This window comes from Rosa chinensis, chromosome 1 (assembly GCF_002994745.2).
Source record: "Rosa chinensis cultivar Old Blush chromosome 1, RchiOBHm-V2, whole genome shotgun sequence".
Taxonomy (NCBI): Eukaryota; Viridiplantae; Streptophyta; class Magnoliopsida; order Rosales; family Rosaceae; genus Rosa; species Rosa chinensis.
This window is the reverse complement of record NC_037088.1, coordinates 12,521,196-12,630,138: the sequence shown is the minus strand read 5'-3', so window position 1 is coordinate 12,630,138 and position 108,943 is coordinate 12,521,196. Positions and strand designations below refer to the sequence as shown.

The 108,943-nt window shown below is 39.3% G+C and overlaps 5 protein-coding genes, 3 long non-coding RNA genes and 1 pseudogene across 14 annotated transcripts; 4 read left to right on the top strand and 5 right to left on the bottom strand.

Annotated features, from left to right (window-relative positions):
- Window positions 1-22,398: 22,398 nt before the first annotated feature.
- On the bottom strand, window positions 22,399-24,651 carry LOC112189385. Its single transcript, XR_002931904.2, has 3 exons — window positions 24,349-24,651; window positions 24,159-24,239; window positions 22,399-22,751 (listed from the first exon to the last, which is right to left on the bottom strand). It is a non-coding gene; the product is annotated as an uncharacterized LOC112189385 (long non-coding RNA).
- Window positions 24,652-28,880: 4,229 nt separating this feature from the next.
- Window positions 28,881-44,138, bottom strand: LOC112192273. Of its 2 annotated transcripts, XR_005807739.1 has the most exons (4): window positions 43,929-44,138; window positions 43,698-43,771; window positions 36,353-36,477; window positions 28,882-28,939 (listed from the first exon to the last, which is right to left on the bottom strand). It is a non-coding gene; the product is annotated as an uncharacterized LOC112192273 (long non-coding RNA). The 2 variants fall into 2 exon arrangements; XR_005807742.1 differs by lacking the exon at window positions 36,353-36,477 and having other exon boundaries at window positions 28,881-28,939.
- Window positions 44,139-45,647: 1,509 nt separating this feature from the next.
- On the top strand, window positions 45,648-48,889 carry LOC112192246 (NAC domain-containing protein 74). The gene is made up of 5 exons (XM_040515810.1): window positions 45,648-45,840; window positions 45,932-46,677; window positions 46,783-47,025; window positions 47,132-48,298; window positions 48,401-48,889. Exons 1-4 carry the CDS (start codon window positions 45,675-45,677, stop codon window positions 47,432-47,434), a joined length of 1,458 nt encoding a protein of 485 aa, XP_040371744.1. The 5' UTR covers window positions 45,648-45,674; the 3' UTR covers window positions 47,435-48,298; window positions 48,401-48,889.
- Window positions 46,531-49,452, bottom strand: LOC112192267. Its single transcript, XR_002933471.2, has 4 exons — window positions 49,232-49,452; window positions 49,009-49,079; window positions 46,754-48,273; window positions 46,531-46,660 (listed from the first exon to the last, which is right to left on the bottom strand). It is a non-coding gene; the product is annotated as an uncharacterized LOC112192267 (long non-coding RNA).
- Window positions 49,453-58,601: 9,149 nt separating this feature from the next.
- Window positions 58,602-61,139, top strand: LOC112193298 (NAC domain-containing protein 6). Of its 3 annotated transcripts, XR_005804338.1 has the most exons (6): window positions 58,602-58,881; window positions 59,002-59,270; window positions 59,827-59,958; window positions 60,059-60,304; window positions 60,395-60,695; window positions 60,833-61,139. XR_005804338.1 is itself a non-coding variant. In XM_024333393.2 (5 exons), the coding sequence occupies exons 1-5, from the start codon at window positions 58,707-58,709 to the stop codon at window positions 60,635-60,637; spliced, it is 1,056 nt and encodes a 351-aa protein (XP_024189161.1). In that variant the 5' UTR covers window positions 58,602-58,706; the 3' UTR covers window positions 60,638-61,139. The 3 variants fall into 3 exon arrangements, 2 of the variants coding, with proteins under 2 accessions (XP_024189161.1, XP_024189148.1); XM_024333393.2 differs by having other exon boundaries at window positions 60,059-60,295; window positions 60,395-61,139; XM_024333380.2 differs by having other exon boundaries at window positions 60,395-61,139.
- A 6,486-nt stretch (window positions 61,140-67,625) lies between these two features.
- On the bottom strand, window positions 67,626-69,973 carry LOC112201365 (annotated as a pseudogene).
- A 28,048-nt stretch (window positions 69,974-98,021) lies between these two features.
- On the bottom strand, window positions 98,022-99,266 carry LOC112201354 (RNA polymerase II C-terminal domain phosphatase-like 4). Its single transcript, XM_024342245.1, has one exon. It carries the CDS (start codon window positions 99,264-99,266, stop codon window positions 98,022-98,024), a length of 1,245 nt encoding a protein of 414 aa, XP_024198013.1.
- A 443-nt stretch (window positions 99,267-99,709) lies between these two features.
- Window positions 99,710-102,355, top strand: LOC121052968 (NAC domain-containing protein 12-like). The gene is made up of 4 exons (XM_040519186.1): window positions 99,710-99,742; window positions 99,840-100,568; window positions 100,674-100,925; window positions 101,032-102,355. The coding sequence occupies exons 1-4, from the start codon at window positions 99,710-99,712 to the stop codon at window positions 101,332-101,334; spliced, it is 1,317 nt and encodes a 438-aa protein (XP_040375120.1). The 3' UTR covers window positions 101,335-102,355.
- A 1,002-nt stretch (window positions 102,356-103,357) lies between these two features.
- Window positions 103,358-106,252, top strand: LOC112193316. Of its 4 annotated transcripts, XM_040512656.1 has the most exons (7): window positions 103,358-103,577; window positions 103,690-103,982; window positions 104,170-104,277; window positions 104,381-104,610; window positions 104,913-105,243; window positions 105,334-105,632; window positions 105,770-106,252. In XM_040512656.1, exons 4-7 carry the CDS (start codon window positions 104,558-104,560, stop codon window positions 105,774-105,776), a joined length of 690 nt encoding a protein of 229 aa, XP_040368590.1. In that variant the 5' UTR covers window positions 103,358-103,577; window positions 103,690-103,982; window positions 104,170-104,277; window positions 104,381-104,557; the 3' UTR covers window positions 105,777-106,252. The 4 variants fall into 4 exon arrangements, with proteins under 4 accessions (XP_040368590.1, XP_024189180.1, XP_024189171.1 ...); XM_024333412.2 differs by having other exon boundaries at window positions 103,358-103,573; window positions 105,334-106,252; XM_024333403.2 differs by having other exon boundaries at window positions 105,334-106,252.
- The last annotated feature ends 2,691 nt before the right edge of the window (window positions 106,253-108,943 follow it).

Sequence of the window (108,943 nt, the reverse complement as noted above, 5' to 3'; positions counted from 1 at the left end):
TTTCTATTAAAGAAATTATATGTGTGTGTATGTGTGTGTTTTAATGTATACATATACGGATATACCACAAACCTGTATTTTTGGTTTCTCTTGTTTTTCTTGCTATGGTTGACACAAATGATTCCTATGCATCTCTAAAGCATACAATCTACATTAACCATTTGAAAAGAGAAGAAAAGGTGGGGAGGGCCGGAGGGGACGACAGAAAAGAGGAGAAAATGGGAGAAAAATAGAGAATTGTCGGTTGCAGTTTGTTATATACTTATATATATTATATATGTTTGATTTTTTTTTAGAAGTACTATAACGTAGTCTATATATATAATCATTATTTTTTATTTTTATAACGTAGAGAATTACTGAGTTTTTTTTTTTTTTTACCTCAAATTTTACAGATATTTCTTCACTTTATCGGGATATATCGCAAATATCTAATATATCGGGGATATTTGACGATGTCGGAGAAATTTCGCAGAAACGGTGACAGATAAGATATTTACCCCCATAAATATATCGGTCCGTCGAAAAAAGGAGATATCGGGGGATATATCGGATATATCGCAGAGATTTTGAACCTTGGTTCTGATATCAATATTTTTTGGTATTGTAGAAAAGTATAGTTGTGTGGCCGACATTGTTTCTATCTATCATGTGGGAAGCAGGGCCATTGGACTGATGTCATTCAATGCATCATGGGTCTTGATCTTCTTTTTGGTCTGTTGTTGAGTTTCCCTGTTTTTCAAGAGATTGCTCTATTATGAAGCTCAAGGTGTTGGAGAAGCATTAAATGAAACTGTGTGCATTCAAGATGATTGCAAAAGACTAACACTAAGATCATAAAAACCGTGTCATCGAAAAAAAACATCATAAAAACCAATTTATGGTCTGAAGTAGGGCTGTCAATTCCGACACGATCGGATAACACGACTCGAAAGTTGCACAAAATAAAGCGGGTTGAACCCGCACAATTAAAAAGCGGGTCGGCATCGGGTCAACCCGTCATGACCCAATTAATAAATGGGTCGGCTACAGGTAAACCCGCCAACACGAAGTGAACCCGCATAACCCGATTATGCTATACTTCTTTTTGAAATTTTGGACGTTGGGAGTATTTGATCCGAGGATTGGACAATTTGAAATATTTTGCTTCTGTTTAAGGAAAACTGAATTATGAGAGAATTGAGTCGTACTTTCATTGATAATATGGGCCTCTTTATATAGAGAATTACAAGACATAGAATCAGAGTTGTACAAGGAAAGATAATCGTACAATTAATCGGATATCTATGAATATATCTGAGAATATCTCTAATTCAAAACCTATTACAACTAGGTCAAGTAACCTAGAGTTTGGGCCAGACACATATTCTGGATTTACTTGAACACTCCCCCTTGTGTCGCCCAAACGTGGTGCTCATCTCGTTGCCTCATTAAAAACCTTGCCGAGTAACAAAAACCCTGTGAGACAAAAATAACCTCGGTCGAAGGGGAAAAAGAGCACAACACACCCTTCATGTTTCGAGACCATACATGTAGACATCTCGGGACATCTCCCCCAGATGTCTGCATCTTCCCCTAATGACTACGGTCATGCGAGTTCGGATAATTTCCGCAAACGATGCTACCAACATGTTTCTCGAAAGTGGAATTTAGGCAATGACTCAGTGAGCAAGTTTGCCACGCTATCCTCAGATCGAACCTAGTTCACTTTGATCTTAAGGAGAGTCTGTTGTTGCTGATTATGCTTGGTGTTGTCGCTTTTGATACAACCTTGCTTCATTCGTTCAAAACAAGCAGCATTATCCTAAATGTTCGTAGGCTCATCTGTGGTAGACTTCAAACCATAATTGTTCGAACATGCGTAATTATGGATCCAATCCATATACATTCACGAACCATATTATGAAGAGCAATAATCTCTGCATTGTTCAAAGATATAGCGACTAGGATCTGTTCTGTAGACCTCCAAGATATCGTGGTTTTACCCATGGTGAACAGTTAACCAGTTTGGGAATGACCTTTGTGTGGGTCAAAGAGATACCCAACATCAGCAAAACCTTCCAAAACACATGTTGTTTTGGGATGGGGATAGAGGACACAGGCCAGTGTTGGCGGCGTTCCTGGTGTATGATGGGTCCGAATCCATCATCTCTCTATACAGATAGAACAAGCCCATATCAATTGTACATCTCAAGTACCGAAAGATATCTTTTACACCAATCCAATGACGTCGCATTGGCGCAGAGCTATACCTTAGTTAACAAGTTCACTGCAAATGAGATGTCCAGTCTTGCGCATTGAGCTAAGTACAATAATGCGCCTATTGTACTTAAGCATGGCACTTTTGCCTTTAGCACGTCTTCATCATCATCCTTTGGACGAAGAGGATCCTTTTCAAGATCAAGACTATCAAGACTATGGACGATCATGGGGGTGCTTGAAAGCTTGACCTTGTCAAAATGCTTAAGCATCTATCAACATGATGCTCAAGTTCCAAACTGAGACATAATCGTGTTCTCCCAAAATCCTTCATCTCAAAATCGGATTTCAAGTGTTCAGCGGTTTCCCATAACTCTTTAAGGGCTTTCAATGAAGATCATGTCCAACTTGAACCTCGATAGAATCCGAAACATGTTATGAAAACGCGTGGGCATATCCCTTCCCAATCAAGTAGTCACTTTAGTGAGCGTTTCAACTTCTTTGTAAAACGCGCTCCGTGGTCTAGAACCACTTGACTTGGGTAAATGAAGTTCACTATGAACCTTCATGTATATTCTATATCTAGATCCCCATAGAGATACGTAGTGACCACATTTGTAAGTTGCATGTTCAGTAATTCAGAAACTACCAAACTGACAGGGTAGTGGAGTACAATGACATCCATTACCAGAGAATATGTCTCATCGTAGTCGATTCCAGGGCATTTTGTGAGAAGCCTTGCGCCTTAAGGCGAGATTACCATCTCCTTTTCTTATCACGCTTTCTAACGAAGACCCATTAGCCAACAGGCTTTATGTCAGGAGGTATTGGCATCACTGGCTCAAAAACCTTCCTCTTCGTTAGAGAACCCAACTTCACCTGGATCGCATCTTTCCATTTAGGCCAAATCTCTCTACGTTGGCATTCATTCATCAACAGAGCGTGGTTCGATATCATCAGACTCAACAAACTCATGCGCAATGAAATGCACAACTACATCATCAATTATGATGGAGTTTTTATCCCACTTCTCATGTACACTAGTGTAATTTTCAAAGAGCTCTATATTCTCAAGAATAGGTTCTGACGTTGAGGCATCCCCCAACGATAACCATAATCCGGAAGATACTCATGAGACGGATTTTAAGTGTCGATGATCTAAGGATTGGGTTGTGCCAAAGTATCCTTCGAACGCACGGGCCTTCTATGCATCTTTGCTGAGGCCATGGCCTGTAACTCCAGACTGCCACTCTCTATGGCGTTGGTGACATGCCTACTTCCATGTAGGGTGGCATTATGTCGTCTATTAGGGATGTCCATCCTTGCTGGCATATTTACAGTAGATATGTGTGATCTCATCACTTTAGCAGGGATCGAGATGAGACATAATGGGGACAGACCATGAAAATTCATGTCGTTCCTGCTAAACATAAGTAGCGGATGATTGTTGGAGTCTCAAATCCAATGTAGGTGCCCATTCGTCTGTATGGACCCATCATAGAGCGCTGTAGCGGCGCAATTGGCACATAAATGGCACACCCAAATATGCGTAAGTACGATACTTGTACCTAGTCACTAGGTGTAACGCAGAGGTAGATTGAGTGGCGATAGGGCGTAGACGAATTAGCATAGCTGCATGCGATATAGCATCTCCCCAAGTGGATATAAGGAGATTGGTGCGCATTACCAATGTCCAAACTACCATCGTAGTTGTTATGCGAGATCATTTGGGTGTTTTCACGGGAATATGATGTCCAACATCAGTCCCAATGCAATAACCATTGAAAGTCTTCGATTTAAACTCTCTAACATTGTCAAGTCCAATTGACTGAATAGGATGATCTGGGGAGTGAGCCCATTGTCATATGATATTTGCTAGGAGTGTAGTATAAGCAGCATTTACAAGTAGACAATAGCATAACACGTGACCAGCGTGTTTGCGTGTCAACCAACATCATGAAATATTTAAGCGTTCGCTAGTTGGTTGAATCAGTCCACAGAATCCCCATGGATTCTATATAAGAACAGAATGAGTATTTTCATATCCTTTGCATAGGACAGTCTTAGTCCTAAGGAATGGGCTTTGTAAAACGAGCGAGAGGCTTTAGAAGCAACCAATGAGGATTTTGGCTGGGCCTGAGCGTCTGAAACGCTATTTGAAGCAAAATTGGTGATTGCAACATCATCTAGGGTGCCATCACCATGATGGACGCCATTCATGTCGTCATGGATAGGGACTGTACCATCCTTAGGCTGGTGGTGAACGGCGACGGCGCTAGAGGCAACGGCGGCTGTCACACTTAGTCCAGGAATCAACTTTTGATTCAGGCTTCGTATCGCTCGAGAGAAAGGATGTCCATGTGAAGTCTTTAGTAGATGGATCATCATATCATGACTAGGTTGACATATCCTGTCGTGATAAATCCAATATGTGTCTAAATCCAAGAGATCTTCTCTCATAACTTTATTGGATTTAATAGCTCGAATAGTGACATAGAGTCCACTAGAGAGACATATAAACTTCTCTAAGATGCGCCTTTTCTTGCAATCGTTAGAGGTATTGTAAAGGAACTCATTTCAGTTCTCTACATGCGTTTTTGCATGGAATCCATTGGCTATTCATAGGTGCGATTTGCCTTAAGAGCGTAGAGAGTTTTTGTGACAGTAATCAAGGTGCCATTTGGAAATGGGAACTTGGGCTATTCCATGTCCTTAAATTAATACTGATAGCCCAGCCATCATAGTCACAAAGTAAAATGCTCAAAATCAAAATGGAGTCATAATGAAAAGAACTCGAAATTTTATTCATAAGCCAACGGAGTGCATCATTGTCTCTTAACCATTACGAGAATCTAATCCAAATGCTAGCTAATGCAAAACAAAGGTAGTCGTTTGACTTTTTTCAGTAACTCCAAAATAAATATGACCAGGTGAGTAGAGAGATGTCGGTGGAGCAAAGTTCGCTTAAGTACCACTTATCTCAAAACCTTCCTAGACATCATACTCATTTTGGATGAACCTATGTGAAGAAAAACTAAACCAATGGCATTTACTACAAAGTATATGGCAATTGCCTATTACATCTCTTGGAAAAATAAAGAATTAAACAGAATTGGCGATCTATTGATCCCAGCTAGATTTGTAGTCTTCAACCCTTCACCCTAGATCATCTTCTTGATCTTCTTGTTCCACATAATGAGCTTCTCTTACTTTACAATATGCTTTGTAGGCGGTGACAATTTCTTCACGAGCTTTACAAATGTGCCCAATGACCAGATACTCCACATAGAGAACATACATCTCTTTGCTCCGACTCCATTGATTGAGGCGCTTTGAAAGCGTCATTTAGATGGCTCTAAGTGTTAGTGGTGCCACCAACAGGGCCAAAGGCATTGCCTCTCTCTCTCTTTCTCCGTTGACCTCTTCGGTTCCGTGTTCGCCTATTTTGGCGGTTACCTTCCCAAGTAGAGCGATTATATGGACTAGAACATCCAGAAGTATCCCTAAGATTAGGGTTTCGCTCTTGGCGCCCTCTCTTAGGGGCACGACTATAATTGGATTCAGGAATATGCTCTATTTCCATGGATCTTGAATTATAGTTCTTCACAAGGATGTTGTCATGCTTTTCAACGACATTCATAGCTCCAATGAGCTCATGAAACCTTGTGATCCGTCCTGCAGTAACATCGATTTGATAGTTCGTAGCAACCATCAATGCAGAGATTGGGAAGAGAGAGTCTTCTCAATCAACATCGCATCTGTGATCTCTTTACCACAGAATTCCATTAAGGATTTAATGCGAAGTGCTTCCGAGTTGTAGTCAAGAACTGACTTGAAATCACAGAAGCGGAGGCTATGCCATCTCACTTCTAGGTCAGGAAGCAGGGAGTCATGGATGTTGCCAAATCTTTCTTCGAGTGAAACCCACAACCTTCTTGGGTCATCTTCATTCATACACTCGTACTGGAGCGAATCATCCATATGACGAGTCATTAGGTTGATGGCTTTCGCCTTATTTGCCTCTGAGGCTGCTCTATTTGCTTCTAAAGCTTGAGCTTGCTCAACAGTTAGCACGTGCTGGCTAGGCTCGAGAATCGTATCCAGGATTCCATCGGCCTTGAGATGCTAGCGGACATCACAAACCCACCTGTGATATCCAGAGCCAGTTGTTCCCAATGGAGCAAAATCCAATTTATTCAGGTTACTCATCCTGAAAGAGAACAAGAAAAAGGGTTAGTTTCGGAGCTGAAAAAGCTACCACGAAAACATATAAAATTTCTTAGCGTAATCACTTCCAAAAAGTTCAATTCCAAGAGGTATCGGATTAGATCGAAACAATGACTTAAGTGATCGATCATAAATTCTCTACAAACTCTAAGTTTGGAGATCTCAACAAGCTCCAAGCTTGGAGTGAGCACGAACCCCCACAGTTCGGCTTAATTATGTCTCTCTTATGATGAAGAAAGCGGGGTAGAAGAAGGGAGGTTGCAAATCCCCGAGAAAAAGAAAAGAAATTGAATAAAAACTCAAAAAAATGGGAACTTTTAGCAAAAAATACCTTGAAATAGGTCACCGGAAAATTTGGCCTAAAAAAGTGTTCGGAAAAAGTCTCCGGAAAGTGGCTGAAAAAGTCGCAGGAAAATGGCTGGAAAAGTCGCCGGCGGTGGCCGGAAAAAGTTGCCGGAGCTGACGTGGCACCGGAATGCTGATGTGGGAGAATCTGCTGATGATGCTGCTGACGTGGCAGTGGGCCTATTTCTGGGCTGCGTCGGTGGGCCTTCTTCTGGGCTTCTTTCTTTCTTCTTCTGGGCTGGGCCGCCTGCTTCTTTCTTTTCCTTTTTTTTTCTCTTCTTCTTCTGTCAGTTTTTCTGCAAAAGGTTTAGTCGGCCGGTTCAGTATCGTTTAGGCCAGTTTTGAAGGTTTTGCTTCCAGTTCCTGAATTCTGGGATGGAAGTGTTGCTGCTGGCAAATTTTGGTAGCAATCGGATGTCCGAAAGGTGGTGAACCAGTAGAGTATTTGCTACGGGTGGTTTGGAAATTCTGGTGGTCAGTTCGGTAGGTTTCCGGCTAGTTCTGGTGGTTCTATCGCTAGTTCTAGATTCCTAGGGTCGAGGGCTTCAAGTTGTGTGGTGGAGGTAGAAAAGGTTTCAAGGTTTTGTATTCAGATTTATGGTTTTAGCTATTTGTTTCGGGGTTAGGGCTTCGTGCTGATAATGTGTTTAAGGAAAACTAAATTGGGAGAGAATTGAGTTGTACTTTCATTGATAATAGGGGCCTCCTTATATAGAGGATTACAAGACATAGAATCAGAGTTGTACAAGGAAACATAATCGTACAATTAATCGAATATCTATGAATATCTCCAAGAATATCTCTATAATTATGAATTATATATAATTATTTATATTCTTCGCCTTATGGAGTTTTTAGTGAATTTAATCAATTTATGTATTTTTTTAGTTAAATGGATCATTTTGTCCAACACGACACGACATATTTATTAAATGGGTTAAGCGAGTAACCCTTTTAATAAATAGGTTGGGTTTGGGTTTAAATTTTCAACACGATTAGTAAATGGGTTGGGTTTGGATTTGTCTCTTGTGACACGACATATACCTTGACCCAACATGAACCCAACCCGACACGACCTATTGACAACCCTAGTTTTAAGTGTCAACTAAGACCAAAATTTTAGCATCTGATTTGTTTGATAAAAATGCTTTGATAGGTCATAGAAAGTACCATCTCAGACTTGATCCCATAGGAGAGGGTGATAAATTGCGTCAATCGTCGTCAAGAGATAGTACTCTCCATATGTTTTAGCCTTTACAGAACAGGTAAAAGAAGGAAATTGAAATGCTTCTTTTTGATAGTCTAGGTCATCTTGATGATGATCTTTTGTACTTGTCCCAATTGTCTTTTTCACTAGTATCATTCTAATCATTTTCCTAGACCATAAAGGCATTACCAAGAGATGGTAATGGTAATAGTTGCTCATTTGTCCCTCTTTTTCGCAGGTATGGTTTTGATCATTTTCCGAGACTACAAAGGCATTACCAAGAGATGGTGCTAATGCTAATAGTTACCCATTGATAAAGTTGTGTGATGAACTTTTGACCCACATATGTTAGTTAGGTTAAATTTCATTATTAGAATGAATTATATAATGAAGTTGTGAATGCTGTTTGACAATGTTGTGGTCATATGTTTGACAATGTTGTGGTCATATCTCTGAGATGGACATTGGGCTTTTGGAAAGACTTCTCTGTAACAGTAAAGCAATTGTTTTCCACTTGATGGTCCTTTAGATAGTTATCTTCTATAGCTTATTTTCAGTTTTCGATTAAAATTGAAATGTCGCATTGCAAGGAAAGTCATGGCCTTTTGTTGAGTGGAAGTTTTATATAGCATTTCCTTTATTTCGTGGCACATCAATATATGCAGAACTAACCAAGTAATCGCAAGTATATTGCAATAAAGTAAAGCCATAATTTCTAATAGAATTATTTGTTACCTTTTCTTTTCTCTGGACAACACACAAAGAATAATTATCTTTGCTAATTTGAAAGGCTATAGAAAAGGTTGAATGCTTACATAAACATCTTTCGTTGGTATGTAGTATGTATTTTTTTTTCATCATAATAATTATATATATAGGTGGGTTCTGGGGCTGAAGTCCGCACTGTCGCTAAAGTGCGGATGTTGATGCTGCAACAGCGTTCAGGTGGCGACAACGGCGAGAATCGTGTCCGACGGAGGCTGGAGACATCCCATACCACTTCTGGGCAGCAATCGAGGTCGAAGGTTCTGGGCAGCGACCTCACCTGCAACTTCAAGGTTCTGGGCAGCGCTGCAAACTGGTCACCAGCGACTCCATCCAACTGGAGACTGGTCCAGGATGCCCCTGGCCTTCGTCAGGCAAGAGGCGCTGTGTCGTCGACGATTGTACTCTGCTGCAACATTGACATTCGCACTTTGCACTTTAAACACCTCCGTGTGTGTGTGTAATGAAGATGGTTCATCTAATTATATATTTCATGCTGTATTCTTTAACCGAAAAAAAATATATATAAAAAAGTGAAAAGATCAAAATCATGGATGCTAGAGTTACTCAAGAATATTTACTATATACTAAAGCTCCTACACTGTTCATCACTGTTTATCAGAAAAAACAATTTTGCCCCACTTTTGACTGAAATTACAATTTTGCCATATCTTTCTTTGTTTTTTTTTTTTACAATTCTGCCATATCTTTTTTTTTTTTAACAATTCTACCATACCCTTTTATTTTTTTAAAGGAAAACCATTCTGTTTTGCATTTGTAAATTGCCGTAAATCATTAAAAAAAATTATTTTTTGTTGTATCCCATTAGTTGCTAATTTATTATTCACAACAAGACAAATCATATTCTAGCGCCGATGTTTTTTAGATTGCGAGTATTCATATATTATGTCTGAAACTTGGAAAAAGAAAAAAAACAAACCCGCAACATCACGGGGGTCAATCTACTAGTAAAAATCTATGTGTGCTAGCTGCCTTTATATTAGAAATAATATTATGTCAATGGCTAGAACTACCTAATTACAAAAAACACTGAATGAAGCACCAAATCATTCACATTCACAAAGATTCAATATTTTACAAGTTGGTCATATCAATTCATCCACGACAATGCATATCAAATCGGAAAAGGAATATTTGTGACAATTGCGAGGCCTCCAAACTTCCTAAAATGACCTGAAAGGCGAAACATAGTGTTTCGCATCGTGGCGGCAGTGACGTCTAGTCGCCCAGACCAGGTAATGGAGGGATGGCGGTGGCTTAGAAGCGACGGTGCTGAGCAGTGCTTCTGTTGACGGCATCGTTGGTCGATCCAAGGTTTTTTCGAGCTCTGATTGCAGCAGTTGAAGACTGCGGTGATTGAGGGTGTTTGGCTACCGCGGTGCTCAAACGGTAGTGCAGTGTCTCTGGGACGGCGGTGAGTTGTTTTTTGCAGCGAAATTTGACAGAGGAGGACGGAATTTGTTAGGGTGGTTTGAGGCGGTTCTAATGGAGGCTTGATCCAGGTCGGGGCTCTAGGAAGCCACATTGATGGTTGAGGAACGCGGTCGGTCCCCGAAGGAGTGACGGAGAGCCACCCCCTGGTGGCTCCGACTCAATTGATTTGAAGGAAGAGGGGGAGGAGGTGGGTATGGGTTGTGGGCCTCTATCTGGCCGAGCTGCAGCTTTGTAGCCTAGCTGGGCTTACCCATCTTCTTTTGCTTTTCTTTTGGGCTTGGTTTGGTTAGGCTGGTGGAGAGTGGTAAGGCTTTCTGTTTTCTGTGGCTTTCAATAACTAAGTGTCACTCAGCTTTTACCCTATTATGCATTTGATTGTTATTGTTTTCTGATAGATGAGTGCCGATGTACACCAATATAGATTTTAGGCGTCAACGCTTGTCAAGTTGGTTGCTTTGCTTTGATTTAGTGTTGATTGGTGGTCGTGGTAAATTTGCCTCCTAAAGTTGTATGACTTGTATATTGCATTTAAATTGTTGAGGTTCATTCTAAAGCAACCATGAAGTGAAAAATGAATTTAGAGAAACCAACTGCTCGATGGAGAGATTGTAATGTTTTATGGTGATGGTAAAAAATCCATCTAATTTGGTTCTCGTTTCAAATTCAATCAACTAGGTTAAACTTAGTTACTCTTATAAACCTATATTTATATATCATACACTCCAAAGAGCAACCCCTATCAATTCAAAGAAAATGGAAAAACCGACCGTTGGATGAGATTATTACAATAAATTATGAGTGTGGTAAAAAATTTAGCCAATTTCACCATATTTTCGAATACGATCGATTTGGTCAACCGTTGTCACTTGTATGTCTTATTGGTTGACCGATGGCTTGACGACCGCGAAACGTGCTAACGTGCTTATTTTTTCACATCATGTCTGTAAATATCCCATCGATGAATGTGCGTGTGCATAAGATAAAAATTTCAATTTTAATTACAAAGATGTTGGCCTATATCAATTTGCCTCCTAAAGTTGTATGACTTGTACATTACATTTAAATTGTTGAGGTTCATTCTAAAGCAACCATGAAATGAAAAATGAATTTAGAGAAACCAACCACTTGATGGAGAGATTGTCATGTTTTAGGGTGGTGGTAAAAAATCCAGCTAATTTGGTTCTCATTTTGAATTCGATCAACTAGGTCAAACTTAGTTACTCTTATAAACCTATATTTATATATCATACACTCTAAAGAGCAATCCTATCAATTCAAAGAAAATGGAAAAACCGACCGTTGGATGAGATTATTACAATAAATTATGAGTGTGGTAAAAAATTTAGCCAATTTCACCATATTTTCGAATACGATCGATTTGGTCAACCGTTGCCACTTGTATGTCTTCTTGGTTGACCAATGGCTTGACGACCGCGAAACGTGTTTATTTTTTCACATCACATCTGTAAATATCTCATCGATGGACGTGCGTGTACATAAGATAAAAATTTCAATTTTAATTACAAAGACGTTGGCCTATATCAATTTGTCTCCTAAAATTGTATGACTTGTACATTACATTTAAATTATTGAGGTTCATTCTAAAGCAATCATGAAGTGGAAAATGAATTTAGAGAAACCAACCGCTCGATGGAGAGATTGTAATGTTTTATGGTGGTTGTAAAAAATCCAGCTAATTTGATTCTCTTTTCTAATTTGATCAACTAGGTCAAATTTAGTTACTCTTATAAACTTATATTTATATATCATATACTCCAGAGAGCAACCCCTATCAATTTAAAGAAAATAGAAAAACCGACCGTTGGATGAGATTATTACAGTAAATTATGAGTGTGGTAAAAAATTTAGCTAATTTCACCGTATTTTCTAATCCGATCCAATTGGTCAACCGTCATCATGATATGTAGAGTCTATATGCACATATTTTATATAGAAGTATCAAAACTTCCACACATTTATATAAACACACACACACACACATTCTTATATATGTGTGTGTGTGTGTGTGTGTGTTTATAAATATATATACTTATATAGATGTATGTGTGTTTATAAATATATATATATATATATATGTGTGTGTGTGTGTGTGTGTGTGTGTGTGTGTGTGTGTGTGTTTATAAATATATATACTTATATAGATATATGTGTGTTTATAGATAAATACACACACACACACACACATAATAGTTTACGGACTTTTACGGGCCGGGCTTAGCGGGCTTTTACTAGCCGCGCCTAGCAGCCTTTAGGGGGACAGGGCTGGATTTTTGCTGGCTTTTTGACTGGCCGGCCCTCTACCCACCGAGGCGGGCTTTTTGACTGACCAGGCTGGCTTTTGGTTCTATGAGCAGGCGGACCTCCATTGGCCCACTTGATCTGCAGGCTTCTTGATGAGGCCTACTCGAACCCATGCAGCTAGGCACGGCTGGCGGTCATATCCCCATCCATTCTTATTATTATATTACACTAAAAACTAGTAATTTTTGAGAACGTCTTCCATGCGCCGAGCTTCCCATGCTCGTCTTGTCTGGGGCCACACACGTGAGGTGCACGTGTCAATTAATTAAGGGGAAATGTATATGGAAAAGGCATAGACGGTGTCCGGTTCCATCAAGAGGTAGAAAGAATGGGTGGGTAAAATTTCAAAGCTCATTGGTTAATTCAATCCTAGCAAAATGCAAAAGCAGCACCAGACCCAATCTGAACAAGATTCGAATTACTGAGCAAGGAATTTCCAAAGCAATAACCAGTTTCCCAATCCCCCAAAAGCTTAATTAGTAGACGGTCTATGTCAAAGGGATTGAGATCTAGTCTGACTCGAGTTTCGTCGCAATTACATGCTTCCAATTTATATCATTGCAATTGAATCCTTGATCGGAAGCAACAAAAATGGCAATTCGCATTCACGGCAACATTTTAACCTGAGATTTAAGGTTTGTGAATTCTACAGCAGCCAGGATTTCTCTATGAGGTTGAAGTAAAAAATTTCTAGATTTTGTACATGTATCACAAAGCCGAAGCTAGTGCTTATAAGAAATGGTCATAAAAAGCATCCTCATAGTATTTGAGATAGAATTGGAAATTGTGGTTTATCGTTAGTTATATTAAAATCATTGTGTGGTTGACTGAGTGGAACGAGTTTGAAACAAAGTCGAAAGCCGATACTATTTTTATTATGAGCGTAGAATATTGCCTTAGTCTCATTCAACGGTCAAATTTATTGATTTCTAATTTCGATTTGTTGGATTGCAAAAAATCCTTATATGCCTACTAATTTGGTGTAACTTATTTATTAGTTATATGAAGAAGTACACCTTTCATAACCAACAAGGTGGAGGAAATAGAATTTATCAAAATCAACCGTTGGATGTTATCTTGACGAGAATAAATTATTGTGGTCAAAATTCCAGCTATTTTCGTCGTTGTTTGGGTATCAATCTACTATGTCAACCCTAAACCTTAAATACTACAAAAAAAAATTAATATGCACATAACCACTCATTCGCAAATTCTTTTTCCGAGCTGTCAGTTCTCATACTCTCGTGGGCATAAGCTATATCAACTAATGTAAAAAAAATTTAAAGTTTATTTCCTCATGATTCAGCTCCCCTTATAGAAGTAGAAGCATATAAAAGGTTGACCGTTTTATTTAATGTCGAAATGATGGCGGATCAAGTTATTTTTTTACACAATACATGATAATACGCTATAAATAGATTGGTAATGTCAAATTTATCAATTTTTAATTTCAATGATTAGGATCGCACAAAATCCTTATATGTCTACTAATGTGGTTTAACTTTGTTTATTAGTTGTATCAAATAGTATACCTTCCATGACGAATAATGTGGATGAAATAGACTTTATCAAAATCGACCGTTTGATGTTATCATGATAAGAAGATATGATTATGATCAAAATTTCATGTATTTTCATCATGCATTGGGTCTCGATCTACTAGGTCAACCCTGAAACCCTAAATACCACATAAAACTAATATGCTCATAACCGATCACTCGCAACTTCTTTTTTCGATCTGTTAGCTCTCACACTCTCGTGGCTATGACCCATATCAACTAATGTAAAAATTTCAAAAAGTTTATCTACTCGTGGTTAAGCTCCTCTTAGGGAGTTATAAGTGTATTAAGTGGTTGACCGCTTTATTTGACATCTAAATGATGGCTGATCGGGTTAATTTTTTTACATAATATCTATTAATACGCTATAAATAGATGGGTAAAGTCAAATTTATCGATTTCCAGTTTCGATTATTTAGATCGCACGAAATCCTTATATGGCTACAAATGCGGTTTAACTTGTTTATTAGTTGTATTGAAAAATATACCTTCCATGAGGAACAATGTGGAGGAAATAGACTATATCAAAATCAACCGTTGGATATCATCATGATAAGAACATATAATTATGGTCAAAATTTCAGTTATTTTCGAAGTTGTTTGGGTCTCAATCAAGTAGGTCAACCATAATCCCTAAATACCACATAAAACTAATATGCTCATAACCACTCACTCGCAACTTCTTTTTTCGATCTGTCAGCTCTCACACTCTCATAGCTATGACGTACATCAACTAATATAAAAATTTCAGAAAGTTTATCTACTCGTGGTTAAGCTCCCCTTAGGGAGTTATAAGTGTATAAGTGGTTGACCGCTTTATTTGACATCTAAATGATAGTGGATCGGGTTAATTTTTTTACACAATACCTATTAATACGCTATAAATAGATGTGCAATGTCAAATTTATCGATTTTCAATTTTAGATTATTTAGATTGCACAAAATCCTTTTATGCCTACTAATGCGGTTTAACCTAGTTTATTAGTTGTATTGAAAAAATATACCTTCTATGAGGAACAATGTGGAGGAAATACAATTTATCAAAACCGACCGTTGGATGTTATCATGATAAGAAGAAATGGTTATGGTCAAAATTTCAGCTATTTTCGTTGTCGTTTGGGTCTCGATCTCTTACGTCAACCCTAAACTCTAAATATCACATAAAACTAATATGCTCATAACCGCTCACTCGCAACTTATTTTTTCGATATGTCAGCTCTCACACTCTCGTGATAATGAGCTATATTAACTAATGTAAGAATTTCAGAAAGTTTATCTACTCGTGGTTAAGCTTCCCTTAGGGAGTTATAAGTGTGTAAATGGTTGACCGTTTTATTTAATGTCGAAGTGACGACGGATCGGGTTAATTTTTTTACATAGTACCTATGAATATGCTATAAATAGATGTGTAATGTTAAATTTATCGATTTTCTATTAAAAATCTTTAGATCACACAAAATCCTTATATGCCTACTAATGTGGTCTAACTTGTTTATTAGTTACATGAGAAAATTTACCTTCCACAAGCAACAAGATGAGGGAAATAGACTTTATCAAAATCGACCGTTGGATGTTATCATGATAAGAAGAAATGGTTAGAGTTAAAATTTCAACTATTTTCGTCGTCTTTTGGGTTTTGATCTAGTAAGTCAACCGTAAACCTTAAATACCACATAAAACTAATATGCTCATAACTGCTCACTCGTAACTTATTTTTTTGATCTGCTAGCTCTCACACTTTCGTGGATAGAAGTTATATCAACTAATGTAAAAATTTTGAGAATTTTGTCTCCTTAAGGGTCGGCTCCCCTTAGGGAAGTAGAAGCTTTTAAATGGTTGACCGGTTTATTTCATCTCGAAATGACGGTGGATTGGGTTAATTTTTTACACAATACATATTAATACGCTATAAATAGATAGGTAAGTTCAAATTTATTGATTTCTAATTTCAATTTTTTGGATCGCACAAAATTCTTCTATGTCTACTAATGTGGTATAACTAGTTTATTAGTTGTGATGAAAAATATACATTCCATGAGCAACAATGTGTATGAAATATACTTTATCAAAATTTGCCGTAGGATGTTATTATGATAAGAAGAAATGGTTATGGTCAAAATTTCAGCTATTTTTGGCGTCGTTTGGGTCTCGATCTAGTAGGTCAACCCTAAACCTTAAATACCACATAAAACTATTTATGCTCATAACCGCTCACTTGTAACTTATTTTTTCGATCTGTCTGCTCTCACACTCTCGTAGGTAGGAGCTATATCAACTAATATAAAAATTTCGGGAATTTTATCTCCTCAAGGGTCGGCTCCCCTTAGGGAAGTAGAAGGTTTTAAAGAGTTGACCGGTTTATTTCATGTCGAAATGACGGCGGATCGGATTAATTTTTTTACACAGTACCTACTAATACGCTATAAATAGATGGGTAATGTCAAATTTGTCAATTTATCAATTTTTATTTTTTGGATCGCACAAAATTCTTATGTCTACTAATGTTAGAACTAGTTTATTAGTTGTAATGAAAGTATAAATTCCATGAGCAACAATGTGTAGGAAATAGACTTTATCAAAATAAAAAGTAGGATGTTATCATGATAAGAATAAATAGTTATGGTCAAAATTTCAGCTATTTTCAGTGTCGTTTGGGTCTCGATCTAGTAGGTCAACCCTAAACTTTAAATACTACATAAAAATATATTTTTCATAACAGCTCACTCGTAACTTATTTTTTCGATCTGTTAGCTCTCACGCTCTCGTGGGTAGGAGCTATATCAACTAATGTAAAATTTTTGGGAATTTTATTTCCTCAAGGGTCGACTTCCCTTAGGGAAGTAAAAACTTTTAAAGAGTTGACCGGTTTATTTCATGTCGAAATGACAGCGGATCAGGTTAATTTTTTTACACAATACCTATTAATACGCTATAAATAGATGGGTAATGTCAAATTTATCTATTTCCAATTTTTATTTTTTTGGATCGCACAAAATCCTTATATGTCTACTAATGTGGTCTAGCTTGTTTATTAGTTGTATAAAAAAATGCATCTTCCGCGAGTAACAATGTGGAGGAAATAGAATTGATTAAATTGACCGTTTGATATTATCATGACAAGAAGAAATTGTTGTAGTCAAAATTTCAGCTATTTTTCTCTTTGTTTGGATCTCGATTTTCTAGGTCAACCTTAAACCCTAAATACCACATAAAACTAATATGCACATAACCGCTCATTTGCAACTTCTTTTTCCGAGCCGCCAGTTCTTACACTCTTGCGAGTATGAGCTATATCAATCAATGTAAAAATTTAGAAAATTTTATCCCCTCGTGGTTCGGCTTCCCTTGGGGAAGTGTAATCGTATAATCGGTTGACCAAATGGATCGATGTCGAAACAATAATGAAATTGGTTGAATTTTTTACAACAGGCATAAAATATTCAAATCTTCTCATCCTACTATCTGTTTCCCCATTTTTGTATGCCTTGATGAGGCTATCCTTTGAGAAATTTGATATATAAATATAGGGTTATAAAGGTAACTATATTTGACCGAGAAACCGAAATACAAGGCTTGAGACACTATAATAAAGTACGCTGCACGATGAGTTAGTAAAAATTTTCGAGAATTTTTTCGGACACCTGAACTAAATTTTATTTATAATTTTCAGAAGTCTGAAGCTTGTTAAATTAGCTTAATAAAAATGAAATTTTAGATGGTGCGATCTGGAACTTTGATCTCAGCACCTCTTCATCTGAACCGTCCATGAATTATTATTTCGGGCCAATAAATAGGGCCAAGTCAGATCGGACGATCCAGACGAGCCAACCTTTAGAACCTTTACTTTTGCCCACCTTCTAAATTAATGCCACATGTCCTTTAAATTTAACCATAGTTTTTTTTTTATGAGAATAATTTAACCATAGTTAACTATATAAAACTTATCAAAAAAAATAATAATTATGATAATGATGAAAGAGAATGAACGAAAGGAGAAAACCAGTTCCTCTTTCCTGACGGAAGCCAGCAAACCAAATCCATCAAAATTTATTCTCAAAAAAAAAAAAAAAACCATCAAAATCTCATCTTTAAGAAATTCATCTTCATAAATACCCAGCAAAAACTAAATGGGTCATGTTCCACTCTTCCTTTACATGAGATTTTTGACGGATGCATGGTTTTGGACTATAAATTCAGTTTAATTGAAATTCGATTAATGGCAAGTGCAGTTGCAGACTTGCAGTGTGGATTTACTTGGTCTTAATGACAAGATGGGTTATCAGAGGACGACCACAATGATGATCATATTTGGATTTGAGAGTTGAATTCAAGGTGGAAGAGAAATGTGGGTTGTCTGCCTATTTTTTTGAATGTCAATCAAATTGTAGAAACATCTCTCAAGATTGGATTGTAGCTTTGGAAAAGCTTCTTTGGACTTGAAATGAGTTTCTGTCAATTTCTTCTTGGGTCTTTTGGGTTTGCATGAAGATGGAAAAATAATAAAAGTTGCAGTTGTTGCTGGGTGTCGGTACCAAAGGAAAAGGAAGAAGAAGATGACAAGCAAATTTGTATCCATGGAGAGCAGGTGAACATTTTCAACCATTAGATTTCAGATATGATATCCAGCGGTCCATATTATGCTGACGTGCCCAAGCATGGCAAGCTCGGAGCACGGAAGAATTTTCAGTAATTTTTTTATGTACTTGCCCATGTCAAAACCATCATCCCATTGCATCATATCAAAACAATCGTCCCATTGCATGCATACACAACCAAGTCTCCAACTTTAAAATAACAAAAGAACAACATCATGGATGGAACATCCCCAATTAACTAGGAAAACTAGACCAAATCTTGAGGTGAGATGTTTATTGGTTGGCAATTGTGACCTCCACTTTGACACCAGATTCAATTGTAATGGAGGTGATCTGCTTCACACATCAGGAGAGCTGAAGAGATCAATAACACGCTTATGCCCACGCAACTCAAATCTGTCCCATGTGTTGGTACCTGCAAATCACAAACAAACAGTTAATGCTAACAAGCAAGTGTAGAGACCATGACTGTATGAAAAGACCAACATCAAAAACAAATTACACTTCTCTAACTCATCATAAACTAGAAAGCTTCCTACTTTTTGAGTGAAGAACCAAAAAAGAAGAAACACTCGCTATACATCATCGAGACATAAGCATCATCTATCTAGCATGCAGTAAACCAGATATGAATCCATAGGCTAGCCAAAGCTCTGTTCACCGAAACATACCTTCTCCACAGGGTGACTTCCTGGTGGTAATGTGCAGAACCTTGGTAGGCATCTTCACTGGTCCCTTCACCCTGAGCCTCCTGTCCTTGGCACCGCGAACCAAATCAGCACAAACTATCAAACAGAACAGATATCAGAACAACAGGCTAAAAACTAGTACTCAAACAAACAAAACTTCATAATCAACACAACTAATGCGCAGAATCATCCAAAAAATGCTTCAATAATTTGCAAAAACCTCAGTTCGACCATGTCCAATATAAGAAAAATTAGTAATTGATCAAGTATCATGCTTATCAAGCTCATTAAAACCATAACATTGATTGACACGAATGCAATTCGAATATAACAAACACAAGTTACTGAATCCCTAGACAAGTCTTACTTCAATATATACATTACAAGTTTACAACACCCGAACAGAGTATTCAATATAACTATGAAATGGGTCTTTTACTAACATTATAGTCCATTTTCAATACAAATTTACAAGAAAAAACGATGGTATAAGCAATATATAACAAATGATAATGAATTAAGCAGAAATTGAATAGAGGAACATGGGAAAGTAGGGACCTTTCTCGATGTTCTTGACGTTCTAAGAAACCTAAGCTACCGCCGGTCCAAGCTAGCAGCTGCACCTCGCCACAGCCACCGCCGTCGCAGTTCCCCAAGGTCGGACCCTCACCACCAACGCCATCCCGCCGCTGATGGACAAACAACGAAGGATCCCACACCCCATCAAACTCCCAAACCAGTATGGCCCAAATCCAGATCGAAAATCCAATCCAGTAAACAGGCCAGCACAACCGCCCTCCTCCAACCCACCACAAACCAGCGATCCCGATCCACCAATCCGGAATGGCTCTGCTACACCCAATCCACCGTCGTGATTCCGCCCAGCAATCCCCACTCCGATCCGGCAAAGATCCGCCTCCGCTCCGTTTCCCTCCACCAACCCGTCAACCCATCGATCCGATCCTACTATCCATCGAGCCCGACCTCCCTTCCAACCGCCGCAAGACACCACGGGATCCAAATCCGATCTGATCCCAACCCCAGATGCAACCGCCTCCGTACACCGAGAGAGGAAAATGAAATCCCTCTCCGACCGCAGCTTCCGAGCCAAAGATACTCTCACAAACCAGATATCCCGTCCACCTTCATCCATCATGCGCCGGCGCCGGTGCCGCTAGAGATAGGGGCCAGCGCCGCGGCGCAGCCGGATGAGAACGAGAAAAGTGAAAGGCAAGGTTCCTAGGGTTCCAGAGGACGAGAGAGTTTTTTTTACCTATCTCTGTTTCTACCATGGTAACCAGCATTTTTTTTGGGTTTCAATTCTTAACGGCGTTAGTGTGGAGGTTAGTGTCACATGAACGGCTGGATTAAATGAATGGTTGAGATTGCATATTAACTGTAGGTTCACTTGCACCGTCGGTGCGCTGAATAATTCTCGGTCAAACTAACCCTTCAATTGCTACAAGGTAGCCAGTTTCTGGAACTTAATTTGTACTGCCATACGAGTTTGATTGCTTCTAGATTGAGTATTAATTGACGGGCTGCTCTTATAGTTTTCAGTGGTTCAAAATTAATATATGATACGGGCCTAATTTACATATGCATGGTGGATGACTGGATATTGATTTCTTGTTGTTTACCAATGAAATAATTCAAAGAGAGGTTTTCTTTGATAACCAATTAAAGAATTCTTTGTTTGCAGACATGAACACAGGCTTCAAACCCAGAAAAACAATGAAGTCCGAAAATAGCCCGAAATTAAGGCCACGTGCACGTGAAATTTTTTATGGAAGAATAAACAGCCAAATTAAAGTGTAACATTTTGTCAAAAGTGAGTGACTAGGTATTTTCTAAAAGTGAGTGGCAAAATATCCGCGTAAAAGTTCAATGACCATTTATGATATTCTCTCTATATTATAATATTTTATAATATATGTTAACATGTATATATTAACTAGACTTGCATTATGCATATATTAACTGAACTTAACTCATAGAGTAATATCGCTATGAAAGTCCCAGTTGTCTGTATACATGTAAACATTAAAGCACTGCATTAATTTAGCCATTTCTCTTGCTCTTGCATATAACTGAGATCTTCAAGTGGATAAGAAGACTTCACAGATTGATAAGTTGTTCGGGATTCTCCAAACAATGCTAAACAATTATTTTCTTGGTGCTAATTTCAATTTCACTTTGGTTGACTTGTTGACAAATCAATTTTAAGCACCATTTGATTGGTCTTCTTTTTCTTCAAGCAATGAACAACTAAATATGATACCTGAGTTGGCCTTTGTTTTTTGATTTCTTAAGAACGGAATAGCTTCATTAACCAAAGCCTTTACATAACAGTTAAAAGAACGAACTTGAAGTGCTTCTTTTTTATAGTGTAGGGCTTAGTTTGGGATTGTTGTGCTGTGAGAAGAAGCACTTCCGAACGTGCTGTGAGAAGAAGCACTTCCGAACTTGCTGTGAGAAGAAGCAGCTGAGGTGTTTGGTAAACTGTTTTTACAAATGTTGTGAGAATGAAAAGCGATTTCTAGGTGTTTGGTTAGTTGCAAGACAAAAGTGCTTTGACTGGGTATAATTACCAAAATGGTCATACATGCTAAGATATGCTACTAAAATACATAATTTCATTTTTTGATTATGTAACGTTACCAAATAAAAAAATTCTCATGTATTATCAAGTAACCATACCAAGTAAAAGACTTACTTTAAATCCTTCAATATGCATATTATGTTTTACTATTACACAAAATATATTAAAGTCAAATGAAATTTGCAACTAAATGCTAAGTAGATAAAAGTGTTGTGACCAGGTATAATCACTAAAATGGTCATAAATGCTAAAAATACTAATAAAATACATAATTTGGGCAATTTTGTTGGACTGAAGCAATTCTGGGCAACAAACAAGAAATTTGTGAATCAGAGATGCACATCCATTTGAAAATTTGCTTGAGAAATAAGTCGATGAATTTGAAAGGGGTTTAACATTAACATTAACATTGTGTTAAAATACACTGATTTTGTCTTACAACAGTAGTGATCAAGTCTCTTTGGAGATCACTTACAAATTGGTAACAACACTACAACAATAGTCAAAGTTCAACGAGCATTTCAATTTTGTAATCAGTAGATGAAGCCTGTGACTGCACATGTCTTATTTTCCCTTTCCATGCTATACCTCTTATGATGCAGAAATAGCAGCAACCTTTTGAAATAGAACATATGATATATTGTATGTGAGTTCAATCGCAGATGGGGTACTTCAAAATCCTTGCCTTTGTTTGCTCTTCCAAGCTTGCTTTTATCAAGGAGTAAATGACAACACTAGCAATTGCTATTGCTGTACCAATCACAATTTGTGTAGAGATCTTGTTGGCTGTCAAATATGGATTTCATATATGAAGAGTTAATTAGCTTGTCTATCATGTGAAAATTCTAAAAGCACAAAATATAAAGATAAGACATGCTTAGTAGTAAACAAACAATTGTTATAAAGTACCATGTCCAACACCTAACATGATTCTCACAAAACAAAGAAGTTGGCCACAATCTAAAGAGCTACTTTGTTTCAACTTGTTTCAACAAGCAATCTTTCAATTTGACACTAATACAGAGAAGTAGTAGCCACTCAATAAAAAAAGTTCTCTAAGATTCCTTTATGCTAGCCTTTCCTAATTATTGAATATCAAAGAAAAACCAACAAAAGCATGACCAGATTATTTTATGAACATTTCAAGGTTAAGTGACTATCGATAAAAGTTTCATGTCTATAACCATGACATTAAAAAAAAATTCCTGTCCCCTATGAATCACCACAAATTCATAGATCTTGGAACAAACAAACCATTCCAAAGGATTAATATACAATACCAGTGAGCAAAGAAAGAATCTCACAGAACTCTATATTCTTACCTCTATATGATCGAGAAGCTTAAAGGCTATGTTCTTTGTCAATGTTATCTATGTTTTCTTACAAAACAAGCACATGGCTATGACTGAGGCTATGCTACCTATACATCTTTCGATTGATGAGGATTAATATGCAGAGGCACGAGGTCATGTTTTCAAACGTATAGCTCTAATTTTCTTTTTTCATTTGTTATATACAATCTGTACTCTCTTCCTGTCGGCCTAAAAAACAATGAAAAAAGGGCAAATGACGAATACAAACAAATGGCTTCATTCCAAGCATGAACACATCATCCCGCTTCAACACCTAGCTGTCATTTAATTATGAGGTTCACCTACTTCCAGTTAAAATATGAACTGAGTTTCTAAAGCTGAAACCATATGAACTGAATTTCTAAATTTGAAAAAAAAAAGGAAAAAAAAAAAAGCAAATGCTTCATAGGTAAGAACAAATCACATGTTCTAGACTTTTAGTTGTTTAATTCTGATAAGTAGAAAAGAAAATATGACCTTCCCCACCATTTTTTAAGGAACCCAGCTTCAACTGTCAAAGCTTCACATCCCAATAGCCATTATCCATAGTTAAGTAAACCAAATCAAACCCACATGATAATTCAGGTAGAATCAACAATAAGAATATCAGAGTTCATCCACCAAAATTAAATTTCTCCTCGTTCCAATCTCTATCTTTAGCAAGACAATTGCACTAACTCAAAAATTAAAACTTTCAACTTCGTATCCTAAATTAAGCAAGACATAAGCTTCAATAAGGCTTGCAAGCACAAACCCAACTCACAGAAGAATACCAATTACATCAGTACGAATAAAAAAAGATTGAATCTAAAAGAGTAAGGTAAAGAGAGCAAGATTGAACCTTTCAGTGATAGCAGAGAGAGAAGGAGGAGAAGTTCGATGAGGATCGAATTATCGAATGTTGAGATGTACAAGAATTCTCCTATATAACAATTCAACGAAATCTGATCAATTTCTCAAAATAAAAAGTAAAGAGAAGCAGTCAAGCAAACTTTGGGTTTTGGAAATATGACCGAGTAAAGCTCACATACCTTACTCCTTTTTGTGCAGTTATGGAGAAATCAGAGAAATTGGGTTCCATTTGATTCTATCTGTAGAGAAAAAGCATAACCCAGAAGGCCCCAGTAGTGGTATATTCCTAATCCTTTTGACCCTTTAAGAATGATAATGTAATCTCCACTTGAACTGGAGGGAGACCTAAACGCCGATCAAGAAATTAGTCTCGGCGCAGAGGAAGGCGGCGAGAATCCATGAATTGAAGGAGGCCACTAGCGACGAGCTGAAGAAGAAGGCGATCTGAGAGAAGACGAGGGAGAACCAGACACCGAAGAAGAGGAAGGAGGAGATGTGGAATGATAATGACTGCAAAGACGAAGGAGGAGATGTGGTGTCTGCCTCGCGATGGAAAAAGTAAACCCTATATGTTTCAATGTCATTTTTAGAAAAGGAGGAGGACAAAACTGGTAGTTTGACATATTTCATTAAACTCTCCTACTGTTGCTCTGTATTTTCCCAAAGCAGCTCCAAAAGCTACAAATTGGTAACTTCTCAAAATCTGTTTTACGGAGAAGCTATTTGGACCAAAATCAGGTTTAAGAAATTTTACCAAACACCATACTCTTGGCCCAAAAGCAGAAGCAGCCCCAAAAGCACCTTAGGAATCAATCCCAAACTAAGCCTAGGTCATCTTGATGGTGATCTTTTGCATATATCCCACTTGTCATTTTTGCATATATGGTTCTAATCATTTACCTAGACCACAAAGATATTACCAAGAGATGGCGCTAATGCAAGTAGCTTGTTTGTCTCAATTGTCTTTTTGGCAGGTATGGTTCTAATCACTTTCCAGGACCACAAAGGCATTACCAAGAGATGGTGCTAATGCTAATAGTAGCTTATTTGTTGAATGTTCTGTTCATTTCATTAAATTGGTTTCTAATTGTAGAATTATGATCAATTAAAATCTAAATACAGAGCCTAATATATATACACTGTCAATCTGAAACTGAAAAGTTTTAATACTTCCTCTAAGTTACAAAACAATGAAAAAGGAAAGGTATTTATATATTCTAAGAAGATTACACATACACTTACTCATTGATAAGTTTCCATGAAAATAAATACTTGTCGGAGAGAGCCTGATCCTGCACTCCTGCAGCAGCCTCTTAAGAGACTCATGCCACTTGCTTATGACTGAAAACCCTCATCAACCACCACATATGATTGCTGCAATGGAATTCATATAGTCAGACTTTTTCATGAACACAATAGAAATCAAAACTCCCTCAGTTAATATAAGTATTGAGTAGAAGTAGTTTCTTCTATTTCTTCCGGTGCCACTAGACCTTCTGAATGGTAATCTAGATTGGTGGTAGCTACCGAATATGTGTTGCTGAATTGATGCAAATAATTAATGCTTGCTTGCATGAATCTACAACAGAGGCAAACTCGAAGAAGGCGTAACTACTCACAGTATTAATTTCATCCTTAGAAACAATCAAAACCAATTCCTTCTTCCTCAAGAAGTTCAGCACATCTGCCGCATCATCTTGAAGCAAGATACTTTGCCAAAGCCAGGCTAGAACTTCTGATACCAAAAAATTGTTGCATATGAGTTTGAAAAATTATTGGTCATATTTATGAAATTTTAAGTTGTAACCTGTAGAGAAAAATTTAATATACTTGAACAAACCTTAATAAGCAATCCTATTCTAAAATAACCTCAGCATACAATACTAGCACCATATATGCTTATAGCTCCAGCATCATGACACATCCTATGGCTACCTTTGCCACAAACTCTTGATCAACTATCCCATTAGATCACTACTATCTGTCCAATGGAAAAAACTTGCAGTCAAAATTTTTTAAGAACAGATGAGAAATCTAAATTGCCATCATCTTCTGTTTTAATGTGCTCAAAGTTCCAAGCATTCATTTGAATCGTATCTTATTTTGAAAGAAGAGTGTTGGAGGAAACGAATGAACAGAATATCATTTACATAAAGTAGGGGACTCTCCATCCCTTTCTTGCTTTGACCATCAGAAGAGTCTCACCATTAACAAGGTATATCAGTGTATGTTTTCTGGTAACCTTCCAACTACATAGGCAAAGGAACATTATACGAAAAGGTTTAAGAGCTAATCATGCATGTTCAATTTAAACTACTTGACTAGAGATCATACCTTTTAAATAGATAAAATCTACCAGTGAAGAAATCTAGGTGGCGTTCAGTTCATTTCAACAGCAACAACTTGCTTGCATGAATCTACAACATCAGCAAACTCCAAGAAGCAATAACTACTCTAAGCACCAACCCCATCATCAGAAACATAACTACTCTAAGCACCAACCCCATCATCAGAAACAAAGAAAACCTTCTTCCCTCAAGAAGGTCAACACATGCCTGCCGCACCCCCTTAATGCAGAATTTAGCGAAGTCAGACTAGAACTTTTACCTGATACCATAGTAATGTGTATGATTGTTTTAGATTTGTGGCCAAAGAGATATGAAGATTCCTTAAAGTGATGGTTTCACAGTCCATTGGCTTAACCAAGTGACCATATAGACAAGGCAACATTGTGTCTCTTAAACATGATATGTTCCAATTAATTGTAAACAATGACAGCCACTTAGGCATAAACGTATTGGCAAAGTGCTAGTGCATAGGCACAAGTATAACCAAGGGAAATAGCACATATGTTTGCTTTTATCTTATTTGCAGTTGTCTCAAATGCAGTTAGATCAGCATGTACTTAACTTGGCCGGAATTTGTAACCATTCCAAGTGGAAAGGTTAGAGTTCCCACTGCAAACAGAAACAACAATCACGCAGAAACATAGTATTAAATAACAAAGTGAAACCAAATATTAATACTGGATCACATCAACCAATGACTAACTTGATTTACAGAGCGTAGCTGAATGCCACCAATATTCTCCTGCAACAGTACTGGGATCACTGGTAATCAACAATGGAGAAAAATAGATATAATTGAATACCATTATTGTTCATCATCATGTAGCCAATCTTTGCAGCACCATGACTTTGTTGATTCTATCTATCCATAATAGCATAAAGCAACTAATGAAAGGCCTTTAGGTTCTTTTGATCAGTATTATTTTGTGCTTGTTATTTTCTTTCATGAAAAAATTTGTTAAATTCTTAGACTGGTTCAGATTAATTAGATGTATTCTTGTATTTCCAAATGTGAATAAAATACAGTTTTTCACGCATCCCACATATTGGCATCTAAGAAGAAGCCTCATTATAGATTCTGATGTAGGACGAGAATGAGCTCGATTTAGCCAGAAAACCATAAAAGCAAATAAGCGGGGTAAAATCAAGAAGAGTGATTAGAAAATAGGTAACTCACGCGTAATGAGGTTACTAGCCGATGGAATATTCAAGAAAATTGGTTTTGGACTTTTCGGGTTACTCATGCAAAAAGTCAAGTTTTGATTGTGAATCAGATTTAATCAACTTTTGGCCAAAATGTCCGTTTGAGACGCATGATACCTTTCTATAATGGGAATGAAAAATCACACACAAGATAATTTGTTCAATCCTAATTTAATTAATCTAGATGAAGATGCTCAGGTTGGCTCGGTACGCTTGAACACAACCTGTTACCCTTTCTTACTTCGTACGCTAGGCAGGAAGTGCTCTACACCTAGACTATTCCCTAACATGCAACCTAAAGGTATGCTTATTAGATTTAACAAGAAGAGATCATTAAGGTCTAAAAGAGTTTGAGAAATCACAACACATCACAAATAACTTAGCGCCTTGCTAAACCTAGGACTTAGTTTACTTGATAGTGAAAACTAACAATTGCTTCTCTAGAAGGTTTGAGGAGTCCAACTATTGACACAGGCATCAAACAATCAAAGCGGTAGAATCCTAACATGCATACTGAGCATGCACTCAAAGCATACAAGCAAGCATTCATCAATGGTAAAGTAATAAACAAAGGTCTCATCTTGAATAAAAAGAAAATAAAATCAAAAGTCAAATCATCTTGTAGTTCATGTCTAGGGGCTTCAAGCAGCCCCTTAACTAATAAAAAACCTAGTTAAACATAGAAGAAACAAAACTGACTAAAGAAGGGGAGGAAGAGAGAGAGAGAGAGCTGTTGCAGATTGATCTCCTTTATATGCTTAGAGGTTGCCTTCATCTTTCTTGTTTAGGAAATCCAAAACCTAAAAGAATTAGGGTTCACGTGCTATTGGCTCTTGAACTTGATGACGTATTCCAACCATTCACATCACGTCATTTGTCCATATTAAGCTGAAATATGAAGCACAAACTCGTCATCGGGCTTCTCGGTGTGATTTGGGCTTTGAAACATAAATTTTTGTCCAACCTCAGATTCACGTGCAGTCTGACTTTCTTGTACTAAATCAGCCATAACTTCTTCTAGAAAAATTATATTGATGAGCTATAAAAAGATCTGGAAACTAGACATCCAAGGCTTTCCATCAATATAAAGATCATCCTCTGGATCGTTGTGAGCTGGTCTCAGTGATCTGTCGAAGTTGACTGATCTACACAGGCAGATTTGCCGATTTCACCTTTCAATCCCTCTTTTACTTCTTTTCTCCTTCTTTGCTCAAAATACCTATAAAACAAATAAACAATGTAAATAACTAGATTATACACTAAACTAACAAGAAAGTATAGAGATCAACGCTATTAACATCGCATAATTATGCTCCTATCAGGGAACGACAAGATCTTCAAGACTCACTTTAGTGGACCCTTATAGATTTAGGCCAAAATATATTGTTTTAATTATCAGATTCGGGATTTAATATTTGTAGGCTTGTCTTACATTTGTTTTAGGATTCTTTTTATTTTGGGTTTTTAGTTTGCTTTTTAATTTGGATTTGTTAAGATTTCTTGATAGATTATGATTTAGGGTTTTGGATGCCTATATAATCACCATTATGCTTTGTACTAGAATTAGTTTATCATATCAAATTTAATAAAAATGAGAGTTTTTTCTCAAATTCTCTTATGGATTCCAGAATTATCTTTTTAGGGTTTATTGCTTGTAAACCTAGGTTATTTCCGACTGTGTCAGGTGGTATCAGAGTAGGTCTTCCCTGTCTTTCCTATTTACTTTAGTAGCAATGGGTAACATCACAAGTGCGGATTTGGATGCCCTTACTGCTCAGATGATTGCTCACATGATCGCTGCCGTAAACACTTGAATGGCATCCATGAACGCTCAAATGACATAATTTCGTGGGTTGTTGGAAGGAACGAACAACAACAACTGTGACAGAGGCAGAGAAGGAAAATGTGCTAGAGCTCCACATGGTGGTGGAGGTGATATAAATTATGATTCCGAGGTTCTCATAACCAAGGCTGATATTCCTTACTTTGTTGGTCACATAAGCATGAAGGATTTTCTGGGTTGGCAGGTTAAAGTGGATAGATTCTTTGAGATCATGGAGGTTCCAGAACACAAGCAAGCTAAGATGGTTTCTCAGAAGCTAAAGAAAGATGCTGCTTATTGGTGGGATTAGTTGCAGAGCTCTCGTCAGAGAGAAGGAAAAGAGCGTGTTCGGACATGGCGCAAGATGAAAGGTCTTCTTAGCAAAAAATTTCTACCTAGATATTTTTCGATCAAGAATTACCCTCTTAAGGTTTTTGAGAAGAAGTTAAAGTCCAAAGAGTTTTCTTTGCCCATTGAGATTAATAGTTTATTTGAAGAAAAGCTAGAAAATTTTCTAATGGAAGAAGCTCCACAAGAAATCATCCATGATGATCAAGAAGACATTAAAGGTGAAATTACTCATGAAGACATGGTTATTTGTAATGATGAAGTCTTGGATCCTGAAATAAATCATTCAGAACCTGATGTCATTCAAAAATGCAGCCTTGAGAGCCAAGAAGAATCTTCTAAGGTTGCCTATGAAAGCCAAAATGCATATGATAGACTCATCTATGGTGTTGAGCTCATGATTGTGCCATTAGAATCTGCAGAAGATCCTGCGAATAATCCACAGGTTCAATTGTCTAATTTTTTTCTCAGGTCCTTTGTCTACCTATTCTTGTCCTTTATTCAAGAGGAACTCGAGAAAGAACTTTCAAGAGGAACTCGAGGGCGAGTTCTTTCATAGTGGAGGAGAATGATGTAGGACGAGAATGGGCCTGATTTAGCTAGAAAATCATAAAAGCAAAGAAGCGGCGTAGAATCAAGAAGAGTGATTGGAAAATAGGTAACTCATACGTAATGAGGTTACTAGCCGCTGGAATATTCAAGAAGATTTGGTTTTAGACTTTTTCGGGTTACTCATGCAAAAAGTCAGGTTTGATTGTAAATCAGATTTGATCAACTTTTGACCAGAATGTTCCTTTGAGACGCATGATACCTTTCCAGAATGGGAATGACGAGATCTTCAAGACTCACTTTAGTATGTCCTTACAGATTTAGGCCAAAATATATTGTTTTAATTATCCGATTTGGGATTTAATATTTGTAGGCTTGTCTTACATTTGTTTTAGGATTCTTTATATTTTAGGTTTTTGGTTTCCTTTTTAATTTGGATTCTTTAAGATTTCTTGATAGATTATAATTTAGGGTTTTGGATGCCTATATAAGCACCATTATGCTTTGTACTATAATCAGTTTATCATATCAAATTTAATAAAAATAAGAGTTCTTTCTCAAATTCTCTGGTGAATTCCATAATTATCTTTATAGGGTTTATTGCTTGTAAACCTAGGTTACTTCCGACTGGGTCAGATTCCAAGACAGACAGCAATGTCTCTCTTATCACCAGGATCAAAGAATTCAACATATTCTTCATTGCTTGCAAGTATATCAGTTATATAATAAATTCTTAGGTTTGAAAATTAAAATAGTGAAAAAGATTAACATGAGAATGTTTGTCCTTTAATTCAGGAATGAAAACAAATGGCACAGAAAAGAAGGGGAGGAAAAACCAAATGTCTAGAAATGTCAACCCTAGTATGCTTACTACTGCAATTTTTAGAACAAAGAGAAAACCTTAAATTGGAATATCTTGAAGGAAGGAATACTCATAAAAATCTTGATTCTAATAATTTGAAACTTGAAGTTAAAAGAGCAGCTTCATTTTCAAGTTGTTGCTTTGAACCACTCTAAAAGAATACATCTCAGTGAAATTTGCTTCCGTTGATGCACATCAAAATAGACCAAAGTAAATTGTATGCACATGATATTACATGGTAATGCATGGGAATGACAAGCTAGAAGTCAGATTCTAATGCAGGAACAGTCCAGATAGACTGCCCTATTCTGATTTGAATGCTGATTACCACAATGCCTTACATAGGGTGAAACCGTGAAACAACAGTCAGGATTCAATCAAAATGGATTCCAGGTGTAGACCCCCCCGGGTACTTTTTCTTGTTTATTTTATTTTGTCGTATAACGTATGGGACTACGTATTCATAAGGTACAAAAGTATTCGCGCTTAGGTAAGACTATGAGGCTACTTTAAAGGATTAAGAATTTAGAGAAAAATCCAATTTGGGTCTACAAAAATTTTCTTGAAGTACGAGGCTTAGGAAAAGCCCAGAAAGATTCGGTGAAGTGTCAGATAAATAAAGATGTTTGGAATAGTATTTTCGAAGTGGGCTTAAGAGAAATTAAGAGGAAAAAGAAAATGAGAGCAGCCAAGCCCACTTGGCCCAAAAGGAAGGATATATTAGACTTTTCACACAAGTTAAAGATGGGAGGTATTTAAGCCTCACATTCCCCAAACCCTAGCCTCAAACACCATTTCCTCACTTCTCTCTCTCTCTCTCTCTCTCTCTTCCGAGCCTCTCTCTCTCTCTCTCTCTCCTTACGTCACCGGCCGCCGCCGGTGCTCCGATCCACACCAAAATTTCCAGATTTTCTCCTCTTCCTTCCCTCTATCCATTTGTCAAACCAAAATCGTGAGATTTAGCCATTCAATTCTCCAAAAACCCTAGAACCTAAAATCAATTTAGGGGTTTTTGTGATTTCTTCATTATAAGTTCAAATCAAGGTAATCTCCCTCCTAATTTAGCCTCTATTCATCCGATCTATACTTATGGGTTTTTGTCCATTTACCCCATTTTTAGAGATTTTTTTCCTACTTACCCCATTAAGTTTTTTTAATTCTCTCTTACCCAAAACACTCTAAGGAGGTCTTCCCTAATACCCAAGTAAGATTTTTTTTTGTTTTTTAATTTTTTTTAATATCATTTTACCCTCACCCCTTTGAAACTTAGAGAGAGAAAAAAATGGAAGAGAGAGAAACCATAGGAGATTTGCTGGAGCCCGGTCACCGGCCGCCGGATTCCAATCACGGCCGCCGCCCACCGGAATTTGCTGAAAATCTCACCAGAAATGTTTTTTTGCCCTCAATAGACGACTATTAGCCATGTATTGCCTCCAATAGAAGACTATCAGCCATGTATTGCCCCCCAATAGACGACTGTTAGCCATGTATTGCCCCCAATAGACGTCTATTGCCCCGATAGTCTATTGCCCCCGAATAGATGACTATCAGCCATGTATTGCCCCCCAGTAGAAGACTATCAGCCATGTATTACCCCCAATAGACGACTATTGGGGGCAATAGGCCTCTATTGTCCCCCAATAGAACTTTCGGTTGTCAGAATATGAACTAATCTCTTAAAATTTAGACAAATAAAACTTTAATTAAAGAAAAAAATGAAGAGTTTACATCATTTCAATAGACGTCTATTAGAACTTTCTATTTTTCCATTTTTCTTTCCCTTTGGCATTATGCCCCAATTTTACCACAAAAAAAAAAAAACGAAAAAAAGAAATTGATATGGGCACCCAATCGGATTTCAAGACTGTGAACATGATCGTTGGGTTGCCGATCAGAATCAAACTCAGATCGGAATCGCTACCGATCGGAATTGGAGGCATTGGGTTACTGGGCCTTGGCGATCGGAATCAGACTCAGATCGGATTCGGAATCGGGGCTGGACCGTCTGAATCGCAGCTGGGCCTTACAGTCAAGTGTCTTCGTTGCAACCAGCGAAAGCTCCGATCTCTTCCTCCAAGCTCGGAGCCTCCATGACATGGTAGTGTCGATGCTGTACTGGGAGTGGGAGAGGGCGAGAGAGGGAGAGAGAGAGAGAGAGCTGTCGGCATAGTGTGGGAGTGAAGAGAGAGAGAGCGTTGTCTGGAAAGAGAGGAGAGAGAGTTCCGGCAGAGAGAGGGAAAGAGAGTTCCGGCGTGAGAGAGAGAAGAGAGTTCCGGTGAGAGAGGAGAGAGTTCCAGCGTGAGAGAAAGGGGAGAGTTCCGGTGAGAGAGGAGAGAGAGTTCGTGTGAGAGAGAGGACAGAGAGGTAAGAGATGAGTGGCATAAGTTGTAATTTGTTAATTAGGCTAAGGGTAAACTGTTTTTATGTTAAATTGGGTAGCTGGGAATAAAAATCTGTTGCTGGGGTAAGTGGGATGATTTTATCCAATTTTGGAGCTTAGGGTCAAGGACCCTATACTTATTTCATCTCAAATTCGAGTTTTTGATTTCCATATGTGATTTTGATGCATGAACCTGATTTTCTCTTAAACCAAGAAGTTAGGCTACGGGTTTGGCAAGGATTTGTGGTAAGAATCTATCCCATGCAACCTTCTTTTGAGTTTCTGGGTTGTGATGTTTATTTTGGACGGATTTGTAGGTGAAGAAGGCCAAGAAGGAGGAAAGGCCATGAGTTTTTGGAGAAGAAAGGGTAAGGATTGAGTTTTGGGAAAACCCTCGAATTTTTGGAGTTTGTTTTGCTGATTTTGAATTTTGTTGACCTATTTTTGTTGGTGGAAAATTGTGAAAATTGGATCTTTGAGGAGGATTTAATTAGTATGAATTTATTAGTTTAATCTTCAAAGTGTTGGAAATTGGTGTTGAAGATTTTAGTGATCTTTCTTGTGTAATTTTGACCAAAAGAAAAAGAAAAGGGAAGAAGAAAATAAAAGTCATTATTTTTGGAAGAAAAAAAAATAAAGAAATGAGTAAAAGTTGAATTAAAGAAATTTTACCATGGTAAAGTGGTAAAAAGTAAAAAGGATTAAAGTGAAGGTAAATTCAGTGAAAGGAGATAACAATGTAAAAGTGAAAGTGAGAAGGTAAAAACTACAGTAAAAGTAAAAAGGTGAAAAAAAAGAGTAAAAGAGTAAAAGTATAAGTAAAACTTCATTTACAATTATTTACTTATTTATTTTTAATAAATAAGAAATAAGGTAAATAAAGGGGTACTTGGTCAAGAGTCAGAAGTCAAAGTCAAATGTCAAATGTCAACTCCGAGGGTTGACCGACCTCGTAAAACGAGAGGATCGACTCAACTTTGGTCACTCGAATTGGCGATAGTTTGATGGAGCAATAAGGAAGTTTTCCTTTTTAGGAAAGAAGTTCGTTTCTTAAATTGGTAAAAGTTGGAAGAAATAATAAATAGCCTCATTGAAAAAAAAAAAATGATTTAGTATGCGCGATTACTTAGAGTTGGTCATGATATTTACGTGGATAATTACTTACAAATTAAGTAATGGTTCAGAAAACACGATCGTTAAGGAAGCTTACGCGGAAAACACTTGAGTACTGTACGTGGAATACGCCGGCATTTCCAAGTAGAGTGACATGTCCCTTTCTTATTAGAGGCTTTTCTATATACGTGGAATGCTCTAGTATAATAGTATGTTGCCTGCAAGTATGTTTTTGGTTGTTCATTAGTCGATGCCTAGTGATATCTGTGTTTTCATAACTGATAATTGTTGATTGTGAAAACCGAGGCTAAACTTGTATGTTGAGATACTGTACCCATTGTATATTTGTACTTGTGACCGGAAAGTGAATGAGACATAGACGCGTTGATTCCTAGGCATCCCACAGTGTCGATAATCGTGAACCTCCGGAGGGGGTTATGCTCCTATGTGCTTCGAGAAAAGGTGAATAACGATGGTGAACTAGTCATAAGACACGCAGGGCCAAGAAATGGACATTTTCGCTACTTGTAGTCACAAGGACCACAGAGTAGTTGGCCGGTTCTCGAAGGATGACGAACCGGGTTGATCACCAATTGTTTTAGATTAGCTGGCAGGTAAGTATCTTGGAGCTCCAAGTTGTGTGAAGCATGCTACATATGATTTCCTAAAAAAGGACAACGATGATTGTTTTTGTTTGCATTTGCTTTACTCTATTTTACAAATGCGCACAATCTATATTCTAATAGCTATTTTACTTATTAGTTTTCAAACCTAACTAAGGTTGGGTTGGCCCCTATTGGGCGAGCGAGGATGAAATGCTCACCCCTACATTTCAGGTTGCAACGAGGTCACTCTAGAAGATCTGTATTTGAAGTGGGTCATTGGCCGAGTCTGTGTGTTGCTGTCCCTATTGCTTGAAGTCATTCCCTTTTGGTACTCTATCAATTTACTCGCTTTTCTTTAAATGTTGAGCTCAGTTGAACTCTTTGAGGTCCGCCTACCTGGGAGCGCGCTTCACCCTTTGTTTTATTGTTGCTGTTGAACTCCTTTCATTTTGGTTATGATGTAAGCCTTAAGGCGTCACAGTGCACTTGCCTACTTTATTTTGAAGTATTTCCAGACTTGTTAATTTGAATATTGGGTTGTTGATCGAAAGTCCTTTCTTAAATTTTTTATTTATTTCTTATTTTCTAAAACTCATATTTCAAAAGGCTTTGTAGTATTAAGTTGGTAGGTCCTCAACACATCTACGACGTATAGAGCTCCTATTGGCTTAATGTTACAACGCTGTGGTATTCCCACTCAGGTCACCACACCATGTAATTAAGATAATGCCTTTGAGATACTTGAGACCCTCAATGTATAGATCTTTAAAGTTTATATTGAGGAACCTATGAAAATGAGAGCTATCCTTTCAATGTTCCATTTGTCCTATTAATCCGAGGTTTTTGAATGTAGGATTACTCTGAAACTTATTTGTTTTTATGCTTTCTCTAAGTTACAAAACTTGGAAAAGGAAATGACACAATTCTAAGAGGTAATGCATATATACACTTACAAGTTTATCGGTTCTAATGAATAGAAAAATTAGTTGGAGAGAGCCTGATCTTGTAATAGACCCTAAAGGGCCTCATGTCACTTGCTTATATTCCAAAATCTCTTGTCAATCACCCAACTTGATCTCTGCAATGGAATACAAGAAGTCAGACTTTTTCAAAAATGTTGAGAATATATACATCCCACATGGGGAAAATGGGACCTTGCCTATGGGTTTATAAGGGTTTGGGCCACTCCATCCATTGCTAATTGATTTTGGATGTAAACCCTAGATTACTTTATCATGGTATCATAGCGGGTTACCCACGCGTGCATGCCTCACGGCCACACAAGCTCCACGTCACCCAAAATTGTCCACGTGTAAACCGATGCTGTTTGATGATATAACCAAGTACTTTTGCTCCTCTTTCTTAAGGCGCAAGTAAACCTTGTAACCTGGTGAGTTCAGGTTAATGTTGTGCTAATTAATTGATGGAATTACTGAAAATCCAGATTTAGTAACTACTAGCTAATTTCTAAAACCAAAACCTTTAACCTCATTCCAATAAAACATCAAATCTGCATTATTTTAATTAGAACAGAGACAAAAGCCAAATCTTAAAATAGCAGCAAGATTGTTAAGTTTTGGCTTCAAACCTCTCTCTCTAGAGTAACATATCTAAATACATGGCATTATTGCTGGAACTTTGGAGTGGCTAGTGAGGTAGGATCAAGATTCGTGAGAGCCGACTCCGACTTGGGAAGACAATCAAGATTTGCTTGCCTATCGGAAGTCTGGAAGATTTGATCCAGTGGACTCCCCCACATATCCGAGGTGGATGCAGATGCAGAGTAATAGGAGGAGGGAATAGAAAGGTCATCGTCATTGATGATTATTTATTTATTTATTTTTCAAGCATGGTATAAGTTGTTTCGGCTACAGAAATCGGGGATTTTTTTTGTAGGGGTTTGACAGATATTGGGAAATATGAAAAATCAAGCCAAACCTCATAAACCGACGAGTTGAAAAATTTTCTTTCTTAAAAGAAAGTGCAATTCATAGCTAATTGAATCTTGTCACAGAATGTACATGTGCTAATTATAGATTGCATGTTATGGCAAGTGAACGAAAATGTTCACCTGGTCAGTTATTGACCAAGAAAATAATGCTCAACCACTCTTGGATGTAAATCCAATGGCAGAGAGAATTATTATTAAGTTGAGGTGTTTTGTTTTCCACCCTTGGATGTAAATCTAAGGGTTATTGAGCATAAATTCTTTGATCAGCAACTGACCAGGTGAACACCACTGGGCAAGTGAAATGTATAAAATTGACCACAAGAAATATATCTACAATTATAACTATTGCGAATTCGCGATCCCTCATCATGTAAGATGTAATTATGGTAAAAATTTGGTCTTTTCTAATGATTTTTCTCATATCTTTGATGAGAGAAGACAAACTCTAACCAATATCATCATCTCAACTTTGAGAAGTTTGTCTCACCATTCATTCAAGCATCCTTGAACTCAGAAACCTCAACATTTAAACTACCCAGTATTTCATCTCTTAACACTGATCTCTACCTCAAAAACACCATGAAAGCTTCAACAATAATAAGAAAACACAGAGTCAAAAGAGAAAGCAAGCCAAGTTCTATTTTATTATATTTGGGTGGCAAAGTTTGAATGACAAAATGAATTTATATTATAATTAAAAAAGGAAGTGAAATTTACCCTCTTCATTTTACAGTTCAAAATTCATGTTTTTTTTGTTTGAAGGCTTCATGTTTTTTTTTTTTAGGGGAAATGATCATTTACCCAATTTTAGCTTTAAAATTGTCCACTTACCCAAACACTCTAAGAGATTGCCCACTTACCCAAACACTCTAAGAGATTATTTCCCTAATAACCAATTAAGTATTTTTTATATTCTTTTTTATTTATTTTTGGGACAATTTTGCCCTCTCCTTATTTGTCACTTAGTGAGATGAGTCATCGGAGACCTTGCCGGACTCTGGTGACCTGTGGCTGGCCAGTGACTCTGGCGACCGGTGACGGGACTCCTGCTACCGGTCACCAGAATCGAGAATCCGGCTACCGGACTAGTGACCGGATTCCGGTGTTTGAATTTATTGTCCCCTAATAATATCCAGTAACTATATTATTGCCCCTCAATAATCATATTATTGCCTCCCAATAACAAGTTTATTATGGATCAATAATTAGTGAAAAATGAAAATGTTTTTAATTTTGAAAGGTTTAGTAGGTTTATCCAAATAAATAATCTTATTATTGCCCAATAAATATTTTATTGCCCCCCAATAATCTTATTATTATCTTCCAATAATCGTTTTATTGCCCACTAATAATCTTATTATTATCTTCCAACGTGACAGTGAAGTCTATGCTAACTCCACCCAAGACCTTCAGCAGACCCTGGACTAGTGCAAATAGGTGTGATGATGCACCACACAATCACCCGAAAATGTTCATTTCTCCACCAGTCATGAATGCCGACATGCCCCCACTACATCTTAAGTACACTAGTTGCAGCAATAGATAGAAAGAGGGCCATGAAAATAATACTTGCATAGTTGCTATGACTACTATGACTACTCCTCTGACCGCCACGTCATCATTCTCCTTCTTCTTCATCATCGTCTCCATTAACATCTCCGTCTCCATCTCTCTCTCTTCCATTTTCAAACCCCACCAGAATCCCCCAACCCTAGAGCCCAACACGACCCTAGATCCTCGTCCCCAAAACTATGTCATCCAATTCGTCGAGTACAAGAAGTGGGAGGATCATCGGGAGTATCTGAAATCGAGTGTGTCGGTGGAGGGATGGGACTGGATCGACAGGAACAATCTGGCCTAGGATTACACGACGGATTTCAGATTGGTCCGGATTGACCGCACCTGTAAGACGCCTGGAGGTGGCCTGACGACCTGGAGGAGGCTTTTATGAGAGAGAGAGAGAGAGAGAGAGAGAGAGAGAGAGAGAGAGAGAGAGAGAGAGAGAGAGAATCTGGGAGGAGAGGGAGTCTGAGAGATGAGTTTCAATTTAATTAATAGGGGCAAAACAGTCAGTAGATATTAGACTGGATAAATGGAGTTAAAAAAAAACTCTTAGTGGAGTAAGTAGACAATTTTTAAGTTGAAATTGGTTAAGTGGTCACGACCCCTTTTTTTTAAAAACTTTAATTTTATCCTTAGCTACTTATGTTTTACTATTTTGTAAGAATTTCAACCAAAAAAAAAAAATGAAACAATAAACTAAGGAGTGTGGATTTCTCACCCTCCGTAAAAAATTTAAAAGTAAGTAAAAAAAATTTGCTAGAATATTCACTCTGCAGTGCAATGATGGGTCATTGTCTTGCACTCTTGCATTAGCTTAAGAAACTCAAGCTCTATTTATGTATCGTCAAGCCTTGTGCTTGTGCTCTTTTTTTTTTTTTTTTTTTTTTTCTCACTCTCTCTTTTAGGCCTCTGTTTTTGGTTTTTTATTTTCTGGCCTCTTTTCTTTTTCTTTTTCTTTTTTGGACCTTTTTTTTATTTGATTTTCTGGCCTCTTTTCTTTTTTTATGGCCTCTGTTTTTTTTCTTCTTTTTTTCCTTTCTAGGCTCTTCTTCTTTTTCTTCTGTGGGCCTTGTTTATCTTATGTTTATTTTTGTGTGGGTCTTGTCTTTGTCGAGTGAAACAGGCTTAACTTCTAATGACCCATCGCAGCAGTGAATATTCGGCCCAAGTGGGTTGGGCAGGGATTTAAGTCGTGTAATCCTATATAAACAGTACTTTCCTAATCCATATTTTCGATGTGGGAAGGCCATGTCACGTCATTACTTTCAAATTATCAATCTTACTTGCCCTACCCAAACTGCGACATCTCATCTCTTCTCTCAGAGTCCGACTGTAACTCTCAATGCCCTCGTGTGGAGTCGCACGTGCGTGTTCGTCTTCATCTTCGTCTTCCTCTGAAAACCGCAAAAAAGTTTCAGTTCGGAGAAAATAAAACCAGGCATGAATAATTCTTCTTTCTGCAAACCCACGACGAGTTATTCCCAAATTTCTAGTAGTGGCTTCGATGCCTTAATTAGCTTATTCCCAGATCTATCTATCTATCTATCTATCTATCTATCTATCTATCTATCTATCTCTCTCTCTCTCTCTCTCTCTCTCTCTCTCTCTCTCTCTCTCTCTCTCTCTCTCTCTCTCTCTCTCTCTCTCTCTCTCTCTCTCTCTCTCTCTCTCTCTCTCTCTCTCTCTCTCTCTCTCTCTCTCTCTCTCTCTCTCTCTCTCTCTCTCTCTCTCTCTCTCTGCCTTGAGGAAGAACAGAGAAGCATCAACAGTTGTGAAACACCCACATGGGGAGAATAGGATCTTGCCTTCATTTAACACCGAGCTCTCTGATGAGGTAAGGATTTTATCCATACTTGTCATCTTCTTTGAATTTGTTGCGAGCATGTTCTTTGATTTCATTGGATTATGAATTCATTGTTCCAAAGAATGTACACCACAGAATGAGTAGTCCTTCAAAATTTATTTTCCTTGTTCGATATATCGCTCTAGTCCGTAATTCAATTAGTTGACTGGGATGCAACTTATAGAGGAGAAGACTGCCAAAATGGATGAGCTGCCTTCTATATTCTTCTATATTTGGTACAATTTTGAACTATATTGAGAGTAGAACCAAGGTTTTAAATATCTGCGATATTTCCTATATATCCCCCGATATCTTCTTTTTTCGATGGACTAATATATCTTGGGGGATAAATATCTTATCTTCTACCGTTTCTGTGAAATTTCTCCTACATCGTCAAATATCCCCGATATATTAGATATTTGTGATATATCCCCGATAAAGTGAAAAAAAATCTGTAAAATTTGAGGTAAAAAAAAAAAAAAAGTTCAGTAATTCTCTAAATGAAAATCTGTGTAAAGAGAGATCTCCTAAAGGCAAATCTGAGTGAGGAGAAATCCCCTCAAGGTGAATCTAGGTGAGTAGAAAATTCCCTCAAGGCGAATCTAAGTGAGGAAAAAAATCCCCTCAAGGCGAATCTTGGTGAGGAGAAATAGAAAATGTTGATCTACTATAGCAGTAACTCATTGTAGTTCATTTACAGCTGATTGGTGGGCACAATGTGGGTATTCTGCACCAAACATGCAGAAAATTGCAATGCTTATTTTGGCACAAACGGCTTATTCTTCTGCATGTGAGAGAAATTGGAGTACATTTGCTATTATTCATATCAAGCAAAGGAACCGTTTGGCATATCAGAAGTTGGAAAAGCTTGTATACTGCTACTACAACATGAAGCTGCGGCTGCGAGATAAACAGGCAAAGAATAATGTGGTCAATGAAAACAACTATATAGATCTACTTCATGTTGCAAGCGAGCCGCTTGATAATGGCATTGATCCACTTCATGATTGGATTATGCCTGCACACCTAGATGATGAAGCTGGAAGACCTCTTCCACAAGTTGTAGAAACTGTAACTAATGCTGGAATCAACGTAGAGAGAGTCTTATCTGAAGAAGTTGTTAAAAACCCAGAAGATAATTCAGATAGTGATGATGCATGGGGTGGTACAACAACTCCAGATAGTTCTGATGATGGTGGAGAGGGTGGAAGCGGAACAGGTGGTGGAGGTGAAAGATATGAATATAGAGAATCCTCTGTGGATGGAGGATTCCTATTTACCTGTGAAGATAATTTATTGATGGAGGTAGAGGAGTAACCAGTGACAGAAACACCGAAGTAGTGCATGGATCGGTAAGCGATTATTCTGCATTAGCCATTGGAGCAACGCTCCAGCGTAGCTGATCAACCTTTATTTATAGGAGAATATCAAAAGAGGCCTCAGTAATAATGTGTATCTAACTTACATTATTACAGTCGGTGATATTCTCCTACAAATGATTCAAAGATCTCCAGGTTATATGAAATGCTCAGCTGTGTTGATTGGCATACAATCGCAGCTTTTCTGCATTTCTTGTCTGGAGGCTTTTGGAAACTTCTTAATCGTTTTGGCATTCAATTACATCTCAAGACAGCTGCAACTAGTCTATATTTGTTTCTCTTTTTCTTTTTCTTTTGGGAGTGGGGGAGGCATTGCTGGTGTCACAGCGTTCCCCAGTGAACTTTTGGTTGAAAGTGAGACCGGCGAATGCATATGGTTCAAATGCCATCCAGAAGTCTACCCTTCACTGATTGTGACGAGTCCAGGCAAATAAAGGTGTCTCTTCTCATAAGCAGTTCCTTGGAGGTGGAGCTTCCTCTGTCAACATTACTACCTATATTCATTCCTCAGATCATCTTGTCAATATAAGTACCAATATTCCTTCCTCTGATCATACATCGTGTCAACTGGAGTACCGATATTTGTTTCTCATATCCATAGTTTTCAAATGTCCTAAAATCAAAGGACATAACTATCCACATCCATTTCTTCAGATCCCCAATAGTGAATCAATCACCGATAGTTTTTCCTCAAACAAATAGTCGGCAATTAGTGCGTCCTTAAGATCAAAGGACATACGCAAAATATCAATATCATCCAATATCTAGTCATTGAGTCAAACAAGGGAGGTGCTCCTGGAAGAATCCGACTGCAGAGCAGCATCACAAGCCAAGGTGAGATAAACAATCTGATAACACTAAAGAATTTCTTTCTTGCATTAATAACTGAAAAGGCTATTTGCTGCATCCTTAACTAAATGTGGTTTCTGTTTATAGGCAGTGAAGCTGCAGGGGCATTGTACTGCTGTTTATCTGCCCCAGAAGAAACTCAAAGTCCTGGAAGCAGACAACAGTTCAAAGCTGGCAGCAATATAAAAGATTCTTTTTTCAGGATGCATCTCCTTTAAATCCGTAAAGCATATCTTTCAGACCAAAGTCATAGTTCTAGCCTAAAAGGCCACTATGGGCAACGCAATTTTTGCATAGTCGCTAATCTGGAAGCGGTGTTACAAAAGAACCTGCTGCTACATAGTTGCTGGAGTCTCAAAGACATACTAGTAATAATCAGACAGCAGTATTCTGTCCGGTTATAGTCATTTCCAAGATGTATGAATACAATGAATGGTCATAGAGAGGCCTTCAGATTAGGTCTGAACACCTCATGCCTAAAACCAAATATTGTATCACGCATTAGATCGCTCTTGTTTGTATTACACTATTACCCTATAATTCTTGTAGATGCTGTTCGTTGTGAAGCTTTAACGTTCAATGGAATTTTGTATATATTTTTCCCGGTTTCTGTATGAACTCACATTATATACATGCCTCTAATTCTTAGGAAGGAGGACAAATAGTGACATAAATATTGAAATTGAAAACTGTAAAATACTTTATCATCTAACCTTTTGAGTGCCACAGTGTTGGAGGATCATACGAATAAATCAATGGTCAAAATCACAGAGGAACATCTCCTGACCTGTAAAAGGATTAGAATGGAAACAAGCATTCAATAGAAGAAACCCCAAAGCTGACTTTCACAATAATCCTTGCATAGTTGTGTCAACAAATCACCATTACTCAAAACCCCAGAAGCAAAAATCTGTGAAAGCAATAAGCAAAACTGATTTCAGTACCTGAAAGGGGGGAGCTTGCCGGTCAATCACATTATAGAGCAAATGGGTATAAGCTTTCTTCTTGGGCAGAATCAAAACAATCCTTATAATCTGACAGTGCCCAACAAAACAAAACAAAACAAAAGGGAGGAAAAGTGGAAAACAAAGAAAAAAAAATTTCAATCTTGGTTGAATTGTGAAAATGAAAATGAAGAAGAAACCAAGATAGAAGATCGCACTTAGCCTATTCACAGAAAAGCTTCGTCTCTCTATTTGGGTTTTCGGCAGTTTTCTTGAAATCTTGGGTTAAACCCAAGTCTCTAGGCCCATTAATTTTCCCATTTCCTTTTTTCTGGCCTAGTTTACCAAATGTTGGGTTATTGCATGCATAGGTGATAGGTGTAAGGAATTTTCGTAATAATGTAATAATGAGCAGATCTTTTATAACACAGTCGTGTCACATGATATTGTTTGTCAACTATTAATAAATTTATATATCGATGCACTAGCATATTGTTATCCTAATGTTGGAGCGGAAAAAATTTATAGATTGCACTTCTTCTGATAGGAGCGGAAATGAAAGTTCAGTAAGGCCTCGACGGTTTGACAACAACAATACTTGCAAGTTATACAAAGTACAAATTGTATCCGGTAACTTTTTGATGGAACTGTAAGACAAGTCCAAGTGCTTAAGATGTTTCAAGTTGTTAATTGAATCAGGCAATTCCTTAATATTGTCAAATGGTAACTTGAGCATTCTTATACATTGAAACTTTGGCAATACTTTGCCCAAAAACTCGTACAGATAATGAAGTGAAGCTGATGATACTAATGGTAGAAAGGTGTGCAAACATTTAGCTTGCTGTAAAGCCTCAAACATCTCTAGGCTATTACCGTCTTCACGATATTTCGGCATATATGAAAAGTGACGAGTGTTACTGAAATTGTTGGTTGAATCACTGCCCTCCCACCTAAAACAAAATTCTCCTGATACAAAGCTTACTAAATCATTGATAAGGTCATGCATGATATATTGATCGGAACTTGATGAAACTTCAAAAAATGGCATTGAGATTAGATCTAATCTTGTCCGATTTCGTCTGCAGTTTTGTTTTTTTTTAGGTCGTCTTGGTTTGGGATCTCCTGGAGTTATGCGACGATGTTGAGAAGGGGCTGTTATGAATTGCCCACTGCAAGATTTCCAGTTAAATTTTCGATGAAATGTCATCCAACGTGACTTCTCCTTGCCACAGTAATGACTCCACAGTAATTTCTAATAGAAGAAGATAGTTCCAATTCAAGAAAACAACCCCACTATTTTACACGTTACATTTGATACCGAAAATCCGAAATTGGCATCAACAATAAGGATTGGAAGATTCATATTGAATAAAACTTTTATCCACTAAGATGAGACTCTAGAATATTCCCAACAAAAATTTCTCCAATTTTTTGGCCAATGTTCCTGAATGTTATGAACAAAGGCCCATGCCACCAAAGGCTGAACTTCTAAGAGCGGGTAAAGATAAATGAGATTCCCTCAAAAAGGACAAAGAACATGTCAAAATTAACGCGTGTTTGGTCGTTACTCGTCACTGGTGGGGTCCCACTCATGACTCATGTCATTCCATACAGTTGAACTTGCTTCCGAAGCTCAGGACTTTCAGCTCAAAGAGCACTTGACATTATATATACAACCTCACTCTTTCCTCTGCACTTCAGAGCAAAAACAAAACTGATCAAAATCAGCTATTCAAAGTGGAAGAGATGTGCTGCGGCGGCTTCACAGTTCCGAAGGGATACCGATTCCATCCCTCCGACGAGGAGCTGCTTAGTCACTACTTGGAGGAGAAGAATAAGTGCAAGGACTCCCAGATCACTACCATCATCCCTGAAATCGATGTGTGCAAGCACGAGCCTCGCGAGTTGCCAGGTAAACCATCTCCGGAACCAGAACACCATCAATTTCAGCTATTAATGATCATGATAAGGAAATTCATGTGTATTGTGTTGCATTTTTGCAGAACTGGCGTTCACAAGGGCGGAAAGTCTGGGCAGGAAATTTTTCTTTTTCTTCTTCTTTTGGGTTGCAAGGGAAGTGTCTTGGGACAATCAGGGAAAGTGGTACTTCTTCACTCCGCGTGATTACAAGTACAATAACAGCACTCGCTCCAACAGGACTACAGGGGAAGGGTTTTGGAAGATCACAGGGAAGGACCGTGCAATCAAGGCCCCCGGCTCCAAAGCTGTGATTGGGAGAAAGAGGACCCTGACCTTCTACAAACGTGGAGTACCGAAATCCCAGAAGACCAGCTGGGTTATTCATGAGTATTATCTCATTCAGGCACATTCTGATCCTCCTAAGCAGATAGGGGACTTTGTTGTTTGCTGCTTGAAGTACAAATCAGACAACTTTGATCATGATAAGGATGCTCCATTCTGTGATCGAGGTAGCAGTAGCCGCAGTATGGCCTCCAATGTTGAAAATCAAGCTGAAGAAAATTGGGCATCGAAAGAGCTGGTTAATGTTGTTCCAATTCCCAGTGGAAATGATGATGAAGCTGAAACTGGTGGTGCTATGATTACAGAAGAAGAGGAGTACCTGACTTTAAAGGAGCTGAGAGACACTCTTCAGATTCCCATTGGCAATCCGCATGAATTCGAAGTCCAAGGCAGGCAAACTGATCCTTGTCGTATAGATAAGAAGGATCCTTCAACTGATGTTGAAGGCCAACCTGATAGAAGCAATTCATCTGATATGATTGAAGAGGTCAGAACAAACTTGCATTTTGATTTCTTCTATGAAATTTTCAATATGGAGCACAAAAGTATAATGAAAATGTTACCTCACACTTTCTTGTTTGTGATGAAACAGCTACTAGATGACCCAGAAAATCTGGATTCACTCTTTCATCCGCCTGCACCACCTCAACTGCATCAGTCACCGATGCATACCACCAATATCCATAATGATGAATGTCGTAAGAGGACATATCCATTTGAGCATAATGACCCTTCTCTTACGAAGAAGAATAATATCTCAACCAATGATAACGACGAATTAGTTAGCAACATCGCATCTAGTTCTGAAAATCAAGCCGCAAATATGATTCCAGAGGTGAGACTAAGCATGCTCTTTTAACAACTTTTTATTTGAACTTCTAAATATGCTGCAACAAAAGAAGTGAATCCAAACTTAACTCTTTCTCCATTTGTTAATTCAGGGATATTCTCAACTAGGAGCAAATCTGGGATCAGAATTTGATTCATTTCTGCCAAACAATTACAATTATACATTACCATCAATAAACGGAGGACCGAGAGATTTTTCCCATGACAATAATTTCATTGAGTTGGATGATTTACTATCTTCATACGAAGGTATTGACTATTCTCTCGCACAGTTCCTACATACAGTTATTGATGGAGGTAGAGGAGTAACCAGTGACAGAAACACCGAAGTAGTACATGGATCGGTAAACGATTATTCTGCATTAGCCATTGGAGCAACGCTCCAGCGTAGCTGATCAACCTTTATTTATAGGAGAATATCATAGGAGGCCTCAGTAATAATGTGTCTCTAACTTACATTATTACAGTCGGTGATATTCTCCTACAAATGATTCAAAGATCTCCAGGTTATATGAAATGCTCAGCTGTGTTGATTGGCATACAATCGCAGATTTTCTGCATTTCTTGTCTGGAGGCTTTGGAAACTTCTTAATTGTTTTGGCATTCAATTACAACTCAAGACAGCTGCAACTAGTCTATACCTGTTTCTCTTTTCTTTTTCTTTTGGGAGTGTGGGAGGCATTGCTGGTGTCACAGCGTCCCCCAGTGAACTTTTGGTTGAAAGTGAGACCGGCGAATGCATATGGTTCAAATGTCATCCGGAACTCTACCCTCCTCTTATTGTGACGAGTCCAGGCGAATAAAGGTGTCTCTTCTCATAAGCAGTTCCTTGGAGGTGGAGCTTCCTCTGTCAACATTACTACCTATATTCATTCCTCAGATCATCTTGTCAATATAAGTACCAATATTCCTTCCTCTAATCATATCCAGAGTACCGATATTTGTTTCTCATATCCATACATCGTGTCCTCAGTACCAATACATCGTGTCAACCAGAGTACGGATATTTGTTTCTCATATCCATAGTTTTCAAATGTCCTAAAATCAAAGGACATAACTATCCACATCCATTTCTTCAGATCCCCAATAGTGAATCAATCACCGATAGTTTTTCCTCAAACAAATAGTCGGCAATTAGTGTGTCCTTAAGATCAAAGGACATACGCAAAATATCAATATCATCCAATATCTAGTCATTGAGTCAAACAAGGGAGGTGCTCCTGGAAGAATCCGACTGCAGAGCCGCATCACAAGCCAAGGTGAGATAAACAATCTGATAACACTAAATAATTTCTTTCTTGCATTAATAACTGGAAAGGATATTTGCTACATCCTTAACTAAATGTGGTTTCTGTTTATAGGCAGTGAAGCTGCAGGGGCATTGTACTGCTGTTTATCTGCCCCAGAAGAAACTGAAAGTCCTGGAAGCAGACAACAGTTCAAAGCTGGCAGCAATATAAAAGATTCTTTTTTTCAGGATGCATCTCCTTTAAATCCGTAAAGCATATCTTTCTACCCAAGTCATAGTTCTAGCCTAAAAGGCCACTATGGGCAACGCAACTTTTGCATAGTCACTAGTCAGGAAGCGGTGTTACATGGTTGCTGGAGTCTCAAAGACATATTAGTAATAATCAGACAGCAGTATTCTGTCTGGTTACAGTCATTTCCAAGATGTATGAATACAATTAAAGGTCATAGAGAGGCCTTCAGACTAGGTCTGAACACCTCATGCCTAAAACCAAATATTGTATCACGCATTAGATCGCTCTTGTTTGTATTACACTATTACCCTATAATTCTTGTAGATGCTGTTCGTTGTGAAGCTTTAACGTTCAATGGAATTTTGTATATATTTTTCCCTGTTTCTGTTTGAACTCACATTATATACATGCCTCTAATTCTTAGGAAGGAGGACAAATAGTGACATAAATATTGAAATTGAAAACTGTAAAATACTTTATCATCTAACCTTTGAATGCCAGTGTTGGAGGATCATACGAATAAATCAATGGTCAAAATCACAGAAGAACATCTCCTGACCTGTAAAAGGATTAGAATGGAAACAAGCATAGAAGAAACCCCAAAGCTGACTTTCACAATAATCCTTGCATATTTGTGTCAACAAATCACCATTACTCAAAACCCCAGAAGCAAAAATCTGTGAAAGCAATAAGCAAAACTGATTTCAGTACCTGAAAGGCGGGAGCTTGCTAGTCAATCACATTACAGAGCAAATGGGTATAAGCTTTCTTCTTGTGCAGAATCAAAACAATCCTTATAATCTGACAGTGCCCAACAAAACAAAACAAAAGGGAGGAAAAAGAGAAAAAAAAGTTTCAATCTTGGTTGAATTGTCAAAATGAAAATGAAGAAGAAGCCAAGATAGAAGATTACTTGGCCTATTCACAGAGATTGATATACCCTTTTTTTCAGCTTCGTCTCTCTATTTGGGTTTTCGGCTAAAACATCTTGCCCAAGTTTCTAGGCCCATTAATTTTCCCATTTCCTTTTTTTCTGGCCGAGTTAACCAAATATTGGGTTATTGCATACATAGGTCTAAGGATTTTTCGTAATAATGTAATAATGAGCAGATCTTGTATAACCCCGTGTCACATGATATTGTTTGTCAACTATTAATAAATTTCGGAAAAATTATTGGTCCCTCCCTGAACTTTTTGGGATTCGACAGTTCAGTCTCTGCTATTCCAATTCTAACTATTAACTCCCCAAACATTCAAATTTCACACAATTTGATCCAAAATGACCATTTTACCCCTCACTTATTCTTTTTTTTTTATTATTCTTCTCTCTCTCTCTCTCTTTTTTATATGTATGTGTGTATATATATATGTGTGTGTGTGTGTGTATTTTTTATTCTTCTCTCTCTCTCTCTCTCTCTCTCTCTCTCTCTCTCTCTCTCTCTCTCTCTCTCTCTCTCTCTCTCTCTCTCTCTCTCTCTATATATATATATATATATATATATCTGTGTGTGTGTGTGAGAGTATATATGTATGTATGTATATATATGTATATGTGTGTGTGTATATTTTTATTCCTCTCTCTCTTTTTATATATATTTATATGTGTGTGTGTACATATACATATATATATATACATATATACATACACATTAGATATATGTATATGTAGATATATATATAGGTATGTATGTATGTATATGTATATGTAGATATATAAATATATGTATAATTTTATACATATGTGTGTGTGTGTATGTATATGTAGATATATATATATATATATATGTATGTATGTATGTATGTATGTATAGATATATGTATATATGTGTGTGTGTGTGTATTAGATATATATATAAAAAAAAAGTGAGGGGTAAAATGGTCATTTTAGACCAAATTGTGTGAAATTTGAATGTGTGAGGAGTTGTCTGTTAAAATTGGAATAGCAGAGACTGAACTGTCGAATCCCAAAAAGTACAAAGGGGACTAGTAATTTCCCCATAAATTTATATATCAATGCACTAGTATATTGTTATCCTAATGTTGGTGCAGAAAAATTTTTATAGAAGATTTCTTACCCACTTCTTCTGATAGGAGCGGAAATGAAAGTTTTGCGGTTGAGAGTAATTTTAGTAAGTAGTAATTCAATAAGAAGATTTCTTGTCTAGGAGGAGATATTCTGTTAAGGTGGAAATATCTAGTCGAGGGCGTTTTCTCTCTCGTTTTTCTTTAGTAGCCGCAAGGCCATACTTATGTTTTCTTATCGATCTCTTCGATCACTCTCCCATCTCCCTATCTTATGCTTCTCCATCCATTTCTTGTTCTGATCCTTAATTCCTAACTTTCAATATGGGGATTCTAAAGGTCACTGTTGTTTGGGCGACCCGTGATGATGATCCGCATCAATCGGTTATGGAGGCACCGGTGTTTCTTTGGCACGTCTTGACGGCATTGATGGCGGTGGTCCTGAACTGCTTCAAAGCTAAGATTGTTTCTCTCTGGTTGGTCGCTATGCAAAGCTTGGTGTTTTGGCCTTGGCTTTTTGACTCGGGAGGCGGAGGCATAGTGGATTCCGGCGGCGCTACTGGTGGCAGAGATGAGGGCGGCGGTAAGGTTGGTGATGGTGATAGCAAGGCTTTATCTTTCCCCATGGGTCACGGTGAGGCAAGGTCTTTCCCCTTGTCTATGGCTTTAATCCTGTTGAGTAAAAGTTGCATGCACACAGTGAGCAAAAATGTCACCCAACATAATTTCACTCGTATTCATTAAAAGAATAGAGTTTTTATTATTTTGGGTTCGACCCATTCAAGACAGAATGTGTCTCTTAATTACAATCTCTTGTTATAGGGAAACACCCTTTGATTCCATTTATGAATAAACCAATTAATGGGATGTATGTTAATTTGTTTGTTTTTGCGGCTACACACGGATATTTGACTGGGTTGCCTACGTACCCTTGGAGAGGGATCAAGCCACTCGTAGTTCAAGAGTTTCAATGAGTGAATGACTCATTGGAGGGCTTTGATTTTGGAATGAGAATACTGTTTGGGACAAATTTGGTTGAAGTGGACCAAGGATTCGGTTCTGTGTTTAGAACGTTGTTGCATCTAGATAAATTTGGTTCTAGATTGCCTACTTATCCTTTGCGGGATCAAACCAAAAAGCCCGCGGATCAAGTGGGCCGATGGAGGCCCGCCGACCCGAAGGGCCAAAAGCCCGGCCTGGCTTGTCAAAAAGCCCGCAAAAGCCTGCCTTGGTAGACCGAGAGCCAGCCCGTCAAAAAGCCCTCAAAAGCCCTGCCCGCCAAAAGCCCGCTAGGCCCGGCCCGTAAAAGCATATATATATATATATATATATATATATAATAGTTTACGGGCTTTTACTGGCCGGCCCTCGGCCCACCAAGCCCTAAACCCTAGAACGTTGTTGCATCTAGATAAATTTGATTCTAGGTTGCCTACTTATCCTTTGCGGGATCAAACCAGAAAGCCCGCGGATCAAGTAGGCCGATGGAGGCCCGCCGACCGGAAGGGCCAAAAGCCCGGCCAGCCAAAAATCCGCTAGGCCCGGCCAGTAAAAGCATATATATATATATATATATATATATATAATATATAATAGTTTACGGGCTTTTACGGGCCTGCCCTCATCCCACCAAACCCTAGAACGTTGTTGCATCTAGATAAATTTAGTTCTAGATTGCCTACTTATCCTTTGCGAGATCAAACCAAAAAGCCCGCAGATCAAGTGGGCCGATGGAGGCCCGCTGACCTGAAGGGCCAAAAGCCCGGCCCGACCCATCAAAAAGCCCGCTAGGCCCGGCCCGTAAAAGCCCGTAAACTATTTTATATATATATATATATATATATATGTTGATGTGCTCATATTTTCTTAATTCTTATATTTCTATGCCTCTTTCTCTTGGTATATATGTTTAGTTCTCCTTATTTATGGTTCATTTACGTTAGTTTAGTGTCTTTGTAGGTGTGTTTCAAAGAAAGAAGAAAAGAAGCTAAGCTAAGCTAACTAACACAGAAACTGTTGTGCAGAACACCTAACTACGCTAAATTACTGGGAACTGGTCGGATGGAATTAGGAGCTGTACACTATATGCACGGAAAGGCCCATGTGTCTAGTTTCTGAGGAATTTTACGGTTTGTGATTCCGACTTTTCTAGAAGGAGTTATGGAAATTTAAGTGAAGGCAGTTCAGCTTGGACTGGAATCTGCAATATCTTTTACAAGTTCATGTCTAGAACCTAAATTCGCTGAATTACTGGGAACTGCTCGGATGGAATTAGGAGTTGTACCCTATATGCACGGAAATCCCCATGTGTTTAGTTTCTGAGGAATTTTACGGTTTGCAATTCTGACTTTTCTAGAAAGAGTTATGGCAATTTAAGTGAAGGTAGTTTAGCTTGGACGGGAATCTGCAACATCATTTACAAGTTCATGTCTAGAACCTAACTTCGCTGAATTACTGGGAACTTCTCGGATGGAATTAGGAGATTTACCCTATATGCACGGAAAGCCCCATGTGTCTAGTTTCTGAAGAATTTTACGGTTTGCGATTCTGACTTTTCTAGAAGGAGTTATGGCAATTTAAGTGAAGAAAGTTCAGCTTGTACTGGAATCTACAATATTTTTTACAATATGCATGGAAAGCCCCATCTAGAAGGCCCAGCACATATATTTGGAAATCTTCAGTATGCCACATCATCATTATTGAAGATCCAGGACTTTTAGACATGTTTATATATATATGTGTGTGTGTGTGTCTTTGTGTGAGTGTGAATTTGTTGTAATTTGGTTTATGGATTGGAAGTTCTTATACTTCTATATAGAATATATGCATATATATATATATATATATATTCTAGTATTCTACATGTCATGACTACGGTTGACCGATTCGATTGGATTCGAAAATATGGTGAAATTAGTTAAATTTTTTACCACACTCATAATTTATTATTATAATCTCATCCAACGGTCGGTTTTTCCATTTTATTTGAATTGATAGAGGTTGCCCTTTGGAGTGTATGATATATAAATATAGGTTTATAAGAGTAACTAAGTTTGACCTAGTTGATCGAATTCGAAACGAGAACCAAATTGGCTGGATTTTCTACAACCACCATAAAACATTACAATTTCTCCATCGAGCGGTTGGTTTTTCCGAATTCATTTTCCACTTCATAGTTGCTTTAGAATGAACCTCAACAATTTAAATGCAATGTATAAGTCATACAACTTTAGAAGGAAAATTGGTATAGGCCAATGTGTTTGTAATTAATTTTTTTGTTTTATTATCTTATGTCCACGAACATCCATCGATGGAATATTTACAAATGTGGTGTGAAAAAATAAGCATGTTTCGCTGTCGTCATGCCATCAGTCAACTAAGAAGACATACAAGTGACAACGGTTGACCAATTCGATCGGATTCGAAAGTATGGTGAAATTGGCTAAATTTTTTACCACACTCATAATTTATTGTAATAATGTCATCCAACGGTCCATTTTTCCATTTTCTTTGAATTGATAGGGGTTGCTCTTTGGAGCGTATGATATATAGATATAGGTTTATAAGAGTAACTAAATTTGACCTAGTTGATCGAATTCGAAACAAGAATCAAATTAGCTGAAATTTTTACAATCACCTTAAAACATTACAATCTCTCAATCGAGCGGTTGATTTCTCTAAATTCATTTTCCATTTCATAGTTGCTTTAGAATGAACCTCAACAATCTAAATGCAATATACAAGTCATACAACTTTAGGAGGCAAATTAATTTAGGCCAACATCTTTGTAATTAAAATTGAAATTTTTATCTTATGTCCACGCACATCCATCGATGAAATATTTACAGACGTGATGTGAAAAAATAAGCAAATTTCGCTGTCGTCATGCCTTTGGTCAACCAAGAAAACATACAAGTGACGACGGTTGACCAATTCGATCGCGATCGGATTCGAAAATATGGCCAAATTTGGTAGCGTCTGGTGATTTGATTTGGGCACCTTGTCATGCCGAGCTTTGTGATTAGAGATTTGGAGTAGACCTCTATCGACGGGCTTGCTTCCATTTTTTGTGGGAGGCCCAGTGATTCATTTCATTTCAAGTAGACACCCAGTTTAATTTGGTGAAGCGTTCGGCATTTTGGAGTCAAACTTGTATCACTTAACGATGAATATTTAATTTGGACACCCATCAAGACGAGCTTTGAGATTGGAGCCCGAAGATTGACATTCCGCTCCTTTTTATCTGGCCACGTTAAGTTTTCATGGGAAACTCTTAAATAATAGATATATTTATTCAATCAACAATCCATTGATTTGTTTATTTTTGTCCTTTATCTCCATTTTTTCTTTTGGTGTCAATTGCCCAGCAAACTTAAATATACATGTATATGGCTTCAGACTTGTTGTCGTGCTCAAATGAAGACCAAAACTGTAATTCAAGTGGCCTATTTTATATGGGATTCATAATTCCCATTAATTCATATTTGACACATGTTTTGAAGCGGTGGAGTTTGTCTCTAATTTGCATCCTCCCTTCTTCAATTTGTTTCCACTTTAGCTAAAGAATTCATCCTTATTTCTTGGTGGAGCGGTGGAGCTTCGGTATTAAGAGTCCGTATCCCATCATTTAGGTAGTGGAGCGGTGGAGCTTTGCTGTTAAGAGAGCGGTTGCCATAGAGCCATGTAGTTTCTTCTGCTTCTTTTGATGACACTAATGCAATAGTTTATTTTTCATTTGTAGGCCTCTCACTCATTGATACAAAAGATGGCTTTGTACTTCTTAGCTGGCTTCACGGTTTCACCAAAACATAGAAGATGACAACTTATGGTGTGTCTTTGGGCAGCATGTATTGACTTCTTATTTGCAGAGCCCGATTATAATCATCCAAGTCATTCTTGCATAATGATTATGATCGGTTGTTCAGAGAGACACGTTCATGATCATCCAAGCCAATCTTGCATAATGATCACACCCGATGTCTGAAGAACTAAAAGGGAGCCATCAATTGCAAGCAGGTTTACAGCTCATCGATATCAGAGGGCGTCGAAAACGAGATTTTGATATAGAGCCACACCAAATTTGTTGCAGCGACATTCATCTTGTGGCTGATCATGAATCATTAGACCTCTGAGCTTGCAGACCACCATGTTGCTCATATGATTTGACGTGCTTGGAAGAATGACACAACCATGTCTGTCTTGACTCACTTTGTTTTCGCCGCCTATATGCAGGACGCACCGCCATATAGATATCGAAGGAACAAAGTGAGGCAAGAATGGCATTGTGGCTTTGACATAGGCCAGAAGGACTACTATGGGCAGCAGCTTAACTCCTCCATTGTTGCTGATGTGGTAATTACCTTGGTCACCAGTAGGAGATTATGAGGGTGAGAGCAACAACAAACGCTCCAGAGAGATTTTGAGAATGCCTCACGAATTGTTGTATTTGTGACGACGTTAAAGAAACACCTTTGTAAAGTCTGCACCATGAAAGAGAAAACTCGATCAGTAATTTCAGGTGATAACTTTAATTATATACTTGTGATTTACGAAGCTTCTTCTACAGCAACGTGGTTCTCCGTCTGGCTTCTTTTGGAAAGCTCTTAAGGATGAAGTGCTATAGAGCTTCGGCATTTTGTGAACTCTCTCTTGAGTGCCTAGTGTTGCAGGCTTTTGCTCTTTAATGTTGCAGACCTCTTATTTTTTTTTTTTTTGCTCTCTAGTCTTTCTGCTTTCCTCCCTCTGGTGCCACCTCATCTATTGCTGATGTTCTCTAGCCTTTTCTGCTGCCCCCCGGTGTATCTGAAGGCGCTCCATACATAGGCAATCAAGATCAGCTAGGATAAGCCATATCTTCAACTTTGAATTTAAATTGTTCAAATTTTAAATCTCCAATCTTGAGCAACCGTCTATCTTGAAGTTGAGCTAGGTAGCTTCTTATCTCCTTATCATTGCAACGTGGATGAGTTCTAAGCCACCATACTTCTCACCTTGAATTTGAATATTAATTCCAAGAGGTGGGCTGACCATGATCTAGATAAATCAACACCTTTTGAAATTTTGAATGACTCCAAGTTTGAATTTGACGTTGACAACATGCATGCAAGAAGAGTTTTATCCATGCCTGGGTTATTAATTTTATAACAAACCCATCAGTCTTTTTTCTTTAGAAGATATGTACTTTTGTGGATAAACATCATGCCTTGTACATATTAGATCTTGCGAGAACCTTCTTTTTTTTTTTTTTTTTTATTTTTTTTTATAAAAAAACTATGAATTAAAAACAGCTCCCACTCCTAGGTGCGACCCTGGAGGTGGTGGCCGTGCTGTTTTGCCATGGTGAAGATGATGTGCCAGCGGCTGGGAGCTATCTGCTTCTAGGATGGCTAGGGTTTGATTCAGGTCTAGGGTTTGTTGGGGTCTGAATGTGGGCCTAACCCATTCTATTTTTATTTGAATTTTTATTTTCTTTTCCCCTTTGTTGTTGGGCTTGGAAGTGACAGGCCACGTCTAACACCTTGGGTGCAGGTTTTTGTTTTTTTGTTTTTTTGTTTTTTAGTTTTCGTATGCGGAACTGGTGGGGTGTGCTTTTTGAGTATGGTCGTAGTCGGCTTAGCATACCCACTTTTGTTCTGTATATGTAGGGCTCTTGAAGTTGGAGTGTGTTACTTTTTAGAAGTTTGTTTCCAGTTCGTGGCTGGCTTCTTGTAACGGTTACTACTGCTTGTACTTGGGTCCGATTAATAAAAGTGTTTTCGTTTCTCCTAAAAAAAAATTATTCTCAAAAATTTTCACCCCACACCTAAAATTTGAAAATTAAAAAATGTCTTATAAGATCTCATATTTGAACAATTGGGCATCTATCCAAAAAGTAACATTTATCATAATTTTGGGAAACATAACACATAGAAGAAAAGGTGAAAATAAGGAATGGGTGCTACAACTTGCTTCAGAGTTTGCCGGGTTTCTAGTTTTTGTACCATTCTAGAAAATTTTTTGAAAAACAAACAAAGGCTTTATACGTACACCCTCCCTAACGAAAACCTAATAAATCATGACACGAGTGTGAAAGCCGAAAAAGGAAGAGAATAATTCCAGCTAGCAATATTCTGTGTATGTAGAAAGAGAGATTTTGCATTATGTTAATTGCTATTGTAAAACATTATATATGAACTTTCAAAAAGTTGGGAGCCAAAGTCAAAAGAGAGCTGGGGATTACTTATGTAACAAGTAGAACTACCAAATTCTTCTTAAGTCAACATTAATTGCAGAAATTTGCTTGAAAATTCAGTTCAAGTTCGTTGCAAAATCCCTTTCGGTTATCTTATCCACCTCCTCATGGAGACAACCCTCTTTGCTTCGATCCACTGTGCTCAAGACTCTTTTAGCAATCATGACTGGCCTAACTGATAACTACGCAAAACTTAAATCTTCAATTCTAACAATCTGTAACATGGCCCATTTGGAGATTAAAAATACAAGATACTGACTGTTTAAATGACAATTTATCAAAGACGATGGTAATGAGCCAAGTTAAAAATCCAAAACGTACATATAACTAAACGCACGTAGAGAGAAACAAATTAAAACACAGAAAGAGACATACAGTGAGAGAGATAGAGAGAAGAGACGGATGCATGGAGGCCCTTATACCTTAACAAAGGCTTAATACGTACAACCTCCCTAACCAAAACCTAATAAATCCTGACACAAGACTGTGAAAGCCGAAAAAGGAACAGAATAAATCCAGACATGCGATCGCAATATTCTGTGCATGTCGAATATTGTCCCTGCAAAATTTCCAGGTAAAAGTCCAAGCCGCAACAAAAGAATTTAGTAGTCAAGTAAAAGAAAATTGCCAAAACTGTCCCTGTCCATGTCACTAGGACTTTCTATATCGAAACCGCGTGGGTCCCGGTCCGCATATAACTCCAATTTTGTATTGACTATTGATTGGAGACTCGGTCTAGTGGTCCCACCCAAGCCCCCTTCTCCATCAAACCCTCACCAACATACAAAATCCTGGGCTTCTATAAATATTCTGTGATAATAATGTGCACCAAAATCAAACCAAACACATTGTGCGTGCTTTCCTTCATTTCTTTCACAGTCATAAACTAGCTAGCTCAGCTCGCTTCACTACTGAGCACTAAGCAAGCCTTCAATGGCATCTGAAATGACACCACCGGCAGAACTCAAACTTCCGGGATTCCGATTCCATCCCACAGAGGAAGAGCTTCTCGAGTTCTACCTCAAGAGCGTGGTGTTCGGAAAGCGATTGCGCTTCGATATAATCGAGTTTCTGAACATCTACCGTCATGATCCTTGGGACTTGCCTGGTACTCATACACACATTTTCCCTCATACTAATTATTCTCTAAACCTAATTACTTGTATATTTTGGTGAATGGTAATGGTGCAGTGATTAATATATGGGTGTTGTTTGGTTGGTGTTATAGGATTGTCAAAGTTTGGAGAAAGGGAGTGGTACTTTTTTGTGCCCAGGGACAGGAACCATGGGAGTGGAGGAAGGCCTAACAGAACCACTGAAACTGGGTTTTGGAAAGCGACTGGTTCCGACCGCAAAATTGTGAGCTTATCTGATCCGAAGAGGATTATCGGGTTGAGGAAGACTCTGGTTTTCTACAAAGGGAGAGCACCAAGAGGAACCAAGACTGATTGGGTCATGAATGAGTATCGTTTGCCTGATAACTGCAAATTGCTCAAGGTAAATATTGATGCATCCCAATTTAATTTCTTTGTAGTATGTACTACTAGCCATTAACGTCGAACAACTTTAAGTTGTTATATATATATGTTGAAAATATGCAATTCAAATTTGTACGTAAATCATTTTTTTTTTCCAATTTAGGACCTCAACCAAAGAATTTTTCTTTCTTTCTTTGAATAAAATCCAAACAAATTTTTAATACGAGGAAACTTAAAAGCTCAAGTTTTATATTAGTGTTTAATTTTCAAGGAGCTATAAAACATTAATTGATCATGTACATGAAGCTTCACAGGAAGTTTCCATGCAAACTCCTAGAATGAAGAAAATTCACAGATTTGTGGGCCCCCGAATATATTAATTAGGCCCAGGTCGGTCTCTGAGTCCCTTTCAGTTTTCTGTGATTGTGTTGTGTTTAGTGGATTGAGGATTTAGTATGTGATAGACTTTAGTGGATTGACGTGTGTCCTCAATAATGATTTTCAATTCTTGGTTGTTGCATACTATAATAGAGATTCATATTTAATAACCATGACCTCACCCCAAATTTACGCAGGGCGACTTTGTTTTCTATCACTTGAAGGTTAAATCAGACAAGAAGGATTCGTCGGTCAGTAATGAAGGAGAACCCGGTAGCGCGAGTGTGTCTAATTGCAAAAATCAAGCTGCTGATGAAATGAATCAAGAGGTAAGAACGAACATGTTCTTTGTCTTGATATGGAGCACGAGAAGTATAACAAATTATGGTCTTGCTTGCTTATAGTTTTGAATCCTGATTTTATACTCAGGCACACGGAAGAGAGGAGTTGCTATTCCACCAACCTCAGCCTCAGGATGACCGCTGCTCTTCAGCACTGCGGTCACGGGCATCCCACGAGCTGGAAGCTGTTCTGCAAACCAATAGCACTAATGATGATTGTAGTGAATTGCAATCACCATTTGGAGATGGTGATTCTTGTCTTCTAGACGGGAATGAAGTTTCGACCTGTGATGAAGATGTGACAGTGTGTGATGTGTTTCCACAGGTGAGAATGGTATGCTATATTGCTATATGAATTTTGTCTCAAAACAAGTATGTTCAAGCACCAAACTCAATGCTTATTTAGTTTTTATTCTTAATCCAGGTGCATCATCCTCAATCCAAAGAAAATCTGGAACCAGCAGTTTATTCATTCCAGCCACAAGATTCTACTCTGCAGTCAATGATGTACACAATATATGGAGATGCTTTACATAATATTGAATGCAATGATTTGCAATCTTCGCTTGCGAACTATGACTCGTCTGTCACAAAGTTGTTGAATACAAGCACTGCTGACCAGGATTATTACTCTTCTGATCAAACAACACAGACTCCTTATCCATAGACTCCAACCTGCCAACGTCACTGAGAAGGGTCTACCTTGGGGATAGTAGAGTAAGCAGGTATGATACAAACATTGAAGTAGCCCATGGAAGTGTACAATATTTGTCTGCATTAGCTATTGGAAATACCCTCCAATGTAGCTAATGAACTACAAGAGTATGATATTATCCTGTAGCTAATGGATAGGCCTTTGAAGGAATTGAAGATGAAGCTTTTCAAATATGAGATATCAATGCTTGTACTAACTGCTCCTGGAGGAAGTGGGAAAACTACACTGGCAACAAAGTTTTGTCAAGATGGAGAAGTCAGAGATAAATTCAAGAACAATATCTTCTTTGTAACTGTTTCCAACAAGCCCAACTTAGACCTTGTTGTACAAGAGAACGCAAAGGTTACCAGATATCCGATTTCCAAAATGAAGTAATTGCAGTTAATTGGCTACTATTGTGAATGATAATGACTATTCATGGAATAGGTATTGCTTAATGTATGCGATTGACAGACTCGTAATGTATGCGATTGACATACTTGTAATGTGCGATTGATTAGTATAGCTATTATGTATTGCCTTTTATATACATGATGTAACCCTATATAAACCTCATGGTGAGATGAATACAATACATTTTTCCAATTCTCTACAACACGTTATCAGCATGATAATCTAACCCAAGCCCTAGCTAGGAAAAAACCCTAACACCCGAAATTTCTTTCACCAAAAACTGCCGCAAGCTCCTATCCATTACTAGCCATACCGTGCGCTGCTCCTGCAGCCCTTGAGCACCCATGTGCCTCCTACTGCCCCTGCAGCATCATTGCACGCCTGCTGCCTCTACAGCATAGCAGCACGCTCGTTCATGTGCGGATTAGCCTGTTTTCACGCCCCGAAACTTCTTGATCGGGACCTCAGATCAAAATCCTTCCTTCATCAAAGTTGTTCGTCTCTGCCTCTTCTATCTGACCTCCAAATTTAAGCCTTATTGGAATCGTTTTGAGATCTGTACACCATTCGAAGTGGGAGCTGTTCAGAAGCGAATCTACTACGAATTTCAACAAGTTTTAAAGATTAAAGTTCCTGCTTTCTTGTCTTTTAAATTCCTTTATTTTCTGCAGGATTTTCAATATACGAACATGGGTTCGATTATTTAATAAAGCGGAATTGTGGGGATTCACGCTTAACGAACTAATTAGATTGTTCGTATGAACTAAGAGTGTTCATAATGCTTGGACTAAGAGCGTCCGTAAGCATCAAATTGTGACCATATTAAAACATTATTGTTTGGTTTAATCCAAAAGAGATTCTTAGAAATTGTTTTCTTGGTAGCATAGCTCGGAAATCTTATTATTTTAGTTTTCGTGGAAGTTTAGCTCTGAAACTAATATATCTTCTCTTCTTATTTTCAGGATGTCGAATGAACCTAGACTCAACTTTCCCATGCTTGACTCAACAGGCTAGGATTACCACAGTTGGGTAAACGATGTTGAGAACCACCTCACTTCAAAGGGAATATTACCAAAAATCCAGGCACCTAACCTGGATTGTGTGTTCGTGCGAACACCTACAAAGCATGCTCAAGCAGTTATTTTGATGCGACGCCATATGGACAAGGCACTCAGATTGGAGTATATGTCGATCAAGGATGCAAGAGAGCTATGGGTAGCGATAGAAGAGCGCTTTGGCAATATCCAAGATTCCCTCATCCCTGACTTGAAGGTTCAATGAAACAATATGCGCTTTGCTTATTTTAAGTCTGTTGTTGAATATAATTCAGAACCTCTTCGCCTACAGTCCATGTTGAGGTTTTGTGGACAACCTGTCACAGAGCAAGAGCTAATTGAGAAAACTCTCTCCACCTTCCCAGTTTCAGCCATTGTGGTATCAAAGCAATACACACTGAAGTCAATGCTGGACGGATCACGAGGTTTCATCAGCTTATCAATCTCATATATGTAGCTGTTGATGCTCAAGTCTGGAGGTAGCCGATTCCTTGCTTAACGCGGGTCCGGTGGGCGGACCGCTACTCCTAGGATTAGGTGATTCCTGTTACTGCAACACGATGGACAGGGCGTCAGAGGGAGACCGCGTTGGGCGGTCTTCACTTCTCCGATGCCTAAGTCAGTCACTGTATATGCGCAGCATAACAATAAATGAGTAGTAATTGCGTAATTAATGAGGAGAGAGGAGAGAACCTTTTATAGGCGAGGAAGGGGTTGATCTTCTTCTTGTTTCCGATGTGGGACTGATGTGCTTCGATTCCCAGCGTCAGGGGCTTCTGATACTATCTTGACGCGGCGCGTCAGCGGTGATCTGGGGGCGGTCTGGGGCTCGAGCGGTAGCCCGCTTGGCCTTGACTTCGCAGGTCATCCCCTTGGTGAGATTCGGTACCTCCGGCGGTACAATGAGCGTGGCTCATTATAGCTAATTATGCTCGTTCTAGCACATGTAGGTACAGTAGCTGAGAAACATGATAACATACTTGTGAGAAATTATAATTCAAGGCCCATTGGAACTAAGAGCGTTCATGAGGCGAATTATAATGTACCCAAAAGATGGCGTAAGGAGCAGAACTCTAAGAATAAGGGATATGAGGGACGTATGGGTCCATATAACCACCATAACAAGGAAGGAAACCGCAGGTTTGGTGCGAATACACATGGTGGCAATACCACACGTGGGAGAGGTGGTCGTGGTATCCCTGGTCGTGGTCGAGGCACCATCGGTAGTGGTGGTGGCGCCAACCCTCCTAGGGAACGCCCACAACGTGCACCTCAATTAAAAGGAGGCAACCACAATGACATGTGTCATCGATGTGGATCAATTTAGCATTGGTTCAAGCAATGCAAGGCAAGCGAGCAACTAGCTTCAAGATACAGGGTATACAGGGACCTGAGGGAGCAAGAAGTGTACCTTGTAGAAGAAGAAGAAGATGGTGGAGATGTCAATCTCACCATAGAGGACTTCAAAGCGGAAGATGAAGTGCACAAGGATGTTGCAGACTTTGATTAGAATAGTCCTTTTATTTTCCAAGAATTTTTGTAATGGCAATATGCCTTAGTCAATAAATGACAATTGTATTAAACTCTTTCTTATGTGGTGCACCCAATGAAATATGATGTCTAGGAAAGTCATTGAGATTAATGGTACATAAAAGAGTCTCGCTACACCAACATCTCTCTCTACTTTCCTGGTCATATTTGATTGGAGTTACCAAACGGATAGAGTGACTACAATGTGTCTTAGTTTGATTTTATTTTGGATTAGGCTTTTTGGGACCTTTGATGTAATCATTGGCTATCTTTATTAATAAAGTATCGTATTATTATTCGATGTCATGGACATGTTTTAATTCCAAACTTTATTATTTTTCAGTATGTTTCCTGGAGAGTTGGAATGCCTTGTTGATAGTGACACCACACATACTATATTGTGACATAGGCAACTATTTCTATGGATGGCGCCTAGTCGATCTTCTGTGACTACGATGGCTGGACCATCACAATTGTTTCATGGTCGAGGACCAACTCAATTTATGTTGCCAAATGGCACAAGTATTAATGTCACCGAAGCTCTATATGCTCCTGGGGCTGGAAGAACCCTATTGAGTTTTAAAGATATAAGAGCCAATGGTTTTCATGTGGAAACACATTGTGAGAATGGACAAGAGTTCCTTTGCATCACCTCTAATGACTACGGATATAAACGGGTACTAGAGAAACTTATGTGTCGCTCTAATGGGTTGTATGCAACCACTATTCGAATTATTGAATCCAACCATGTCATGAGAGATGACTTATGGGATTCTAACACATATAGGTTTTGGCATGACCGTTTGGGACACCCAGGTCGTGATATGATGATCTGTATATTAAAGACTTCACACGGACATCCATTTTTCAAAACGAAAAGAAATCAGAACCAAAATTCTATCCAAGGTAGGGTTGGCGCCGCCTACCCCCTGCGGCCCAAAAGTGGTATTGACGCCACCAATACCTCCTTGGTTCCTTTTTCTATTTCTAAAGTCAATTGTGACTTCGTGGCTCAACCGGATACTTCCCTGGTTACTTCTAAAGCCCATCTTTCGTTTTGCAAAGCCTGCTCTTTTTCAAAATTAGGATCAAGACCATCCTATGCAAAGGACACTAAGGAAAATATTTCATTCTTACAAAGAATCCAAGGTGATATTTGTGGACCTATTCAACCAACTTGCGGACCATTTAGATATTTTATGGTGTTGGTTGATGCATCGATACGATGGTCACATGTCATGCTATTGGCCACAAGAAATGCTGCATTTGTTAAACTCCTAACACAAATCATTAAATTAAGGGCTCACCACCCTGATCATCCATTAAGTCAATCCGTCTTGACAATGCTGAAGAGTTTACATCAAAAACGTTTGATGACTATTGCATGTCCATTGGGATTGAGGTTGAACACCCTGTTCCTCATGTTCACACCCAAAATGGTCTCAGAAGCTATCATTAAAAGACTTCAAATGGTCGCTAGAGCATTGGTTATGTGCACCAATCTCCCTGTTTCTGCTTGGGGCTATGCAATATTGCATGCAGCTGTGCTCATTCGTCTGAGGCCTACTGCCACTCAACCCTTTTCTGCGTCCCAGATGGTTACTGGATATGAGCCTGATGTCTCACACTTATGCATATTTGGGTGTACAGTTTATTTGCCAATTGCGCCGCCACAGCGCACCAAAATGGGTCCTCAAAGACGATTAGGCATTTATGTTGGATATGGCTCTCCAACCATTATCCTCTACTTAGAACCCTTGACAGACGATCTATTTACTGCTAGATTTGCGGATTGTCACTTTGATGAGACAGTCTTCCCGTCGTTAGGGGGAGATAGGAACAATAATGTTCAACAGGAACGACAAGAATTGTCGTGGTCAGCCATTTCATTATAATTCAGCAAGCAGTACAAGAACGAAACACCCCTATGGGGTCGTCAGAAAGAATCATCCCTTAGAACCTCATGAAAACCTATTCTAGAATAATAAAATCCCACAAAATCCCGAGTACACCCACCTTTTGTTAAATTCATGCACCTTTATTCTAACAAAAACTAAGAAACCTCGAAGCAAGACTTAAAAGTATCCAACTAAGACACTGGTTTTTGCGACCCGGAAAGAAATTAAACTAAAATATTGGTAGAATGTGAGCCCTCACATTCCACCGGTACCTCCACAGCTGCAAATTCCAATGCAGGAGCAGTCACATTTGTCTCCTCCAACATCGTCCCTAGTTTGCCAACTTTGACCTGGACATTATCTTCCAAATTAGAATCAAAGCTCAAAGCTTTTCCCCGACGTTTATACTTACGTATAGTTTTGTCATCCTGTTCCCCAGCAGACTTCACTCTATTCTTACTTCCCTTGGGACGCCAAACTCTCTTTTTCTTAGCAGGACCCATATCTTACCATGCTTATGTTGTAGCACCAGCGAGACGTTATCTTCAACCTCAAGTGTCGAAGCTGGAAAAGCCAAGTACTTTTTCCCGAACCGATCCAACTTGAGAACTGCCTTCCTTTTCCTCCCCACTGGCACCACTTGCATCGAGGAGAACTTCACAACCTCCTTCTGAGACATCACCGATGCGGGGGCCATAATCATTGAGGTCTCTTCAATCTGTTCTTGGAGTACAGGAAGTTGCCCGGAACCTACATCTCTAATGTCAGACCGTGCTTTCTCCAAAGTCATGGGAGTATCCAATATCCTGGATCCCGGGCCAAGATTAGGGAGTGACGCTTGGCCTCCCTTCCCCCCCAGATGATCCCCCAACGTCCACACCTTCAGAGCCCAACTCTTCCTCCATAATAACCCGAGCTGTATTACCTCCCTGACTCCAGCCCACATGCTCTTGAACCTGGACAGGCAACACCAGTGACCGATTAATCCCCGACCCTGAGGTAAGAGTCAGACCAGCCATGGCTGACGCCGGTGGAAGAGCCTTAATCTCCTCCTTTTCTTTGATCAGCTGCTTATCACAACCTAGAGCATCATGGAGAAAAAACCCATAATCGCGACAGAAACCCTTAACCTTTTCATAGATGAAGGAAAGCTCCGACTTCACGATCGGGGAGAACTCAATCACCTTCCAGTGCGGATCCGACGACGAACGTCGAACAAAATCTTTATCCTCTGTTCCTCTTCCTTCCTTCACACTGCATTTAGATCCATGCGAACCCTTGTCCCTAGAGATGTACCCACCAACGCGAGCGCATTCTTGTTTCTCAGGCCAAAAGGGAGACCCCTCACCGCAACCCAAGCCTCCATTGTATTCAGCGACACATCCTCCACTGGACAAATCCCATCATACTCTCCTACTACCAGCATGGTATTACGGTAGAACCAAGGACCCCCATGCAATATGCGATTACGCACCGCTTCATTGTCGAACTGAAAAACAAAACGCTCTCCAACATCTTGTATAGTGAGACCCAATCTGACACTCCAAATAGTGGTGATGGTCCCTTTGAATCCCAGGAACTTGGCTTTCAAGGCCAGCAGCCTGCCAGCCATATACCAGAAGCCGTCTTGGAACGCAGCAGCTCCCGCGTCCCCCAATGAAACCAGCGTTGAATCCCAATTGACAATCACATCGTGATCCCTAGTCATGCCTCCAGCCATTGAAGGGCAGAGAAATCGATACTTGATTGATGAAGTTTGGCAATTTTTCTATGTCAGGGACACCGAGAAACCCTAGCAGAGAGAAGAGACGGCTAGGTCGATAAATTAAGTACTTAACACTTAAAGACTAATGTAGCAAATTTGAAATTGTTCTCAACTCTTGTCCTTTGAAATATACAAAAAAAAAGAAAGAAAAGTATTTTGTCCTTTGAAATATACACAAAACAAATATAGTTGAAAAAACATCAACCGTCTAAACAAAATATTCAAAAAAGAAACATGTCAATTGTTGCTATAAAACTACTTCCCACATTCCTCTCTATGCTGATGATTCCTAAGATGACCTACTTCCCATTCTTGTAGCTATCTCGCAGTGTGACCGTACGATTAAACACAAGCTTCTCAGGAGTCGAATCTTTGTCGACCACAAAATAGCCAAGTCTTTCGAACTGAAACTTGTCACCAACATCAACACCTTTTGCAAGTTGAGGAACAGCGAATGCAATTGGTATTACCACTTTTGATTTTCCATTCAGATCAGAAAGCCAGTCATCAAGCTCAGCAGGATTCTCTGAGTTGAATAGTCTATCAAACAATCGGACTTCCACTTCTAGTGGATTGATCCCCGGAGAAGGTTCAGCAACCCAATGCAGCACCCCCCTTGGCTTTGTCTTCTTCTCCGGATCATACTCGACCCTTATCTCAAGGATAGTCTCATTATCCTCGGCTAAAACAACATCTTTTGCATCCACACACTTGATAGGACATGCGTATCTGAGCAGAGCAGATTTTCCAGGAGCAAGTCCGAAGTAGTCTTTTGAGTCTTTAAGGCGAAAATCGGAGCGCTCAATGTACAACACCATGGAAATTGGAACCTTGTAGGACTCTGCCTCAGAATCGGGCCACTTTCTTGCTTCACAGTCCTTTATGAGGTCATCTTTCCAGTTGGTAATGACGACCTTTACGGGATCAAGCACAACCATTGTGCGAGGAGCTGTTTTATTGAGCTCTTCTCTGATGTGGTACTCGAGGCGACTCATATGAATCATACTACAATCACTTCTGGTGATTCCAATTTCTCTAACAAAAGTATTAATAGCAGTCGATGTCACGCCCCTACGTCGTAAACCAGCTAGTGTCATAAGGCGTGGATCATCCCAACCATCAACCCAATTTTCAGTCACTAGTCGATTTAACATTTTAACTTACGTTTCGACATAACAGTGTTACTGACATTCAGTCTTGAATATTCCCAAACATGTGGTTGATATAGGCCCAGAGAATGCAACAACCAGTAGTATGAAGCACGCCGTGTCTCAAATTCTAAAGTGCACAGCGAATGAGTGATATTCTCAAGAGAATCCACTATGCAATGAGCATAGTCGTAACTGGGGTAGATACACCAACTGTCTCCAGCATGTGGATGAGGAGTAAACTTGATACGATATGCAATAAGGTCATACATGTTAAAATTATCATTCTGCATGTCTTGTTTCATTCTCAGAGTTGCTTTCCCTTCTTCAATCAGGCCACGCCTCATATCCTCAAAAAGTTTTAGCGACTCTTTAATTGGCCTGTCCCTCCAAGGGCTGTTCATTTTTTTCTCCCTGTACTCCTTTATCTCATTCCCCGTCTGATGATCAACGTAAGCGTGACCCCTTCGTATGAGCTCCACTGCTAATTCATACAGATCGTGAAAGTAATCACTAGTGTAAGTGATCTTGTAGGGCTCCCAACCCATCCAACTGACAATCTCTTGAATATGATCAATATATTCTTTCTTTTCAGCTTCCGGATTTGTGTCATCAAACCTCAGATAGCAGTCACCACCTCTCTCTTTTGCCAGGCCAAAGTCAATAAACATTGCCTTGGCATGGCCTATATGTAGATATCCATTCGGTTCAGGAGGAAAGCGAGTTAGAACTCTCCCCCCAGTCAAGCTCAAGTGTTTTTCAAGGAGTTCCTTTGAGTTGCAACATCTCAGAATAGAACCATCACTAAAGAAAACTGAAGTATGAACCTTAAAGTTTTCCTCTGGTTGAGGGAATATCGCATATGGATTCAGAATTTCTTCAGCAGTAGCTTTCTCCTCTACTTTAGCAGGTTTCTCTTTCTTGTTTTTAGGAACCTTTTCATCATCTGCTGCAGTCCTTTCACCAAGTAATTCACCCAACTTTGTGTCAATGGATGCCTTGACAATTTTTGGGTCAGCCCACGGATGTCTCTTCCTAAGATGTGCAAATAAGCCACCCACATTTGTTTTATAGCGCTGCTCCAAAATTGCAGATTTATTCTCTTCAAAAACCTCATTAACAGATTGCTTGATTTCTTCTTCTGAAACTTCAACACCAACTCCACATGCTTCTTCAAATTCACTTATTTTGAAGTTTTCTGGCCCCGTATTTGCAAAAAATAACAAAGCCGCATCTAACTGAGCTGGAGTTTTAATCTTTGAAGACACAATGTACTGTGCCAATACCGGGCGATGCACAAGGGCATTTGCTGGAAACTTTGTAGCAACCGTGTATATAAGATTACCAATGCTTCGACTGCATCCATCAGTAACTGCAGCCTCGTGAATGACAGCCCTTAGATTGGACGTGACCTTATTGTTGGCCATTGTGTTTTTGGCCGTCCGCTCGTCCAGTCCGACCTTCAACATGAGCTCAAGGGTTTTCTCCTTGGCCGGCATCTCGACGGGGGAGTGCAAAAGCCGACCTTGACAATTTCTTGGAGAAGAGCAGCAGCCCACGTGCACCTCTGTTTCTCTCCCTCTCTCCTCACTATGCTAGGAATACTCGTCTTTACAGCCCAAAAAAAGCTAGAAACGGTCGGGGAGAGCCTCTTTATAAGTAACTAAAAGAGCTTAATTTGGGGTTTTTTCTTTTGGTTTGTTTCTGGTAAAGAGAAATTATAAATGCAGTTCAGAGCAGGGTGAAACGAAGAGGACAGAGGTGAGTTTATATTGGCAAGGCTTGTAAATCCTTATCATAGTGGGATTTGGAAATCGTTTAGCTTTCTTTTTTTTCTTTTTTGAGAAAATGTTTTAAATTTTGCTTTATTTCTGGCTTCGGTTTTCTTCCATGGCGGCGCTGTCGGCCTCCTCTCTAAGTGGAGGATGGAACTATAATACGAGGCCATAATGAAATTTCTCATCCAATCAAGGGATATATGGCACTTGTCAATAAGGGAAGCCCTTCAGCTCCTGCACTCTCTTCGAGGATAAAGAGGGTATTCTACATGTCAAGTGAGGGCCAAAACTTGCTTCATGAGGTCTTCCCTGCTCCAAACCCAGCTGTAATGGATCAGCTATGTAATGTGGATTGCATTGTTTATGTCATGGGTGTACCCTGTACTAATGTTTGTCCATCACTGTGATTTACATTTGCTACTTCTTTTTTCCTTGTGAAGATGGTTTGTGGTATTTGACCCCAAGTCGTTAATACAAGCCCGTGATGATTTGATAGGCAGACACATGACTACAAATGTTAAGGCTGTCTAATGACGACAGTGCAGAGATTATGTTCAGACCCGAGCATAGTTTCATGTAGCTTTTGTTCATAGTTCATGACCGTTGAGGAATACTTATCGGCTCATTTTTAACGTTAATTAAATTTGGTACTTTTATTAGAAATGTTGCAGGCTCAATTCAATTGAACTGCATCATCAAAAGATCAGAGAACGCAGTACCTCTCACAGGATGTTTTTAGATGCTGTACTGAATCAACTTTGATATTCATTAACTGGAAAAGAAAGCTTCAACTAAGTGCTGAATTTAGCAAGACAATCTACTAGCATTTGTTTCTTTATAAATATGGTGAAACACTGATTCCTAAAATGAGGTGAGAATAAGTTAAATTACTTTTAAGACTAATATCATACATTTTAACCAAAGTGTAAGATACAAGAAATTCACAAAACTGAAATACAAAAAGCTGGTGTTCCAGTATAAAAAGTAAAGCTTTCCTCTATCTTCATGAGATCCTGGAGATAAGGCATACAATCCCGATTAAAGCATCTCTACTCAGTTACAAGATGAAAGCATTATCGATCCCCTGAAAAAGAGTTTGGAAAAATTAATGTACTGGTGAAGCAATTATTGATTATTATGGGCTGCATCTAGTCGCCAATACAAACACGGGGTAAGAAATACAGAATCCAACCATGGTAAAATATAACAAAGTTCAAACTGATTGTGTTCCTTGTCCAACACATTATCAGATATATATAACTATGAATTGTAAATGCAAAAACTAGTTGTTTTGCATCTTGTACCCTCTGTTCCATCTGAGAAGTCTAAATACATGTTCAGAAGATAAGCAAATTACATGTTACTATTCTCCCTGGTAATAATAGAAAAGGAGAAACTCTATACATGAAAATATTTTCTGGTTACTTTAAGCATGACAGAATTATGATTAAAATATACATCTGCTGATGACAAAAATTAAAAAAATGATTCATACCTCAAATTTGAAGCTTCAAATGCTAAAGGAGAAGCCGAGATTATGGCAGAATGAATCCTATTGAGCATTTGAGGTTTGCCCTATTAAGTGTTAAATGCAGATTTCTATAAGTAAATACATCTAATCTAACAGTGCCATTATAGAGGAGCTTGCCATTATAGAGGAGCTTGTCATTAGAATGAAAGCAAAATTCAGCCATGATAGAGAGCAATCAATAACATAGTGACACACAAAAAAAAAAATAAAAAAATGAAAACAAGGACATACCTAACAAACATCTCAACTTGCCAGTGAAATAGACAATGATGAATGATTTTTGTAATGCTTATAAAAATGATCTAAACTGAGGATCACAGCCAAAAGCTAGAGTTACCTTTGATTTGATTAGGAAGAAACTTAAGCTGCTCACCAAGCATGAATTGATGCTTTGAAGCACCTATATGACAAAAATTTTACATGGGGTATAAGTTTAAAATACAACCTTGAGGAAATATATGAAGTTAATCAATGGCAACAATAAAAATTATCACTTTGAAGACAAACCATATAGAACTGAATTAACTAGTTTATTTAAGAGAAATCAGATAAGGAGAGCACATCTGCACCTCATGCAGCAAAAAAAGAAGAAAAAGAGGTGGGAACATTACCAGTATTCATTTACATCTCCTAGATTACAAATACATCTTACAGTATGAGTTAAAAATTAAGAATAAAACATGAAAACGAAGCTATATCTTCTTGATCTCAGGAATGTTTGACGGATCCTGAATTATACATATGTTTTTACCATTCTTGTTTCCACAAAACAAACGTGTATCAATTTTTTACGGTGAACCAACATATTATATTTCTTATCATGAAAGAAGACGATGACCTATAGACACTAAGGGGAGCTGCACAAAAGAGGCACTGAGACAAGGAAACAAAAACTAAACTAAAGCAGAAGAGCAAAAGTTCAATCTTGGAGTGTAGTCTACTTCCGGCCAATATATTTTGAGAAAAAATAATGCAATAACGCTATATTTTGGGATTACTCATACTTTGGTGTACATAATTTGGAACAATGAATTCATAATCCAATGAAATCAAAGAAGATGACGGGTGCGGATAAAATCCTTACCTCATCGGAGAGTTTGGCGTTAAATAAGGCTAGATACTATTCCTGGATGTCGACTTCCCCATCCATTACTAGCTGCATTAGCTGCTCTGTTCTTCCAATAGAAATCTGGGAATAAGCTAAGGCATCGAAGCCAGTACTAGAAATCTGGGAATACCAGATTCCGAATACCTCCAACGCCCAATGAGCAAACAATACTAAACTTATAACCAGCATTGAAACCAATCTGCAAACCTAGCTAAATTTCAAGTAACAGGGCCCTTACGCTGAGAAGACGAGAGATTCCCTGAGTGTCTTCCGAAGCTCGGAGCGAGACGCGTTGCCGTAGCTTCCCAAATAGAAAGAAGCTCGTCGTGGGTTCGCAGAAAGAAGAATCATTCATGCCAGGTATGATTTTCTCCGAACTGAAAAGTTTTTTTTTGCGGTTTTCAGAATCAGAGGAAGACGAAGACGAAGACGAAGACGCACGTGCGACTAGGGCTGGGCACGGGCCGGGTCTAAAATTAATTTCACTGGGCCCGGGACCGGCCCGTTTTTCATTGGGCCCGGACCCGGCCCGCTTTGACACAAACAGGGACCGGCCCGAGCCCGGCCCGTTTCATTTCGGGCCGGGCTTGCGGGCTTTCGGGCCCAAAAACCTGTATTTTACCATTTTTATATCTACTTTGCTATATATCATTCAGATCAACCTGGTGAAGATTTGAATTAAAACACTATCAAAATCCAAAGTTCAAGCTGCAAATTCGAATATCTAGAATACATAACATCCAAATTCAAGTACTCATCAAGAACAATTAAAGCTACAATTGAAATACAAAGTGTCCAAATTTAAATATGAAGTCCAAATTCAAGTACAAATATGCAATGAAATAGAAATTAGAAAGTCCTAATTCAAATACAACAACTTAGTAGCCATTCTTCCAGTCTTCAATCCAGCAGTTCACCAACAATGTAGCCATCCATTAATTGGCTTCCACACTTGTCCCTACAACAGGCATCATAAATTGATTTAGATAACAAACCATCAGAAAGTCAAGAAGTATGATGTTGATCTTGATTCTAGAAAACTAAACTCTTACCCGCTGTTCACCGTAGTTGATTTTGATCACCGATTTTGAATTAATGGTATGATCTTGATCTTGATTCTCTTCCTCTCCTTTTTTCGACCTTCTAGACTGTCTATTCACCAGAACCACAAATTAAATGTAGACTGTCTAGACTGTCTATTCTCTTCCTCTTCTTGATCTTGATTTTGAACTAATGGTACCCTCCTAAACAAAACCCTCACTTACACAGATGAATTCACCAAATAACAAAACCTTACCAATTACCATCCTCCAGTTTATTCAAAATATCCAAAAACAACTATCCTCCTCAAAAACATTTAACAAAAGAAGAAAAAACCCAAAAACAAAAAACACAGAAACTTGACAAACCCAGAAATACCTTGCAAACGATTGAATCACAGGACGCAGATTGCCAGCGATTGAATCACTGTAACCAAACACAAGATTGGAAACTCGGTCAATTTTGAAGTGGTCCCTGTGAAAGCATGAACTTAACATAAACCCAAGTTAGACAAGGCAAAAACAAAAAACAAAGACTTTCTCCTGCAATGCGTGGTATCAAACTGTGAATTCATAAGCCTTTAACAAACCCATTATCCGGCCAAATACTGCACTACAGTCATCCGAAGTAAACTTCCATTAAAGTATCATCAACTAAGTTAGAACTTAGTACAAGCACTAGGTACATGATCAACCACGACGTTAAATAACAGTTCTGGGAAGTCAACAATGTACAAGGAACTAATCGTCTACAGATGAATGTAACTCAGAAATACCTTGCAAACGATTGAATCACAGGACGCAGATTGCCAGCGATTGAATCACAGTCCCCTTGGCACCAAACACAAACCCAGCGAACCGCCTGCAAATCAATAACAAATTTAAAACTTGACAAGCGAAAACACAGTAAGAACACAGAGAGATTGAAAGGGGGAGAGAGATACAAAGAGAAAGAGAAAGAAACTCACAGCGTGATGTGAAGAGAGAGAGAGCAGTCTCGGCGTGAAGTGATGGAGATCGCGGTGCAGGTGAAGTGAGGGAGATGGCGGTGCAGGCATTGGTGGTGAAGTGAGGAACACTACTAGGGCTGGGCGGCCACTCTCGGTTCAGATCGGGAAGAAGGACTGAAGGAGGCGGTTCTTTAGGTTCAGTCTTTCAGATCGGGTTTGGGAAGAAATGGAGGCTGCGACCTCTCTCGGTTCAGATCGGGAAGAAATGGAGGCTGCGACCTCTCTCGGTTCAGATCGGGAAGAAAATGAGGCGGCCTCTCTAAGTCTTCAGATCGGGTTTGGGAAGAATGGAGGGATTGGAGGCTAGTGAAAGTCTGAGACTGATTAGTCGTTTAGGTATTTAGTGAGGAATATGATTCAGTGCATTCGATCCTATGTTAAGATTTTGAGCCCTATATTTGGACCAATAATATATGGACATCTGTCTATTTTTAACTAAAACGGGCCTGACGGGTTTTTCAAACTTTGAAAGTGAAGGCCCGGCCTGAACCGTAACTTTGAAATTGAAGGCCCGGCCCGAACCGTTTTGCTTATAAAAAAATAGGGCCCGGCCCGAACGGGTCGGGCTTTGACAGGCCGGTCCGGGTTTGCGGGTTTTCGGGCTTAAACGCCCAGCCCTACGTGCGACTCCACACGATGGGTATCGAGAGTCACAGTCCGACTCTGATGTCGCAGTGTGGGCAGGACAAGTCAGATTGACGATTTCAAAGTGGAGGCGTGAGACATACGGCCTTCCCACATCGGAAAGATGGATTAGGAAAGTACTGTTTATATAGGATTACACAAGTGAAACTTCTGCCCAACCCACTTGGGCCGAATATTCACTGCTGCGATGGGTCATCGTCTTGCTTTAGCCTCCGCGACCCAAGTTGAAGTTAAGCCCGTTTCGCTCGACGGCCCAATTACGAGAATAAGGCCCACCAAAAAAAAGGAACAGAGAAAATAAGGACCATAAAAGAAAAGACAAAGAGCCCAGAAAAAATAAAAAACAAAGAGGCCAAAAAGAAAAAGAAGAAAAAAACGGGGGCCAAAAAAAAGTAAAGAGGCCAAAAAAAAAAAAAGCGCGAGCACGAGGCTTGACGGTACATAAATAGGGCTTGAGCTTCCTAGTCTAATGCAAGACAATGACTCATAGCTGCAAAGTGAATATTCCAAGCAATTTTTTTTTTAACTTAATTTCAAATTTTTTTACGGAAAATGAAATTCTCACTCAGCATTCTACAATCTGTACTCTTTTTCTTTTTTTTAAATTCTTAGAAAAATATAAACCTTAAATTACTAAAAAAAAAAACATGAACTATGAGGACAACACATATAGATAAAAATTTACCATTGTAACAGAAAATGTGGTGTTGTGCATTTCTCTATAGCTGAACCAACCACAAGAGCCAATACATTTCTGTTTCTCTTCTTGGCTTCCAACATTAGGAATTGGAGCTAATCCATCCAATATCTCCAATATTTCCAAACCATTTAGAAATGCATTTGCAAAAGTAGCATCAATATTTGGTTTTATGGTGATATTAATGAGTTCATACTTACAAGAATTCACCACAAAATCATAGTAATAAGGAAAATATCGAGAAATGTTGTCATTTTAGTACAAGTTAAATATAATGTCATCAACGCCTTACCAACAATGTCACAGAAGTGAGCCCCGACACTAAAAAACCATGTTATGTCCAACGATTTGGCTGGCCTGCTATACTAGTGGTACTCATCTCTTTAGCAGCACGGTAAACCCTTTTTGGGGAAACAGTATAATTGAATTTATCAGAAGGCTTAATACACAAAAATAGAAAACCATAACACAAAAATAGAAACAAGGAATCAGTGTGCTATGCGATAATACTATTCACATTTTTTCACTTGAATTTATCAGAAGGCTTAATACATGAAAGTACTCTAATTATGTTCTGCCTTTTCATTTAAGAGAGAACATTGTTCACAGTTGGATGTGCTTTAAACAAAGCTCCAGTCCAATGGAACAGCTTTAGGCATGCTGAGTCTTTAACTTTAGTCATAGACTCATATGTATCAACCTCCATCTCACTGACTCTCTAACTCTCTAAACATAGAATCAATGATCCCAAAGTCAAGCCAACCACACGTTGGTTAAGCAGAACACATAATTTTCAGTGTGTCTAGATTGATAAATAATTGCAACTGATCTCAAGCGTATGTTCAAGAATTTGTTCTCTAATAAATAGGCCTTCATAAGAAAGCAGCAAACTTGCAAAGACATCTTCCTGGTGCTTCGTGACTGAAGCAAAACCCAAGTCACTTCCTGAATGATAAATTAGATTTTTCTTTCTGATATAGATGAGATTTTCTGAGAATTCTAGCCACTCCATCTAAGACTTTTCGGGTTTGAGCCATACTGTAATTAATCTGAATTCTATCATACCCTGATCTTACTGTGAATACTGTCCCAGATAAATCCCTGTCCTAGAGTTTGAGGAGGGGCTTTCTTTTAAGAACTTTGATCAGAAATATGACTATCATCTGCTTCCCAGTTTCTCCATATGATGTCATTTACTCGTGAGCCTCCAACATATATTGAGTCTGAAAATTGTGTGTAAAGGGAGATAACTGGTATATTTCTCAGCGATGAATTCTACAAGGGTAGAGAAATAATACTGTGGCATTCACATATGCAAAAGATGATGGTTGAGGATCAAAATATTGTCTAAATGAGTCGGTAATATCAATTCGGAGAAAGAATTCCTTTATCAGGGGGGAGTTGGTACTGTTCTTTGTTAGAAACCATATACATGCTCACAACATATGCACACAATCATAAAAGGATTAAGGCTTACTTTCAGCAATCACTGGCATGGATTCCATCTTATGCAGCTGCAAACACGAACACTGAATATGGCCTTCTGTTACTTACCAACTAGCTTCTCAATGGACAGAACAATATGCAAAATGTCGGTAGTAATTAGGGACCAATTCATCTGTATATATATGAGACTTAAACCTCAAGAAGCTTCCCATTAAAGCATTCCTTGTCGATTTAGGTTTCACTGTTAGATTCCTAATGTATCACAACTTGTAGCCTTTCTTGTAGACTAAGCAATGGATTACTATCCTTAATGAATTGATACACTACTTCATTAAGTCACTAGTATTGATTTACTGTTTGTATCCATGTTAAACTAGGATTGATATTAAGCTAATCATCAATTACTTTATGATGATATGTGTTATGTCCATATTTGATCTTACAATCTCCCCCTTGGACTCACACATATCATGCTCGATGATTTGCACCAGAGAACATCAAAACCTACTTAACTTACTGAAGTGCGCACCAGATAACAAACTCAAATCGAAAATCCATTCCAACATGGTCAGATCACAGTTACTTATGCAGAGCAAGAAACAGTATACATTTTAACAAAAAGGCAGAGTTTCAAAACCACAAACACAAGCTCCTGCAATCCACATATGTCAAACCAGAAGTGATACAATATATGTTAATGTGTATCAACAAGTAAACATATATTAGGTCCTACTTTATGTTTCTAAAACCAGAAACTCAAGTAAATTTACTGAACACTGATGGCTTAAAATTATTGCTTGAACCTCAACATCATGCTATACATGATTTAAGCCATCTGATAGCACGTATGATATTCAAAACAAGATGATAATTTCCAAAACAAAACAATAAAGCTGCAGCAAAATCATAACTGGAAATACCTCAAAATTTTATTGATAATAAAAACTGTCATTACAAATAAGTTATGATAAACAAAAATAAAAGATCACAACTAAAACACAAGAACTCAAAAAACCTTAGAATTTTAAATGCTCCAACTGGACTAACTCTCTACTGAACCTAAGCATCTAAATTAGCTAAAATTCCAATGCTTGTTGTATGTTTCTGGAATGCTGCTACTGACAATGCCTTGGTGAAAGGATCTGCTAGCTGCGAATTTGTGTCAATACTCAAAACAGCTATTTCACCATGCTTTACTCTTTCTCTAACACTGTAATACTTTAGATCAATATGCTTGGAATTATTTAACCTTTTACTGTTCTTGCTAAAGAAAACTGCAGCCTCATTGTCATAATAAATCACAAGTGTGCCAGCCACAATGTGACTCAATACTTTGGTCTGCATGAGAAAATTCCTAATCCAAAGTCCTTCACACACAGTTTCATATACTACAATAAATTCGGCTTGCATAGTAGAAGTTGAAACAAGTGTTTGTTTCATGGTTTTCCAAGCAATAGCACCTCCTGCAAGCATTAACACATATCCACAAGTCGACTTCTTGGAGTCTGGATAATTCCCTGCAAAATCCGAGTCTGAGAATCCAATGAGTTTCAGATCCTCCACTTGCCTATAAACTAGCATGTGGCTTTTAGTTCTCTGCAGGTATCTCAACACTTTCTTCCCAGCTACCCAATGTTCATGGCCTGGATTAGATTGAAATCTTGACAAAATCCCTACTGCAAAAGACAAGTCTGGCCTAGTGCAGACTTGTGCATACATGAGACTTCCTACAAGTCTGGCATAAGGCTTTGACTGCATATTTTCCTTTTCAACATCACTATTGGGACTTTGCTTCTTGGTTAACTTATCTCCTTTGGACATGGGAACTTCTCCAGCTGCACACTTCTCCATTCCAAATCTCTTTAAAATTTTGGTAACATAATTCTGTTGAGACAAACCAAGTAGTCTCTGTGCCCTATCTCTTTTAATCTCAATACCTAGTACATAGGATGCTTCTCCTAAGTCTTTCATGTCAAAATTCTTTGACAGAAAACTCTTGGTATCTTTAAGCAATTTAATGTTACTGCTAGCCAAAAGTATATAATCCACATAGAGTACTAGAAAAATAAAATTGTTCCCAACTGTCTTCAAATAAACACACTCATCAAAAAGATTTTCTGTAAATCCAAAAGTAGAAATCACAGAATCAAATTTCTTGTACCACTGTCTAGAAGCTTGTTTTAGGCCATAAATTGATTTTCTTAACTTACACACTAAGTTTTCACTTCCAGCTTGTACAAACCCTTCTGTCTGCCTCATATAAATCACTTCATCTAGTTCACCATTCAAGAAAGTTGTTTTAATATCCATCTGGTGCAGCTCCGTATCAAAATGAGCCACCAAAGCCATGATTATCCTAAACGAGTCTTTTGTAGAAACTGGAGAAAAAGTCTCAGTAAAATCAATGCCCTCCTTCTGTGTAAAACCTTTGGCAACTAATCTTGCTTTATGTCTCTCTACATTGCCATTTGCATCTCTTTTGGTTTTGAAAACCCATTTACAACCTATAGGCTTCTGGTTGGGGTCAGGTTCAACTAATTCCCAAACTGCATTTAGACTCATGGAATTAATTTCTGCTTTCATTGCTTGCTGCCATTGATGAGATTCACTACTTTCAATGGCCTGATTAAATGTAGTTGGATCATTGTCCTCTGCACAGTCCATTTCAATTTCTGCTTCTTGCAGATAAACAATGTAGTCACTCTCTTCCCCCCCATAAGTTGGTTTTCTTGTTCTCTGTGATCTTCTAGGCTGAGCCACTGGAGGATGGTGAGGTTCAGTTACTTGACCAGTTACGTGGTCAGTTACTTGACTAGGTACAGTTACTTGGTCAGTGACATGGTCAGTGACTTGACCAGGTACAGTGACTTGGTCAGTGACATGGTCAGTTACTTGGCCAGTTACTCGACCAGGTACAATTACTTGGTCAGTGACATGGTCAGTTACGTGACCAGTGACATGATCAGTTACATCTTGTTCTAAAGGCAATGCTGCACTTATATTCTCATCTGACATAATTTCCTCAAAATCTGAGGTTAAATCCTCAAGGTTTGTATTGTGAACTTTTTCATTTAGAAACTTTACTTGATGTGTTTCAAAAATTCTAGGTGAATGATGAGCAGAATATAATTTATAGCCTTTAGATTTATCTGGATAACCTATAAAATAGCAACTAACAGTTTTGGGGTCAAGTTTATTCAAGTTTGGATTATAAATCCTAGCTTCTGCATGACATCCCCAAACATGGCAGTGATGAAGACTAGGTTTCCTGCCACACCAAAGCTCAAAAGCAGTATTTTCTATGGCTTTGCTAGGTGTCCTGTTGCAAATATAATTTGCAGTTTTTAAAGCCTCACCCCACAGAAATTTAGGCAAACCAGTTGTACATATCATGCATCTAACCATGTTCAATAGAGTCCTATTCTTTCTCTCTGCAACACCATTCTGTTGTGGATTATAGGGTGTTGTGTATTGAGTTTTAATTCCATTGTCTTGCAAAAACAAGGCAAATGGACCCTTTTGTTGGCCGGATTCAGTGTACTTTCCATAGAACTCTCCCCCTCTATCTGACCTCACTGTTTTGATTTTCTTTTCTAGTTGATTTTCTACTTCAGACTTAAAGATTTGAAAGGCTTTCAATGCTTGTGCCTTTTCTGAAAGTAGATAAATATAACTGTATCTAGAAAAGTCATCAATGAATGTGATAAAATACACATTCCCACAGACAGTTTGATGCCTAAATGGTCCACATAAATCAGTGTGTATGAGTTCTAATAAATTTTGGCTTCTATATGCAGTCTTCTTTCTAGTATTAGTTATTTTTCCCTTAAAACATTCAACACAATCTGTTAGATCAGAAAAATCTAGTTCATTTAGGATTTTTTTTTTCACCAAAATTTTTAGTCTCTCTTTTGAAACATGGCCAAGCCTTCTATGCCATAAAAATGCAGACTGTTCATTTAGTTTGGTTCTTTTAACACATGTTAAAGTGCTAGTACTGTTTGTGTTATTTTCAACAAGTAAAATTTCTTGTTGAGCCATTGAACAATTTAACTGTAAATAATCATTCATAATAACACCAGAACCAATTTGGACAGAATTTTTAGAAATAAGAATTCCATTACTATCCATAACAAGTCTACAACCAGATTTTACTAAAAGAGAAACTGAAACCAAATTCCTTCTCATGGAAGGTACATAAAAAACATTGTCCAAAACTAACAATTTTCCTAATCCTAAATCGAGCTTTAAGGTTCCAATAGCCTTGACTGCCACTCTCATGCCATTGCCTACACACAGGTTCACTTCATCACTTTTTGGGATTCTCCTCCTTATGAATCCCTGCAAGGAATTAGTAATATGAATAGGTGAGCCTGAATCTATCCACCAAGACTGTGGTTCAACATTTATAAGATTAATTTTTAAGGAAAAAACTGTATTAGAAAAAATCTTACCCTTTTTGGCTAACCAATTTTTATAGCCAGTGCAGTCCTTTTTCATGTGTCCTACTCTTTTGCAAAAGTAGCACTTGAACCTAAATGGCCTGTTTTCCTTGGCCACTGCAGCTGTTGAACTCTTAGTTATGGCTTTGATAGGCTTGAGTTTATTCTGGGGCTTTTTCCTTTTAGACTTCTCAATGAGGTTAATGGTTGTAGCAGGTTCCTTTTCTTTCTTGATCCTAGATTCTTCATCCACACAGATGGATATAAGTTCATCTAGAGTCCAGTTTCCCTTTTGAGAGTTGTAACTGGTCCTAAGATGACTAAAACTGTTAGGCAAGGAATGTAGTGCATAATGCACTACCTGCTCATCCCTAACCCCCATCAAGAGCTCCCTGAGTCTGCCATTTATATTGATCATCTTCATAATATGCTCTCTAACTCCCCCTGAACCCATGTACTTCAAATCATGAAACTCCTTGGTTAGCCTAGCAGCTTCTGCTTTTTCACTTTCTTTAAACTTAGCACCTATGAGTTCCAGAAAATCTGATGCTAGCTCAGGTTCTTCAATACTTCCCCTGACAGTCTTGGACATAGAGGTACGAATGAGGTTCTTAGCCATTCTATTGGATCTATGCCACTTCTTGTAAAGGTCAGTTTCTTTCTTGGTGCTCTTTTCATTCAACTCTTCAGGCTTATCCTCAGTGAAGCAATAGTCTATGTTCTCATGCATTCCCATATAGTTCTCTATAGAATCTAGCCAAGCTCTATAGTTGGTTCCAGTTAACATCAAGACACTGTTCAAGTTCATGTAAGAGTTACCTAAGGAGCAAAACAAAAATTCATGTGAGTTTTCAATTTGTAAAGGAAATAACTTTAAGTTTTCTGTGTTTTATTTAGCTTTAAGCAACTAAAACAAGAACATACAGAAAACCTAAACAATCCATACTTGCATTCATATCAGTCCATAACCAAAAATAATGTTAAGCAACACTTTTGAGCAGAAGCATAACATCCTGGAGTTCTTTATCAATATACCATGTTCAATGAAAACAAGTTATCCAAAGAAATTTATCCACATCTTTAGACAGAAGAAAAATTTCTAAGTATCTGTATTTATTTTCATCAAGCATGCATATTGCTGTTTTGTATTCTAAAACCATACTTGACCACTTCTTTGGAAGATAAAACTGAAGCATACTTTTAAAATACAAAACACAATTTCAGTTTTGTTACTCGATCAGGTACTTGATTAGTTACCTGACCAGTTACATGGTCAGTGACCTGACCAGTTACATGGTCAGTGACCTGATCATTGTTTTTTACCAACATCAATGAAGAATGCTTTGTGCATCATAATCACTTATGCCAACAGAAAACCACAAAACTCATGAGCTTTTAACTTTATATTCTACCCAGATTCATCCTTGTAAGAAAATTAAGCTCTCGTATCTGTCAATTTTAATAATGTGTAAACAATTTCTGGGAGATTTTTGTTCTTCATGCAATTTTACACAATCACAGATACAATACCATATCATCAATCAATTCATCATGCATATTCAAGCACAATCAAAATTGTTTCGATTCCAAGAAACCACAGAACAATCAAGAAATTGTAAATTTCATCCGGTCACCATCTACTCTAACCTAACGCACGCCGGGAATGCAACTAGTGTTCTTGAGCACAATCAAAAACTCAATTATCATGCTATGAATCGAAATCAATTTCACAGAAAAACCTGTTTTTGCTTTTTCCCCAATTTGCTGCTAAAAATCACAGCGGAAGTGTGAATTTGATAATTGACCAGATGCAGCAATCGACTTAAGTAACTTACCTTGATCAGGTACATGACCAGTTACCTGATCAGTGATCAGTTACCTGATCAGTGACTTGGTCAGTTACCTGACCAGTTACTTGATCCGTAAAGCAAAAACCCCTTTTTTTTTTTTCTTTTTTTTTTTGTGTTTGTTTTGCAAAACCCTAAAACGATCTTGATGCCAAGCAAAAACTTCATTCATATTTGTGAGCCTATGCTCTGATACCAATTGTTAGAAACCATATACATGCTCACAACATATGCACACAATCATAAAAGGATTAAGGCTTACCTTCAGCAATCACTGGCATGGATTCCATCTTATGCAGCTGCAAACACGAACACTGAATATGGCCTTCTGTTACTTACCAACTAGCTTCTCAATGGACAGAACAATATGCAAAACGTCGGTAGTAATCAGGGACCAATTCATCTGTATATATATGAGACTTAAACCTCAAGAAGCTTCCCATTAAAGCATTCCTTGTCGATTTAGGTTTCACTGTTAGATTCCTAATGTATCACAACTTGTAGCCTTTCTTGTAGACTAAGCAATGGATTACTATCCTTAATGAATTGATACACTACTTCATTAAGTCACTAGTATTGATTTATTGTTTGTATCCATGTTAAACTAGGATTGATATTAAGCTAATCATCAATTACTTTATGATGATATGTGTTATGTCCATATTTGATCTTACATTCTTGGCAGTGAAATTGTTCAACAGTGTGAAATTCTTAGAATCCAAAACACCAAAAACAGCCGTGGAGAGATTATTTGAGGAGGAGGAGGAGCAAGCTGAGATATGTAAGCGTACCAGATAAGTACCATCTTTAGCAATGTTGAACTGGTAGTAGAATGGTTTACTGAAACTTCTTGCTGTCTTATATAAAGGTGATATATCTAGCAACTGGTTGATATCTTTGACAGCTTGGAGAAAGAGTAACCTGACTTCGATTACCCAGAGAGATTCTGGCCAGGAGTGAGGCTCACATTATCATGTGAGCCATAGTCAATGAAATAATCATCAGCTAAAGAGAGAAATTAAGTAAAGGGATAAGAGGTTGAGGAGAAAAACAAGCAGAGAGTAATGGGATATGAAGATGTTCCATGGCAAATGATGGACTTGGGTGAATTTGCTAATACTTAGAAGGACTATGGAGTTCAATGAGAATGTAAATTGTGCAAGATAGAGACTACGTAAAGGAAATGTCTGCGAAACGTAGAATATTGAAATATCGACCATACAAATTTGGAAAATTCCAAGCCAGATGAGGGTAAATTTATTCTTATATCCCTATAATACATTTCATACTCTGGTAGATAAAACAATAGACATTTTTGGTGTTCTTCTCTGATTGCCAAAAAAAAAAATGAAAAGTCTTCTCTTTATTGATGTGTAACACCTTCTTCTCCGAGATCGGCGCCGGCAAACAATTTCTTAATCCCAAGTCCCCCAAAATCCCCAATTCCCTTTAACCCTAATTTCAATCTTGACCACCTTTGCTCTGTGAATTGTTCTGCTTCTCCTGAAACAAAAAAGATATAGATACACTAGAATCAGAGTGGACGACAAGAAAGGCAAGGTCAAGGGCTTCATCAAGAACCCATTCTCGTCTTCTTCCTCCGGTAAATTCAAGGGGCAAGGCCAAGTCTTGGGCTCCTCCTCCTCGTCTTCCTCCGCCGGTCCCGCCAATTCTCCGATCCTCGGTCGTGCCTCGCAGCCTCCCTAATCGAAGCCCAACCCCATTTCCACCTCAAAGTCCTCGTCAACTTCCAAACCTTCGCCTCAAAGAACCCATAGCCTCGATCAGAAGAGACCCGAATTGTCGGCCTCACACTCTGGCGGGTGCCCAAAGCAATTTCTGGGTGCCCATAGCACATTTTTTTTTTTTGGTATATTGTGAGCTCCGAGAATGGGGAAGAAAAAAAAAGAAGAAAAAAAAGTGAACCTGTACAATTGAATATATAAATTGATCAATTGTGTCTGTAGTGTATTCATTTTGGTTTTAGGAGTTTATGCAATTCACTTGAGGGTAATAATATGATTATTGGAGGGTAATAATATGATTATTGGAGGCAATAATATGATTATTAGGAGGCAATAATATGATTATTGGGATGCAATAAAAAGAGTATTGGGATGCAATAATATGATTATTGGGGGGCAATAATATGGTTACTGGGTATTATTAGGGGGCAATAAATTCAGACGCCGGAATCCAGTCACCAGTCCGGTAGCCGGATTCGGGATTCGGTGACCGATCGCTGGAGTCCTGTCACCAGTCGCAGGAGTCCCTGGCCGGCCACTGGTTACCGGAGTCCGACAAGATCTCCGATGACTTCTCTCACTAAGTGACAAAGAAGGAGAGGGCAAAATTGTCCCAAAAATAAATAAAAAAGAATAAAAAAAATACTTAATTGGGTATTAGGGAAATAATCTCTTAGAGTGTTTGGGTAAATGGGCAATTTTTAAGCTAAAATTGAATAAATGATCATTTCCCCTACAAATCATGTCATAATTGTCTCCCACTCGATTATCGAAGTCAAACTCAGTACCTACAACTCAATGAGGATCTAAATTTACCAATATACAGAATGAAATTTATTTTGATATATTTAACAAGAATTTGAAGGGAGCATATACGATCTTAATTGACAAGAGTGTTGCTATAGGTCATTCCCTATTATTTGTTGGGGAAATGATCATTTACCCAATTTCAACAACAAAATTGCACACTTGCTCCACCAACAGTTTTTTAACCCCATTTACCCAAAACTAGGGCTGTCACTCGGTCGGTTCCAATCGGTTATATGTATTACCAACTTCAAAACCAAAGCTTTCGGTTTCAAAATTGAGTTACCAATTACCAATCAAAATTTTCGGTTTTTAATCATAACTACCAAATTCGGTATTTCGGTTTTCGGTATTACCAACTTTAGAACAACTAATTCTTTGTAATTAAAATTAGAACAAACAAAATTAGGTTCTTCAATTTTATAGTCGTAAACTTTGTACTCATCTCCTAATTATAGCTTTCTTTTGTATATATGACATCAAGTTTGAGTCATTTTCAATAAAACTAGGTTATTTAACCATCTTTGACTAGGTTACTTAAAATACATGTATTATTAATGTAGTATATGTAGTAATGTTCATACTATCTTGAAAATTTTATGTTTATTTCTTAATATACATGTATGTGTATTGAAAACCATAGTATATAAAGCTAATATTTAGATAATCGGTAGATTCGGTATATACCAAAACTAAACCAACTTTTTCGGTAATTTTCGATTTCCGTTTTATCGGTCTCAGTTACCAAAAAGTCGGTTTACCAAACTTAAAACATTGGTTGGTATTCGGTCGATTTGGTAATTACCAAACCAAGTGGCAGCCCTACCCAAAACACTCTAAGGGATTATTTCCCTACTATCCAATTAATTCTTTTTTTATTCTTTTTATTTATTTTTGGGACTTTTTTGCCCTCTCCTTCTTTCTCACTTAGAGAGAAAAGTCATCCTCCACCTTACTGTGCTCCGGTGACTAGTGGCCGGCAGCGGACTCCGGTGACCGAAATCCGGCGATCGATTACCTGAATCCGGCGACCGGTTACCGGAATCCTGCGATTGGTGACCGGAATCCCGATTCCGGCGTCTAATTTTATTACCCCCAATAATACCCAGTAATCATATTATTGCCCCTCAATAAACTTGTTATTGGAGATCAATAATTAGTGAAAAATGAAGTTGTTTTGAATTTTGAAAGCTTTCGGAAGGTTATCCAAATAAATAATTTTATTATTGCCCCCCAATAATCTTATTATTGCCCCAATAAACATTTTATTGCCCCTCAGTAATCTTATTATTGCCCTCCAATAATCATATTTTTGCCTTCCAATAATCATATGTTTGCCCTCAAGTGAATGGCATAAACTCCCAAAACCAAAATGAATACACTACAGACATAATTGATCAATTTATATGTACCATTGTACACGTTTATTTTTTTTTCCTTCCTCATTCTCGGAACTCAAAGTATACCAAAAAAAAAAAAAAAGTGCTCTGGGCACCCATTAGCGTGTGAGGCCGACTGGGTTTTTCGCCGGTGCTTCTCCGCGATGGTTTGGTGGTCGCTTTGTTTCAGGTTTTCACGACAGTGTTGGCTTCCTTGATCTGCTGCCTGTGCTCGCTAGGTTCTTGCCTCCGAAAATGGTTGTACTTGCAGATCGATCGGAGTACTTGCTGATCGATCGGATTCCTATTCAAATGGCTGTACTCACGGAGGCGTCTGGTTCTGCAGGATCAAATTCGGATCCTCTCGGTTCGAATGAGATCACTGCCGGAGGTTGAACTTCTCCGAAAGTCACCGAACAACTGTGGCCTCACCGCTTCGTCATCACCGCCAACCCCACTGTGATGTCGCCGGCGCCTGCGGAAGTCGAAATGATTACATCCGGCTTGAGAGTGAGAGAGAGTCTGAGACGAGTTGAGAGAGAGAGAGAGAAATCGGTGAGGGGGGAGGAGAGAGAATAGATCGAAGAGGGGAGGGGGGAGAGAGAGAGACAGATGATTGTAATTTAATAATTAAAATAAGGTTAAAACTGTCAATAGTTGTTAGATTGGGTAAAAAACTCTTAGTGGAGTAAGTGGACAATTATTAGCCTAAAATCGGGTAAGTGGTCACTGCCCCTTATTTGTTTTATTTTTACTTTTTATTTAGTATCTCTTTTGTAAGTAATTAAAAGTGCTTACACTCAAGAAAATCGATGCGTTTTTTTTTGTTCAAATTCTCGGTAATTATGAGTTTTCACTTTTGAAAATGCTATATGCAGCGATAGAATCTCATTCACATCACACAACCCATGCCAATAACCTACTCGAACTCAATTTTCGACATCAAAATTTGTTTGTATAGGTTAGTTTTGTTTTCATAAATTTAACACGACTTTCACAAAAAATAAAAAAAAATAAAAAAATGAGGGCAGCATGCACTTGTCCTGATAGGTCATGCCCTTTTTTTTTTTCTTCCATATATTTCCTTTCACTGATTTTTTTTTGTTTTTTGAGGATTCATTGTATTTCTATTTTGCTCAAGATAGTAAGTAAATTTTTTTTTTTTTAAATTTGCTTTTAAAAAAAAGAGTATCAAAGGGTTTCACTCCTGCCCGCATTGTGACTCGAACCCATGACTTTGTACATAAGTAGTAGGTGCTCTAACCACTGAGCTAACACCACTTCGTCTAAAAATTTCTGTTCCGTTTGGTCATTTCTATCACGTCAATTTCCTTAACCATGGTTCTTATTGTACATACATGTGCATTTGCAAGCATAATTAGCTATAATGAGCCACGCTCAGGGTACCGCCAGGGGTACCAACGCCCACCTCATGAGTGACTGGCGTAAAGACAGCTAGCCAGGTTACCGCCTGAGCCCCGGATCAACCCTAAAGCACCGCCGACGCGCCGCCACGCGCCGTGTCAAGGTAGCATCAGAAGCTACTGAAACTGGGAACTGAAGCACATCAGTCCCACATCGAAAACAAGGAGAAGATCATCCTCTTCCTCACCTATAAAAGGTCCTCTCCTCTCTCCTCATTTATGACACATTCAATACTTACCTACTGTTACTTTGTCAACATAAATACATTGACTAACTTAGGCATCGGAGAGTTGAAGACCGCCCGGCGCGGTCTCCCTCTGACGCCCATTGTATTTTATTTGACAGGTAACGGGAACCACTCACAACAAAGGTATCGATCCGCCCGCCGGATCAGCGTTAACTAAGGTCCAGCTACCGCTAGACTTTTAAACATTAACATTGGCGCCGTCTGTGGGAATCCTTGAACAGAAGGTCATCCCATCACAATTACCATGACTAACGGTAGCGGGGGAAATATCGGGGAACAGGCAGACCAGTCCGCCGTTCCCCAACCCGCCCGCCCAGCGGTAAGCATCAACCGCGCACTATTCAACACCCCGGTCAACCCAGGCGGCGAAACAAATCCAAGCAGCAGCCGTCCCCCAGGTCAGGACCTCACCGCCTTGTATGAGCTGGCGCTGGCGGACCTCCACAAAGCAAACAGAGAGCGCGAGCAGGAACGCAAGGAGAAGGCGGAGGCCCAAAACCAAGTGGCCACGCTGATGACACGTTTCGACGAGCTAAGGCGAACGCTGGACGCAAACGCCAACCCCGCACGAAGTGAGCAGTCACACAGCACCAGGCACAGCCGGCCTACCGCTGGTATGGGACCCATCGTGCAAATGCAAGTACCACTAAACCCACCTGAGCTGGCAGGAATGGGACCACCCCCTATCCCACAACTGCTGGAGCAGGAGGCGGAGTCATCGCTGCGCACCCACCACTCGAGGACAAGAACAAGGACTGAGGGTAATCTACCCATTCCCAGGCGGGGGTTCGCTCCGCGGAACGCCCAAGCGGGCCCCGCTGGCGACGCAACCACCCAAATTTTGGAGAGGATGCAGCAGTTAGAGCGGAGACTAATCCTGGCGGAGGCAGGCACCCCGGCGCCAGCCCCAAACCCACTCTTCGCATCCAGGCCAGGCCCATTCACCGCTACAATTTTGCAAGCCGTCAGGCCAGCGTTTGCAAAGACCCCAAAAATGTCACATTATAGCGGTAAGACCGACCCCTTCGTCCACATGGACACGTTCAAGAAGGTCACCAACAACAAGGGATTTGATGACGCCACCCTGTGCCACTTGTTCAGCGAAACGCTGGATAGTGAGGCAATGAGTTGGTTTTTCGAGTGTCCGCCAGGGTCCATCGACTCATTCCACGCATTATCTCATGCCTTCCTCTCTCGATTCATCTTGTTGTCCGCCGGTCATCACAACACGAGCCAGTTGTTTGGCGTCAGGCAGGGAGGGGACGAATCGTTGAAGGCATTCGTCACAAGATGGCGAGCGGCAGCATCTCAGTGCCGCGATCTCGACAAAACAATGGCTTCGGCGGCTTTCAAGCAGGGACTCCTCAAGGGACCATTCCTCTATCACCTCAACTACAATCATCCAAATGCGGCGTACGATCACCTTATGAGTGAGGCGGTCATTCATGCCCAGGCAGAGTTTATCACATATGGAGAAACCCCACCGCCACCAGCAGCACCAACAAAGTCATCTCAACCCTCCTCCAGCCATCAGGAGACCGCCAGCAAAGCCCCCACTGCACCGCCAGCCGACAAGAAGAGGGAGTGGCAGCAGGGCAGTTATCAAAGCAAGAGGCAGAAAGACAACCACTACAAGGGCAACCGCCCATCCCATGGGGACAATCGCAACAAGCAGACGGAGTCCTCTCAGCGGTATGCAGTATTCACCGTCCTCACAGCCTCGTACGAGGAAATTTACAATCAGTGTAAGGATCAGATACCACCGCCACCCTCACCGAAATTCCCCAAAAGGGGTAAGCCAAGAAACACCGGCATGTGGTGCAAATACCACGAGGACAGCGGTCACAATACCAACAGTTGCAACGCTCTCAAAACAACCATTGAGACCCTATACCGTGACGGCAAGATGGATCAGTTCAAGGTGCGCCAACCGCCACCTGTGATTGCCAACATTGAGCCACTGGGCCGCATCAACACCATCGACGGCGGGGCTCCAATCACCAACATGTCTCACAGGGCAAGAAAGCGTTACACACGCGCCAATCACCCAAAGGAAGTCTGTAACATCCGCTACGAGAGATCCACCAAACTCCCAAAGTCTGGTTGGGAGCCCATCACCTTCTCAGAGGAGGAGGAGCGCGGAGTACATCTACCCCATGACGACCCATTCCTGATCGATGCCATTCTCGACAGATGGTCAGTAGGAAGAATCTTGGTGGATAGCGGATCTGCTGTCAATGTCATATTCAGCGGTTGTTACAACAACCTTAAGCGGAACAAGAAACTACTACAAGACCATGAGCCATTGCTTAGCTTCTCCGGCGATATCACTCAGCCGCTGGGTTCTGACTACATGCGGTTAACCATCGGCTCCAGTCCATGTATGGCGGAGGTACATACCGAATTTATAATTGTGGACTGTTTCAGTTCGTATAACGCCATCATAGGACGGCCGACACTCAACAAGCTCAAATGCATCATCGCCGGATACATGCTTCTCATGAAGTTCCCCACACCCAACGGCACGGGCTGTGTCAGGGGAAGTCAGCAACTGGCACGAGAATGCTACTCTACCACCATTGCGCGGTCAACCCGCCGCCACGAAATCCTAACGGTAGGAAATCAGGCACCGCCACCAGATATCTTCGAGGATCCTAGGGATGAGGAGGAGAAATACGTGAGGAAGGAACCGGTCAATCCGGAAACATCGTTGAAGGTCATCAGCATCTCTGACGAGCACCCAGAGCGGACAGTCCGCATAGGAGCTCAGCTAGACCCAGAGGTGGCCGCAGAACTCACTCAATTCCTGCGGGACAACGCCGCCGTTTTCGCATGGTCATATGCGGACATGCCAGGTATCTCTCCCGAAATCATCACACACAAACTAACCATTAAGCCATCCTTCCATCCCATCAAGCAGAGGCGAAGGGCCTTCGACGAGGAGAAATACCGCGCCATAGGAGAAGAGGTCGCCAAACTCCAGGGCATTGGATTCATCCGCCAGGTAATCTATCCCCAATGGATCTCCAACCTGGTCATGGTCAAGAAGCCTAGCGGCAAGTGGCGGATGTGTGTCGACTTCAAAAATCTCAACAAGGCATGCCCAAAGGACAGTTTCCCTCTGCCACGCATTGACCAGCTGGTCGACGCGACCGCCGGGCATGAACTCCTCAGCATGATGGACGCCTTCTCCAGCTACAATCAGATCAAGATGCATCCCAGCGATCAGGAGTGTACCACCTTCACCACCGACAAAGGGCTGTACTGCTACAATGTCATGCCTTTCGGTCTGAAGAACGCCGGTGCAACTTATCAGCGGCTGATGAATGCTATGTTCGCTGAACATTTGGGCAAGATAATCGAGGTCTACGTGGACGACATGTTAGTCAAAAGTATAAAAGCCAGCGGACATGTGGCAAATCTCAAGATCATAGTTACCATCCTCCTGGCCTATGGCATGCGCCTCAACCCAGAAAAATGCTTCTTTGGCGTCACCGCCAGCAAATTTCTGGGTTATATTGTCAGTGAACGAGGAATCGAGGCTAACCCGGACAAGGTACAGGCCATACTCGACCTGGCGGACCCTGAGTATAAGATACACGTCCAGTGCCTCCAGGGCAAGTTAACCGCCCTCTCTCGATTCATCTCCAGGCTCTCTGACAGGTGTGCCCCATTTTTCAAGCTCCTCAAAACGACTCACAAGAAAGTTATCAACTGGAACCCAGAGTGTCAGACGGCGTTTCAGGGCTTGAAGGATTACCTAGCGGCAGTCCCACTACTCTCTATCCCTGTGCAAGGAGAGACACTGTTCATATACCTAGCGGTATCGGTATCGGCGGTGAGTTGCGCCATTGTCCGGCGGGAGGGACAGGACGAGCTCCCAGTTTTCTACGCCGGCAGAGGCATGAACGGGGCAGAAACAAGGTATCCACCCTTAGAACAGCTAGCTCTTGCACTCATCGTTGCCGCCAGACGCCTCCGCCAGTATTTTCAAGCGCACACAATCCATGTGCTGACCAATCAACCACTGAGACAGGTGATGCAGAACCCTGAACATTCAGGGCGCCTCAGCAAGTGGGCCATCGAGCTCAGTGAATTTGACATAGACTACAAGCCAAGAACCGCCATGAAGGGCCAGGCGGTAGCGGACTTCATCGCCGAGCTCACTGAGCGTCAGCCCAATCCCAGCACGGAGAATGAGCCCGGGACGGAAATGGTCACCGCTAAGGAGCCAGCTCCCCTACAATCAGATTGGAACCTGCATGTGGACGGCTCCGCCAGCGCCAAGGCCAGCGGCGCCGGAGTCATCCTCACAGGACCTGGGGGGCTGAATGTGGAATACGCACTAAAATTCAACTTCAAAGCCTCCAACAATATGGCGGAATACGAAGCACTCATTGCCGGCTTACTCCTCGCCATCGATTCAGGGGCTGACAGCGTCAACATCTTCAGTGATTCCCAGTTGGTCGTTAACCAGGTCAATGACAGCTTCCAGGCCAAGGACCAACGGTTAGCGGCATACTTGGGGTACGTTAAGACACTCCTCAAGAAATTCAAATTTCATAACATCACACAAATCCCCAGGGAAAAGAACGCCAAGGCTGATTCACTGGCAAGACTGGCAACCGCCCAGCCACATCAGAGTCCAGCGGACACAAGAGTGGAGTGTCTTGACAAGCCAAGTATCACAAAAACCCTGGCGGAGATCTTCAACATTGAGGTCAATACCAGCTGGATGGACGAAGTCATTGAGTACAAGCGCAACGGCACATTGCCGGACGACAAAGTTAAGGCGCGACAACTCCAGCGGAGGGCAACCCGCTACAACATCCAGAACGGCAAGCTGTACCGCCAGGGATTCACCCATCCCAACCTCCGCTGCCTAACCCCAGAGGAGGGAAAGGTCGTTCTGGCAGCAATTCATAGCGGAGAATGCGGAAACCATTCAGGCGCCAGATCCTTAGCCAATCGCACAATGCGACAAGGCTATTTTTGGCCTACTCTCGGCGACGATGCCCGCCAGGTATCAAGATCATGCCACAAGTGCCAACAATTTGCTGACATCCCGCATGCACCGGCGGAACCACTATCGGTCATCGTCGCTCCATGGATCCACTCAACTTGGGGCCTGGATCTGATGGGAAAATTTCAAACCACCAAGGGCCAGTTCAAGTACATCATAGTGGCTATCGACTACGACAGCAAGTGGATAGAGGCGGAACCACTAACAGCAATAACTATCGCCAAGGTAATTCACTTCCTCTGGAAGAACATCTACTGCCGTTACGGTGTCCCACACACGATAATCACCGACAATGGCACACAATTCAACAACAAGGAGCTCATCTCTTTCACCGCCAACTTGGGTACTAAGATGAGTTTTGCATCTGTCGCCCACCCCCAGACCAACGGTCAGGTCGAAGCAGCAAACAAGATAATCAAAAAGCTGCTGAAGAAAAAACTCGACAAAGCAAAGGGTCTATGGGCGGAGAAACTCCCGGAAGTTCTATGGGCCATCAGAACAACCCCAACTTCCGCAACTGGTGAAACTCCTTTTTGCATGATGTTCGGAACGGAGGCTGTCCTGCCTATTGAGGTCTCTCAACCTACCGCCAGAGTCGAGGGCTACCGCCCAGAGACCAACACTGACGGCATCAACCTGGACAAGGACCTCCTGGAGGAAAAGCGACACAAGGCCCACCTATGCAACCTGCAAAACAAGCAGCGGGTATCGCGTTTCTACAACGCCAGAGTCAAGGCCCGGAACCTCCAACTGGGGGACTGGGTAATGAAGGAAGTCATTCCACCGCCAACAAAGCTTCGCCCAACTTGGGAAGGTCCATACAAAATTGTGGAAGTCGTTAGCCCAGGCACCTTCTACTTAATGGACAAGGATGGCGTCACAACGACCCACCCTTGGAATACCGAACACCTTCGGTATTATTACAAATAGTCATGCCGCTACCCAAGAGCATCTTGACTTAGCTAAATTTTTGTTCAATATTTAGCTAAGGGAAGCTACCCAACGGGTACTACCCCTCTTTTGTAAACGCTGATCAGTCAGCTATCAATGAAACGAGGAATTATTCAAACCATTGTTACCAAGTCTAGCACTGAGGGCAACTGGCAACGCCAGGAATCGTCAGCGGACCACGTCCGCTACGTGGTGCACTTGGACCAATTTTAATTCCTTTAATGTTTCATTGCTTGGCAAAAGAAAAATCTCTACGTCAAAACTCTAGCGGATCCTCACTTATCTTCCAGGTGACGGAGCCTCCGCTGAGCGAAACCCCGCCAGCGGATCCTCACTTGTCATCTCCCAGGTGACTGTCCACTGAGTGAAACCCCGCCAGCGGAGCTTCTCTCGTCATTTGGTAAACGGGGCGTCCTCCGCTACACAGCGCACCGCTAGCTGACCCCCTTTCTCATCTGACAAGCTGCGTACTTTATTCAGCGCAACACCGCTCAATAAAATACCACCAAGCACGTCTGCTTGACGCTGCTTCCTGCTACATCTAGCGGGGGGACTTCCGCCAGCGGCGGATCCCGAGGCCACGCCTCTCTGACAACGCCGCCACGCGGAGTTACGGTCAGAATGTCCCTACGGGACACGGGGACTAGTCAACAGTCTACGACAACCCTGATCAGGTACGTTGACCCCCGTCACCTGGGTGCTAAGATTGGGCTCGCAACCCAACACCCTCTGCTCCGTGCAGCTCCCCCTCAACAAACAATAACAGCGACCATCCGGAGGTCCATCTTAGCCGGGGAGTGGGGGACTCCCTGGGGGGCCTAGCAGGGGCCCACCCGAAAGGGCACAAAGCGTTTGCTCAGTAAATCCATGGCTGACAACGCACTGACGCTAATTATGCTTCTGCAAAGTCTAGCGGGAGAAACGCTTCAAACCGCCGATCAACTCCCCAACCAAGATTGCCCTCCTTGACTGGGGATTTGGGGGACTTGTACATACATGTGCATTTGCAAGCATAATTAGCTATAATGAGCCACGCTCAGGGTACCGCCAGGGGTACCAACGCCCACCTCATGAGTGACTGGCGTAAAGACAGCTAGCCAGGTTACCGCCTGAGCCCCGGATCAACCCCAAAGCACCGCCGACGCGCCGCCACGCGCCGTGTCAAGGTAGCATCAGAAGCTACTGAAACTGGGAACTGAAGCACATCAGTCCCACATCGAAAACAAGGAGAAGATCATCCTCTTCCTCACCTATAAAAGGTCCTCTCCTCTCTCCTCATTTATGACACATTCAATACTTACCTACTGTTACTTTGTCAACATAAATACATTGACTAACTTAGGCATCGGAGAGTTGAAGACCGCCCGGCGCGGTCTCCCTCTGACGCCCATTGTATTTTATTTGACAGGTAACGGGAACCACTCACAACAAAGGTATCGATCCGCCCGCCGGATCAGCGTTAACTAAGGTCCAGCTACCGCTAGACTTTTAAACATTAACACTTATATATGATCTTTTAAATTGGAAAGAAATTGGTGCACCAAGTTCTTTAGAAGTTAGGGATATAAACCCGAGACGAGCAAAAAGCGGATAAATTTTTCAAGTAGGCAAGGTTTTATGTAAGATTGAAAACATAACTACTTTTACAATTCTCTTCATTCAAAAAGAGTTTTTCTATTGGAACCTCCAAATTTACTCACTTGACCTCTATGCTTTTTACATCTCCTATCAAATTTTCAAATACTAAAAAAAATAAAATAAAGATTAATAATTTTTTCTTAATGTTTCTCTATTTTCTGTACCTCATAATTAATTATTTAAATATTTTTTTATTTAATTTTATTTGCTAGCTCTGTTTTTTTTTTTCCTTCTTTTTGCAAATATAATGGATAGATTTAGATTTATGTCATAATATAATTTATTTTGTTCTCCCTGAACAATATGCGTTCAATATGCATATAATACATTTTTATCTTAATCATAGTTTTATTTCTTATTAAATATATATGAATGTTTTAATGAGTATTAGTGAAATTGGAAAATGAAAATAGATAGAGAAAATAATAAAGAATGTAATTTAATATTATTGAATTGGAAAGTCTAGAGAAAATAAATATAACAATTTTTTTGGTATAATTATTGTCCTTAATAGTCATTTTATAGTAGGTTATATATGTCATTTAATTATTCATAATAGAGTGAGGTCAAGTGAGCATATTTAGAGGTTCCAATAGAAACTCTCTTCAAAAATCCTCTCACTTGGAGACGTACGTTTTTGATCTTGCAATTCGATCATTTCGCTTTTTGTTTTCATTTGTGGGAACTGGCTTTGACTTATAGGGTCTGGTAAGGCAACTATTATGATACAGGCAAGTTGAGGGGTGAACAATCAAGTTAAGAGTATGTAGCTCAATGCTGTTAATGAACTAATGACAGGGGAAATTATCTTCAGGTTGCCTTTGCCACATAAAATTTGTAGTATGAATCCACTGGGGATTCACCAAAAATTTTCCTTCTTTAACTGCCCAACACGATTTCTGTGTTCGGGCATTGGCTGCAACCACATGTGTGACTGATGGATCAACTTGTGTTGAACAAGTAGCTCCTAACTCCTCCACCATCTTCCACAAAGGATGAGTATCAGCCTGGACATTTGAGGGGAAGACATGGCTGAAAACAATTCTATAGCCCTTCAAGACTTCCTTCTTTAGGATTTTCAACACGAGCCTCACATCTCTGTCGATAAGATCCCACCCTTGTAACTCAACTTCATTAAAGAATATGGTGTGAATATGCTTAAGAAGTTGGAGTACATTTGCAAGATAAGCTCCTCCAAACCGATCACATTCATCGATCTTCAACTCAGAATAAGGCTTACCATTACTGAGGCCAAACTTTTGACAACTAGACCTAAAGAAATGGTATCTTGGCATTTCTATTACATTGTCCTGGTTGTCAGTTGTCCATACATCTTTCGAATCATCAAGGATCACAACAGCAGAATCTCTTGCAAGCAGGACATCTAGACGCTTTCGATCTGTTTCTGTGCTATCACTACGCGATATGACTCTACCACCAAAGATTTGATTTCCAGGGTCAAGCAGCTTAGCCATTTCGAGTGCATAGGCTCGATTACCCATTGTGTATATGGACATCTCAAACATTTGACTGGCTTGCACTAAAAACGTCCTAATATAAGGCCTCAACTTGGTCATCAGTTGCATACTGGGAGTGTCCACAATGTGAACATATTGCAGAGAATGATCAGATTGGGTTTGGGTCTTCAAATATTCTTCGTCTGGTGACATATTATCAAGGAAGGTGGTATTCAGCAGGGTGTGGTCTAGATCAAGAACCAAATGAAGTTTCTTATGGTTCAACAATAAGTTTTTAGTGTTTTCGTTGTGTAATCGATCGATTACATCATCATTAAGCCCCAATCTCTTGGGTATGTACCCAAGTCTCAAACCACAAGACCTGGAAATTTCATCAGAAGCAAATCTTGCCTCTTCTGGAACTCCCAGATTAGCTCCTATCTTAGGCCTCTTTGTCCTCTCATCTATGAATCCCAAGTCACTGTAATCACAATCTAACCCTCTTCCCCTCTTGAGATACCCAACAAGGTTATCGATATTATGCAAAATCGGAGAGACAGTAACCACACTCATCATGATGATCAAGAAATTGAATTTATTTATGGAATCTTTCAAGAATTTAACCAAGAACAACGAAAGATCGATACAGAAAATAGTGATAAATGGAAATTAGGGTTTCACTATTATACACAGTGAATGTGAACGAAAACAAGGAAGAAAAGCCCTTGTTTGTTTAGCCTTGTGCCGTCGTCGTCTCTGATCTTCTTCGTTCAGTTCTGCGCAGCTTGGGATTTTTGCCAATTTGGGGTTTTTCTTTTGGTTTGTTTCAGGTCAAAGAGAAATTAGAAATGCAGAGCAGGGTGAAATGAAAAGGAAAGAGCTGATCGAGTTTATATAGGCAAGGCTTCTAAATCCTTATCATAATGGGATTAGGAAACCATTTAGCTTTCTTTTTGTTATTTTTTTTTTGACATAATGGGATTAGGACTCCCAGATCACGACCATCATCCCTGAAATCGATGTGTGCAAGCACGAGCCTCACGAGTTACCAGGTAAACCATCTTCCGAACCAGAACACCATCAATTTCAACTATTAATGATCTGACTCACAGTCATTCACACTCTATTGTACGTCTTGCATTTTTGCAGAACGGGCGTTCACAAGGGCGGAAAGTCTGGGCAGGAAATTTTTCTTTTTTTTTCTTCTTTTGGTTTGCAAGGGAAGTGTCTTGGGACAGTCAAGGAAAGTGGTACTTCTTCACTCCGCGTGATTACAAGTACAATAACAGCACTCGCTCCAACAGGACTACATGGGAAGGGTTTTGGAAGATCACAGGTAAGGACCGTGCAATCAAGGCCCCCGGCTCCAAAGCTGTGATTGGGAGAAAGAGGACCTTGACCTTCTACAAACGTGGAGTGCCGAAATCCCAGAAGAGCAACTGGGTTATTCATGAGTATTATCTCATTCAGGCACATTCTGATCCTCCTAAGCAGATAGGGGACTTTGTTATCTGCTGCTTGAAGTACAAATCAGATAACTCTGATTATGATAAGGATGCCCCATTCTGTGATCGAGGTAGCAGTAGCTGCAGTATGGCCTCCAATGTTGAAAATCAAGCTGAAGAAAACTGGGCATCGAAAGAGCTGGTAAATATTGTTCCAATTCCCAGTGGAAATGATGATGAAACTGGTGGTGGTATGATTACAGAAGAAGAGGAATACCTGACTTTAGAGGAGGTGGAAGATATTCTTCACATTGGCAATCCGCATGAATTTGAAGGCACGCAAACTGATCCTTGTCGTATAGATAAGAATGATCCTTCAACCGCTGTTGAAGGTCAACCTGATAGAAGCAATTCATCTGATATGATTGAAGAGGTCAGAACAAACTTGCATTTTGATTTCTTCTATGAAATTTTCAATATGGAGCACAAAAGTATAATGAAAATGTGACCTCACACTTTCTTGTTTGTGATGAAACAGCTACTAGATGACCCAGAAAATCTGGATTCACTCTTTCATCCGCCTGCACCACCTCAACTGCATCAGCTACATCAGTCACCGATGAATACCACCAATATCCATAATGATGAATGTCGTAAGAGGACATATCCATTTGAGGATGAGGACCCTTCTCTTATGAAGAATAATAATATCTCAACCAATGATAACGACGAATTAGTTAGCAACATCGCATCTAGTTCTGCAAATCAAGCCGCAAATATGATTCCAGAGGTGAGAATAAGCATGCTCTTTTAACAACTTTTTATTTGAACTTCTAAATATGCTGCAACAAAAGAAGTGAATCCAAACTTAACTCTTTCTGCATTTGTTAATTCAGGGATATTCTCAACTAGGAGCAAATCTGGGATCAGAATTTGATTCATTTCTGCCAAAGGATTACGATTATACATTACCATCAATAAACGGAGGACCGAGAGATTTTTCCCATGACAATAATTTCATTGAGTTGGATGATTTACTATCTTCATACGAAGGTATTGACTCTTCTCTCGCACAGTTCCTACATACAGTTATTGATGGAGGTAGAGGAGTAACCAGTGACATAAACACCGAAGTAGTACATGGATCGGTAAACGATTATTCTGCATTAGCCGTTGGAGCAACGCTCCAGCGTAGCTGATCAACCTTTATTTATAGGAGAATATCAAAGGAGGCCTCAGTAATAATGTCTTAACTTACATTATTACAGTCGGTGATATTCTCCTACAAATGATTCAAAAATCTCCAGGTTATATGAAATGCTCAGCTGTGTTGATTGGCATACAATCGCAGCTTTTCTGCATTTCTTGTACTGGAGGCTTTGGAAACTTCTTAATCGTTTTGGCATTCAATTACAACTCAAGACAGCTGCAACTAGTCTATACCTGTTTCTCTCTCTTTTTTTTTTTTTTTTTGGGAGTGGGGGAGGCATTGCTGGTGTCACAGCGTCCCCCAGTGAACTTTTGGTTGAAAGTGAGACCGGCGAATGCATATGGTTCAAATGCCATCCGGAAGTCTACCCTTCACTGATTGTGACGAGTCCAGGCAAATAAAGGTGTCTCTTCTCATAAGCAGTTCCTTGGAGGTGGAGCTTCCTCTGTCAACATTACTACCTATATTCATTCCTCAGATCATCTTGTCAATATAAGTACCAATATTCCTTCCTCTGATCAAACATCGTGTCAACCGAAGTACCAATATTTGTTCCTCATATCCATGGTTTTCAAATGTCCTAAAATCAAAGGACATAACTATCCACATCCCTTTCTTCAGATCCCCAATAGTGAATCCCCAGGATCACCAATAGTTGTTCTTTAAACAAATAGTCGGCAATTAGTATGTCCTTAATTAAGATCAAAGGACATACGCAAAACATCAATATCATCCAATATCCAGTCATTGAGTCAAACAGGGGAGGTGCTCCTAGAAGAATCCGACTGCAGAGCAGCATCACAAGCCAAGGTGAGATAAACAATCTGATAACACTAAAGAATATCTTTCTTGCATTAAATAAAATTTTACACTGAAGAGGCTATTTGCTACAGCCTTAACTAAATCTGGTTTCTGTTTATAGGTAGTGAAGCTGCAGAGGCATTATACTGCTGTTTATCTGCTCCAGAAGAAACTGAAAGTCCTGGAAGCAGACACTAGTTCAAAGCTGGCACCCAACAGTTCTAGCCTAAGAGGCCACTATGGGCAACACAACTGTATAGTCGCTATCAGGAAGCAGTTTTACGAAAGAAACCTGCTGCTAAATGGTTGCTGGAGTCTTAAAGATATATTAGTAATAATCAGACAGCAGTATTCTGTCTGGTTACAATCATTTCCAAGATGTATGAATACAATTAAAGGTCATAGAGAGGCCTTCAGACCATATGTCCGAACACCTCATGCCTAAAACCAAATATTGTATCACTCATCATATCGCTCTTGTTCGTATTACACTATTACCCTAATATTCTTGTGGATGATGTTCATTATGAAGCTTTAATGTTTAATGGAATTTGGTGTATATTATTCCCTGTTTCTGTTTGAACTCACAATATATACATGCCTTTAATTCTTCGGAAGGATGAGATAAACATCATGAACATTATAAACCAGTTGGATATATGCATTTAGCAGACACCAAGCACAAATAGTGACATAGATACTTAAATTGAAAACTGTAAAATACTTTATCATCTAACCTTTGAGTGCCACAGTGTTGGAGGATCATACAAATATCATCACAGAAGAATATTTCCTGTCCTGTAAAAGGATTAACCCCAAAGCTGACTTCCACAATAAACCCTGCAAATTGTGTCAATAAATCACCATTTCTCAAAAACCAAGAAACAAAAATCTGTACTAAAAACATATAAACAATGAGCAATAAGCAAAACTGATTTCAGTACCTGAAAGGAATGTCAAACACCGACAGCAATATTCGGTGTACTGAAAGGAATTCAGCTAGCAATATTCGGTGTATGTCAAAAATGAGTGACTGCATTATTTAGGAAGAAGTTTTGCCTCTTTCCAATTGTAATTATAGATTGATTCAATCGACAAAAAGAAAAAGATTTGGTTAAATAAATGGAAGCACCGATTAGACTCCTTCGAGTGGAAGGTGCTGACTACTTGTGAAGTTGTGAAGCACGTCTGGAAACCCCATTGGAAACTCTGCAACGAATCTTTACAGACATGGAAAAAGTTGCTAGAGGGGTTAGTCGCAACAGACAAAAGATGACACGCACTCGGTATGACATGTTGGGCTTACTTGAACTTCAACACCATAAATACACCTTCCCTCTTCTCCTCTGCTTCTCAGAGCTCACCATTGAGAGAGAAGGAGATATCACAACAACAACATTTTCCCACAAATACGAGTCGACTGACATGTTGGTAACCAAAGACTCGACCTTTCTCAATTTTGATTACTACCCATTTCTGAATATTTGGCATTATGAACAGGGTCGGTTCTGATTTTCGTGTTTTGTGTGTTGGGTTTGGGCAGCGTTGTAGGGGACTGAGACAGAGGCTCAGGACATGGAGTGGTGGTTCTTCACCAGAAAGTATTACAAGTACAACAAAAGCTCTCGCTCGAATCGGAGCACGAAGAAGGGATACTGGGAAATCACAGGCAAGGAGCGTGGGATTAAGGCTTGACGATCCAAAGCTGAAATTGGGAACAAGAGGACATTGACTTTTTACCAGGATCGTGTGCCGAAATCGAACATGACCAGCTGGGTCATTCTTGAGTACTATCTTCCTGGAAATGTTGTTATTTCGTATCCGAAGCAGGCCCAGGTCAGTCTCTGATTCTCTTTATCAGTTTTTTGTGATCGTGCTGTGTTTAGTGGATTGAGGATTTAGTATGTCATGGACTTTAGTGGATTGATGTGTGTCCTCAATAATTATTTTGAATACTTGGTTCTTGCATAGTATAATTGAGATTCATACTTATTAACCATGACCTCGCCTCAAATTTACGCAGGGCGACTTTGTTATCTGTTGCTTGAAGATTAAATCAGATGAGAAGGATTCTTCGGTCAGTAATGAATCGAATTGTGAAAATCAAGCTGCTGATGAAATGAATCAAGAGGTAAGAACGAACATGTTCTTCTTGATATGGAGCACGAGAAGTATAACAAATTAAGGTCTTGCTTGCTTATAGTTTTGAATCCTGATTTTATACTCGGGCACAGGGAAGAGAGGAGTTGCTATTCCATCAACCTCAGCCTCTGGATGACAGCTGCCCCTCAGCACTGCAGTCACCGGCATCCCAGGAGCTGGAAGCTGTTCTGCAAATCAATAGCACTAATGATGATTGCATTAAGTTGCAATAACCATTTGGAGATGGTATTCTTGTCTTCTAGACGGGAATGAAGTTTCAACCTGTGATGAAGATGAGACGGTTTGTGATGTGTTTCCACAGGTGAGAATGGACATGCTTTTTGTTGTTAAACATTTTGGCTATAAATCCCAAATACAATAGCAAAACTTAAGTCGCAAGAGCGAATAGAAACAGAAATTGCTGGTTCTTGTGTTACAAGAATATCTTTCAACCACTGATGATATAATGAGCCTGCTAACTACATTACGTCTAAGTTAGAAATGAAGTTGTAGAGGATATGTGAAATCGCATCCTCTTTGAACATCTTCTTATACTAACTCAATATGCACATAGAAGTATGAAACTATGAACTGATGCTTGCTTTTTTGCGGTTATTAATTCAGCTATGTGATCAGCCAGAAGAAAATCTGGATTCACTCTTACGTCCACCTCAGCCACAAGATCACCGTACTGCAGTCACCAATATACACAAAGCTGGGAAATGATCCACATCTGCTTCAGCCACAGGATTACCAGCCCTCAATATTGCAGTCACCAATATACACAAAGTTGGGAAATGTTTCAGATGCCAATCTCTATTTTGGTGAATGCAATAATTGGCAATCTGCATTTAAGAAAAAAGTTTCAACCAATGAAGTTGACATACCAGTTAGACATATCTTGTCTAATTTTGAAAATCAAGCTACAGACTCTAGGATTCTAAAGGTGAGAATGGTATGCTATAATGCTATATGAATTTTATCTCAAAACAAGTATGTTCAAGCACCAAACTCAATGCTTGTTTATTTGTTATTCTTAATCCAGGTGCATCATCCTCAATCCAAAGAAAATCTGGAACCAGCGGTTTATTCATTCCAGCCACAAGATTCTACTGTGCAGTCAATGATGTACACAATATATGGAGATGCTTTACATAATATTGAATGCAATGATTTGCAATCTTCGCTTGCAAACTATGACTTTTCTGTCACAAAGTTGTTGAATACAAGCACTGCTGACCAGGATTATTACTCTTCTGATCAAACAACACAGACTCCTTCCATAGACTCCAACCTGCCAACGTCACTGAGAAGGGTCTACCATGGCGATAGTGGAGTAAGCAGGTATGATACAAACACTGAAGTAGCCCATGGAAGTGTACAATATTTGTCTGCATTGGCTATTGGAAATACCCTCCAATGTAGCTAATGAACTACATGAGTATGATATTATCCTGTAGCTAATGGATAGGCCTTTGAAGGAATTGAAGATGAAGCTTTTCAAATATGAGATATCAATGCTTGTACTAACTGCTCCCGGAGGAAGTGGGAAAACTACACTGGCCACAAAGTTTTGTCAAGATGGAGAAGTCAGAGATAAATTCAAGAACAATATCTTCTTTGTAACCGTTTCCAAGAAGCCCAGGTTAGACCTTCTTGTAGAAGAGAACGCAAAGGTTCCCAGATACCCGATCTCCAAAATGAAGTAACTGCAGTTAATTGGCTACATGATTTTCTAGACCAAACAGGACAAAATCCTTTACTGTTAATTTGTTTTGGATGATGTTTGGTCTGAATCCGAATCCCTTCTTGAGAAGTTTGATGAATGGAAAATGTCAAGTTGCAAGATTCCAATCTGCCTCTTCTAATTCAGGCAAGTGTAACAATACGCCTTCAATGGCTTCTGTTCCCTGTTGTAACAAATAAGTCAATTCCAGGAATAAGTATTTTTCATGTTAAATGAAATGACAGTGCTATCCAAGCTTGGTGATTCAATTTGTTTAAAATCTTACCGTATTCTTTGTGAATACATGAAAAATGTTGTTGCGAAGCCACAACTGACTGCGTCCACTAGGCTCTTCATAAGACTCTTGTCAAACAATTTCACATCCCATTTCTTGTATCAAATCATGCATACCTATTTCATCGCCTGATGAAATAGTTAAGAGAGATTTCTCAACAAGAACATCTATTACAATACGAGTGCAAACGTCAGAACTGTATTGTAGTTCAATAATAAACTTGGCTTGACATTGCAACGAAAAACATGCGATGTCCAGAAAAATTTTCTTCTCCATCTCATCAAGTCCATCATAACTTACTTTTAGCAAATCAAAAATTGTTCTGTTGGGAGTATTCCGTAGTTTTTCCAATGCAGAACTCTGGACTTCTTTTATACAAGACCCCAAAGTTTTAAGGGGGGTGTATTATATATGAAATTAGTGGAACTTTTTAAGAAATCTATGGAATTTAAAAGTCTGGGTAGATTCAATATAGACTTTCAGCAGTCCATGAAAGTCTTGGGGTATTCGATTAGGATTTTTAAAGACTTTATAAATTCCACCAAAATCTAGGGGTATTCAATTAAGACTTTTAAAAATGAATAAAAGTTTAGAGGTATTCAAAATTTCATTCATACTTATGAAATTAGAAAATCAAGGATAATCATGGACTTTGTAGTGTTAACTATACATACCAAATTCCAATAATTTTCTAGCCACAAGACCACAGATTTGAAAAAGTCTATCAAAGACTTTTTTTTTTTTTTTTTTTTTAAATCTATCAAAGTTTTCTCTCTGGCCGCAAAGAGATTGGTTATTTATCGTCTCTGTCTTTTTTTTTTTTTTTTTTTTTTTGAGAAACTGTCAACTTATATAAATTAGGAGGCAAACTCCTTAGAAAGTACATCAACAATACAAGATGGAGGCTCTAGGCCCCAAAATAAAAAACTAGAAGAACAAGCAAAACGAGCTAAGGTGTGAGCCACAACATTGGCTTGACAATAAGCATGAGTAAAATAAGAAACCCGCATCTGCTGAAAATGAAAGGTAATGTCATCATACACACGCCCAATGAAGGAAGTATGAGGAATGACTCTCTGCTTAGTAGCATGAAAAAGAGTAAGAGAATCAGTCTCAAAAATAACTGGAGAGAGGCCACGCTGAATAGCAAGTGAGACTGCCTCCCTCCCTGCCAATGCTTCAACCTATTCTGAAGAAGAAGCATGAGATACTGGAGCATAATAACCACCTAAACATCTCCCCATGTCATCACGAATAATGACTCCAATCCCCCCAATACATGTATCTTTGTAAAAGGCACCATCAACATTAATCTTCACCCACCCTGCACTTGGAGGTTTCCAAGGAACTATGATTATACGCATTTATATGCGTGTTATTACATCTAAAACACTAGAATTAAACTAATCCTCATGTCAATTAATATGCAATTAATCCATTTTTTTATTTACTTTGTAGAAAATGAGTGGAATTGCGGAAACGAGAGAAAATGGTGCGAAATTGGAGCAAATTGGAGTTTCCGACAAAAGGACGAAATAGTCAATGCGGGTCAACCGTGGTTAATGTCATCAAGGGAGTGGAATTCAATTGCTTCCGAGAGTATGTGTGGAAGTGCATGGCGACGAGAGAAGAAGAAGAAGAAGAAAACAAAAAAGAGAAAGAAAAACAAAATAAAAGAGAAAAGGAAAAGGAAAAGAAAAAAAAATAATAACAATAATAAAATCTGCACATGACGTTAGTCATGATGACGTCAGCACACAATTTCCTTTTCTTTTTCCCTTCTTCCTTCACCACCTGCTGCCTCTTCTTTTTGTTTTTTTTTATTTTTCCTCACTCCAATCACTTGCTGCCACATGTCCTTTTTTATCTCTCCCTCTTGCAGCCACACAAATCCATTTCCATCCACTTCTTCCTTTTTACCCAGACACGCCCAGACCCAGATTTTTTTGAATTATCCCATTTCTTCTTCTTCCGCTCCCACCGAAACCTCACCTCACCACAAATTCCCTCCTCACCAAGATTTTCTTTCCTCCTCATCAAGATCCACTTCACCTCACCAAGATCTACCTCACTAAGATTTCATCTTCTCATCAATTCCACAAATTTCAAAGGGGAAGCCCAAGCATCAAGAACTTCATCACCATTAAATTTGGGTAAAAGTGGGGAGTCATAAATCAAGGCTAGCCATAATTGCTTTATAGCAATTTGTGGCTTGTTCTTGTTACTCCTACTTCTCTTCACTTTGTTCCTCTTTAAATTATGTATATTGATGTTTGTTTAATGATGGGTAGTGAGTAGATTTGTTGTTGGGGGCTAGGGTTGAGTGCCCTAGTCAAATCTTGTGTAAAAGATGCTTATTTTAATGTAATGATGCAATTTTCATATGATGGATGCTTATATCTATTTTTGTTAGGTTAAAATGCATGTCTAGGAGACTAGTCAACTCTAGGGTGTGTATTTTGAGCATGTCTAGGATGGAGTTAGAGGCTTGACCCCCTCTAATTCCTAAGCTAGAAACCTTCAATTTCGTATTCGAGGGGTTATAAGCATGGTGATTTACACCCGTTGCGTGAATGCGCGGGCGGGTCGCTTAGTAGTCTAATTCCCCGATCTTTAGGCCTCTTGATGTGAATT

Coding starts and splice junctions, on each gene's coding strand:
- LOC112192246 (XM_040515810.1), top strand. CDS start 45,675: ATGTGCTGCGGCGGCTTCACAGTTCCGAAGGGATACCGATTCCATCCC. Junction 45,841..45,931: donor CGAGCCTCGCGAGTTGCCAG/GTAAACCATCTC, acceptor GCATTTTTGCAG/AACTGGCGTTCACAAGGGCG. Junction 46,678..46,782: donor CATCTGATATGATTGAAGAG/GTCAGAACAAAC, acceptor GTGATGAAACAG/CTACTAGATGACCCAGAAAA.
- LOC112193298 (XM_024333380.2), top strand. CDS start 58,707: ATGGCATCTGAAATGACACCACCGGCAGAACTCAAACTTCCGGGATTC. Junction 59,271..59,826: donor ATAACTGCAAATTGCTCAAG/GTAAATATTGAT, acceptor AAATTTACGCAG/GGCGACTTTGTTTTCTATCA. Junction 60,305..60,394: donor TGTTTCCACAGGTGAGAATG/GTATGCTATATT, acceptor TTCTTAATCCAG/GTGCATCATCCTCAATCCAA.
- LOC112201354 (XM_024342245.1), bottom strand. CDS start 99,266: ATGATGAGTGTGGTTACTGTCTCTCCGATTTTGCATAATATCGATAAC.
- LOC121052968 (XM_040519186.1), top strand. CDS start 99,710: ATGTGTGCAAGCACGAGCCTCACGAGTTACCAG. Junction 100,569..100,673: donor CATCTGATATGATTGAAGAG/GTCAGAACAAAC, acceptor GTGATGAAACAG/CTACTAGATGACCCAGAAAA. Junction 100,926..101,031: donor CCGCAAATATGATTCCAGAG/GTGAGAATAAGC, acceptor TTGTTAATTCAG/GGATATTCTCAACTAGGAGC.
- LOC112193316 (XM_024333412.2), top strand. CDS start 104,558: ATGAAGTTTCAACCTGTGATGAAGATGAGACGGTTTGTGATGTGTTTC. Junction 104,611..104,912: donor TTTGTGATGTGTTTCCACAG/GTGAGAATGGAC, acceptor TTATTAATTCAG/CTATGTGATCAGCCAGAAGA. Junction 105,244..105,333: donor GGATTCTAAAGGTGAGAATG/GTATGCTATAAT, acceptor TTCTTAATCCAG/GTGCATCATCCTCAATCCAA.